At 38.1% G+C, this 118,701-nt stretch overlaps 1 protein-coding gene across 1 annotated transcript; it reads right to left on the bottom strand.

Annotated features, from left to right (window-relative positions):
- Positions 1-3,424: 3,424 nt before the first annotated feature.
- Positions 3,425-114,175, bottom strand: PHIP (PHIP subunit of CUL4-Ring ligase complex; the record flags this gene model as incomplete). Its single annotated transcript, XM_081997840.1, has 40 exons — positions 113,863-114,175; positions 113,666-113,724; positions 113,438-113,467; positions 113,227-113,286; positions 102,803-102,953; positions 102,594-102,692; positions 91,109-91,269; positions 83,857-84,078; positions 83,141-83,241; positions 76,158-76,228; positions 75,224-75,324; positions 75,073-75,113; positions 73,846-73,944; positions 71,688-71,841; positions 70,607-70,741; positions 54,414-54,542; positions 49,074-49,299; positions 45,925-46,062; positions 44,682-44,865; positions 43,866-43,989; positions 33,383-33,523; positions 32,467-32,543; positions 31,481-31,712; positions 28,124-28,243; positions 24,400-24,507; positions 23,878-24,002; positions 23,586-23,668; positions 18,976-19,087; positions 18,711-18,772; positions 17,082-17,237; positions 14,963-15,083; positions 12,844-12,969; positions 10,904-10,976; positions 10,451-10,501; positions 10,008-10,157; positions 9,393-9,545; positions 7,117-7,280; positions 6,362-6,642; positions 5,890-6,051; positions 3,425-4,068 (listed from the first exon to the last, which is right to left on the bottom strand). Exons 1-40 carry the CDS (start codon positions 113,906-113,908, stop codon positions 3,425-3,427), a joined length of 5,472 nt encoding a protein of 1,823 aa, XP_081853966.1. The 5' UTR covers positions 113,909-114,175.
- Positions 114,176-118,701: the final 4,526 nt, after the last annotated feature.

Consider the following 118,701-nt stretch of genomic DNA (forward strand, 5'->3'; position numbering starts at 1 on the left):
AAGGAGCTCTAGTTCAGTATTGACAGTAATGAACACTATAGTGGTCAAATTTAAGTTCAGTTCCCAGAGCACACAGCAACAACAGAAAACAAAATTGCCGAAGAGTTGTTAAGTACGCAGGCACAGATACAATGATTTGTTAAACATTTAGAGCACACTGGTTATCACAGAAACAGAAGTTATTTCCTCACCAGTAGCTAGAGAACACACTGTTATTAAGGTACCACTCAGCAGTAAATACCAACTTGAACATTTCCCAGCATAGAACAGAAATAGCAGAACAGTATCCTCATATCCAGGTCAAATATAAATTAATGAATGAATAAAACTGCGTTAATTGCTGCCAGGTCTGCAAGACTGTTTGTGTGTATGTGACTATGAACCTATGTAATATTTACAATGCATACATGAAACAAGCACATCAGATTTTGATACTCCATTTCCTGAACCAGCTGTTAGGTACTTGAGATGGCATTATAAAACATGCATATAGCTATAGTTCTAAATTATTTCAGAACACTGACCAGTAAGTTTATTGCTCACATTTAAAAACTTTAAGATTTTGTAATCAAAAGCTCTTCTTCTGTCTTGACACAGTATGCCACAACAACCTGAAGTAACACATCTTTCCCCTACCAAAATGCAGTTTGATGGCGACTAAAGTCTCATAAATAAAAGTTTGCAACCTAGTGAACTTAAATTATAAAAATATAACTTTTAAATAAATCTGATACCAATTTCTAATAAATTTTTAGTGTTGCTTCTACATTAAAAAAATTGACCCAAATTATCCACGATTTATTTTAAAAGGAAAAACATTAATGTGTCCAATATGAATTAAAAAATTACTGTCTAAAGTCACTGATATTACTGGGTGGGAAGCAGTACCCATGTTTCTGCAGGTGAGGCCTTCCATTCTGGTAAAATTAAGATGTACAATTTTCTACCTGATGGGAATTATTTCAGTCTCCAAAACTTACGTACAAGGTATTTTTGTTATATAAATATATACATAAACATGCCATATAAAATATTATTACAAATGGAGTAAATACAGAAGTTTAATTTTAGATATAATCTATTTCACATATTACAATGCAGATAACATCAGGAAATTACACATTTTCAAATGATTGCCTTCATCAGTGAGATTTGACAAAATTAACAAGTAGAATCAAGTAGCTTTGAACTGTGAAGCTGTATTGCAACTGTGCGACCATAGCTTGTTAGCCTACCACATGTTTAGTGACTCAATTTTAACTGAATGATAAATATTTGTTAGAAAAAATAAATATACCAACAAATGAAATGCAAGCTAATCCCTGCTCCCCAAATTCATATCCATAACAATTCAAAGAGAATCTGGAAAGTATTTTAGTCATTTTTTGTAGAAAAATGCATAAGGAACTACAACAAACTAGGTATGGTGGATACCAACTTGCTATCCACAATAGCATAATTCTATTCCTCTTGGTGCCAAATACCAATGTTCTTTGTTCAACCATTTAAGCTTTTTTTTGTAAAAGAAAATAGAGAATGAAGAATTAGGCCCCAAATAAGTACACAGAATCTGTGCAAGTTTAAGGTCTTAATTCTGTATGCCCTCCCTTGCAGATATTGCAGATGATGTTTAAAAAAAAAAAAAGTTGCTATAAAGTAAGGGTGTACAGAATTGAGGTTTCATTTCAGGTTTATTTCTTCAACTAAGTTAGGGTCACACACACACACACACACACACAAAAGTCTTTCGCACTACCCAAACTTCCAAAATAATGTATAACCAGAAAATTTTGGTTACATTTTTGTACCATACCAGATCTCAGAAGATATGACTACTTCCGTATTTTTTTTTCCTTTAAGACTGGACAATACTTTTTTAAGTGATAGAAAATGGTATTAACGTTTGTTTGTAAAGGTATAAAATAACTAAATGTACCATAAACAAATAAATAACTGCTTTCCTTTTCCAGAGCAGTACATATAACAATACATTCCCCTAAGTCATATAGTTATCATTTACAATAGACAACTTAATTTTACTAAGGATGCAAGAAATAATAGAATACAAGGCACAATCATTAAATGGAATTTTTCTTTAGGGTGTATATTGACTTATGTCAGCGTGATATACCATAAAAAGTGCAGAAAAACACAATGTGCAATGAGACCACTGTATAAAACATGATTGCATAAAAAGTGATTTGGCCTTTTAACCTTAATAATTGAAAATAACCAATCTTCCCCTTAAAATTAAACTATAAAGTATGACATTTTAAAATTTATTTTCAATTCTAGTGCTATCTAAAAAATCCTGGAAAAAATGTATACCTGGGTAATATTTTATATGTATGTGTTTATGTATATATTAATATATACACATACACTTTTATTTGTAGGTCATTTTAGCCTCTTAATCATGTCTAAAGTTGTAGAAACAACAATCAATCTGGATCAGAAAGTAAACATCATAATTCTATACCTGTCCTGTAGTTTCCTTGAATCCTTTAACCAATTATACATTTTGTCTGAAAGATCTCTGTCAAAGGACCCCACCAGTGCATTATTTTCTACCAAAAGTACCAAAAAGGATACACTTCAGAACAATGTTAACAACTTCCTATTTAAAACAATACACAGCTTGTATCACTGCAAATGGTACGCTGTACTGACACTCAAAAAGAAAAAAAGGCTTTCCACTGCACTGATTCTCAGTCTTTGGCACAATAAACAGAGATTTAGTGATTGATACAAGAATCAAGGTCTGAAAAATTAGACATTAGTCAAACTTTTTCCAATGTGGATATATATATATATATATTTGTGATTACATTTTTGCTATGTTTGGCAGAACTTGGATAAACCAACAGCCTGTGCTAGGCTTCTTTTGCAGTTAACGTTCCATCACAACTGAAATTGAGCATTTTCAGATTAGCAAAGTTTGGTATTTTTGTATTTAATAGAAATGTAAGTGAATTTACTGCCACTTTTTGCCGAAACCTGCCTTCTTAGGCAACTTGACTTTACAATCAAAGTGTACCTTGCTTGGTCAAAAATAGACTTCTGCTTGCAGTTTGTGGCATTAAAAGTTTTATCACCTTTTTTTAATTGTGTAGCGATACTACGCACTACTCCAGCAGAGTAGTTCTCAACTCCGTCAGTCAGAAATTGCTTCAATTATTCTCAACTGTGAATAAAATGACTGTTGAAATGCATAACCTATTTGGAGGGCAATAAATAGCAAAAGTTTAAAATATATATTTCTTTCAAAGAATGTTCTTTCAGTTTATTTTTTTGCTAAATTTTTCTCCCCAAATCAGAACATTTTCTTCTAACCCATAATAGCAGCAGGGAAGCAGAAGTCTGTTCTGCTGTTCCTTAACTGTACCTGCTTCATACCATTCTGAAGTAAAACCCTTGGTAAAAATTACCAACCAATTAAATTAGCTTTTGCTTTTTCAGTCAACTTTCGGACTCTGCCTCTGCTAGATGTTCCAAAAGTTAGGGAGGTGTCTTCAAACAATAGCTGCCTTTGCTCTTCCTCAGAGTCATCTTCATTGTAAAAGGCTGTCCTCCTACCCTGGTTTCTAGTTCTCATGTGAGGTTCAGAATCTTTAAGCTCTTCAGACCCCTCCTCCATAGGCTCGTCTATCTTTTTCCTCCTGCTTCTTGTCTGCATTTTAACATTCGCAGGAACTAAAACGTCCGAGCCTGGCTGATGGGTCTTTATCTTTCTTTTTGGCTTTCTACCCCCACGGCCTTTTTTTTGTAACAAGTCTTCCTTCATATTATTTTCAGAAAGAGAATTGGATGCAGTAGAAGCAGAGGCTTCTTCTGGTATATCCCTTGCGGTCTGGACTGCATTCTGTTCTGCAACCTTTTGCTGCTCAATAATTTGTAGCTTTTTTGGTTTTCTGCCTCTTTTCTTGTGTACCACTTCACAGCTACTGTTATTAGTCTCCACTTTCGGTTTCCGTCCGGGACCTCTTTTAATTGGAGGTTTTGAAGGCTGTCCTCCGTGCCCATTTACCTGAATGCTTCCTGATGCCAAGGCATTATTCTTGCAATCTGCTGTAAAGAAATGAGAGTACTTATAACAGATTTGCATTTACATTTGTCTTCACATTGCTCTACTAAAACTCTACTGAAATATCTGAATGCATTCACAGCAATTGTCAATCTGTCAAAATCTAAGAAACCCAAAGTAGAGCTCGAAGAGCTTCATGCCAGTATGCAACGAGGACTAACTTCTAGTTCGGTTTAGTTCAAGGTAGCTTGAAGGAAAAAAAAAAAAAAAAAAAGAAAAAAAAAGCTCAAGTGTTTTTCTTGGCTGATACACCACCAGTGGAGAAAACCTCCTATTTGGTATCCACAACAGCAAAAAGCTGCTCAAGAAGCGTTGCTGCAAGGATCAGGAACAGATCGCAGCAGGTCATCTCTGGAGAAATGAAAAAGTCTCTTTAAGCCTGAGGTAGCATCCTTTGTAGCCAGTTCCTTAGACCAGGGCTACTTCAACAGTAAGTGAGGAAAAGGTTAGAAATGCAGGAAACTTCTTTTTTTGTTAAAGTATGCAATTTGCACAGATTTCTGCCATTAACAGACACATGGCAGAAGGTATTTGCCTGGAGACTTTTAAGGGCTATGAGTTTTTCCTTAGGTGGGTGGTACCCTACTTCCTCAGTGGGGAATGTCACAAGACCTCCTATGGAGATGTTCTGATACCAGAGCCCTTGCCTAAAACATGACCAGGAACAGACTCATAGCCAGCCAGCATGATAGTGCATCCAGTCCTCTGATGGAACATCCACACACAGCTCCTGCTACGTTCAAATGTGCCCCATCATGCACTAAAAGCACAGGCCTGCACTGTGATACGAGCTGATGTGCAGGAGAGGAAGGATCATGTGAACAGCATTCAGCTATCTCTGACAAGACCACACATCCAGTTGTATAATAGGTGCATATTTAGCCATGCAATGTGGTAACAGCTGAGGCCTTTGTGAGAGTTTTCAAGGAATGGACAAATGATTTAACTTATCAGACCACAAGCTGCTTTTTCAGAAGCATGGAAGAGTAAGAAAGAACAGATGATTCCAGGGAGAGGATGACTACAAGGAGTAACCAGATTCATTAGGTGGGGCCCAGTTTGCAGACTACTATTTGTCCATCTTCAGAGAAAAGATGCTTAGTGGATCTAGATTCTTCATAGCAGCTTCATAACAGTTCAAAGCTCCTTCATAAACAGGAAAGCTTTTACGACTAGGAGATCGCATTTCAATCTCCACAGAAGCTTTGAGTTTTAAGATATCCAGACATTGTAAAACCAAGCAAATTCAGTCAGAAGATTACATGAAACTAGGTCCAATCAATCCATACAAATATACTAAACAGAAGCAGTAAACACTGCATAGTTCTATTTTTCCAGGGCAAAAAAATGAAAGAACACAGGTGCAACTGGGATTCTCTGATCTTTATGCTTGTGGAGCGTGTCATCACCCTCAGTGTTACTGACCCAAATATAACCCACAGAAGTTTTATTAGGTAAAACCCACAGGGTTTAAAGTATGACCTTGCAGAAGTCTCCTTTGGAATCTGCGAACTTGTAACATGACCCCATAACAATTTAAATGGATGTACAGACATATTAATGTATGAAAATTGTCTAGACAACACAGTTATCACACCATGGAAATAGTGCTAAGAGTAGTCAAAGCTATACTAATTTATCAAGAAGGAAACAAACTGTGACTGAGTTGTTCCATTAGACTTCCTCTGTTCTGCTAAATCATAATGCATACTAATTTCCCCACCCCCAAATTATCACAACTAAGGTACAACACTACAGCCACTATCTTAATAACTGGGGTGTAAAGTTCCAAAGAAACTCCATACCTTGTTGATTAACAGTGGAAGATTTTACTTTACGCTTGATTTGCTTCTCTTTCTCGGGATTTTCTCTTGTGGAGTTATTCCTAGTATTATGACTGTAATCAGACTGACTAGGGATTGATACAGTATTCTGGTTCTTGGAATGTTTCGTTAAATTTTCCAGTACTGGAAGGGCAAAAAAAAAAAAAAAAAAAAAAAAAAAAAAAAAAAAAAAGAATATTTAAGTTAAGTAGTTTATACCACATTGAATTTTATCTGTCTAAAAAGAAAGTAATGTTCTACTACAAACAATTTGATTCAGTGATCTAGAAGTGAGAAAGCTTCCTGGATAAAATAACATAGCTTAACTTTCAAAGGCTCAGCAGCTTGAAAACAGAACCAGTCTTAACTGAGACAAATACATTAGATTTCCAAGAAGCAAGCTGTATGTTTAAAAACATTCACAGCTTAAAAGACAACCAAAAAACCAACTTGCCTGACTTTCCTGACCCTGCAGTAGTATTAGGCTTTGTAATTAAAGGCTTTATTGTTAAAGGCTTTGCTCCTGAAGAAGTAGATGGTTGCTCTGTAACAGCCACATCTGTTATCCCCCTATTGCTTCGAGTCCGCACAAGGGAAGCGGTTTCAGCTGCTTTTCCATTCATCTGAGGTGGAGCATGTCTCAGTACTGTTGACCGTGCAGGTGCAGAAGATGATGAGGTGGCAGAAGCTTCTGCCTTCAGCTGAGGTTTTATTAATCTCCTCTTCCTTTCAGGGCTGCAAAAAGAGTAACAATTTGTATCCTCAATGACCTTTTTTTTATTTTGCAGGAATAAATAACATTACATGATAGTGTCCGAGATCATAGGAGTTAAACAACCACCTCTGCATGAAATGTGTTAAAAATATGTCATTTACTGTGGAAATTCATGTAGTTGTGAGCCTCTGAAAAGTGAATCTTCACAATACATGCTATAGTTCTACGACAAAGCATGATGCCATCACTATCCTCACGATGCTGTTTTATTGTATATGTTTAGCAGTTATTTCCATTTTAAGCACTTACACTAGGATAGCTCTAATAAAGTTTAAAACTCTTCCACATCATAGGGACTTGCATGCCAAAGCTATCATTCTGCAATACAGGGAATAGTAAAGCAAGTATTAAGAAAAAAGACACACTAAGTTCTTCTGTTTAGGTATGTCAAAATTGCACAGCGTTTCATGAATACTGTAAAGGAATTAATGTACCTGGATGCAACACTACTGGAAACTGAGCTGCTTCTACTTCTTTTTTTCCTTCGCTTCTTTATTGTATTTCTTTTATGAAAGCGTAGGGCAGATTTATAATCCGATAAAATAGAACTTATGTGTTCTTCAAAGAAAGCAGAAAGGCGCAAACTCATGCTGTAGATCTAAAAAAGAAAAGCCAGTAAACAAACATTATAATTTTCTGAAGCATCATTTTACTTATTTATCATTGCGCAATAGCTAGAAAAGTAAACTGATTAATATGGAGATGTTTTACGAGATTTACAGTCTGTCTCAAGAAATCTACTGTAATCCACATGTAGGTTTGCTTTAACTATTTTCATGGTTTTGAAAAGTGTATTACAGCTGATGATCACCCACAAAAGGAAAAATTAGAAAAGCCACCTTTCCAACTGTCCCTTCCCAACTGCCTGTCCTGAATGCACCCCTTTCTAGCTTCAGCAGAAACCACAGAGAGAGATCCTTAGCAGAATTCTACTGTATCATACCTAGGGTCAAGAAATCTAATTTTCTCCTGTTGCATCCTTATATCCTATATTTGAACATCAGTCTATTCCTCTTATGGATGAATTGATACTACCAGTGCATTGGCTACAACAGGCACAACAAAAGCATTAGAATTATGTAGATGCACATTTTTTTTCTTTTTTTTTTTTTTCCCCCTCTAGCCTTGGTTGATTTACAGGGAGACCCGATCCCACTCAGTTTAGATCACAACTAATTATTTGAGCACAGTTGCTGGAAACAAAAACACTGAAGTGAACTGTCTAGATACTTTATGAGAGGACAGGGCACCTTCTTAGAATATGAAAATCAAGACAATATTCTAACAGTTGCCTACCTAATGACACAACAGACAAACTGAGTGCCAGACTAAACAGTAACTGCCACAGATTCTGAATGCATTACTGGAGAGGGCATCCAAAGAAGGATTTCATGAGGAAGTATGTAAAAAACTATATAAAAATGTATGTTTAATCTGCCGAGAAAAAAAAGCTGACTGGTTTAGGTGTACCCTTCAAGCAAGCATCACTGATGTAAAGTAAGATACTAAAAATACCACTGAATGACAAGTCAGAGTAACAACATCACCATTCAACAACTGTGTTGCATGCACTGAAAGTACACAGGTTCTGGAATATTAGAATTCTTGACATCAGAACCTTCCACTTCTAATTTAGTAGAACTAAATTTAAAAGAGCTACAAGTTTACTACTATACCAGTCCGTTTGAAGAAACATTAAATAATGCGAAAGTGTCAGAAGAATCTGTGAAACCACACTGGAGCTAAGATAATGTCAAGCATTCTCCTCTCTTGGTTTGAGGAGATCAAGAAAGAAAAACCACAAAAGAATCCGGACCTGCCGCAAGCCCTGCCCTTGATGCAACCACAAGACAAGAGACTGAATCTTAAGACAGCCCAAACAGTGAGTGGGGGTGTCTATTACTGACTGAAGAGAGACCAATCGCTGATCAGTCCTTCTTGCTAGACACCTACTAAGGAATTTGTCCCTGCCTTTTAAGATAGGAAAGTCCTGATGATTAACTTGCTATTTACAAGAGCCAAACATAAAAGCTATTAATAATTCTAGCCTACCACTTAAAGCATGTTAGAAGAAGAAAAGCTACACAGAGGCCTTGAAGTGCGTAAATGTACATTTATAACTTACACTGCTAACAGATACTGCACCTACAACTCAGTTATTAACTCTACCACTGGCAGGGCATTTCAGTATCAGCTCAGTAAGAATGGCTTCTGTACACTAATGCTTTATGTAAACAGTTCTGTTTCACAGAAATCTTAAGTGCTTCATTACAATCTCACTGCACACCAATGAACAGCATATATTGTCATTATCCTCCACTCTATACCTGGGTATTTCAGTTTGGGGCTCTTGTCTGCGTTTTGAAAATACAGTTTCTGCCCCAAAGACATCAGTTAAATTCCACTACTGTACCCACAATCATGTTTCTACAGAACTTTCCTTCAATGTGGTTCTCCCTTTAGATCCACTTTCAAATAATTACTTTTGAAACACACTTGCAGAACATCAGAACTTTAGGCATTAAACAGCATATGTTCCTTCCCTTTAAAATACAAAGCTATGCTACCTTCTCAGAAATATTCATGTTTGAAGATCAGAAATAATTAAACTTGTTTTTCAAGTGATCAATTACACTGTCTGTTTTTCTGTCCTGTATTTTTCAGATGGAAGTATTCTTTCAAGCAACAAAAAAAGAAAATAAAGTCTTACCCTTGATCTTTTACTTGGTGTATAGGCCTTGGAATTGCTGAAAATGAGCCTCACATCTTTACATAACTCCATCGGTGATTCATAGTTGCCAGCCTCCAGCGTTTCTCTAACAGTAGCAAAATCCATAGGAGTGTCAATAATATCTCTATAATCCTGTTAAGAAATAGCAAAGCCATGTATTACAATTTTTTTCCGAAGTCTTAACGTATCATTTTCATTAGGACACATTTGATAAACCTGTTTAAACCAAATGTCCTCTTTAAGTAGGTATTGAAGACTACTTAATGTTTTGTTCCTTTCTACTCATACACAATGTAACTCCTCAGACATACTCAACAGGATCGAGAAGTTAACTGATACAACATCTAATTAATTTTGTAAACAGATTTACTGAAATACAGAGCTCAAAATTTTGTGTCCTAATGGTTATATTACTGACACACTGCCATGAAGGTAACTGTGATGTGAAAATGTGACTACAAACTCTGTGTGGCTTAACGGCTAGTCAGCCTAAAACTGAACCTCTGAATGGTCACAGTTGGAAAAAACACCTCAAAACCCACAAACCACCTAACAACTGGATTATAACCATCTCTCCTGTTCTAAAATACTCACTGGATATTCAAGGAGATCCACCGGCTGTCGAAATGGTTCAGAGTCTTCACACTGAAAAATGAGATTCAGCAGCTCCTGGCATTGCTTCTTCCATGACTGAATGTCATACGACTGAGCTCTATTACGTAGCCGCCGCTTTGGCTGATGATCCTGAAATGACAGTATTTTCTGGTATGTATTAAATAAACTGGCTGTTTTTACAAAAATCTAATGGAAAAGGTACCCTGCAGGATATAAATTCTAATTAACGAACTCATAACACACAACAGGACAGAAATGCTTTTACATTGAACAGCTCAGTAGAACAACGTGTCACTAAGTTCCAAACTTTGCAAAACCTGAGATTACACGGTAATAAAAACATTTTTTGTTTTACACTCCTTTGTTTACAAATGCATTTCTAATTATGTATAGCACTATAAATCATGAAGAAAAATATTTACCTTTCTTTTTCTAGTGGAAGTTCCTGGCACATTTGTATCTTTCTCTTCTTCCTTTGAGCAAGATAATGAGTCACATAAAAAGGTTAAAAAAATACAAGCATATATGAGTAGGTGAGCCCTTTTATACTTCACTTATAATTTGAGCCTTTACAGTTCTATCCCTCTTCATCTGGGAAGCATTTCATGTGACCATCAGTTCTGAGAACCTCTCAGAATTCTAAGCACCATCTGAATTCTCCAATAAACCATTAAAGCTCCCTGTACTAGAGGAGAAGAGGAGGCTGGATTTTTACCCAGTTTCCCAACTGACAAGAAGAAACATTTAATTGACGGAAAAGTACACACCACTTCCTTACAGCAACTGAAAACAGTACTTTTGGCTCCAGTAGGACAGAGACAGTGATCCCTTTTCTCCAGTCTATCAATGCCAATGTCCAAGACACAACCACTTACCTCATCAGAGTCAGACAATACTTTCTTCTTCATTGCATTGTATAATGGAATGATGTCATAGCAACTCTGGTCTCTGTGTAAAAAAAAAATATACACTAATATTTATTTTCCATCTTCACCTATGGATCAACTGTATTTTGCCTAGGATAAGGAAAATGTTTATGAAGCCATTCCCAAATAAAACTATCAATAAATTGTTTAGTGCTATATGAATACTGAGAGTATTGCAGTAATAAGAAAAGCTAATCCGCTGAAAAAGCTGTAAAATACTATCTGCACTCTGTATAAGAGACCACTTAAGAGTGTCAATGTTTTAACACTACGAATCATAAGCCTTTACCATGATTTTAATAGCATTAGAAAAATCTATTACTATACCACATAAAGGACTTTGGGGCCCTGTATAAACCTGTATCATTAACTCCGCAAAACAAATACTGATTTTCAATTCTTGCATAACATAGCAAAATCCTACACAAAAGAAAGCCCAAAGGTGTTCTACTATGTAGCAATACAAACCACCAGAAAAAAGCAGTAAACGCTCAGCAACTCTATACTGGAATCGTAATCCATAATACAGGCTATGGTGATTATCACTAGAACAGCTGGGGAAGAAAGGAAGGGGAGGGAAAAAAAAAATCAAGCATGCACCACCCCCCCCCCACCCCCCCCCCCCCGCTTTTCTTCTTTTTAAAAGACTCGGGTAGCTTAGAGACTAAGCCTTAGATTCTCAGAGGCATTTAGATATTTCACACTCATTAGAACCACGTGATTTGCCTTTCATGGTCTAGGCCTTCTACCCTGTATTTAGAACCCTAAAAAAAAGGCTGGGCTTTATATGCATTGCTAGTTCACTTAAATGTGTATATTAACAGACACAAGCTATAGACCATTATTAAATAAGAATATCTATGTGTTGCACTGATTTAGCTAAGCCAATTAAAAACACACACTTTGAAAAACCCTGACCTGCTTAATTAATCAGAAAAAAGCCACGTAGGACAAAGATATTAAAGAACAGAATTAGTAACAGAGACGCCCCTTAGATACGTATCTGTTCCTAAAGGTATATTTAATGAAAAATTCTAACATCTGAAGCAGTTAAGTATTTTTCACTCTCCAGCCAATAACAGAAATCACAGGCACTGAAGACAGCAACAAGATCTATGTATGAAGACAAAGTCCTAGATTTCCAAATACATCATGCAATTCTAATGTTTTTAAGACCACACCAAACAAAAAAGAACACGATTCAATTTAACACTGAGAAATTACATCACTGAAAGTGCTATGATTTTTGTTAGACTAGTGAATTATCTTGCCATTTCTACAAGGTGGGAACAGCAGCATTCACTGTGTGCAAGCAAACCAAGACAGTGGACACACACAGTAAGCTCTTTTACAAACTTCAGGTCTCCAGATGTGTCAACTGACTTGAGAAATCTGCAAGATTTCTCACCAAGTTTTTCTTTAGACAATAATAAAAAGAACTTCTGAAAGACTAGTATTTCTGTCGACTACAAAGCCTCCAATTTTTATTTTGCATATGAAACAGCATTTTCAATCACGTTATAAATTGTAAAAACTTTAAAACTAAATGCCCACCATTGTATTAACATAGGCAATATTCAAACTGGAAATTAGAACTCTTACCTGTAAATGCATCTATCACTCCTTGAAGATATTTAGACCCGTTTTTGTCATTTAGCAGAAAGCCTCTTGAAATAAAATGCCATGCCAATCAATGTATTATAAAACTGCACCTTGTTTTGTAAACTTAGGTACTCTTCGTCAAGACAAGCTTTATTCTTTTCTGCCCCAACAGCAGACAACAGGCATATTCAAGTGGCAGAGCTATCTCACTTTAAAATTCAGATCTAAAAAGGCTTAAATACCTTGGCAAGAGATAGGATTAACAACAGACCTACTAAGCCACTCACTTTATGAAGTGTAGCAGAAGATCTGTGACAAATTTGGCAGATTTGACAATAGGACTTCCAGGTTCATTAAATGTGCGAGTATTATGTTCGATGTACCGGACTTCCCACATTAATGAAGAAAGGCGCCTGTATATGGAATGAGGGAAGAGAGTGGGGAAAAGACAGCAGACTTTATTTCTGGCACGGTCTATGAAACAGGAGAAAAAGCCTTACAACCTTCTTCCAGTGTATTATCCCATTCATCTTTTTTTTTTTTTTTTTTTACATTAAATCAGAAAACACACACTTTGATACGTTGCCCTAAGTGACCAGCAGAAGGGCAGCTTCCTCAGGCTTCCTGCTTTCATCTTACGACCTGCAATGATTTATACAAATGCCTTTAAGAATATACAGCTGATGATCCTTAGGAAAATTCAGCTGTGACACTTGCTTTTATTATTCATTTATAATATACATAACCTACCCTATATCACCTCGTAAAACACAGCTAAGGATTAACGAAATACTAATAAAAAATTACTGAAAGTATACATTTTTTCTGACAGATAGACAACGCTCAGAATTACTCACATAGCTCTGATTTAATGACCTAACTATAGAATAGCCACAAGATTATTGAAAATGATGCACAAAAGCAAAAAGAACTGACAAAAATTAAAATCTAAAAAAAGATGCAGTAAAAAAAGGGAAATACATACTATTTCAGATAAAAACTTTGATAGCATGGCAGTTACAAATATATACATCTCCTATTTTCATACTACCAAAACACGATGAAAAGAAATGCTGCACAAGCGTTTTGTAGAGTGAAGCAGAGGACCACTTAACATGTTTAGTGTAGCATAAGCAATTTAATCATGTTTATGGGTCCAGCATTTAATTCTACACAGTGCCAGCAGTGACTGGCAAAGATTGTATTTTTCTGTTTTGTATTTTTTAAAAACATACAGCATGCTAAGACTCCTGGATCAGGAGAGAGAAAATACGTAAGCCTCACGAAAAGCTACCAAAATCACAAGCAGTTTGAACAGTCCCTCTTGTAGAAGGTAAAGAACAAATTTTCACTGAAGAGCACAAGGCAGTTGTGTATTACCTAACCAGGCCTTGGCAATACTACAAACTACTAAAAACAGATTTACTGAATAAGGTATTCTAATTACCAAAAATAACTGTTTATTCTTTTGACAAGAGAAACAAAATACAGTAAAAAGTCCTTCTCACCTTGGATTTGCAAAGCAGTACATTATAGAAAGCAAAGTTGGATTATCTTAGATCACACAATAAACATGGAACAATAAATGTGCATTATTGCATTATAATATAAAAAACAGTGATATTTTTGAAAATGAAAAAGTTACTTTAATTTAGAATTCAATCTTCAGTTAGTATGCATAAAGTACTACAAATTAACTTTAAAATTTGGCCCAAACCCAAATGCTATCCATGTTTATTCAAAAAAAGTATTAGAGGGACATTGATTTTCAAAACAGAACTATCCCAAGAGCCAAAGGAAACAGAAGTAATTTAAACAAGCATACTCCTACATAGATATTTACTAAAAAAAAAATATAGCAATTGCAAACAGTTCAGGAAAACATGAAAACATTAAAACTTACTTTTGTTGCTGTCCAACAATTTAGAATTTGAAGGCCAACAATTTAAGAAGCTACACAGAAAATAGCTTCTTAAGTGATGCAGTGCAATATTTTATTTATTTATTTTTTTAAAGTACATTAGGACAAAAGCACTTGAAACATTCCTAAGATTTCTCTGATTAAAAAAACAGATTAAAAAAATTATGAAACGGAAACTTAATCTTTTTGACTAAAAGTCATTTTACTGAACTAGTCTCTGGCTCTGCAATTTGCATTTCACATGGAACAATCCATTTGCATAAGGAGGAATCTGAATGCCGTATAATTCTAAAATACATGTTGGAGAAGAGATGTTCAATCCTTTTTAAAGCTTTGTAAAATGGAAATCTAGACCAAGGATAGGAGATGGGAGAAACTGAAAGTGCACACCTGTACCCATCTCCTAGTTGGGTATTACAAGACAAAGAGCTACCAAAAATATGGTTGGCAGCATTTCACAGCAGGAACCAAGACTTGGATCTAACCTGTAAAATCTGCTTTCCAGTCTTTGTTTTATGGTACTGAGGTCTGTGGGATATGCCACAACAGTGCAATACATTGGGTAAGCTTGAAGATCCACAGGTGCCACAAATGCAGAAGCAATATCTAGATAGAATGAACAGGGATTGGGTGTGGGGAGGGGGAAGAACAAAAAAGAAAACAAACCACACACAAAGTTATACCACAAAAGTCCTTTAGCAATTTCAAGATCCAGTCCCCCCCCCAAGATATGCTATTTCTTCATGTTTGAAACACATAGCACTTTCCCCAAAATAACAACTATGCTAGATATTCTGAACAAATTGTGGTATTTTTACACATAAAAATATTTGCTAAGGTGTATGCTGTTAAGCACAATCACTGCAGTGACTACCCGTTCTGTTGTGCATGAAACACCATGCTCCTCAGAGACATGGCAAGTGCACGCAAAATATACCCATTCAAAAAGTAGATTTAAATGTCTGTGTCACACATGTATGAAGACATGCGATTCAGTACTGTTATTTACAACACAAGCTCATTTCATTTGGTTTTATATTGCCATTTCCCCATCTTCAAACAAAACAATCATTAAATTCTTACCATAAAAGTTACAGTACTTTTTCACTCTCATTAAGATATGGGGAAAATCCCGACTCGAAATAAAAACACAATCTCCTGCTCCTACCTAACAGCAAAAAAGCCTTCTAAAACCAATCCACCATAATGCTAGAAGACTGCGGAGTAATTTAAATCTGTGCACCTACACAAACTTCGTTTTTTCCTCCTGTGCTTAGAAGCATCACAAGTGCTTAGACACATCATTTACTAACATTTTACACCTCAAGGGAAAATACAGTAATACAAAAACGTAAAAGCCCTTTAAAGTCTCTCTCTAAAGTCTTTAAAAACAGAAAATATGTTGTTGCTAAACAGACTGCTCTTCTTCTAAAAGCTGTTTATTCTTATGAAGGTTCTAGCAACTGCTACTTTGTACCATTATGCACCACATATGCTATAGTTAAATCCCAAAATAAGCAGTATGCCACACAACATAATGCAAAATGTAAACCTCTTAGACAATACAGTGAAAACAACTAGAATTTAAATTTCCTCACAAGTTTTTTAAATGTAATTCTGTAATTTGGATTAGTACACTGTAAGGATATTTCCTTTCTTTTGGAAGCAAAGGGAAGCTTCTTATGCAGTATGATACCAAAGAAGTAGTAATGCGCAACATTTAGACATCAGAAGTATTTCAAGAGTTAAGAGGGTTTTGGCTTTTTTGAAACATGAGCATCTTACCTTGCCTCAAGCACTTAAAAAATGAGTTACAAAAAAATTACGCGACAACTTATATATTTACTTTTGACCCTTGTTACCAAAAACCTAAGATTGCTGACTTAACAGAGTTCGCTCATCATAAAACATACAAAACTTATGATTCAGCCTGTATTTCACTGATGGATCTCCATCTCAGACACCCATTCTTGACGATGTAAGTGTTGGAGTGATGTGTTAAATGCTTTAACAATTACCTTTTCAGAAGCTGCCTGGAAAAAGTAATTGCTCTACAACCAAATAGTGGCTTTTCATAAGTTAATCAATTTATTTATCCTCAACATTTTGCTTTTTCCTCAACGTTTTGCACAACTAAGGCAATGTGGGCTAGAAAAATGGGCATGAGAAAAGGCTAACACAAGGGAAATCTACACATAGGTATCCATTCTCGAAGTATGTAAGACTTCTTTTTTCCTATCTGCCTGCACTATAGTTAATATTCTGTTCATCATAAAGTTTGCAATTTTAACCCCAACAAGAAATTGATAGCTAAGGTAAAAAAAAAAAAAAAAAGTACTTGTTTTTAGCGTGTAAAACCCAAACCCGTATTACATGTCAAATTATCTACCAAAAAGTGAGTTACCTTTGAAAACAGGAGAAAATTTAGCTGTTGTATGTACTCACTATATGAAAAAAATTAAAAATTTGCAATGAGGAAGCTTTGTTCCAGTTAAGAGGTAAAAAGGTGTATTTTATCACATTCATTTTGGTAATTTCAGAAGTACACAAACATAGCCTGAAAAATGTAACACAGAAACATCTCCCACATTACTCAGGATTTACCTAGAGTCATGAGTTGGTTTATCCCTGCAATAATTCTGTCGCACTCCTCATCTCGGGTCCTGGAACCCCACTCTCCATCCAGAGGTTTGTAGAGCAGCGTTCTACGCTCATCATCTGTTAAAGGAACACTAGTTCCCAGTTCTTCTGGAAATACAGCTAGAATGTAACATGAGAACTAAATAAAACATAAATCTTTGTATCTTGTGTAATACATATACATACAATTAAAAGATATCTAACGTCATTTTACCAACCCAAAACAAATGCACAGTTCTTGATTTGCTCAAAGACATTCTGTATGCATCCAATATCCTTTCCGTATATTGTTGTATGTTAAATTATACCAAACTGCATTGTAAGGATTTAAAAGTCCTCCATGAAAAAAAGATTTTTCCTCTTCTGAATAGCTAATTATAGAATTTATTTTAGAACCAGGTAAGACACTCCTTTATCACAGTTAAAGTTTGTGTTTTGGTTTGGGAGTTGCTTTTTTTAAACCTCAAAATTCTTGGTAATGATTTCTGTAATGAATGGATGATGATTTTCAGATGGAGTTTAAGATAATGACTTTGATGTTGACACTAAAACATTTGGAACTGTAGTGGTTCCACCTTGTCACAGTCTTGTGAGGTCAAATGCTAAAACCAGAGCTCTTGAGGAAGCAAATTAAAAGTGCCACCACCCTAGCATTCTTGAGGGCCTACCCAACTTTGACAATTCATAATGTAACAGCAGATTTTCAGAGTATGGTGCAAAGTGCTCCTCAAAAAAAAAAAAAAGAAATCAAGTTCAGGTTTGTTTATCTGCCTATTTTAATTGCTTTAGTCATCACTCTAACTTCTGTATTTTACTGATGATGAAGAGGTATCCATTAAAAGGAGGATTGAACCAAAATGAAAAGTTGAAATGAACACATTCACAACTGAAAAGAATTAAGAATTATTTAACACATTCACAGCTGAAAAGAATTAAGAATTATTTATGGTTACTCATATGTTACTTTTGAGTGACAGTAGTATCAAATGTTTCCTAGAAAACAGAAGGAAAAATGCTGATTTTTACTTAACTTTCTAACCAGACTTTTATGGAATCTTAATTAAAAAAAAAGCTAAATAAGGAAAGAAGAAATACTACATTCTCAACTGTCTACTCTGCAGCATGTCTATCTGCCACACATGCTGGGCCAGACAGGGAGCAAATCCTATTATCAAACTATGTCACACGCATATGTTGTGTCTTCAATGCACTGAAAGTCTGCAGGCATGCTGGCAGGTCTCAGAGCAGCCAGTCTCCTCAAAGCTGATATAAGGCACAGGTTTATCTTTAAGTCTCCCTAACTGTACAAAAAGTTAACTTTAACTGTACATCATCTGTTAGAAGTTTTTGTAACATTTCTATTTCCCACATACACTTAGTTTGCCTAAGTATGGCTGTATGTTTTTTCACAGTTCATTAATCTGGATTCTCTTTTAGTTTAGTAATTGATTTAAGGATGTTCTTCAAATGCAACTGGTTTGTGGGCCTTCCCCCTACTCCCCAAGAGAAACAGGGTTTAGGTAAAACCATACAACTTCCTTTTTTTTCTTTAAATACACTCTTAAAGAAAATTATATTATTAATGTACCATACCATTACTTGGTATCAGCTCCATGTCCCAAGGGCTCATCTTCTCAGTATCACCATTGTCCCAGCTTAAAAATAACCACATTTAAATTATCTACTAATATTGCTTCAACAATATAGTTATTTAATGTTTGCAACATAATTTATTTCTATACCACAGAGTATTACAATAAACTGGTACAGCGAGATGCATGACTGAAGCAAGTTGCTCAGTCAGTACTTCAAATGAAATAACTAATTAAAATAAAAGATTGAAGATAAATTTGCTAACCAGACATTGTAGCACTGAAATAAGCTATCAGGGTAATCAGGCTGAAGAGGTTCCTGGCTTTCAATTGTTCCAAACCACCAAGCATCATCTATCACTGACCTGAAACGATCACCTAGGAAAGAACACAAAGTTTTTAGGTCCCTTTGGCTTGATCTTGAATACAGAAATCCTCTTAACACTTCTGGCATCAACAGGCAAACAGGAGTCATATTCAGTTTTTCTAAAAAATTTATTAAATTATTTCTGAAGACTGCCTTTAAACCAAAATGAAAGAGAATATGGCACTAAAAAAATTAATGATTTGCAAATCTATCTACATATTCTTTATATATTAATTTATTTCCTAACTTGATATAAAAAGTAAGACATTTCAATGCTGTAAGACTCAAAACTACTTGCATTGAATACTACATGCTATCTTAAAATAACTGAGCACTGTGACACTTTTGTATGGGGAATATTTTACATGCTGTTGAGCTCCTCCTCCTTAGTTTCTGCTTCAGGGTGCTTTTTCAGCTACCCAAATGTAACTCAAAAGTTCATTTCCTTTAATGTGCAGGCAATCCGACTGGTAAGAGAATAAAATTCATTAAAGCTTCTTCAAAAGGTTAGCAAAATAATTTATTATGACTTGAAATGGTTTCACTACTGTAAAGCATTCGCCCAGCTGAGAAAAAAGGTCAAAAGCATTATTAAAAAGAATTACACATGAGAATGTGTATTACACACCATGATAAACTCTAACATTTTCTGTAACACGTGCCACAGAATTTAGAAACAATTTTTAGTGAACTATTCGGTTTGCTCAATACAAGAACAAATTTTAAGTCTGAGATTCCAAGAACTGCACATTTTTGTTTTCACGGGATTTGCATATACACACACTTTCTCAACTGCTGCAATGTTTGCTCTATTTCAGTACATCCACATTTTGCTCAAATGCTTGCTGCAGTTATCTGAATTAACAGGAAGTTATATTCGCAAAAATGTTCTGCTTTCTTTACTGCATTTTTTTTTTAATTTTAATGGATTGCAAGTAATTCTAGGATGATTACAATGCTTCCACTAATAGTTCTAATTGTGATGAATGTAATAGAACCACATATACCAGAAATATCTGAAATGCAAGATCAAAAACGTAAATAAGGGATGATACTTTGTTTTAAAGGAATAAATTATTCTGAAGAGCTCTTAAAGTACAGTCTCCCAATATGGCATTCCCTTGTGATCAGTTTTACAAAGAAATGTGTGTAGGTACAACTGTGAGTGCCTTTATGGAGCTGAACATTAAGCAGATCAAAACCACTTAAAGGAGTGTATACTGGCAGACACTTCCACTTTCTCAAGAGCCGCAGCATTCCTATGGACAGAATGCAAAAGCAGAAAACAACATGATTGAAAAGGCCCGCAGAACAATCTCTTGAATCACTATTTTTCCAATGTCCTCTGTGTTACCTCATCTATGCGGACAGCAGACCAAAAATTCTTATTAGAAGAAGGATTTAGCATAATTTTCCAGAACTGTGTATCACGAGATAACGTTAGCTTGATGAAAATATGACGTGTATGCTTAACTTAAAGTAGCTGCTATGCAAGGAGACAGATATGCACACCCATCTAACAACATGCAGCTAAAAGCTACTGGAATAGCTTTTAGGCCAAGTATTAATCTTGTACTTAAAACTACAGTAAGACAAAGATATGCATAAATAGAATCTGGGTAGGAATGAGAACCTGACACATCAAAGTTTTTAAGTTGCATGAATCTGAAAGGATTCATACATTAATATACATTTAATATTTAAAAATATAAGTATCATAGATAAGCGTATCTTCTTCCTCCAAACAAACAAAACCCAAACAACAAAACCCACCAAAACACCAGGGATTGTTATTGGTTAAATGACCATTGTTTTAATGACTTAAAGCGCAGCCAGAAAATTTAACATCCAGTGACTCTCCAAATAGTAGCTATAAAAATACTGATTTGTAGGCTAAGTGCCAGAAAACATAGCGGACTAAGAAAAGATAGTATCAGTAGTCCTACGCAGACAAACCAGTCACTGCATGACAAGAAACAAGTATCAGTTTTTGAAGAAGAGTTATGGTGAAAGTTCAGAACAGTTGAGCATGTCAAATCAATCTTGGGGATTTCAGATCCACATGGTTAAATACTCAGAACAGTTTCATGTACAGCTCTAAGGCATTTCTCCTTATGCTGGGGGAAAATATGATCTACTTTCAAGGAACATTTTTATATTGTATTCCACACTGCAACAAAACCACACAATTTGTTCCAAGTACATAAGCACACACTAGTACAGTATCCAAAGCGTCCATGTAGAGAGCACGGTAGCACTCTGGAAGACTCCTGGAGGAGCTGTAACAGTTTTAACAGCAGTGTCTTTTCTGTTTCTGCTTCAGCATTTCGTAGAGTCTCAAAGATGGAGACTATTTTACTACTATTTTTGCCACCCAAAAGAGGAACTGAAGTATGAACTCTAACACACACTTGTCAGAGTTACAAGCTGGTATTAGACACTACTGGCCTGAGGCTCACATTATTTACACTGAAGGCTTGACAAACAGTTCTGGCACTTCTCAGTACTTTTTGTGTAACACTGATTCTTTCCACACTGCAAGTTTCTAGAAATACAGTTGCTCATGCAGGAAGGAGATGGTAACTGTCATAGTCTTGAGAGCGGCAAGGGTAACGTTTCAAAGTCCCTCCTCTACTCCCGGATTTCTATCGCAATGGCTGACAGATGACTTCCGGCTAGGCTGTTCACATACAAGGTACAGCAGTCGTTACTCTACTGCTTCTGTCATCTTGTGGGAAAACCTCTATGGAATGGCAGAGGAGGGCAAGACCACAGATCCATAACCACTAGGAAAGAGAAAAGCTAGGTGACATTATTAGTAGATGTCGACCAATCTTGTCTCTTAAGGGATCTTTAAACTGAAATGATCTTTAAAGAAGAAATCAAGGTTTACATTTCCTATTGAATCACAAGCCTAGAGTCTTTACCAAATTCCCTACAGAACTGAAGACTAGCTGTCTTTTCAGACAACATAATGTAAAGTATGAGATGATACGAAACTTACTAATATGGCATCATGTAATTTATACATCTACTGTTAAGGCACACATCCTAAGCAAGGATATCATGATGTACATCAAAGGACAGGAGATCAATTATCTTTCCTGGCAGAAAAGTCAGGTAAGAAAAAACAACAAAAAAAGAGCTTTTAACATCCAGTTGCACCACTTCTTCAGGTTACTTAGCTACAATGAACTTAGGAGAGGACAGCACTTTGAAAACAGCAAATTACTGACTAAAGAAGGCAGCATATTTGGAGAAACATATGTCCTATGTTTCACCATCATGTTCTTGCATTAGAACTCTCCTATATGATGCTCTGCCTGAAGTAGCAAGAAATGCTGCCAAGTCAGCTGTGTACAAGCTAGCCACGCCTCCTGAATGGAAGAACCACAGGAATTGAGTTGGTACAGTTAATCACTGCTACTTTACAAAAAAATGTGTTTAACATTAAGACCCGCTTTAAAAAAAAAAGGCAGGCTACCAGTATTTCACTTTCAGGAGCATATCACTTCACAGAATATACTGAGACACTAGAAAGGACTTAACGGTGCCTAGAATTCAGTAAACATGGTATCATATACAAATTTCTCTCTTAGGGGAACAGAGTTCATCCTGAACTCTGAAGAACCAGTAATACTTGCTTAATCTTTTAAGTTTCAGGGACAATCTAAGGCTGTTCCTATGAATGAGAACATACGTATTTCCTGACCTCCTGAAGAAATCACCACCTTAGAGCATCATTTTGTCATAATGCAGCTTTCTCTCCCTCTTGTTAGATTTCATTGTTGAAAGGTGATCTTTGTTATCATACGGAAAAGGTGACTAGGAAATAGATCTGACTGGAGGATGTGCCTGTCAGACATTCTCCATTATCCAAGACTTTTAAATAACTAAGCATGGGTAAAGTAAAACGAATCAAAAACATCCCCACATCACACAGCAGTGAATTATGTACTGTGAACCTAAACTGTATGGGGCTTAGGACATAATTCAAACAAGTATAAAGAGATGGGAAGGGCACTTTCTTTGTATAATCTAGAGATCATAAATTCTACATGGTAGAGAGTATGTTTCCATATTTCCAGCAGCAATTCCAGAAATGGGGGGGGGGGGGGGGGGGGGGGGGGGGGCCGAATCTAGTAGCAATGCAGCTGTAGGAGGGTCTTCGATCCAAAAAAAGAGTACAGTATGTTATCAGTTATCAATAAACACCGTATTTCTGAACGGTATTCTTAATTCCTGTCTGCAAACACACAACTGAGATTTTCTTTGCACTTTCTTTTAAAAGATCAGCTTCAGTATTTTGTTTGCTTGCTGTAGTTTCAGTCAAGGACAAAGTAGGACCCCACATCCAAATATGGACAGTTTATTCTCAGATTTCAGCACAGTATTAGGACTTTTTTACCATAACCTACTTTTTAGTAAGTTATCATGAAAAATAGGTACACATTTTGAAAAACAAACAAACAAAAAAAGCCACACAAAAAACCTCCCCATGCAACTCACCTATATTCCATCGCCTATGTTTTGCATCATCAAATTGCTGCCTCAAAACTAGGAAATCTATGACATCCGGCATATCATGGTACCTAATTGCCATAGAATACACAACTATTAAGCGATAAAACAGCAAAAGCATAAAGTTAAGCAATTACATGAAAAAAATCCACTTTGAATTCAACACTTCAAAAGCAAAAGCTCAAGTCACAACATTAAAGGTATCTCTTAACTTTATACCCCCCCACCCCCCCACCCCGCAAGAAAGCCCCCTATATGAATATAATATTGCGTTCCTTACTTCATGGTAAATGATCCTCCAGTTAGTTTACCCGTATCAGGGTCAAGAAAAGCTAGTTTAAGACAGCAGAGAGTAGGCAATCCCACTTCATACTTAATCCCAACAATTTTCATCAGTTCTTGCTCCTGGAATAAACAAAATGTTATGTAGCACCACTGCAGTCAAGATGAAAATGGTAACTTTCTGAAACATGAAAATATGGGCATACTGCAAAGACGAGATTTCTGCCAGAACATGTCAAAACCAAGTATCTGAAATTCAGCCTTCCAAAGCAAACTATTATCTCCACAATATAACTTGTATGAAAAGTATTTTGCTATGATGTGTAACCACCTCATCTGCTCAAGCAGATGCAAAAAGTAGTACAGTTTAAGGTCTGATTTCATCTGACTATTTAAGTTAACTGTTCCCCATTATCTTAAAATATTAAAAGCACAACATCATCTGTATCAATCTTTTTTGTTAATTGCCAAACTTCTTTTTATATTAAGGTATCAAACTTAAATAAGAAACAAGTCATACCCGTAATTCCATTTTATGCCATGGTTGTTTCTTGGGATTAATACTATATATTTTGTTCTTCTTAGCCATTACAACATATGCTTCATGACCTTGTCGGAAATAGTAGACCTAAAAGTGAAATGTGACAGTTATCTATAAAAGACTTTGAGGAGTTGAAATGCTAGCACATCACTGCCATACATTGTGTGTACTTTTTATTTTATCAACTTTTTTCTGCTCTGTTTTCCTGCAAAAGTCACAGGTTCTCAAAAAATTAAGTGGTGAACAATTAAAGCAGGTATCATAGAAATATTTACAGAAAAAGTAGGGAAGATTTAGAACACCATTTTCCCTATGAGCAAAATATCCTAAATTACATGTGAGACCAAAATAAACGCAGTAACAAAACCACCTATTTATCATCGCACTACAGAACAATTCAATAACAGGAACATGAATTCCACTAATCCACCTGGTTATTCATCACTGTAGGACAGCCCTAAGATACAATCAAGTATCACTAGATTCACTATCTGGCTAGCCATATCTTTTTTGAACAAAAAATATATTCTAGAAGGAAAATTCAGCTGCTTATTGTTCAGGTAAAATTCTGGTGTTCGCTTCCATGCTACCGAACAAACAGCCTAACAAAGACAGGAACAAACTGAAAGTAGACATTCTTAAAAATGTGTTAAAAATTTTGAAATCCTTCCACTATAGATTTCCACAGTTCAGACATTCAGAGCCTATTAGTTTTACTTTGATTTGGTTGTATATTATACCATGTGAATGAATGTTTTTGTTATAAACCATCACTGTAATGAAGTAGTAAGCTTAAAACCTTAAACATATATTCAAGGAATAGATCTGAAATGTGAAATAGAGGTTCCTCAAACTAATTAGAACAAATATCTGATAAAACAGCTGTATTCCAGGTACAAATGCATTCCAGATAAGAACTCCTCTAAAAGTGCCCCAAGCCATGAACATCCCATGAACATGGGACTTCCATCAAGTAGGATGAACGAACAATAGCTTAAATGTAAAAGTCTAACACAACAAAAAAAAAAGTACAAGTGAAAAGCACTCAGTAAGTTTTAAAATACAGTTATATAAATAAACACACTGTATTTTCTACACACTTTCCGGAACTGTTGTATCATAAACCAGTACAAACAGGAGCCTGTCCAGTTTCTACATTAACAGTTACTGAACTTTCTTCATGTCACATGGCAACCTTTCTTTTTTTTTTGAAACAAAGGACTCTGCATCACAGTTTTTTTAAACTCTTATTTTTCAGAGTATTTGACATGCACAATGTCCTCATAAGGAAAAACTGCACAGTAGTTGCAGATGGCATGAAAGCAGTGAGAATCTCCTATGCACTGTTAGAATCTAACTGGCAGTAAAAGGAACAGAGGCTACTGAGAGGCAGATCTAAAATAATGCCAATTTAATTACACTGTCAAGACTGTGAGAATTGTTTCCCATACCTTCCAGTGAAGCAAAACAAAAAAATCCACTTAGTGGCACAGGCTGCAAAGAATTTCTCCTACACTTACTGTTTCTGCTAAACCTCTGCATAAAGACAACCCACTGTACACAGAAGTGAAACATTTTTATTTTGTAAATGGCTCTAATCATTACATCTTCCATCAGAAGAACAAATTAGAAAGATACGTGTGGAAAAAAGAATTTATGCCTTTTCCCAGGAAATTATATTTTTAATCTTGATAAATTCCTGCTTCCACATGTTTGTTGTAGTACCCAGACAAAACTGTTCTTTATTGTGTTAATGGCAGAATACTCCAACGAATATGCATTGTATTTTGATAATCAGACCAGGAAATTCCAGTCCCATCTCTGGTGTGTTTCCACTGTTTCTCAAGACACATGACAGATCTGTAAATGGTAGTATTCAGAAAGGGAAAAAGGGATGGTACGTGCTATTCTTATGCACTGAGTCTTAACTAAATATAGCACTACTATTTTTTCCTACTTGTTTGTGCAGCTGTAAGAGAATGAATTTGAAGTATCTCTCTTCCCAAATCTTACGAAACACACCAACCATCCACCAAAATGTTCAAAGGCCATACGCGACCTCTTCTCATCGTATTTCTCCAATTAAACTGATCTTTTATTTCTGTGGATCTCAAAAGTAACTTTCTACATGAACAGCTTCTTTTAACAACTTAAATCTGGGGAGGGCAAGTATCAGAGATGGAATTTTAGACAGCAGATTGATTACAAATGTACTCTCCATCGGTGCAACTACTCCTACTTTCTAGGCACAGGACAGGAAATTTCGTGTTCACCAATATAAAACATTTTTCAGCAAAAGAATGCAGCCTACTTAGATATTCCTAGTACACACTGCACAAGTGGTTCAGCAGGTGCCAAACCAAACACACCAGTTCATCTTACTAAACTGATATGATGTTAAAGTCTCCTGGACAATATAGTACAGATAAATCCTTGGCCACTTCACTGTATCCAGATGGTATCAGGCACCAAAAATATTTATTTGGACTTGATCTTTTGAATAGCACAGTCTTCAAAACATGCTTGCTGGAGGGTATAAACACATAAGCATTTTCTCCAGTTGCAACTCTTGACTTAAACTGCTCCTTCCCTCACTCACTAGCAATGCCGATGTACTTTTTGCATAGCTGTGCTGTGAACCACATCAGTGAAATGATCCAGTAAAAACAAAACTGCATGCACATGCAACTTCTCCTAATTCTGTTTCTGAGGTGGTACCTACAAACAGCTCTAGCTCAAGACCAAAATTAATCAACTTTGCCACCACGTCAGTATTTCTCCAACTGCACTCTGAAGGTGTGAACTATACAAGAACTCTGTTAGTACCCCAGAAATGCGCCGCTCCCTGAAAAGCCAACATGCTACACATTACAGCATAAGCCAGCTACTTCCTCTTATTTTAACCTGAGGGGATTTTAGGAAACATGCACAGGCTCTAGTTTTCAAGATAGCCTTCTATTGGATACAACTTATTCATACAGTTCACTGTAAATTCACATGCTATGTATTTTAAAGTAAAAAACAGATGTGTGTCCTTTTGCCACTGCATTTTGAGACACCTGGGCCATGTTTACAAAGTGTTTACAGTCTAGTTCATGTAAAATGCATATATACAAAGCTTCTCTTGTCATCTTCTGTTGTAAGAGACCAGCAGAGTTTTCTGGTATCAGAAACACAAGTGAAAAGGACAGTATCAGAGATTTTCTTCAGAATAAATGAACTTTAAAAAGTAACACCACAGAAAAACCCCACCCTCCCCGCAAAGGTTTAATTCTTGGTTTTTACTTCAAGTCCCAAACTGAAGTTTTCCAAACAACTTAAATTCATATTTCATTTCTTAGCTAATCTTCAGCACACAAGATGCTCTACAACTAAGGACTTGTTTCACTAGATAAAGCATCTCACACAGGTTGTATATATGTGTCATATAACACACTGAACGTAGTACAAGAAGGAATTTACTGCAACAACATGGAATTTAAAAAAGTCAAAGCCAACAGTGTGCAGAGTTATTTTTTAAGTATGGGAAAGACTAAAGGAAGTGAAAGCAAGTTTTAGCCAGATCAAAGAATGTTTTGAAGAAAATCCAAAATACTCTGACAATAAATGGTATTAAGTCTCTGGAAAAAATGCACAGATGAAAATAAAAAGTCCAAAACAAGCTGAAAGAAACAAGAACACAGAGGGGAAAAAATTACAATACCTCATCCCCCATCTGTGGCACAAATGGGCACCGACGAGGAACAGTGTCTGTAATCCATGCTGAAGGCAGCCATTCTTCCAGTGTCAAACCGTTTTCTGTCAGAACTCCTACAGCCAGCCTCTGAAGAAAATGCACACAGAAGATTAATATGAATAAACTAACATCTGGGTAATCCTTGAATTTTGGGAAGTGTTTCATTAAAATCAACTACAATTTCTTTAAGTATACTTAATGTAAAAAGGAAATTATTGCCAGTGTGAAGATAAACATTACTTAACTGCTTACAGTAACACCGAGACCAAAAAACATTAAGATTCTTTAAAAAATGAGTTTTTAGGTTGGGTTTTTTTTTTTTAGTTTGTTTGGTTTGGGGGGGGGGGGGGGGGGGGCGGCTCTTCTAACAAAGACTGAATTTATTAACACTCCAAGTAACTATGTCTCATACCCAAAAAGATAAAACTGAAATATGCCATTCTCCTTAACCAAACTCACAGCTGCCTTGGCCCATAAAACACTACAACTATACAGCTGCCTCCAATTAAGAAACCCCACGAGATGAAAAGGAAGATTAATAAACAGAGGTAAAGCATGTGGAAACGACCTGGATTGGACACATCCATGTTACCTACTTGCGTATTTATACAATGTGCTGCGGAACTGCATTTCTAGATTTTATGTCCACAACATTCATCTCTAAGAAACAAAGCTCACTGCAGTTGCTAGTCCTAAGTGCACACTGCATGTCTATACCTAATAGGCCAGAAAAAGCAGGATTCTGTACAACCACCCAAGCAAAGCTGCTTTGAAATTAACAGCATCTCGTGCACATACAGAAAGCAACCCTGGATGGTTGAACAGAAATCCACTCCGTAGAGCCACTGATCCTGCATCCTCAGGCTGCATGCAGGATACTCCAAGTGTTAACCCCACTGTAACAAATTCAATCGTGGTTTCACCAGGATGGGAACTGCTTTGAGTGTACCACTGGAGCACTGGTGTATACCACAGGAAAAATCATACGCACAGTTAAAAAAAAAAACAAACAAAAAAAATCAAAACAGTACATTACATTAATCACTGACATAGAAGCACCATGTGGATTTTCAGGTTCAAGCAGGTCTGTCTTGTGAAAAACCGATGCACTGCATCAGAGCAAAGTCTTGTCTAGCTCATTGGTAATTATAGGAAAGTAATAAGAAGTAGCCTTTAAACAGGAAATCTTCCCCTGTTGTAACTTCACACATAAATAATCAGTTTAAAATCCTCTGGATGCCAAGCCTGAACTCAGGCCATCACAGTTCATCATCAGGAAGAGACTAGTCCCAGTGAATTTGTCTCATCATTTCTGAAACTCTACTAAATCCCTTAGTAATGAGTTCCACAGCCTGATTACGTGTTCAGGTGGTTTGGGTTTTTTGTTTGCTTTCAGGGGGTAGGGGCTGAATGGGGAAAGGGCTCTTGGAGCTTCCTATCTGTGTCACTGTGTGGTACATCTCACTGTAACAAAGAAAGGAAAGAAATCATTCTGCATTTATTCATTTCTAAACCATTCATAGTTTTATAAAAGCTTTATCATCTCCTCCAGACTCTCTCCCTTCTAAGAGTCAGCCTCTTTGTGTCTACCCCAAAGAAAAAATATTCTGTTCCCTTTGATCTTTCTGGGTGCTCCTTTCTTGCCCTTCTTCACTGCTATATCATTTTTTAGATTGATTTTTGGCAAAGAGGGATTAGAAATGTAAGGACTATTCAGTATCTCAACAGCCTATGCATTAATAGAGAAGAATAACATTCCTCCTCTACTCCTTTCTTAATTCCTAAGTTTCTGTGCCTGGCTACAAAGATGGTCTAAACTTCCTTCCTCAATGGAAAGCCCCAATTTTGATACAGATTCGGGAAAACAGGAAGACCTTTCTGCCAATAAGGACTGTGAGTTCTCTGCCCAGTAAGGAGGTAGAATCTCTACCACAAGAAATTTCAAAGACAAACATCTGTCAGGAATGTCAGGTATAATTAATCCTACCTAGGGGCAGAGGGAAGAGGGATGATTTTCTGATATTCCTTCTAGCCTGATCTTTTCTCGTGATTAAAGATGACCTGGTCTGTTCTTGAAAAACCTGAAGTATCTAAGTCTGATATTTCTGGAATCAAAGACCTCCTGCATCACGGTAACAGGGAACAAAATGGATGCAAGATTCCCAAAGCACTCAATTCAGCTTTAATCTGAGAAGAAATACTAGGCTGTCAAACAGTATTATATTTTATGATAAAAAGCTAAAATAGAGCTTTCAACCACTAAAAAAACCGCTCAAAACCAGTAACTGTTTATTTTCCTGATCTCACACCTTCTTCTGGTTTCAGACTGTGTAAATACCAAGATACTATTAGTATTGACACTACAACCAACAACTGCATATAACAAACAAGTAGCCTAATCAAAGAGTAAAGACTACCACCTAACATCCTGCATGTCTTACCAAAGGTTCACAGTAAAGCTGATACTATGCCAGCCTGCATATTAAAACAGCTGTTTTATCAGTCTACTTTCTAATATGAGGGACAAAATGCTGAAATAATGATCTTAAGGAATGCTAAGGACTCCTAATCTCATAAATAAACAAAATACAGTTATGCTGTTACTTAGATGATACAGTTGGTTTCCTTGGGTATTACAAAAATAGAAGCTATGAGCTTACAAAAGCGATTAGTATCTACCAGATAGATTACTTCTGGTCTCTGTAAAGAAAGAATGAAGAACCCAAGTTTTCTGATCTAACAGTTGACTAAAAACAAAACAAGCCCCCCCAAAAAACATCACACTGAAAATAACAGAAGTCACTGATAATTTCCATATACTGATATAAACTGGAATGACATGGTTGTATCAGAAAGCAAACAAAACAAAAAGACAAAAATAAAACTGTGATCAAGAGAAACTCCCCTTGATGGAAGTATAGTGGCAAGCATAAGGCCAATATACGTTGTGAAATTGATAGCAAAAAATTGACATGATTGTGCAAACCTAAAAGAAGTTGCAATTAAGCAGGAAGACAGTCAGTATAGATGAAAAAAGCCATCAATACTCAATACATCCACATAAGGGAAGTTTCTGGTCTGAGAAAAGATGGTGTTAAAGACATTAAAAATGCTTCTTAAGTGACATGCATCATATTTAGAAAGTGTATCATTACAGTAATCTATCATTTGACTTACAAGAGTCAGTAATTATCATTTATTACTAGTAAAAGTCATGATATGTTTTCAAATTAGACAATATTAAGTTATATACATAACTAATCATTCAGCTAATTCTTTCTAAGACAGGAGTGAGCATCGTGTAATATAAAAAGAACATCTAACCTTTTGTTTTCTCTCTTTGGGTTTCCTCTTCTTTGGTGATGTCGATGGTCCATCTTTCTCTTCAATCCCTTTTTTCCTTTCCTTTTTAATTTGCTTCTTTTGTTTTTCAGGTCCTTCTTCATCCTCTGAACTACTTTCTGCTTTCTTTGTCTTAATTTTAGGAATTTTCTTTGGTGGTTGCAGATTGATTCCTGCATCTGCTGTCCAGTCAGAATAATCACTAGAGTAGTCACTATGTATGATATGCCAAAGAAGAAAAAAAAAAAAAAATTAAAAACCAAAAGTTAAAAAGCAATTCAGAGTGCACTGGATTATAGAATACAACCCAACACAAGAATATAGTTAACATTCTAGATAATCACAATATTTTAATAGTTAAAAACAGTGCCTACAGCCCTATATTCTATCTACAATTTAAATGGTAGTAAACCAAAAGCCTTGAGATAGTTCAGTCTTGTAAGCAGCTTAACTTCTAGCATCACTACAAGTAAATCCACTGTTCACTTGGTCATTTCAAGATGACACATGTTGAAGTCTGGATCTTGTTCTCAGGACTTCTGGTTTTGAATAGCTTTGAACAAAAGTTAAAAAAAAAAAAATCTGCTAAAGAAGAAACGAAGGATGGGTTGAAGCTACTTCAATCTTTGCTCTCTAATTTCAAACCAAGGGTGAGCAGAGGCAGTCACACATCTCAGACTGACAGTCATAGGAAATGGCTACCACATGCCCGAAGCATGTGTGTGCCTGCAAAGAATAACCCTCCTGCAAAACCAATCAGACATTATTCTACTTTTGGCAAACAAGGATGAAACCTTCCCTAAATTTTAGTTATAGAGCTGAAAATGAAATCCTGAAAGTTTTAAGTTCTTTCTCATCTTTTCTTCTAAATGTGCACAAGTTTTAGTTACTACTAATTAACTGTTTACAGAGAAGATTATTTAAAATTTGTCAGGAGGGCTTTCTCTGTAAGGTATACTGTCACTTACCTAGAACTGCCATCACTGTGCCATGCTCTTTCGTCATCTTCTGATGTTCCACCACTGGCAACAACTACTTCTCCTTCCTAGCAAGGTGAGAAGGGTCAGGAAAAAAAGAAAGTGTTTTCTTTAGATCTCCAAAAAGTTATAATAATGACAATATGACTAAGACTCTTCTAGGCTTTATGTGTGCTATAAACTTATAGCATTATAAAAGCTTTGTGTCATTAAAAAGGCACTTTAGTTTGCAGATACTTACTTTACTTTAATGGACTTAATTAAAAGAAGAAAATATCTATGCTTGGAGAGATGCACAGTGTAGAGCAACATTTTTTTTAACATATAGTCAGTGGAGACCCAAGTGCTTCTCCATCTCCCTTTAAAAAGGCTAGCTTGCCTTTTGAAAATTACTTCCAGCTCTTTTTAATGTAGTATTTCTACATTTTTTCAATCAGTATCAAACAAAAACCCCATACAAACTTTATATACTCTTATTACTCATTTCTCCACTGCACCTACAGAAGCACAGAATGGTTGAGGCTGGAAGGGACCTCTGGAGGTCCTATTATCCAATCTCCCTGTTCAAGCAGGGCCACCTACAGCCAGTAACCATACTGATAGGCCATATAGGCCATACTGATTAGGTTCACAAATAAAGGCAAGATTTAACATTGCACACATATACTTTGCAAAATGCCCTTACAAAGGAGCATTTCTCCCTTTTGTCAATTACTTTGTAGTCAAAACTAAATATATACAACAGCATGTGAAAACCTGATTCAACGTCAATTTTTAAAAGAGGTAAAAGAATGCACAATGAAAAACGCAACCTGAGTTTCCATTAGAAACAATGTTTAATTAGTTGAAGTAGGAGCTTAATGAGTAGAAATGAAATACATGATTGCTTCATGAATAAGGATCTTACATCTGAGGAACTGTGTCCATTTTCTAACTCTTCAGCAGGCCTTGCAGTTTCTTCTACTGCATATCTTGTACGGTAGTTGTGCTGATTAGCTTGCTGTTTTCTTGAGTCATTAGTGTCTAGTAAATGATCATGAGAATGGTTCTGTGAAGACACAAAAGTTAAAATTTTTAATTTTTGAGCATACATTTTATTAATACATAGCATTTTCTTTAATAATAGTACTCCAGGAAGCAACTGTTGCAGTAGCAAAAAAATACAAGTTTCAACATCACAAAATTCAAAACAGGCCACAAGTCCAAAACTAAAGAGCTGCTCAAGAAAACACTGCACGTGCACAGTTGAATATGCAAGCACCAAGCAGTTCAGCACATTCTGGAAATAATTAAAAGATATAATAGAAAATTCGGATCTTGACTTATTAAAACTTTTCATTCTCTACAAGGTACACACTGGTTAGGTGTGCTGATAGGCTGCTAAGAGCTTGTAACAGCTCAAAATTACTCTAAAAATCGCCATCAGAGGAAAGAGGACTCCTACAGAGAACACCAGAGTATGTTATTTTGCAACTCAGGAGTCAGATCTATTAGAAGAGATAGTCATACAGTAATACATCCCTTAGCATACAGAGACAATTGTTACCAAGTAAAGGCCTTTAAATGGCAAGATGGTGCATGGAAGAGTTCAAATGAATGAGTCAGTTGGAAAGAATATGAGTTCTTATGAAGCTTAGAAAATGAAATAAGGCTGTAATTAAGAAACACTTCACACTGCTGCATAAGGAGATTTCCTTCCTCCTGTAGAATACACATGATGCAAACACTTGCTCTCAACACAGGTGTGTAATCTTGTACTAGTCCCCAACCCCCAGCAAAAAAATCAAGAGCCATGATCTCATTTCAAGAGTTTTATGCTAATTTTTTTGGTATGCATATTTGAACTTCATCCTAGCTCAGACCCAATGAAATAGTTTCTGGACACATTCCCAGATGCCACAAGAAGAGGTACACTTCCCCAGTACTCTCTTTCTTCCATAAAGATATGTAATATAGTAGGTGCTGATATGGTTGAAAAAAAAAGCCCAGAGATGAAGAAAACAGAGCTGGAGCAAACCACAGAAAGGTACTAATATTATCAGCCTTATAGGGCAGCCTGCTTGTACCTATTCCTCTTGGATTTTCTTCTTTTGTAAAAAAGAGAAAGTCTTTACTGTCATGTATGATGGAAGTTGATTCATGAGGTTAAATTTTCCCAATGAGGAAAAAAACCAAACACTTTTTGGTGAAAACTGTGCTAAAATTTGGCTAAGCAGCAGTAGCTAAGATTTGTTTTTCCTTAGCCACAAACAATTTTCCTTAAAATGCAGAATTCTGGTAGCCAGAGCTTTTCTCCTATCCTCCCTGTTAAAAGACACACACCTTTTTCAGGCGTGACTGCAACAGTTCCGTAGGGTAGGCCAGCACGCCAACCCGTACTATTGTGTTACAGTATTCACCAAAGCACATAGGACCAACATGAAACTGCTCTATGCTCTATCCAGTTAGCACTGTGTTTCTGTTGTTCTGTCCACTGAATTCAGCTGGGGAAGCTACCACTGACAGCACATCTACCGGAGACCTTCTAATGGGATTGCTCAGCAACCAGCATTTTAACATTGCCCAAGACTCTTGAGACCTGGGGCATTCGTTCAAATTCAAACTGGCAGCCCATACCAGATCTTCTCAAGCTGCTCTGACCAGCTCCAGCACAGCTTCAAGGTCACCCTAAGGCTACTGGCTGAGCCCATCACACAGCCTTCTGTTCCTGAGCCTTCTGTCGCTACTTGCTTCTCGTCAAACTCTCAAGATTCATTGCCAAAGCAGAGATCACAAAAGCCAGCATTACAGCAACTTGCTTCTGCTACTGAATTGAGAAGGTTTTTTTATAAAGCCCATCTGGCTCCTAGCATCATGAAACACAGTATCAGGAAGCATGGACAACAGAAATGGAATCACATAAGCCCAATGAAACAAATTAGTCAAGTATCCTTTACAATAATAAGGACATGTTTTGCAGAAGCTACATTACAGCCTGTCTTCTCTCTAGAAACAGAAGACCTAAAAAGTTACATCCCCATTTCCATTCAGAGGTGAGATTTCTCAAATGGTTATTATAAATACAGCTTTTTCCCTACTTATACTAGAACTACGGATCCCCGGAAAACTGAAGTGCTTTGCATTACTTTCTTTGGTTTTGGAAACAGTTCTTCTCTTTTGGCAGTTCAACGCTTGAGGGGAAAAAACCACCCCCAGACTCCCCACCCTCAATCATTCTTTATTGGAACCAAGTAACATAACCGTATAAATATTGGGCCACGGTGACACGAAAGGATAACAAACTGCTTTAGGAAAGATGCGGTGCCAAAACAAGAATGGCCAAAAAACCCAAAAACAAAACCAGAAGTGGTTATCTGTGAATGACAGAATGGCTGAAGTTGGAACGGACTGCTGGATGTCACCTTGTCCAACCCCACTGCTCAAGCAGGGACCAGAAAAGGAACCATAAGGTATATATCTTCTACACCTTGCCAAAAAATGTATTTTAATATCACTCCTATTCAACATAGCTTTGCCAAAATCTGATGAGAAGCTGCAGGTCAGGCAGATCTTTATTTATTTGGGGGAAGGGTGGGGTTGAGTGTGAAGGTTTGACTAAAAAGATGAAGTATTACCAGATTTTTCTGACAAAATGGAATGCATTACCAACATTTTCAACAACAACTGAGGAAACACAGCTGATGGTCTTTTTTTTCCCCCTCCTCTGAACATATATCCTAAAGAAAGAGCTTGAAATTGGACTCTCAACTCTAATGGGAGGCTTCGAAACAAAGCCAAGATAACCTACAATTTGAGGTTCAGTCATCACTTTCTCCCTCTAAACAAACTTTGATGAACAGTCATATATGCTGACAAGTACCTTGTATCATATCCAAGGCTTCCAGTCAGTATCAGAGCACATCTATAGATATATTAGAAGTTACGTTGCTGTCAGAACATTTTTCTGCAAAACACAAATGGTGGTATTTCCTGTATTTGAGAGGGACAGATACAAACATGTCATCTGGACACTGCTGAGGCTCTTTGTAACACCATTTGTGAAAGATACAGTAGAAACTCAGTGGTGTCCTGACAACTTGGACCACTGCATGTTGCTGTCCTTAAGACCCTGACTCCACCAGGAAGCACAGCTGCGCTGCGCTTTCGTAACAGGGCTGGCAGCAATTTCTGAAAGCTTTGGCTGTAGCAATTTCATAGTATTTCTTCACCAGCAGTATCTATTCTTTAGCTGAAAATGGTTCCTCTTTCCTTAAAACAACAGGGATTAGCTTCTATTAGAAAGTTAAGAAGGGGCAGGGCACAAGCATATGTCCAGTATCTGAACCCCAACATTAAACAGATGCTCACGGCCTCTTTAAGACAAAGAATGGAAACTTGAGCTTTTTTGTCTGCATATGCTTTTCACAACATTACATTTGAAATGTTAGGCTGAAAAAAGTCAATTTGCCAAGAAGCCTACGTAATTGTTTTCATTCTTGACTAGGTGTACTATTTAAATTATTCAAAGCAACATTTATCTCTGAACTTAAATTCGTCCGTACTGAATTTCAGTTCTCATTTTTCTGGAAAGGGATACTTTTGCATTACCAAGGTCATTAATATATACCTTTGTCCAAGTTTAACATTCTTCAATGACCACGAGTTCTCCCCAGATAATAAATACAACAAATCCCCCAAGCTGTTAGTGCACAAAGCAGTTTTTATTTCACAGAATGGTTGAGGTTGGAAGGAACCTCTGGGTGTCATCTTGTCCAACCCCACTGCTCAAGCAGGGCCACCTAGAGCCACTTGCCCAGGACCATATCCAACTTCTGATTATCTCCAAGGTTGGAGACTCCACAGCCTCTCTGAGCAGTGCCAGTGCTCAAGTCACCTTCACAGTGAAGTGCTTCCTTACACCCAAGCAAAACGTCCTTTGTTTCTGTGGTTTGTGCCCACTGCCTCTTGTCCTCTCATTTTCTCTTTGACTAAAGAGCATCTTTCCATATTCTCCTCAAGTCTGGATCAGTGCTCGTAATTACTCAGTTTTTTACTCTTACCACATCACATACATGTAAGAAATCAGTGAGAACCGTTCCAAAAGCAGTGGAGATAACAGACACTAAGTGCTAGCCTCTCAGGTTTTAAACTTAAACTCTTAACATCTTGCTGATTTACCTGGAAGTGATGTCTAAACAACATTTAAGCGGAAAAATAACTACTTTTGAGGAACACAGCTGAACTACCTTCAGCAAAACGACGCACACATTTCTCCTCACCAGTTTGTTAGTTTACAATAGTCATTTGCGTCTGTCACCATAAAGGTCTATGCTTACTTTTGTCCATCTATAACAATCTCCAATCTTAATTCTTTGAAATTTCTGCTTACAATTTCCACTTAATAGTAATTAGAAATATTTCCATTTTTGTCTTCATTGATCTTTTCTTTTTTTTTTTTAAACTAGGACACACACCACATCAACCCTCTAGCATACAGAAATTTCACGCTTTTTAATATTTATTAAAATGCTCTGTAATCCCAGCAGTTTAATAAACTAATACTCTAATTACTTGGACTGGGAATATTTATCTAAGCATGTTATTTGTCTTACTTCTCATCTTTGGAATGCTCCTGAAAAAAAGACATAATTCGAAATACAGTTCCACATTGAAAATGAAAAAATTCCAATGCCACAGTTTATCCTCTGTCATTAAGGGGTTTTGTTTGTTACTGGCTTTTTTCAAAAGTGTTTTGTTTAGTAACTATCAGAGAAAACCTTATTCATCACCAATGATTTTGAAAGTCAAACCGAGTTCTTCATTCGACATTCAGATCAGTGATACCAAATACTATTCAAGTCAAAATACCCAAGCTTTTAGGTTCTCTCACAGAACTCCATTAGTCCCTGAAGCAATCACATAAATACTTCTCAGTATGACCTGTGTCAAAGAAATGTGGGTTTTCTAACTTTAAATATCAGAATGCTTAATGTAACTTCCATGGAAGTTGCAGATATTGTTAAAGAACAAAGACTGAGCCATAATTCTGTACTACTTTTAACATACCCCATAATGACCCTGGAATAAAAATTAGTAATAGGACTTTGGAATCTTCTCAAGAAGTAATTACAGCTGCTCTGTGTTCTTCCTTACTGACCTACACTTTAGCTTGTAATCTAAAACACTAACATTTGTTCCTGCCCTCCTTTTCATTTTACTTTTGTATTTTTGACTTCATTCAGTTAGTAGGGAACAGAATAAATTTTATCATTATTGTATGAATGGAACTGATAATTTTCAAAAATTGATATAAAAATTAGTTATTTTCTACTGGTATGAATACAATTTTATTTGAATATGAGGATAAAGTTTTCATACAAGCCCTGTTTACTCTGTTCCCAGACCAGGTGACACTACTGTAGAACAACACATTTCCCAGAATTCTTGACACTGTAATTCTTAGTTCTACAGATTACCAGAAGACAATGTTTTCTCCTGCATTTTGTTTAATGTGTTCCCCATCTCTTCTAGATCATAAATTCTCTCATTAAGCCCTTAAGAATTCACTATGCAACAAAAAAGGACTGTAGTCTCACAATACTACTCTAAGTAGAAGCTATCAGTATCAAAACCTACTGCATGCACTCAAGGAAAAGGAAGCTGTACACAGTGCTTTTGAGTTCTATGTTCAACCTAACAGAGCTTTTATTTAAAGGCACATAGTCAATGTAAAGAAGAGCAACAGAAGAGATGCTATAATTAAGTTACTGATTTTTATTTCAAAAACTGTAAAAATATCACAACACAGTTTCTGGAGTGCAGTCTTGCTTCTCTTCCCAGGTGTTTTTTTGATTTTATTAAGGACACTACAGAAGATTACAATTCCAATTCACCATTCCTACTGTTCAGACACTACTGAGCAAAAGCATTGCTCATGCTAACCATAAGCAACAACAAAAATTGCTAAAATCTGAGCAGTTCATATAATCGGGAGACTCAAGTCACTTGGGATCAAGCATCCTTTCCTTCTTGCAAATTTACTTATTTAAAGCCCATTTGATACCTACTCATTTTCAAATCCCTCTGAGATTTATCTCAAGGGATTTGAATTAATGTACTTAACAACCTGAATCCTGGAAGAGACACATTTAATGAAGAATAAACTATAGAAGTATACGACTTTTTTTGTCCTAAGATGCCATGGAAAAGCACCCTTCTTAAAGTTTACAGGATCTTTTTAAATATTCTGAAAGTGTGACTGAACTCAGCAAGAATTTCTATATGGAAAATTTACTGACATACTCAAGTGCAGAGACCATGACTGTCTGCTTTTTGCTGTATTTCCTTAGGATGAAGGTGGGAAGTGACTAAAGGATTTACCAAGTTCTCTCTCCTTCACATTCTGGGCATCAGAATCCAGATCACAGACCCTCCAAGGACCGAGATAAATGAAGGACACATTCTTCTCTGGGTAAATATATGAAACTGAAGGTTTTCCCAAGCTGGCTTTTGCTCTGAAAGATTTTTAAGGGCATAAATATCCTCAACAAAATTACAGGGCTCAAAAGGATCCAGTGCTACCTTTGAAGTTTGGAGACAAAAAAAATTTCTGTTCTGATTTTTCAGAAACATCCATATGAAGTTTCTTTGTTTCAAAGATGCAATAAGAGCAATTGCTGAAAACAAAATGCTGGACCAACTAGTCTATTTTGTTATTTTTATGTGCTAGCAATATTTTAGGAAAACTGTAACCCAATGAGAAATTTAAGGGTAAGTTGGTAGAAATTTACAGTATCAGGAAGGATCTTTTGACTAGGCCATAGCTGAAGGGAAAAAAAAAAAAGAAAACCTTGAGCAGTGCAATCATTTAATTAATCCAGAAGACAGACTGTAATTCAGCACCAAAACACATCCCCTTCAAGAAAAGAAATAACTTTGTTAAAATCAGAATTTGTGAGGGCCATTTTCTATTATTCCCAAAGAGAAAAAAAGAGAGTTACCAAGATTTCTATGTCCTGGTATTTCATTTATAAGCCCTGCCATGGCCACCTCCAAAACCTAAGTGGCAAAGAGCTTCTTCTCTATATGTACAAATACTGGAGATAAAGTGAACAAATTTTTTTTTTCAGTGTATCTTGGGCAAATACACTTAATGCTGGCAATTGCAGCATTGAAATTAGCAAATGTCAGTAAAATTTCTTAAGATAGTAATGCATACAAATTTAATACAAGAAAGAAACTGAAGAAAAACTTAAGAAATTTAATAAAGAAATTGAAAATTATTAGGGGACTGTTTGGGGTGGGAGAGTGTTCATCTCAATTCTTTTCAAAGTTTTACCTTGGTTAATTATGAAAAAAGAATCAAAACTGAACATTCAAATTTAGTATCAAGTAGAAAATTGGCCATCTCAAATTTACTCTTTCTACTGCATATAGAATGAATTCATCATTATGAAAACCTACAGAAGCACTACTAAGCATCCGAAATTTCCTTATTTTCAGATTGCTTTCAGTCTCGGTCACTTCCTCTCCAAGAAAGTGAATAATAAACAGTACAGGCATTAAGTATGGTAGTCTCATAAAGTTAAGAGCTGCACAGTCTTTTGTATACTTGGTCTTAATATTTCATTTTTTTATTTTTCCACCTTGAACCCCATAAGTAATTTTTACTTTTCAGTGGACAATTTGCATGCATTCTTGAAGGCCTGTATTTTACTAAGCTTTTGATAAGGGTAAAATAGTCTCATTTAGAGTAAGTGTACTACAAAACTCAAAGCATGGGTTCTCCTCTATAGTTGCTTAAAATCTGCTTCCTTTATTAGAATATACAGTTGGTTATTTAGCTAGAAAAGCACAGATAAGCATGTGAGATCATAGAATCATAGAGGTCTTTTCCAATCTAAATTATTCTAAGATGATCAAGTCCAACCGTTAACACTGCCAAGTCCACCACTAAACCAGCACCACATCTACACATCTTTTAAATAACTCCAGGGATGGCGACTCAACCACCTCCCTCACTAGCCTGTTCCAGTGCTTGACAACACCTGCAGTGAAGAAATTTTTCCTAACACCCAATCTAAGCCTCTGCTGGTGCAACTTGAGGTCGTTTCCTCTTGTCCTTCTGCTTGCTACTTGGGAGAAGGACCAACACTCACCTCGCTACAACCTCCTTTTTTCAGGTAGTTGTAGAGAACGATAAGGTCTCCCTTTAGCCTTCTCCAGACTAAACCACCCCAGTTCCCTCAGCCGCTCCTCATAAGAATTCTGCTCTAGACCCTTCATCAGCTTCATTGCCCTTCTTTGGGCACACTCCACCACCTCAATGCTTTTCTTGTAGTCAGGGGCCAAAAACTGAACACTGTATTCAAGGTGCGGCCTCACCAGAGCAGAGTAGAGAGGGATGACCACTTCCCTACTTGTGCTGGCCACACTATTTCTGATATAGACCAGGACGCTGTTGGCTTTCTTGGCCACCTGGGCACACTGCTGGCTCATACTCAGCCAGCTGTCAACCAGCACCCCCAGGTCCTTTTCTGCCAGGCAGCTTTCCAGCCACTCTTCCCCAAGCCTGTAGCATTGCATGGGGTTGTTGTGACCGAAGTGCAGGACCTGGCACTTGGCCTTGCTGAACCTCATACAGTTGGTATCGGCCCATCAATCCAGCATGTCCAGATCCCTCTGCAGAGCCTTCCTGCCCTCAAGCAGGTCAACACTCCCGCACAACTCGGTGTCATCTGCAAACTTACTGAGGATGCACTCCAACCCCTCGTCCAGGCCATTGACAAAGATATTAAACAGACCTGGCCCCAGAACTGAGCCCTGAGGAACACCACTTATGACTGGCCACCACCTGGAATCACCTGGAATTATCTCCCTTCACCACAACTCTTTGGGCCCGGCCATTCAGCCAGTTCTTTACCCAGCGAAGAATATACCATCCAAGCCATGAGTAGCCAGTTTCTCTAGGAGAATGCTGTGGGAAACTGTGTCAAAGGCTTTACTAAAGTCTAGGTAGACAACAGCCACGACCGTTCCCTCGTCCACTAGGCAGGTCACCTTGTCACAAAATGAGATCAGGTTAGTCAAGCAGGACCTGCCATTCATAAACGCATGCTGCCTGGGCCTGATCACCTGTACATGCTGCATGATGGCACTCAGGATGATCTGCTCCATAAGCTTCCCCAGCACCGAGGTCAGACAGGCAGGCCTGTACTTCCCTGGATCCTCCTTCCAGCCCTTCTTGTACATGGGAATCACATTTGCTAACTTCCAGTAAACAGGGACCTCCCCAGTTAGGCAGAACTGCTGATAAATCATGGAAAGTGGCTTGGTGAGCACTTCCACCAGCTCCCTCAGTACCCTTGGATGGATCCCATCTGGCCCCAAAGACTTGTGTGTCTAAGTGATACAGCTGGTTGCTAACCATTTCCCCTTGGATTACGAGCACTTCATTCTGCTCCCTGTACCTGTCTTCCAGGTCAGGGGGCTAGGTATCCAGAGAACAACTGGTCTTACTGTTGAAGACTGAGGCAAAGAAGGCATTAAGTACGACAGCCTTTTCCTCATCTGTTGTCACTCTGTTTCCCCCATATCCAATAAAGGGTGGAGATTTTCCATAGCCCTCCTTTTGTTGCTAATGTATTTAAAGAAACGTTTTTATTGTCTTTTACAGCAGTAGCCAGATTAAGTTCTAGCTGGGCTTTAGCCCTTCTAAGATGCATAGATAAAACTAATGTATAAAAAAACAAGACAGAAAATGACTTTTGTAAATATAGAATATACTTCCCTCACATTTTCTTACCAGCACAAAGGCATAAATTTTTTTTGCAAGTTATATGAAACACGAAGTCAGTTATGACAATTTCATTTTTAACACAACCCATTCCCTTCTATTTCATCTATCCTGGTTTCCTCTTTTCTGAAAAATGCACTTCAGCTCCAGAAAAAAGCATGACTTAGAAATATCCCATACAAAACTGCAATACTATAATTAGGGTACCATGAAAGAAAATACCCAATTCTGTATTTGGAGATGTATTTAAATGTGTTAAAGATAAGAAGTATGATGAGTTTTAATCAAACCTTTCCACAGAACAGTATCTCAAACAGTAGTCAACATTAGCAGGGTGTATTGATTAATAGTGACAGAATCCTTACAGCAAATCATGTCCCTGAGACCAGATTCACAGGGCTTCTCACTTAGGAGGTTCTAAAAGCAATCCCCATTGTTTATTGAGAACATACTGAAACATCAGTAGAGACACGCTTCCCCATTCTGGGGAGGCAAACAAACTCCTGTACGCCTGTTTTTTAAATTTAAAACTGAGAAGAATGTAAATTTATGTGGCCTAACATACTGAGTTAAATTTTATGCTTCTTACTGTGATAAGGTACAAGTGACTATTCACCTTAGAGAAAGCGGGTATTTTGTTTTCTCTTTGAATGTGACTCATTACATGTTTTCTTTTCTCTTCTGATCGATATACCCTTACTTCTTCCTCTCCCTTTGCTGTTCTCCATTCCTCCTGCCTACTGAAAAAAGAAAATTGAGATGTTAACTTTAAAGCAAAATACTACAACTTAGAGGATCTATGCCAAATCAAGGAATAAATGTTGAACATTTATAACATTCTTTGAACAGTACTTCTCTTTACAGTCAGAATGTGGCTTCAAAGTTACCCTGCCTGAACAAAGTAAGATGTCAATCTTATTTCAAACATAAACTGCTCTAGTTTTTTGATTGTGGTTAATAGGGTTTTTTGACTTACTGATATAAGTATTCATCACAAGAGTTAATTACTGAATGAAATAGTTTTCCAGTTAGGAAATCAAAATTCACCTCAGGCACCTAATGCATTAGGTCAGTGTCCCAGCTGTAAAACGCCATGTAACGGCAGGAACAAATGGAGTTAAAACATACTGTTATCTTATGCTACAAGTCAGAAAACATTGAGGCAGCCAGATCCCATTGCATATACAAGTTAAATTACTCTGTCATTTGTTAAATGGTCAATTTTTATTCACAATACTTCTGTAATTCCAAGATTTTTCAAGTGATATGCAAATAACAACTGATTTCAAACTGAACCTGATTTTGTAAGAAATGAGACCACAGAACAGTTAAATACCACACAAATAGTTCTATAACAATGTGAATTCAAAAACTGTTCAATTTAATTAAGTTCACCAAACTAAGATTCACTGCAAACTTGGCCTCTGCTTACCTGGCCACACCAGAAGACAGTTCAGGCACTACAACCCTTCGACTCCAAGCCACAAGGTCCCGCTCAGTGGCTATTTCACTTCTTGGTGCGTTGCTATGCATCTGACGCACACCTTCAATTTGTCCACTACGTCTTAACCCTATATTTGGTGGTGAATGTACTTCCGAGGTAGAACTTACAGATCCTAAAAAGTCAAAAAGTGATAGCTGTACCTGATCTGAAATTCTAAGGGAAGCATTTCAAAAGAAAAACTGAAAGGAAAAAATAATTTCACTTGATTACTTCAAAAGAGATCAAATATTAACTGAATCTAACTATTTCAGCAACTTCTCTAGTCACCACAACACACATACTTAAACAGCTACTGGGCTGCAGTACTCTGTTTCAAAATTCACATTCAAAAGGAGCAGCTGTATCAACAATCTGAAGTGAAGCAAATGTTTCATCGGTTTGCTTTTCTTTAAAAATGCTTTTGAAAACATTTAGTGCACTCTATATGCGTATTATAAAACAGTGAGCTACCTCACTGAATGCAGTGTATTCCTCAAAACAGACTTCTACCTTCAAAAAATTGAAGCCCCAACACTGGAAATTATTAGGAATCCAAGGTGTAAAAATTTACAGACAAGGAACTGAAATGGTCAAATGAAAAGAAGAAAAAAAAAAAAGCCAACAACTGAAAAACCCAAAACCAAAACCAAATAAATAAAAAACACACACACATGCAAGATCTTTCAAACACCTACACTGTAGCAAAATTTCAACTTTTTCCGCATCCTTCCACACACAAGCTATTCTTGCTTACTCAGGTGGATTGCCTACAACGCTTTTTTAAGTGAAGACTACCATGTAATCTAGTGCAAGACACTGAAACATGTACTGAGAAACAAGCAGCTCCTTCCTCTTTTGTCCCCCCATCTCCTTATTTGAGACAATTCAGATTTCAATCAAGTAGATGGCCAATTCCAGATTAAACAGTAAGATAGTTACTTCTAAGGGAACACAGCTGCTGCAAATTCCCTGAGTAAGCAGACAGTAACTTTAACAAAGATAAACCTGTAATGTTAAGAATCCTGAGATTTCGCACAAAGGTAAAAAAGAGATGGGAAAGCTGCATTATTTTCTATGGCTCCATATCTCCTTTCTAGTAGTTCAACAAAATACACAAATCATGCGATTTAAGTTTTCCGACTCTGAGCTGTTTCAACAGAAAAGCCACAACACTCATCCCCAAGTAATCTACCTCTGCTTATCCGGCTGGTACTACTGGTTCCTGCCTCCCCAGAACGTCTCTGGTCCTGCTCTTGCTGAAGTCTTTGAATCATGCTATCCAACGGACTAACTTCCTGATTTGCTTGTTGACTAAGAACTTGATTCAAACCTGTGAAGCAAAAATATACAAGAGAATGACACACAAATGTCGATTTGAAGAATGAAATATTACAAACAGCTCACCTTGGTTTTAGCTTTGAAACTTCTAAGTACAGCGCATAATCAATTGTGTAAGTATGGGCTAATGCATATTTTTGTAACAGCTGTTCTTTAAACAGGGCAACTTTTTTCTTAATATTGTGAGCATTATATTTTCTGGAGCAAGGTCAAGATGATCACATGCTACTCCTAATAAAAGTTTAAATTGGATCAAATGCCAGCAAGTCACAGAAGCTTAATAATAGAACTGTTTGTCAGTTTAGTCAATGTAAACTGTTCAAATGCGTGCTTACCCTGCCCCAAACGCATTATAAAACACTCTCGTAAATGCATTATAAAACGCTTTAGTATAAACTTAAATGAAAGAACTACATCAAGAAGGTCTAACTGAATTAGAAAAGAATTATCTATACGGGAAAACAGCAAGTAGCAACAACGCTTGACTGAGCTCCACATAGGCATAAGGTTAACACAGGTTAAGTAATGCTAATTTTCTTTGGTATGTAGAACAGCCAGGAAACCTCCTTTTGGGTAGGGCTCTTGAATAAAAGACAGGAAATAGTTCTCACAGAAGTGATTACAAAGGTGATAACACTGTTTCTGCGCAGCAAGCAAAAATACAGCATGTAAGCATAAACACCACAAAACCTCTTTTTGTAATCACTATGGACACACAACAAGTAAGAGAGGTATGGAAAAAAGGCAAGGGTTACAGTACTGATTTAAAAAGGAAGTCAGATACCTCCACATGGAATAGTTAAGATGGTGGAGTGAAGTAGTGGGAAGCTCTGGTCAAGACAAGCAGAACTCGCAAAACTTTGTAATGAGGGATGACAATGTTCAAAGAAACAAGCTACGGAAATTATTTTTCCAACACGGTTCCAAAGAGATATCATAGTATAAACTGCACTTTGCAAGATCAAATACAAGGTATTACAGTAATTTTGCTATGAAATGAAGAACTTTGATTATGTGGCTAGAGAGAAGCAGCCATCTCTTAATAGATGATGGTATACAGAAAGAACATAAATATTTGAGATAGTGCTCTCAGAGTTTCAAGGTTTCTGTAGTTGAGGTCAACTCCCTAAAGCAGCAGAAGCTTGAAATCATGGAATGAGCTCTGGTATAACCACAGCTGGATGTTTTCTGACTCATGTAGTGAGACAGTCAGATTTATTTGGTGATGTCATGAGCAAACATACCATCTACTGAAACAATGGGAAATACTACTATTAATCCAAGAATGATCTTAAATAAGGAAACTGCTACCTAAACAAAATTAATGTTTTTATTTATCTAGCTTGTGAGATTTTGCCTTTGAAAGTAATAACAAGTTTTTTAAAAAAATGAAATAATAAAGACATTGGTATATATTTGATATTTTCAAAACATTTGGTTTAAAGGAGCTTCATGTACATGTAAGCAGTAAATGAAGCATGACTAACCTCAATTCCCCCTACTCTTATAAGCCCGTACAGAAAACTTAACAAGAAATAATGTCAGTGCTCTGAGGGAGATCCATCAAATCCCACAATAAAGTTTCAGAAAGAAATAGAGCTTCATTAGTGGAAGGGAACATATAGAATATATGAACACAGCATAGCTCTGCATAAGAGTGTATATATTGTTGCTAAACTGTAAAGAGGTAGAAAAATGTCTTCTGTCTCTCCAAAGATCTCTCTGGCTCTGTCAGCCTGGCTGATGGCTTCCTGCTGTTAAACAAAATGCTATAGACATCATCTTCCTATAGGCATTCATGTGTCATGCAGCCAAACCATTAAATTTAGTATTGTTGGGTCTATGTGCAGAGTCTAACTTGTTTCAAGCTATTATACTGGAGAATTTCAGAATGTCATGGGTCCAAGCTGTAACTGTAACAACAAAGTAAAACTGCATCCTTTCTCAGAAATCAAGTTTTGCTTCAAAGCTACTAGCTAAAAAGTTAGAGATAAAACTTGGCATATATTCACCAGAGAGGATTTTTTTCCTTCTTACAGTTGCTTCTCTGGCAGCATTTCTTCCTGTAATTTTGGAGGATATATGGAAATGCTCCTTAAAAATTATTATTTAAGTATTCAGTGGCTTGTAATCATCAGGTCTACAAATGAGGATAAAGAGAACTCTTGGTAACAACAGTGTCAGTTAACCTTCCTGGAATGTCTGACCCACCACAGGCTTCAGTATGGTGTAAGTCACTATTTACAGGCACAGTCAGTTTTTCTGCATTTTCTAGAATATCCAAATACTTAACAATGCTTACCTTGAAAACATTTAAAGCTACTTTCACCAGTCACTGTTTGCTCATTCATACAAGTATTGAACTAGTGACACGTAACAAGTAGGCATTGTTTTTACATCCTCACCCACATGGACCACATTTAGGCAGTTTCCAACAGCCAGCAACTGGCCCAAAATACGCACATTCCTCCCATGTTGTGTGCATGGAGAATACAACATTTGAGGAACTTCCTAGATTTTGTATCCTCATCAAGTTTGCAGAGTTCTCTCACCAAACCATTAAAGCTTAAGCTGAATGACTGCCTTCATCTATAGAGGAGAATTTTGCATGTTTCAGGTGTCAGAATTCTCATTTTTCTCTTGTAGGTGTTGCCTGTTCCAACTGATCTGTGGAAGATCAGTCTATTTCCTACGTTTCCTGAAGTAGGAAATCTTACCCCAAAGAGATCAACTGAAAGCTCATTCAGCATCGTACACTGTTCAATAACGAAATGAGATCCAAGCCAACTGGCGTTGTAGCATCAACTAGTACTGACTTGATTGATGACAATACTGTAAGTGAAACTGTCACAAGCAATCAGTGCCAATGACATTGCAATTCTTCCACACTACATGAACTACAATGCCCAGAAATGAAGAAAAAAGACAAAGTGAAAGGGAAAGTGTAGAACACCTGAAGGTAACTAGATAGGCTACTGTGTACTGAAGTTAAATTTTCCGTACCTGAAGATGTCACTCCCATCTGAGGAATAAGCTGTTCCTCCCTGCAGTTCTCACGACCAGGAACTAGCCTTTGATACCTTGCAGGATGAGGGTTGCCATCCACATCAACCAAAAAAGGGGGAGGCATAAGGTGTGGAGCCTGCTGGGTCTGTTCATCCAGGACAAAGTTGTTGGCATCACGGATAAGGGGCCGATAATCACTATGAAAGAACATCTGATCTGCTATCTGTAAACAAAGTCATTTTGTAATTTTTTTAAAGAACCTATTAAAAAAAACATACAGAAGATAACTGCCAAAAGTATTTTTAACAGTGTTACTCATGGTCCGTTTTGCAAAAACAGGGTTATAAGATGATCTGTTTATCTTAGTTTAAAGGGGAAAATTTAATGACTTCATCCCCCCCCCTCCGCCCCTGTACTACTTCTCTGTATTATAGTGCAAGGAGAATAAGCCACATGTTTGAGGGTGGGAAGCATTTAAGGAATGGGGCAATATTTAACTACTTGAAGACGTTTGACAGAACACAGCATGGACATATTAAATAGGTTACAAATATTCTTCTATACTCCAAATATATGAATATATATTCTGATAATGAGAACTGTGTCACAGATGTAGAAGCTATGGTGTAAGGAAGAAGAGCAATACGAAAATACTTATCACATCATGTCATTGCCAAATATTGCCAAATATCAGTAGCCAACCATATCTAGCATTATTATAAAAACATATATGTGAAAAAGTTCCAGTAGATAAAATAAAACTGATCTAAAGTTGAATTCTTCAGGTTCCATGTTTTCTTTTCTATTTCAGTCCACCTGCTCATAATTTATTCTAGATGACTTTCCACAGACACTCAAGACTAAGGAATTCTTTTGTCCAAATAGTATGTATAAAAGGCTTTTGCTCCATCCCTCACTGGTATCTCAATATTGTGCAATCAGAAAGGTACTGCACCACAAGGAGAAACGAGAAAGAGAACACAAGACAAGCTGACACATTCCAACACTACCTACTGGCTAGCAAACCCCTTGGCAGCTCAAGTACTCAGTTTAACTCTGAACAAGTAAAAATGAAATCATAAAATCATCATTAACACAAATTAGATTTCCAGTGCAGCACAAAAATGATTAAACAATTGACTCAAGGCATAGAGATCCCCCAAAAATCCCATCTTAGGTGTTCAAGACACCTAAGCACCTATTTGAGCATGGACAGAGAAATGCCTGAGTTGTCACACAATATACTCTGATTTCTGAAAAGCATGCTCGATCATGACTAATCGATAACATAGTTTCCAGTAACACCTTATGTAGAAATCAGTAAGGCAGAGGTTATAGCATCTGCTCAGAGGTCTGGTCTCTCAGTAACAAAGTTCTCCTGTCTTGGATGTGAGAAGACCAGGAAGAAAAAATGATGACAAACATCTGTTAATTACAACATCAGAAAGTGCCTTCATGCATCCACATGAGGTGGATAAAAAAAGTTTTAAAATATTGTACAATCATGGGATCTGGATCTCCCAAAACTTCAGAAAAGTAACAAGAAGAAGATTAGAAAGATGCATGGAAAGATGCATTCGCAAAGATTTACTTCAAGGATTCAAAAGGTTACCCTTGCAAAGCATGTATGGACAAGTTGACATCCCAACTGCAGTAAGAAGTCTTGACTGGCTGAAGTCTTGTTGTCAGATTCTCTGTTAACTTAACAGAGGCTGAATGAGAAAAATACAAGTACTTTCCTGTGTCTGACTGACAGAATCAAGGCCTGCTTAACAACTTCGTTCCTTCAGCTCAAATACATCAGTATGATAAAGATGCAGGTCCTCTCGGAGGACTAGCGATTTTCCCTAGAATCATAATAGTAGAGTACCCAGTACTTTCACCTAGGATAAATTTTCCTATTAAGTACTTCCCACGCTGATAAAGAAGAGATTCCAATGGCATGTCATACAGACTGAGAGTTTCAATGTGCTGTGTTGTCTGCATCCCAGGTTTTGTAAGCAAAGGGAAGATATGAAAATCCTTCCCTTAGATTCAGTGACCTCTACCAGAATAGTCTGGGGTACAAGATCATGAGGGACTTCTTTGCAATTACCTTCCTGCATAATCTGTACTGCAATCAAGTATAGTAGAGAGAGTAAACAACAATTTTTTTACTCTATGAGATAAGAATGGCATTTCATGGAGAACCCAGGCTCAGACCACTCGCAGGTGGAACACTGAAATGTCCCTACTGCGACCCAGTACAACAATCTTATCCTCAGGCTACTCCAAGTCCTGAGAAAAATCAAAATAATTAGACATTTTGGAGAATCTTAAATAGCTATGTTAGTACTTTTAACTGGTTGTCTGCTGAACAATAGGAGCTATTTCTTGATATACTATTGGAGATCAGATTCATGACAAAAAGAAGATACTACACCACCATCAGGACATATGAGTCTTCTCTACGTATGACTTCACAAATGCAGCTCGGGTTTCAGCAGGAAAACTTTCCACAATGTCTGAGCTCTACAAATAGACTCTCCTTCAGTAACTACACTACACATTCAGAACGCTTAGTTTCTCCAAATGGGCACACCTACGCAAATGCAAAGAGATTTTCCCCACTACTGCACCAATCCACCACACAGGAGCCATCAACTTCCAACAAAGAACTGTGGTTTGGGCAGTTTATAGGAACTAATGCCTTAGAAAGCTCAGAGATCTAGTCCAATCTAAGATTTAAAATCAACAGAAAGGTTCCTTATGCTTTACGACAGTTAGGCATTCCTGGCAAGTTTCCACCCAAGCAAGAACTTCTGAAGTGCACATGTGCTACTGACAGTGAGCTCAGCTCATCTCTGATGATCTTCACACACTCAGAAATCTCAGCTGAGATTGGCTCAAGGTTCCTGTAATTGGGTCAAATAACAGAGGAGCCCCAAAAAAGTGGCAAATGTATCCACGCTCCGCCCCCCCAAATTACTCCACAAAAACATGTATCATTAAAAAACAAAACAAAAACAAAACAAAACCCAAAAACCACACACACAAACCACCACCCTATTACCTTCATAGTGGCCAAGATCATGCTGGCCAGGAAAAAAGCCTGGACAGTGGTTCCAGTCAGCTAGGAAACACAAATACTATCTGAATGTAACATGAAAAATATATACGTGTGGAAAACCAAGAGCTTGCTCTCTCAGCAGAGCTAATGCTATTTAACCTAATAACCATTGTCCTGAGCACAACTCACAGATGCAGGAATATGGGACAGGTTACCACATCCCTTTCTTCTGTAAAAATCATTCCCCAAGACGGATGGAAACCACCTTATAGCCAAAACCAGGCAGGTCCTACCAAAGCATATTCTCAGAAGATGTCTGAAAAAAACCAAACTATCTGAGGGTGGGAGGACAGAAAAAGAGAATACCTAATCTCCAGGACATACCTATCTGTAGTTACATTTTTCCATAAAGCAGATCAGACAAAAGTGAAAGAGTAGATGGAACCAGAGAAGAAAGACATCGGAAAGTTCCAAGTTGAGTTTTGTGAGAGTTGAAGACTGAGATTAAAGAGGTAACAAATGCACATTCTAATTGCTCCCTTTTGTTCTATGGTGAAGAATGCCAAGATTACCATTAGCACAGTAACAGCTGGAGAGGATCATTTAAAAATCAGTCAATAAATGAAAATTTTTAAACATAATCTTTTCTCAGAGTCTATAGTGAAAACCCCAAGAGAACAAAGGGTCTGTAGAATTCAAGAAATGAAAAGCAATTGCTTTCATTCTTCAAACAGATTTAATCCCTCACAAGGTAAATTCTCAAATGGCACTGTAAAAAGGCAACTCTTGGTCCATCACAGAAATGACAAAAAGGTTCTTGGTTTCAATTTCATCTCCAACACTTCTGAGTAGCAGCAGACTATACAATTCCAAAATGACTGGAAAGAAAAATAAATGTGGAACAATCCATGGACATGGTGAGAAAAATATTTCTATTACATCAGGCTTTAAAGTTTGGAAGAGTAAGAACTCTTAAAGATAAAGACCTTGAAAATGATCTCATAATCCTGGCTTTCCTTGTTTGTGGTACCTCTGCACTTGTTTGTTTTCTTTGCAATGGAAGGGAAAATGCACAGCTAGTAATAGATGACAGATAGCAAGAGCAGCCAAGTAGTGAGTACTTCAAATTATATTTGAGACAAGGACAAAAAAAACCCCACACCACAAAACAATATGCTTATACTGCTGTAACTAGCATCAAAGTAAGACCTGGAAGTCTAGAGAAAGAAACGCAGTGGCTTACAAGACAAAAAGATTAAAATTCCTTTTGCTCTCCCTCTCTCAGGCCCCTCTGCATCGCCATTTGCCAAAATGCTTTCAAAGCCAGCCTGAGTCCAAAGATCCAAAGCAGGAGGCAAGATCCAGAAGCCAACACTTCACCAACAATCTTCAAATATCAGCTACTGTAATTAAAATCCTGGAGCACTTATGTCTCCCTAAGTCTTAGAAAGAGGGAGGAGAGACACAGCTCACCTCTTCCCTGGGTGGTAAAAGAAGAATTAGGGCCTTGTGCGGACCCCAAACTAGGTAACCTGTAATGGTTCACAGGGCACGTTCATCCTCAAATCAAAAAAAAAAAAGTAACACCACGTATTTTTACAGTCATAAGGATCCATGGCAAGACACCCACACTTAGAATACACAATATAAACTATGACATTGGAATAAAGATGTAATATTTTAATTACACAGTAACAGCTTGCTGCGTAAGCACCTGGGCATCTGTGACAGCAGAACTTCATTAGCAGATGTAAAATTGTATCACTAGAATATATAGTACATTTATTGTAAATAATTGTCTCCCAGGGTATGCAATGTTTAAATACAGACAGCAGAAATTAGTTCTATCTCTCCCCACCGCTCCCCCCCACCCCGATCTTTTTTGGTCTTATTTAAGAACCAGAAAAATAGTTGAAGCAAAATTTTTAACTATTATCAATTCCATGGCAGTTTATTCACATTATCCATGTGGATCCACTAGTGGACACTTGTAACCTCGTCACTTAAGAAAGGAGACTGTGACTGGGTAATTTTTTTAATGTTTCTTTTTTAAATGATTTTCAACTTTCCATGTAAACAGTAACTTAATAGCATGTTTCCATAGTTTAAAAAAAAGACAGTGTAAGAAACCTCCATGTCAACAACAGGAATCTGAAACATCCCGTATTGTGTGTTGTCACACACAAAATTGTGTTAAGACACACCCTCTTGAAAAGAAGCTCTGAAGGGAAGTTTGCACAAATGCATTCAACACAGACAAACATTTTGATTTTCATCTTGCACTGTACCTTGTCATATTTGCTACTGGAACCAAAGCCAAAAATCAGAAGGTGACCGTGAGAATCAGTACATGCAAAATGCTGTCCATCAGGAGAGCACTTGCAGTCAAAAACTGCACCATGTCCTTGTCCTTCAATCTGAAATACATCAACATACAAAATAATTAAGTTACGAGAAATAAATCATTTTCAATTATGATTCACAAAACTGTTGTGCTGATGTTGAAATTTATTATAAAATCTGTAAGACAGTATACTGCTAGATGGAAGTTACTTTAAAACAGTTTACTTTTTAGCTGTTCACTTTTCAGTGAATTTTGTAATAATGCTCATGAAAGATGCCAAATTGATAGTAGTAGAAACTGACAGACTTTATCCACAAAGCAGGCACAGTATAGGAAGTGAAAATAAAAGCTTCCCCTTGAACGACCTGCTAATGAGCCTAACCAAAGAGCTGGGTCCAGTTCAGGGCTTGGTCACTACACCCTTTCAATCCTCTGCCTTTTTTGCTAAGCTAGCCCAGTAGCATTGGCTGCTGTGGTGTTTCAGAACACCTGCCTGCTAGAAAACGCACTGACATACACAACCCACATTACACAACTTAGCAACTGCCTGTTTCTCTAGTTCCTACTCCTAATTTATTGGAGTGGGGGAGGTGTAGTTTCTGTAAAAACTCCACTTTTTAAAGGAGAACTGCAAAGATTTTAAAAAAGGAATTTTTACCTGATACTCATTTTCTGTTTTCCAGTTCCATTAAGCCAGAACAAATGGGTTTTTGTTTTTCCCTGCAACCTGTCAATCAAGCAGAGGTGACCAATCACCACTCTGAATTTTCACGTCTTCAGCACCTCTTCCGAAAGCCCCTTTCTATTCTCCCCAGCAAAGCACTTTTGCATTTTCTTTAGAGAGACACCAAACAAAATTCTTTCCCTAACTGTGGCTGGCCTATAGACTGCCAGAAAAAACAATGGTATTCAGCCTGCAGGCAGTAACACTGTGCCCTTCTGTAGCACCTTCCGGGGGCCACCAGCATTATTTTAAAAAGTTAATGAACTAAAGAACTCTGAGCAGGGGGGATGTTGGGGAAACCTGTGAGGTAGGTACTGCTCTTACTATCTTACAGGCTGAGACAAAGGCAAGAAGTCTAAATCTTTTACCCACGGTCTTCCAGCACATCCACACCCACACCCCTGCGGACCCCGCCATGGGTAGAGGCTGCTAGACCTATTACCAGTGCTTTCGGGTGTTTGACAAAGTTCTGTCTTACTACAGGTACTTTCCATAAAAAGTCAAATGAGCTTCTTGATTAGCAAAAGAGGAAGATAAACCAATGCAAGTTTTATGTTCTATTTTGCCCATTATTCCAGAAGAAATGAATTCTGAATGTTAAGTATCCTATGGAAAGAGATGGCAAATAAAAACCGTGTTTCAAGCAAGTGACACTAACATCACAACATCTAAGAATGCAGAATTAATTTAGGCCAAGCAAGATAAAACCACCAAGGCAAAGTTACAACTTTGTGCTGCTTTTTGTATGTAGGAAGCTCACCGTATTAAAGGGAGACAGTTTGGGGAGGCAGGTGGAAAGGAACTTCAGCCCAAGAATAAGCTTTGCAGATCTATAGTAAAAACCTGGAAAAGGAGTACTTACACAGAGATTTCTGTTCCCTTTCCCTTTATCCAATAAAGGAAACATGAAAGTATCAAGCTTCCTAACATTCAAGTGCTCCAGAAAGAGAATTTCAGGGTTCTCCTAGGGCCTAAGATTTGAAGACTTTTTGCTTTACAAGAAAAACAAGGCGTGTTGTGGGAAGAACTATTTGCTAACCGTGGTGAGGGGAAAAATAAGAAATAGAACGGAAAAAAATTACTGTTAAGATGATGGGTTTTTTTTAATCCTTCCCAGCAAGAAATGGTTTGGATGGAACATTTTCAGGAAACCCCTGGGAATTAGAGTGTTAGTTGGAAGACATTGCCTTCTTATGTAAAACGAAAGAATAGTGATCTACTTATTCAGTGATTAGTACAGTGCAAATAGTTTTACTCTAAATACAGCCAGAATCTGGTTTAAAAAGTGCTTTTGGAAAGGACAGCAGTAAGACCTTTTAGTACAACAATCAAGTCTGATGTACAATTATTTAGGAATAAAGATCCTTAATATTCCAAGAACAAAAATTACTGTTGGGGATAAGCTTCCAAGATATAATTACTATTACAAATTAAAGGGCAAAGCATACCTGTGTGCGCTACCCAGCAGAATTTTTTTAAACAAAAATATTTCAGGATTAATAAATGACACTTTACAATGGAATTTCTTCAATAATAAAGCTAACACAGAGGATTTAGTCATTTGGGACAGAAACTAAATATTAAGTTGCAAAAGGGGAAGCTGTAGTAAATCAGTGAAGCTGTAACTTCAGCAAGCTAGATAAGGGGCTTCAGCAAGAAGGAAGCTGCTTTCCCCACTCATCCCTTTTAAGTCCAAGATGCAAGAACTATATAAAGACCATATGCCAAAGATGACAAACTGTTTATTCTGTTTGGAACCTTTCCCTGCCGAATGAAAGGATATAAATGGTGAAGGGAAGACATCGCCCACGACAACAGAAAAAGCTCTGGTCAATTAAGAGCTGTCCCAACAAAGGTTTGCCAAGAGTGAACACGTTACGATACTGCTGAGAGCAAAGCAAGTAGCAAGGATTCCTCAGCCACAAACAAGGAAGAACTAGTGATGCTATACAATGGGGGCCAAGTTAAGATTACTTTTAGTCTCAACCCCAAGAATTAAGGTATTTGCCTGCATTTTCACTACCAAGGAAACAGATGGACACTGGTACATCATGAAGGGAGGAATGTTGATGAATTAAGAGAATGAAAAAGGGAAGTTATTCTTTTCCTCTCAGTTTTGAAGGACCTTATTGCTCTTCCCCAAACAACGGAGAACAGAGTTGTGAAACTAGTAGTGACATGTCTTAGATCCATAATTTGTTGTACGAAAACAGAGCAGTACCACCTCAGTAATTAGCCTGACCTGTTATCAATAGATAGTACGAAAGACTTAAAAACCCAGTTTTTAAGAAAAGTAAAAGACATGGGAGGAAAAAAAAAGGAAAAAAAGATCATGTAAAACAAAAACTAATCAAGAGTAGAGAGTACTAGGCAAACTTGGCAGGCTTTCTTCAGTAAAATAACTGTTTGGGTTTTTTTAATACCAAGAAAATATAATTAATCCAATCTAGCTATATTTCATAGCCATAATATGGCACTGAAAACTTACTTCAAATGGAACAGGTTAGGAGGAGAAATGCAGAGTAGGTAAACTTGCTAAGGAAAATGTAACAGTTACTGGTTTTGGAAAGACATACAGAGCTAAAGGATGTTATCAGTGAAGTTACCCCAAGCCAGGCCTTTTGTTAGTGACTACAGAAAAAATAAGAGCCCATGGATGAAATGAACATTAGGAAATCATCCACTGGTAACAGATTTGGGACACAGCACAAATTGTATCAACTGAAGCAATTAGCCAATGGGACAAAATGCAATAGGCCATGAACCTAAGATTATTAGAAACACCTTACATACTGACAGAAAAAAAATAACAGAACTCAGTCTACACACAATAATGCTATACATTTCTATCACTCCTTCCAACACAAGTCATCAGCACTGTTTAAAAAGTCAGTGAACTAAGCCTCTATTAGCCTGACGTAGGTAACGTTCTCTCCTGTCTTTCACATTAAGAGACTGACACAATTAGTTGGAAACATAGGGAGAAAGATCACTGTGTACTCATTGCAATGTATCACACAATGCAACAGCAAAAAAAAAACTATAATCCTAAAATATACCCAGAAGTATATCAAAAGAGAAAAAAGCACACATGCTAGATGAGCAGACAACGATAAGACAAACTCTTCCAAAGCAATACACATTAATTTTTGCTTCCCATGTTCAAGGTAAGTAAATTCCAAGTGGAACAGCTACACAGAAATGTTTCCACTCATGATAATGGAAAAACCAAGAGCCCAGCTTCTTCACACGGACACTAAGGAAAGAAGACTGTTTTGTATGGCATATACAAAAAGACCTTTAGCAGGAAGAGAACTACTCTACTGAAATGCTGAGGAACAAATGAAAATTGGTTACAAGCAACATTCAAGTTCGAAAACTCAAATTTAGATTCTAACGATCTGCCAAATGACGGTACACTAGAAGAATTTTCTAAAACCAGCAAAAAAGCAAAGTTCGTAAGTGATGAAACCATACCATAGCTGCTCAAGTCAAATAAGTCTCCAAATATCTTGAAGTTCCTTTGCAGGTTTATGTTCTCCTTTGCTTTAGGGAACAATCTCCAGCTGCAGCGTACTTCCATGGTAAGCCAAAAAAATATCTACAGACTTTCTGTGAATTCAGGAGACACTGCTGCAGATTTGGAGGCGTGGAAAAAGATCTCTTAATTTTTATTCAGCCAGTTAAAAAAAAAAATATTCAAAATCAACAGAGCTTCTACATTGCTTCCAGAAGAGTAACAAAGGATCAAATGGTAGGAAGATGACACGAAGTAATTAAGTGTAAAACTTTTATTAAAAATGTTTCTATCTTCCTACCATCCAAGTCAGTTATCCATTCAGGAAAGTTGTATTTGTCTTGAAAGATAAACATATCAATGAAAAGATCTGACAGATCATCTACCCTATGCATGCCTGAAGTTATATAAAGGCTGTTAAAAAGTATTTTGAGCTTTTTCTTTTTCAGGAAATTTTTCTTAATAAACATCCTGCAAACCCAGTACTGGCTTCTACTTGGACTACTAGAGCATTATACTGGCTTTGCTCTTCAGGATGTGCTCCTATGTACTATTCAAAGGTGGAACACCTGAAAAGTCTCAAGAACATTTCAGTAGGACTACACACTGACTGATTCAAAAATAAAGTACCCATATTCTAAGTTATCCTGTATTTCAGATTACTACAACACCTGACCTAAAAATATAACCCCATATAATCCCAGCAAAACTGGAAATTTCTTCAGGCTCTATGAAGGCCACAACGTAAGAAATAACAGTTTTTAAATCTCTAAATAACACTGGACATTACAATACATTGTCCATATGAGCAAGCAGTATGCTTTTTCCATACATTAGGCCGAAAAAAATCACCTTGTGTGGTAGGAAATCCATGTACAGTGCATTCTGCCAAGCTGTCCTAGATGGAATCTGATCTTCCATGTTATTCTTCTGACAGGGACTCCAATTTTTTGGTATGCCATTTAGGCTAAAACTAATCAAGTAGTTGTCAACAAAGATCTAGGTAGGCCATGCAGGTTTACTGATTAACAAAAAGGAAACAACATTGTAACTGATACAATAATGCTGTTAGGGCTTCAGAGTTTATCAGGTTGCATGGGAAGCCAAAGTAGCATTAGAAAGTAAGGAACTGCATCCCACAGATCAGTGAAAGATCAGACCTCAGAAGATGGGGTTGGAAAAACATTTAAGATACACACACACAAGGAGGCATAGCACAGGAATTTCCTGGAATGAAGTGTCCGCTCAAAATTAAAAATAAAGGACAGAGTCAACAACCAGCCCTCTGAAGGTGCAGGAGCACACAGAAAAATCTGATTGCCATTTAGTAGCCTCTGCTTGATTGACAATTTGCAGGAAGAAAACCTTTTGACCGAAATCAGTTGATGCCGTAACACTGACAGTAAGTTCTAAGCAAAACAAGGATTAAACTGTACTAAAACATTCGAACAGTCATTAATGGGGGATATGCATGTCCAAATCCACAAAAACTAGACATCATCGCCATTATGAAATATATTACTACTATCACCTCCAAGGGGGTTCCAAATTTTTCTCACCCATTTGTATAAAAACATATCATGTGGGAAGAGGGCAGAGAGACTTGGGAGTCAGGGGGGAACAACCAACACATCACTGCATCCAGATGGTCTGATTCTTCAGCTGTAGTGCAGACTCTCCATTAACTTCAATTAAGATGAAAATTACACTCTACAACTTCCATTGCAGAAATCAGGAAAATTCTTATGGGCTGCTTGAACTTGACCCTTTTATAGTCAAGTTTTGCCCACGACAATTTCAGTCATTGCTTATGCTAATAGCTTCAAACACATCTACAATATATCCAACGCTCAAAAAGCTAAGAAAGGGTTTCTATTAAAAAACCTTTGAGAGATACGGGAACTGTAAGAAAGTTGAGGAAAATGTATAAGCTTGAAAAAGGACTGTGCAATGCAACTACCATACATCCTATAAAAGTAATTAAGGACCCACTTGGAAAGAAACTCATGGAACCAGGAATAGTACCAGACAACATTACATTAATTAGACATTCAGCTAGCTACAGACTTGGGGACAAAAAGCTCGGGCATTAGCTTTATCAATCTTGTCCTTACTTCTGAATGTCTATTCAGAAGTAGAATAGACATTCTACTGGATGTGGAAATAGTAGTGGCCGGAACTTTCAACCTTAATACCAACATGTGGGTGGGTTGGTTTTTTTGATATATAAAACATTTATCTGCATTAACAGTTTTACACAGATTAACTAGTATCTGGCTATGAAAAGACATATATTCACCATGTAACTTCACATAGTGAATATAAAGTAAAGGTAGCATGAATGTATTCAACTTGCTTCAAGCTTTCTCACTGGATGCACAATAGTACACATTTTCAATTTCAAAAACAAGCTTCATGTTTTAAATACAACTATTGTTTTGTTATAATATATATCACTGCATTTCCTGATTTTGTGCCAGCATTTCTAAGAAGCTTAACCTGTTTCATTAAGACACCATTTGAAATAGCAGCACTGTAGAGCTATACAACTATCGTCATCACATAATCAGGAGAGGGTCGCCTTACAAGGTAGGTTAGTATATACTTGCTCGTTCTACTACTCCATTTGTTTTCAAAGGCAATCAAATGAAATGAAGGAATTTCAGAGATCACCTTTAAAACAAGCATATCAAATCCATTTTTTGTTTCCTCAGCCCAAGGCTTCCTAAGAAAGAAGCAACCTGAAAAACAAAACTAAGGACCAAAAAGAGTTACTTTTTCCCTTTCTTCTGTTCCCCCCTGCCCCCTGCACAGTTGTAAGAGCTTGAGTTTAAATTTTAAGACTGGACAGGAAATCAAGGGACCTAGAAATAAGTTTGTGAGTATTCACAAACAAGTTCTATTCTTTTGATCATATCAAAGCATTACACACTTCACTGCATAGTAAGTTAGAGCATAGTCTAATGAAAGCTACAACAGCAGAGTAGTAAGTAAATAAGGTTTTAATGAGCAGCCCTGCATCATGACAAGATCCTCCCAACACGCCTTTTCTTCCACCTAACTTTTGTAGTGGTAACTGTTAGAAATACAGTCATGCTGTAATCCCCTAAGTGTGAAAAGCAGATACTGGAGTCTTATCTTCTGTAGTACAGACACAGAGATAAAACTTTTATTCTTCACAACTATTACTTCAGGAATACCCAGACATAACCACTACAGCTTTTCAAAAATGTCTATCAAGCTTTATTTACATGATACCTCACTTCAGGTACCTGACATAGGTGTATAGAGATTAAAAATGAAATTTAAAATTAATTTATAATGCGTTTTACAAGCAATAATATATAGTTCTTTCTCTAAACATGAAATAATGCTGAAAAAGGCAGTATGCATGTTTGCTTGAAACAAAACATAAACAAGCCATGTTATTTTTTACCTTTTCAGCTATTTTCTCTTCAATTTGTAGTAAAAAAAACACATTAAGTTGGTCATGGTAAGCAGCTGGACTTAAGTATTGCAAAGAAATCCTCAACAGCTTTTTTTCAGTACAGTTCTGCATTTCTGTATTTTGGGTAACGAGCACTGTCCCATCAAATCTGAGACTTCATTAAAGAAGCCAACCCAAGCTTCTGGTCAACTTGGTAAGAGTAAGACATTCAATGCTGTGCAAAAGAAGTCACAACCTGAACAATTCTACAGCTAAGAAGTCTGCAGTTTCATTAACGTTTTTACCCTGCTGAAATGCTACAAGCTTTTTTGTGTTTGGTCTTTTTTTTTTTCTCCCCCCAAAGATTATTAACTTCAGCAGTACTTTCCTAGGTCCAACCAGGAATGTAAGCAAAAGATCAGCCTACAGGTTTGTTAGTTTCACTGATAAAGTAGCTTATGCCTGCTTGTACCTTATGTTCAGCAACAGTTTATATTTAAATACTTTGAAAAGTTTTTTCAGTATCAAGAACTTTAGAGCTGCTGTTCCCCATTAATGTACCTGTTAAGGGGAACAATCACATTTACATTTTGATGTGGCAATATAATGCCAAGTCAAAATAACTTTATCTTGCTGAAAGAATCCGTAACTATTTATATAAGGTTCCAGTAAGATGTCCTTTAATCTCTGAACTGCAAGAACGAAAAGTTTTGCCCCCATTTTTCTTTCAGTTGTCACAAATTTTCTTTAAAAGGAAAGAAGAAAAAATGAAATATAACTTTTTTTATATGCAGTTAAATCCAGATTTTATCCTAACATCGCAAGTAATTTGCTTCTGGGCTGAGAATTTTAAATGAAATTGGATGAAACCACATATTACAAAATTGATATTCAAACTGCAATTGCAAAAACTTTAACTTTTTAGAAAACTGACACCTTTCAATTCAGCTGCTTACACTGTACCTGTTTTAATGTATGTTTTTTACCACAAATGGAAGAAACCATGCTCATCACACTAGCCAAATCTTTGAATAAGCTATTTAACATTTTGTGAAATAAACACAGAAGAATTTATGTCCTTCCTTTGTTTAAAAAAAATGTTCATATTTAAGATCTAAGTTTCATCACGTGTTGCTAATGAATAAGCATATTAGAAAGAACACATGCAAGTCATAAGCTTGCTAGTTCTGGGTACAATGCCTACTTACATAGAATGTAAGTAATGTATTTTACATGAAGGAGTGGGACTATTTATCATGAATTTCCAACAGAAATGAAAGCAAACAGCTGGGATTCTGGTACAGAGATCTAGATCAAAATATGACCCAGTTGGAAAAAAAAAAACCAAAAAACCACCATGCTTTTCTTCTAGGATACCTGAAAACCTGTAAGCAGCTTCATCCCAACTCACAGCAACTACAGCTATCAAAGACATTGTTGTCCTCCTAGGTCTCAATGAAAAAGCATGTCCTAGCCCCAGCAGGAGAGTTTTTTAAAAACAGTCAAGAGATGTAACAGCACCCTATATCTTCTCCAACATTAATGCAACAGGCAGGTCAGCCTCCTCCTCAGGCTTTGCAATTTTTAAGGGTTTGGGGTTTTTTTTACAGACGGTTTCCATAAAAGCGGGACAGAGGGCATAAGAGCGACAAACACCAATTCAAGCAGAAACAGTTACACTGCCACAAGAAATCATCCACTACTCTTTAAGTACCAATCTAGTTTCCAGAGCAAGCAACATTTACTCAGTGACACAGAGGAGAACAATGGTGATTCTGGGAGAGATTAAAGCTTTTCTTTCACAAATGTCACAGAGTTAATTGTCACTTCAAAGGAAGCTGGGGGGGGAGGGGAGGGTGAGGGAAACAGGTTCCATGAGGAATTTTTTTTCTTCCCCTTCCTCAAAAAGAATCAGAAGGTTGCTTCAAATCACTTCTTTACAGAGCTGCAGTTGTAATGCGTTTCTGAAATATACTCATGGTATTCTATATGCTCCGATGAAATGTACTTTGGCATTTAGAAAAAGACTCATCAAATTCGCAACAGCTGGAGATATATAGCATGACCTTTAGCTGTCAAAAGGCTAAAGTGGCTTAGCTTTTCAGCAAGTAAGATAAAGTCACAAAGGTAGGAGGATTTTGAAGTGTTTGGATCTGTGAATTTAACACAGGATAGTAAAAACATTCTTTTTGTAGAAGTATTAAAACGCATTCTTCAGAATACAATGAAAGGACTAAGGCCACCTTTGCACTGAGTTCAAAGTGTGTTCCAGAACTATTACCCACCCAGAGCATGTTGCAAAGATCACCGTAATACATGACAGTCCTCAGAAAGACTGTCTTAGCACTAGGGGAACGCAACAAGATTTGGTCCAAATGAACCCTTCACAACCACTGGGAGGAACACATTAAAATTACAAGTAAGCAGAAGTCTGACCTTAACAGGCGTTCAGGCACAGAGGAGGCCCCTGACGCACACAAATCATGTCAGATATAAGAAAACCTACTACCAGCTGCAGCAAAGCCTGATTTCTCAAAGATGCAACTCACAATCACAGAATCACAGAGGTTGGAAAGGACCTTCAAGATCACCAAGTCCAACCATTAATCCAGCGCCACCATGTCCCCTAAACCATGTCCTGAAACACCACATCCACACGTTTTTTCAACGCTTCCAGGGATGGTGACTCCACCACCTCCCTGGGCAGCCTGTGACAATGCTTGACCACCCTCTTGGTACAGAAATTTTTCCTAATATCCAATCTAAACCTCCCCTGGGGCAACTCGAGGCCATTTCCTCTCGTCCTATGACTAGTTACTTGGGAGAAGAGACCAACACCCTCGTCGCCACAACCCCCTTTCAGGTAGTTGTAGAGAGCGATAAGGTCTCCCCTCAGCCTCCTTTTCTCCAGACTGAACAACCCCAGTTCCCTCAGCCGTTCCCCATAAGACTTGTGCTCCAGACCCCTCACCAGCTTCGTTGCCCTTCTCTGGACATGCTCCAGCACCTCAACATCCTTCTTGTAGTGAGGGGCCCAACACTGAACGCAGGATTCAAGGTGCGGCCTCACCAGTGCCGAGTACAGGGGCACGATCACTTCCCTACTCCTGCTGGCCACACTATTTCTGATACAAGCCAGGACGCTGTTGGCTTTCTTGGCCACCTGGGCACACTGCCGGCTCATGTTCAGCTGGCTGTCAACCAGCACCCCCAGGTCCCTTTCTGCCAGGCAGCTCTCCAGCCACTCCTCCCCAAACCTGTAGCATTGCATGGGGTTGTTGCGGCCGAAGTGCAGGACCCCGCACTTGGCCTTATTAAACCTCATACAGCTGACCTCTGCCCATCGATCCAGCCTGTCCAGATCCCTCTGCAGAGCCCTCCTACCCTCCAGCAGATCAACACTCCCACCCAACTTGGAGTCATCTGCAAACTTACTGAGGGAGCACTCAATTCCCTCATCCAGATCATCAAGAAAGATATTGAATAAGACCGGCCCCAGAACTGAGCCCTGGGGAACACCGCTTGTGACAGTCAACCCAGTAAGACAGAAGAGCAACACCTAAGTCATGAAAGATCTTTTGGTTGTTAGTTTTGTTGGGGTTTATTTTGTGGGCTTTTTTAAATCTGTTGACCAGGAGAACCATTTTTTATTTAAAGGCATCAGTATTCCTACTTGGTTCATGTCTACATTACACAAGGGTTTCTTAAATGCGGTAAGGCTAGTCTTTATCAACTAATACACAAGCTTCCTGGTGCAATAATTGCAATGCCTGTTTACAAAATCTGCTGAGTCAGGTATCAGATTCAGACAAAGCAATTACATTCAAAGATACAGTACAAAAATCCAATGTTCTACGGTGACAAAGGTAGTAAAAATGCCTGCTTTCCCTTAGTCTTTCATTCTTGCTTCTATAGTACAGTTTTCATAGTTTCAACAACATACTTTTAAGTAACTGCATTCACCATATGTTTCTGCAACTGTTCATAAAGCTATGTTGTAAATCAGAGACAGAGAGAAAAAGGGAGAGAGAGAGTGCAGAGCTACAGGCTTGTACATATCCTGAAATCTTTTAGGAAACTTTTTACAGTATTCTTCTATATGGTAGCCCACTCACAGGACAAGAACTGTCGTATTTATCACAAGAGAAACTTACACTCTAAGGCTCCAGACAGAACGCCTTTTGCAAGCAGTCTGAATCAGCAGAGCTCAGGCCTGAGAGGTACTGCTTAAAGGATACTACCTAAGTCCAAAAAATAAAAATCAAGGGCGGGACCGTAACACCACAAACCTATTTGGTGTCAGACTCAAGGAACACCAGTACTGAACGTCGAAATTGTAACACCAACAGAAACCCAATCACCAAACCAAACAAAACCCCATGCATCCACCTAATATTACTAGGCACCTCCTTTTTGATCCAGAAGTGTCTTAACTCCCTGCAGTTTTCTTTTCCTCTCATACATTCTCAGAATTGAGAAACTTCTGCTTAAAGCCTACAGGAACTACAAGCATAAGGCTAAGCTGCAGCACATACCATCCAAGCACCAACCCTGGCATTCCTAACAAATGAACAGTGTCAGGTCTATTAAGACCTCAGTGAGAACACCTGAAAGAAAACAGATCCTATGATAACAACTGAGTGGTGTACAGCTTCACTTATGACCTAAAAGAGCATTAATCCTGCAAGTTCAAGAGCTTGCCTGATGCTTGAAGCAAAAGGCCATTTCTACCACTTTCTAATTTACCTAGAACATGATTTCCATACCCAAGAAAACAAGCCTAGTGTAACTGCCTAAACCCACAGGCTTACAGATTCACGTCACTCCACAGCAGCACAACTTCAAGAGAAAGTTGGGAAAAAGTCCTGTCTAGACATTTATAGCTGAGATGCCCTCCTGGGTAAGTGCCAGATGTTGAATTGAACACCTTGCCACTGAGGAGAGAACAGAACCTAGATCTTCCATTTCCCAGCTCAACAGCTTAATATTAGTGAAGGCAATCCCAAAAGACAAGTGCCACCTGCTCCTGTGTCCTCATTTTAGGAGCACAGGGAGGTCCCTCTGTTCTTGGAAAGGTACCTTACCACACAAGGGATCCAGGTGCCTCACTGCAGCTTTGAGCAAGAAACAGCATTTCAAATATATTTCTCTACATTATCATGCAGTGGCTCTCACTAGACAGCCCACTATTCAGTGTTTTTGTTTTTTTTCCCCCTCAATCATCCACTAAGGCATCTAAACCTCATATGCTGCTCAGTAAACTGAGGATTTGGTAGGACACTGCACTGCATTCCACTTTGGTGACGAAGGGTGCTGGTCCCCAGTAACTTAGGTGCCACAACAGTCAAGTCCTTCAGTGAATCTAGGCCCTGGGTAATGAGCCACAATTTAAATATTTACAAGAGTTTATGCTGTCCTTCTCTAGCAAAAACACTACTTTTGTGAAATATTTAAGTTCTGAAACAGTTGGCTACAGCAATCACGTAAGGTTTATTACCCCAGTTTCTTCAGAAGTCTGCTAAATGCTTATTTGTACCCGGGAACTACAGCATGTGAAACTGCGCTAATATTAAAACACCAAAGCTACGACCTCATTGATTCCTTGGGAAAATGAATGACAAAAATACACTGAGAACACATTTTTCATTAGCAGCTGTATTAAGTCAGGACTGGCAGGGATTATTACAGAAGCCACAAAACAAGTACCTGTATTTGCACATGCAATTTAAAACCATTCCAGGACTTATATGCTGCATCTCAAAATTGCCTAAAAAGCTTTAAACCTCTCACGCTTTTAGTATTTCTATGGCAAATTTCACTCTGACATAGTGAATACATTCCTTGATTCTAGCTGACTCAAGTCACTGAATTAAGCCAGTTCTGAATGCCCATGAACTCCGACACAGAGTTATGTGATAATCAGAGAACTAGATCAAATAAAGTGAAGAGAAAACATGGAATATATATATAAAATACATACATACTTACTTGATTCCCCCATTTAAGTTAAATACAAATCAAAAAGTGTATATGGCTACTACGGTGTTGCAATTTCATATTCACTGACTGGATAAAAGCAATTAAGTTTCAAACCAATTGACACCTCTTGCACCCCTTGGATTTTGATTTTTTTTTTTTTTTATGCTGACAATGAAGGAATTGGGGGGGTGGGGGGAACGGATGGGACACAACAGTGAGACAACAGCAGGATGTAAAAATACCTAAGTCTGCTTTAGGGATTTGCCACAGGCTTTAGATGTACCAAGCAATCCATCTAAGATGGGAATACCTGACTGGACTATCATTAAACTAACAGTGATCTAAGACTTTGCCAATTCAACCAACATCCCCAAGGTCTTCAATATTTTTTTAAGGAACTTTTGTTATAACAACATCATCCAGTGATAGTTCTGGTACCACACCGTTTTTGTCGGGCAATGATAGTAAGAGGTTCTTGAATGTTAAAGCAGGTAACACATGTCATTCAACTCTCAGGTTGGGTTCCTCCAAACAGTGTTCCCTGTCTGATCCAAGAGAGCCCAATCTGTAAAAATTTCCCATCCCCTGAATACAAATATTGTTTTTCAGAAGTATGAAATGACATACTGAGCCAGTCAATGAAGGTCACAGCAGTTATCAGAATAATTTAATAGTGGCTAATCTAATGATGTTCCCAGCTGATACGCCAGTTAGGGAACTGGGAGAAGACTGGCACCTCTGTATGTATTCATGCCCTCCATTAGTAAACCAGAACACTTAACACTTGCAGCTCTGCAGAGGTGACTATGCAATCAAGTCTCATGGTCTAGAAGCACCTCCCCGCCAGTCATCTAAGAAAACCTCTATTTCCACCCATGTCTTATGGAGCATCAGACATTGATGACTGGCTGGTGAAATATTCAGAGACTGTGGAGAGATGCCCCTTTTGCATACCTGGCGCATCAGCTTAATTCATTGATTCGGGTCAAACTGATTGCCAGATTTACAACTCCCCTCACCTCACACAGCAGGCAGACCTTCTAACATTCATTTCTAGCATGAAGCACATATTACTAGCTGCTAAGATCTTCTGCTGATAGTCTACACATTTCTTTGACTCCAAAGATCTTAAAATGTATGTGATTTTTACTCTTTTTAGGTGTTTGTGTTGCACTGCACCTTTGAAATAAATATTTCAGTCTTTCAGGGGGTTGCCTAAAGTCACAGGCATCTGTAATTTAGATTCTGATAGCTCTTAAATGGACTCTTCTTATAAAGAGCAGATAGCAGATGAACTCAGCCTCTTCTGACCTTACATTCCATGAAAGCTACCATACCTCCATCATAAGGAGTAGCGGAAAGGCAACCAAACCATGCAATGAGAACATACACCTCAACTGGTAACAGTGAATAGCACTGAGTAACAAAGATCCATACTCATAGCTCTAAGATGGTTGTCTTGGATCCTTCATAAGTTCAATTACAAAAATCAATGCAGAGAGAACAACACTGAACCTAGGCCAGTGCTGAAGGAGTCTACGTCACTCCCTCTCCCATTAAGATTAGCAGAATTTCTTCAGAGACTTTATGAACTGTACTGTACACTGCACACCTCAAAAACCTTTCTTTAGGTTCAGAGTGACCTTCCTGGCTTAACTTGATTTCTAAATGCCCTTTTTTTGTGAGTAGATCTATGGGAGGTTTCTTCTTCAGATGATCTTCTTTATGCTGGTCTCCAAGACTGCCATTCTACTATGGCTGAGGGCTAGATGAACCCCATTTGCCTACTTTCAGCATTCTCAATGATTCTTCATATTCTACAAAGACTTCTGTCATTTTCTTCAGGAGACAAAGTCTGAATCACACAACACATCATTACCTTTTTGAGGAAAAAGGTATGTATAAAGACCCACTTAATATCAAGAAACAGATGGAAATAGCTGTTGCATCCATCTTCCAGAAGAATTAGTTTAGTGGAGAACAGACCAAAATTGAAACCTGCATGTAGAGGAGCTCTACAGAGAAAGGCTGACAGTATTCAGTCCAATGGGCCAAGGCAGCATACAACAACATTGTATGAGATCAGGTGACTCCTGAAGAGCTTTAGCCAGATTAAGAATTAGTAATGCAAAAATAAACCAAGTTCCACCTTGGTTCCCCAGGCAGGAAACAGAGCACTCAAGGAGGGTCTCTGTCACCCTGCCTCTTACGCATGATCTCTGACAATGTAAACTAACACTTCAATTTCATGTGGATGAAGCATATAGAAAGATGACACTATGAAATACAGCCAAAGAAACAACTTTTTACATTTTACAGATTTCATCTTTGCCCCACTAAACTAAGCAGGAATTTCTCTTGACTTCACTGGATGCAGGATCTTGCCCTATACACAAATGCATGCTTCAAGATGGCCTACACAAGAATGTACTAAAGGCAAAAAGTTCAGAAAGGTTGCACTGGCATATCTGCATAAAGCACAATAATTACCATGTTGAAGTAAGACCGGATTTTGACCCCTCTTGCCAAATCCCAAACTATGACATTTCCATCATGTCCAGCAGAAAAGAGAACTCTTGGATCAAATGGATGAGGTTCAAGTACAAACACTTCATCTTCATGCCCCTGAAATTACAGATATAGCAAGATGAATGAGGATTGTCTCAAATACTTACCCAGGAATTCAATATGGTAACACTAGCAACTGCAACATTAATCTATGAAAGCATACAGCAAAGAACAACTACTTGGACCGCACATTTCTTTTTTTCTAACAGTGTATTATACTCTTCTCTTTCCAGTTGCAATTTTATCTTCTTAAGAAGTATGTCAAGTATGTCACCTTCACAAGAAGTATGTCCCAATACTTTTGCCATGATGGATTAGAGTCCACAAAATTCATTATTTTTTTGGTCTTAATGCTCTGCAGATTTACATTTGTTTAAGCAGAGTAGCAGTTAGAAATTTAATTTAGACCCAAAAAGAATCAAGTATGTAACTAAAAGTTAGAGAACAACATCTCTAAAATTAATAATAAATTTTCAAGCTTTGAGTGAAATATTTTGATCTCTACCGAGGCATCTAGTTACCTAGAGTTACCTACTTTCTCAGTTAAAAAAAGTATCAATTTTTTTTTATCAGACAAAAAATATTGTTTGATTTATTCTAGCTAGAAGACTATTTTTTTGTACTCATGGAATGATTAGGTTGCAGAAGTGTCTCTGTTTAAACAGGGAAAATTTATCCATTAATGGTATTACTAAACAATTGTCACATGAAATAAAAGGTAAAAAGAAACAACTGTTTCCTTCTCCCCTTCAAGATAACGCTTTAGGGAAAAGAAAGGCCAAAATTTGTTTCAGACATTTTGAACAGCAGCAGTTATTTGTGACTTTAAAGCTTTTTTTCCTAATAAGCAGCTGACAAACATCTCTATTACACTTTAATTATCTGGAATCATTTGTTAAGGCAGTTTTCAGAGAGAAAAAAAAAAAACGCGTAAGAAAGCATTGTTATGATGTATACATAAATTCTGCATTCAAGATTGATAAATCAAGATGAAACACCTTACCATGAGAATATGAATGAGTTGGCCAGTGAAAGAATTCCAAACTTTCAGAGTCATGTTATTCACTGCAGTTATAACAGAGTTGTCATGGCGGTCCCATGCCACCATGGTCACTTTCAGCTTTGTGATTTTATCTTCGACTCCTTGTAAACTTTGTCTAAAACAAAAGAGAAAAAAGTTTCAAAGCAATCCTAGTTTGCCAAAATATTTTTATGTCCCTAACAAGTGAAAATACTTCCATATTTTGCTTTATTATTAAGAACAAAAGCATTACTTCTTAAAGAAACTGGAGAAATGAAAGATGTTTTCTATTATGTAGCACATAAAACCACAAAAGAATTTTAGATGCTTAAACAATGACTATAGGGTCCTCTAAATATCTTAAAGAATATGTTCATCTGTTTTTCCAGAAAATGCCCTCTGATACATGACCTAACCCAATTAAATTTGTTAGCTACAGTATTTGTTGTGACATTTGAAGAGCAAAAAATCAAAACCTGTCAACCAGTGAACAGTAATTTGTCCTGAAGAATATTTGTAGTAAGTAATTCTAAATATGGAGAGAAGTATTCTGATACCTTTAAATGAGTTAAATTCTCAGGCTATATTTAGTACTATACCACCGCCCTTACATCACTTTACTATCGGTAATAATAGTGCTTTGTTTTTATCCCTATGAAAACCAAACACTAGCTTTCTGTAACATAATCTATCAGATCACTCCAAAACTACATTTTTGTCAATGTGGTTTAGAGATGAATCACCATTGAATTCTCTAGCACATTAATTTCTGGGAAAACATCAAACACAACAATAGCATGTTACCACCAAGCAGGCAAACAAAATATAGACTCTTTCACATAGTAAGCACTACAGTACATTACACAATAGTATATATTGTACAACTCCATAACAGAAAATGTAGTTATAGCCAGATTCCTTTCTAGATTCAATGCAGAACCCAGGAGGCTTTAAGCACTGAATTCACTCTTTCCTTTCAGTGCAGCAATTTCATTTTCTTTGATAAAATTGTGCTTGTGCAGAAAAGATCAAATCTGGAACTGCCCTTATCCCTCTAGTCAAAAGGGCAAAACATAATTCAGTGTAAAGGTGCTTTACTGAAATGAGCAGTTCAGTGTCTCAAAGAAGTTGAGTATTTGTGACCACAGTATTTTTCCCAGGATCAGTTAAAACTAAGGATTTTTACAGGCTGCATTTTCAAGAGACAGTAATTCAGTCTGTTCTCAAAGTGGCAGTGTTTTATACAGTCTTGTCCAGCAGTTTTATAGGCATGCTTTGTTGCCTCTGCTCATAACTGACAAGATACTCTCTGACCTAAACATCTATCTAAATTATAGCTTATTTAGCCTTCTCTTCCATCCCTCTCTTGGGTCTTTTAGACATCTTTCCACATGATTACTCCTGAAACCATTTCCATTTTTTTTTTATTAAATGCCATCCTTCAAATCACTCAGTATGATCAGTAAGGGGAAAAACATTTACCCCTTAAACCCATTATAAATCTTTTTAATGTATGTCAGTTGGAAAACATCTCCTCCACGCCAAAACAGAAAGGTGCAAGCCACAATTCCTGCTAAGTCATTCTCCATCTTCAAGCCTCTTTTGTTGCTTGTTCTAGTGTACAGCAGTTTCCCATACCTATAGAGCCTTCTAAATTCTCAGATGGTTTTAACAAATGAGAACCTGTTACAGAGCAAGTGATTTATTTGCTCTGGCATGTGGTATGAAAGAACCCAAGACTGCTTTTCTGGGCATGCAGACTCCACAATATCTTTAAGTATTACTAAAACGCAAGCAGTCTCAAGAACATATCTGACCTGGTTTTCTTGCTCCAGAAATAAATACCTATGTAAAAAGCCATATAAATTTGACATATAATAGGTTTTGAGTATATTTTATTCTTTTAATCTAATCAAAATATTAGTGGAGCAATTATCAGGACAAGCTAGTTTCCACAGCTGAGTAAGTAGGCAAATATTTGTTTTAATTGGACTTCAAGAGCTAGACAAGCATATCGTGCATTTAAGCAATAATTTAAGAGAGCCTTGCCCCCTCCACCCCACATTTTTTCCTTTCTTTTTAAATAAGTCAGCAAATGATCAGGTGTCTACCTGATAGCAGAACATTTTACACCACTTACCCTGCTGGGCGAGTAGCCATATCTAACAAAATGCTTTTCCATTCCCTTCGCTTAAACTGCCAGATTCGTGCTGTTCCATCACGACTTCCGCTCACAAATCTAACAAAAGGGGGGAAAAAGTTACTCAGAGATCAAAGGCAGATCTGTACAGAAAAGACACTTGAAAACTGAAGTTCCAGAACTGAGAACTCAAAAAAGGAAGCTCTAAGTAATAATACCAGTGTCAAAACACTGCACAACTGGTTGGAGGTGAAAAACACTTCCTGTACGAGTAAAAAAATTGAAGGCCTGCAAAAAGTAGAACTTGCTTCCGTATCCTGAGCCCCTTCCAAACTAATTATACTTTGACCTTTGGTGCACCTTGCTGAGTTATGACACTGCTCTGGCGCAAGGACATCATAATCCAATGAGCATTCTAAGAAACTAACCCTATCACACCAAGTAAAGCTAAGGAAGAAATTTAAGGGGTAAAAATTAGCTAAAGGGCCAGGAGAGCCCTGCAAGCAGAAGTACAGACATGATTCAAAACAAACAAAATCTACCCCAAATAAGCTATCACTGTATGTTGAGTAAGTATTATGATATTTAGCTGAGTAAGTGCTTCCCCTCCTCGCCCTTTTTCCTCCCCCTTTCCAGGGTTCAGGGTTAGAAGGAGGACAAAGAGGTGGGTGGAGCACAATGAAACTTGGTTTACAACTATATGTATCATAATAAAAGTATACATTAGAACATCATGTAAATGAAGTGTCATAAACTTCATAATCAGCTGAACCATTTTCTTTAGCATCCTTCACATACAACATCCAGAACTTAAAATAAAACATTAAAAAAACATTAGGCTAGCTAAACAAGATATTGTTAGATCTGGTTTCATAGTTCTCCTGTATCCAGCAGTCACTTAATTGAAAAAAGGTTTAAATATTTAAATGTATCTAAAAATGCATGTATTTTATATGTGAATATATATACACAGACATTTCTTAAGAAGAAATTTCAAGTATTTTTGGAAAATTCAAAATACTTTAAACATTCATTGCAATGAAAACAACTGTAAAACTGAAGGAGGATTATTAAAACAAAACAGTGAGAATCCAATAGTTATAGAAGATTTAACTGGATTAACCTTAAAACAGAAAGCTTTTTTTTTTTAATAACTACTTCCACAAACTTATATTTACAAATGTCCACAAGGTCAAAAAAATAGCTCTGAACAAACAGCGTGCTTACCTGCTACTACTATTAGAAAACTGAATGCTGTCAACCTTGTCCTATATTGAAAAAAAGGAGTAGAAAAAGAAGAAAATATGAAGTATTATTCCAAATTAATCCAAATTACTCTTTTAATCAAATACGTATGTGATTTTTAAAAAGTATTTACAGTATGAAACTCCAACTCTGATATCTTCTCTGGCTGACCTGATCCAAAGAAATAAACCCTAATGATGTGATCTGTACTCCCAGTGGCCAAAAACATTCCACCTGAGAAAAACAAACAGAGAAGTCTTTAGAAAAGAGGGCAATCTAATATTATTACAGTATTTTCAAATGGCTGTAACATCAAAGACTTAAATTTATTCCGTTAAATTTATAGCTGTAGTTCATTTCAACTATGCCTGTAACTGACCTTTAAGTAAAAACAAGATTTAGAAATTCAGAAGTTTAACTGGAATTGAATTACCTTACATTTGCTCTCAGAGAAATAGGCACCCACATACAGATCTGAAAGATTAGCTAACTACAATAATTTGTATGCAACTAAGCCGTTAGAAGCCTCAATCTTAACAAAAATTGAATGGAACTAGAGCTCCAGTACACTTTCTGAAAATAAGTTTCTGTCACTTTTGTATTTTATCCAATTATTTATGTTGCATTCTTCAATTGCCAACTCTGGAGTCAATGACATACAGACCATGAGAACCTGGTAATCAACATCTTATCCCAATCCTTAAAAATTCAATCTCAGATAAAGCCAACTCACAGAACGACTCTGAGAAAAAGGTATACATTGCGTTTTAAAAGACTTGCAGTCACAAGAGACTTTCTTTCAAATTTTATATTTAAGTGTTTTCAAGAATTTCTGTATCACCAAGAGTTAATGTGTAGATTCTGAATTTCTAATATTTGGGGTTTTTACTCCTCCATGAATCAAGCTACTTTAGTTCAATTCCACCTTATTAACAAGAAATATGCTACAGTAACGTAGCATATATTATTGAAGTAAATGAAGTATTATACTTCATTTTACTCTCCAAATGACTTCTTATATTGATAAGAGAGAGAAAAAGAAAAAAAAAAAAAAAAAGGTCTTTTACCAGCACTAAAAGAAGAACAGATCATTTGGACTCCGGGCCGAGGGCGTTCTGTAAACTTTGTTGGCCTTGGACTACAAATAAAGACACAGTTAAATAATTTCCTAATAAGGCTTCAAAAATAAGTCAGTATCTTAGAAATAAAGCACAGAAGGACAAAATTAAATATGAAGGAACAGATGGCTGCCATCTATAAACAATTTCATGTGACTATGCTTCATGATCTGATCTTTAGGAAACTAAGACATCCAGATGGATTAAGTAATCCACATATCAAGGAGAGCTGTATCACCATTTAAATCCCGCTCCCCTCTCCCCTCTAATATTGCTCAACAAAGCACTCTCCCTTAAGGCACCAGCAAAGCAGAACAGAAGACACTAGAGCCAGCTGCCCGTGATACTTGGTTTTAAACCACTGGGTGTACCGCAACTCTGGTTTTCTCCTGCAGCACACAGCTGCTTTTACAAGAGAGAAACAGAGCTTGGCGCTCTTTATAGAAAAGGATAAAAAAAAATGTTTAAATAAATTCTGAATTTTTCACACTATTGTAATACACCAGTTTCTTCAGAGGACATATATTCTTTGTGGGCTAGTTTAGAATAGTGCCCAAAGAATGACAAGACAATGGCTAGAAGTTTGTAAGGAATTTTACTTTATGGCCTGTGCCTCCTTTTAGGCATTACTAGAATCTGATGTGCAAGCATAACTAAAGTTTTAATGGATTTGGCACCTTAAGAGTGTATAAAAAACAAACAAATCAGATTTGGTTCTTCAATTATTACTTCAATTCTGCTCACGCACTGCAGCAATCTCAGATCAGTAGGTGGTCTTGCACAGTATGCCATCTGCAATCTTCACTCAAAAGAATAAACTTACTAGAGAACAGCAGCATTACACCCACAAGTGTCATCACTAAAGATTTGTCTTAACATAAAAGAACACATATTCATAACTTATCCAAAATTTTCTCTTTTAAAAGCAAAATGGTCCATATAATTCATTTCAGATGAAAGCAGATGCATAAGAGTACCTTTTTCCACTTAACAGGTATTGCTACCTCAAAGAAAGTAGTAAGCATTAAACTTTAGTGGGTGCCTACGCATAAAACAAAGTAATAAACACCAGGAATACCAGTTAAGAAATCTTTCTCCAAATTGTCCATTCAATATAGGCTGTTTCTGTGAGCCTTCCTCTAGGAATTTTAAGGTAACTCCCTGCAGACTCGTGACAAAGAAACTTCACAACAAGGTACACTAAACAAGACCAAGATCCATTCTACAAAACAGCTGAAACCTTTCTTAACTGAGATACTAACATAAAAAGAACTATCAGATGATTCAATATGCAGCTTACATAAGTTGGAGCAAGTGTAAATAGATAAATAGGCTGCTGTTTTCTTCCACTGTGGTTTGTGAACTCTGCCTTTGGAGTTAGGACAGCTGCAAAACAGAGCAAGTATATGCACTTATGTTCTAGTTTGGATAACCAAGTTAAACTGTCCAACTTACATCTCTCTAATGTCTGTTATTTTAGGCATTAGGAGACAAAAGGTTATGGCATTCTTTCACACTAGAGCAGACTGGGGTCTTTGAAAAATGAGCTGGGCATTCTGTAATTTTGTGAAGCAAGGAAAGGGGACAGAAGCATAATTTCTTGCAACATATAGAAACCAAGGTAATGGTTTCACTTTACAAACATTTTCAATCCCATTATTAAGTGGCTGGAGGGCAAAAAATTACTTCACAAACATTTCATAGAGAGGTCCAGAAAAGCTCTAGTAAACCATTTTACTGATGGGAGGAGACCTGTATTAAGTTCAGCACAGATGCAGAAACGAGAGGGGCTGCAGTCAAAAAATAACCTGCAGTCAAAGCAGCAGACAAAGAAGGAATTTGGTCTATGGGCCTTAACTAAGGGACACACTCACTCATATAAATACCTCACAAGTTCATATTCCTCAAAATGTAGCAACAGTGCAGGAATGGTTACCTAATCCAAGCCCTGCATTAACCTCACTCTGGACACGTAGTGGCCCAAGAAAGACTTCTTCCCAGGGAACACGTGTGATACAACCTCTCCAAATTAAGTCTTTGTTCACAAGCTAATAAACAAGGTTCAGCATATCTGAATTCTGAGGTATATGACCAGTCCCTTTAACAATCAAGTGCCTTCTGCTTATGAAGGCAGATGGGAAGTATCACACCACACTGAAGACAATTGAGAAATCAACATCTTGTCCAAAACAGGAACATAAAAATCATCACCATGTGTTTTTCCTAAGTTTTTTTCCTCTTTTAAAAATTACAGGGAAAAAATAGAAAAGAAAGCAAACAGCATAGTAAGCTCCTCTACCCAAACCTGTGAGACAGTTCTGCTGCCTTGTTCATATGGTCTGCCAGTAACAGACTAACACTGGAAACTTGTTATCTAAACAGGTGACAGAAGAATACCAAGAAAACTCAGCATCTTCCTCAGAGAACATACATATGCAAATATTTTGCAGAGCAACTAATTTAACTTCAATGAACTGACCAGTTGTCATAATTCTCCCTTAAACTTGAGGCAGATTACTCCTCAATTTCTGATCACCCAAGGTCATTTTCTGTCTTCTCCCAACTCTTACATTTTCTATCACCATCCAGAATAGTAACAGGAGACTAAGTATAGGGAAAGCCTCGGTTGCCGACATTTTTAACTGTTCTCCCATCTTGTCTGGGCTACATTCCTTGACTTCCTTACCTGCAGCAACCACCAACCTTACCGTTCCTCTATTTGGAAACCAAATTAATCTACCTGGAATGTTACTGCTTTTAGGCATACATGGTAACTGCCTGGTCAGAAATCACTGAAACCAGAGGAGCACACAGCAGGCTCTATAATACTGAAAAACATGCATCCACACTAGTCACAGAAGCACGTGAACAAGGCTGATCACTCTCCTTTGAACATGATAGTTTTGTGGTCAGCCACGCCAATGTCTGTGCTTCATCCTAGGGCACCATATCTACTGTAATGTGTCATTTTGCAGTTTATCAAAACAGAGCTCTGTCACCAAGCATCTCCTGTCTGGGCCATATGTGTGACCTAGATACTGAACATGCCTCAATTAATGAGGTTATAAAAAAAAATGGGAGAGCAACATGGGAAGCCTCTGATTTCAGAGATACTACTAATACTGCATCTGAGCTGCCAGCAAAGCTGAATACAAGGATTTTTGCGATTTAAGAACAAAACAAAATAAGTATTTGCAGAGATAAAAAAAAAACCCCAGAAAACGTAACTGGGATAGGGCACTAGCCACTAGAAGGCTTAAAGAATATCAAAGTCCCTTTTAACAGCAAATACTACAGTTGTCAAGGTAGTGAGTTTCCCAATTTTTCATGATCTGTTGAGATAAACAATTGCTTCATAATATTTTGATCTTATTTTATAAGCAGGGAATAAAGAACAATTTTGAGTTTCCTCATCTCCTGAAGAAGCTTGAAAGGGAAAAGATTCTCTTCAGGGGAAATTCTTCCCAGGAGGGACAAAGTCCAATTTTTAAAGACAGGGAATTAATCCAGTAGACTTAACCATCCAAGCTGAGTTCCACTGAAACCGTTTTCAGCTTAGTTAAGAACAAAACTGATTATTTTTAATTTGAGAGCACACTGAACACAGCAGCATATCCAAACACTGCCTTTCTCATATTTCGTTAAAAAGTTCAGCAAATTATTGCTGGCACTGCCAACCATCTTGAAACTACAACCAACCACATGAGCCCCAGAGCTCATAATCTTAACTCACTGCCAGATGATGCAAATAGCGCCGAGTATAAAAAGCAAGGGGTGAACACATATTTATTTGTTCTTCTTTTTCTTTTTTTTTTTTCTTTTAAGCAGATGAAATTCCAAGACTTCACCACAAGTCCCAATTTAAGGTATTGGACAATTTAATATTACAGTTTCCTCACTGATAGCAATTGTATTCTTGGAGGACAGGCTGCAGTCAAGCTCAGGAGGAACATGAAATCAAGTTTGGACATGTGACAAAACCCTTCACCTGTACTACTCAAATACTTGTGTCTTGCTTGAAAGCTCAAGTGGGCGTGCTACTGGAACAGAGATACAGGGCACCAAGCTCAGAGCCTGAATAATTGTGGTAAGAGGTCTTATTTTCTCTGCCAGCTTTCCTCCTTTTTAGAGAGAGTGAGCAGAAGCAAGCCTGTGTTCTTTACTATAGTGATAGGAAGGACAAACTTCCCATCCCACCAGTTCTTCTCTCTTCCAAATGGCCTAAACATCATGTTTTAAAAAAATAACCTCACAAAAGGCTTTTTGAAAAAAAATTAACATGAATCTTTCTTTCCTTTGATGCTCTCATATTGCTGGCACTTGTTTTCCCCCAGCACATTACTGAATGGATGGGGAGGGAACCTGCCATGTTTCTGCAGTTCTGGAAGCAGATCCAGATCTAGAGGAGTGAAGAAGTGCTCTAGCACCTCATCAAAAACTGGATGACAACACACACCCATTACTGAGACACACTGTCCACACAATGCAGCCTTCTTGAGGAAAATTACAGGACTCTTAAGTTTCCCCATATCATTTATTCTGATTTACTGGAATAAGTATGACAACCATGGTTAGAAAAGTTTACAGTTTAGCACATTAAGTAAAACCTCCTATAACTAACAAATTCCCCTGAACTAGTATACTGTTCAATTCAGGAAGAGCTACATTAAGACTTTTCTGGGTATCCAACTATTTCAATATTGTAAGTGACATATTCCAGTCCCAAAAGACTGATATATTTGTTTCTTATTTAGACTTTACCATATTTTTATATCAAGTTTTAGCTTGGATCAAAAAGCATCAATTACTTTAAATACTTAACAGCTCTACCAAGTTCAAAGAAAGATCTACTTCCAGTATCCTGCCTCCAAAGTAGACAAAACTGGATGTATAAGAGCACAAAAAGCACACAGTGTGCTTTTTACTGTCTTCATATAATGCATAATACCCTGTGGCAAGGCGTTTCATAACTTAACTGCATGTTTTTGCAAGGAACCATCTCCTTCCAATTTGGAATTGGCTACCCTCATGTGATACCCTCTAGTATGATAAGGGCCAACAAGCAATTACTCATTACAAGTACTCAAGACACTCATGACTCTACATGTCTCATCTTCATACATTCATCTTTTTCCAGACTGCAGAAACACAACTTAAAAGGTTCCTCTGTCTTCTCAAACACAGCATATAAAATACTTCCAGAACAGAAGGTAAGGATGGTACAAATTCCAGTCTCAAAATGTACTCTGCACTCTGTCATTAAGCAACATGAATCACCAGCGTGACTTGGGTTACCCGACCACTTCCTTTCTGTGCTGCACAAGACAGATGAACTATCTGTCTTCTCTATGCCGCTGTCTGATCATATCTGCTGCAACGAATTATATATGAAAGTGTTACTCAAAAATCTTTCACTCCTTTAATATTTGCTGAGTGCATCTCACTGAAAATTTTTATTCTACATTTAGATACCACCATGGAAAGGAGTTAGTCAAGAATCCCCTACCATAACTAATGACAGCGTTCTCACTCCCGAAGTTTTACTTTAAGACAAATGGAAGACAAATCCCATCCGACTCCATGATTCATCCAAACATTCACGATTTCTAAACATTCATCTCCCCACTCATATAGTTTAACCCACTTAAGTCTCACAGATCCCTCTATTCTCTAATGACAGAATTTGTTTCAAAATTCAATTCCATAGACTCAAACTTTCTTAAGAAAAGAATAAAAGACAGGAAAAAAGTAGAAGAGAGAGAGAAGTGTGTGGGCTCAAAAAGTTTACAAATCAGGCAGATTAAGATTTCATCTTGTTGACAAGAGCTTAGACTTAAAACACCTTAAGAAAAATAATGTGGTGGCAACTCCTCTTCTTCACACATTAAAAATAAGCATGTAAGCCGTCTCCTCCTCTCCTCAGTAAGAAGGAACGTCTTACTTTGATTACAGCATGCACCAAGCAGCAGAGGATTAACAGCCTGAGAAGCACCTTCATCTACATTATCAAAAAGAGCCAAAAAGCCCAGACAACATCAAAATAGTTAAGGTCCAGACAACTAGAGAAGCACCTAGGCAAACATATCTACAAGCCCTGCATAACTCTGGCACACTGCAAGAAAGAGATTCTAACAGCAATTACCAAAACTAAAATGCAACCTACCTGCCAGGAGAATATGTCCTTAAGAACACATGCCATCCCCAAACCTAAATTACTAACAGTTACTAAAACAACTATTTCCAATTTTAAGCTACAGGTGTTTTGTGATAAAGGAAAAGAAGGAGCAAAATCATTTGAAAGCCATTGAACAATTTTAAAAAGCTATCTCTATTTGAGTGTCCTGACAACATTTTTAATACCTTATACTTTGAAGGCAGAAAATTCAGGCTCAACTTCAGCCACCAATACACAGCTGCCCAAGAATTCTGCCTCCTGCCATGCTATGGTAAAGAGCAACTATGAAAAGGTAATACAATTTAGGAAAGGACAAACATCAAAAATACCCCATCCTAACTTATACTAGGACATTACCATCTCCTAAAAACCCTTGCATCTTCAAGTCTAAATTGCAATCATTTTATCAACATAATTTCCATTTCATTTGGGATTTAGAGACTAGAACACAACCAAAAAGCACCAAATTTGACATCTTATTAGGGAAAAAAAGTTAATAATTTTTTACCAAATTAACAGATAAGCAAAACTGGGTATATGGTTACTTGTTTCACTCCACAAAATGTTGTAATATCAATTTAGTCCTTAAAAGACAAGCAAGAAAGGTATAGCTATATCAGAAATTGATCATACTCAACAATCACACAGTGAACCAGCCAGTGACAAGTTTTATCCTAGTCAATTTTTCTCCAACATTTGTACATCATTCTTAATTACAAAAAAAAAAAAAAAGGCAACAAATAAAATAGCAACTAACTTTATTTTAAGGGTGCCAGCATCCCACAGCCAAAAGCATATTGTTCCATCTGCCCCGGTTGAAGATAAGTACCTCTTTGAGCCACTGCACAGTGGAGAGAACTGGGGGGGGGGGGGGGGGGAAGAAAAAAAGAAAAGGTGTCCTGTTAATCTGTTCCAGATGTGCCAAGTTGTTCCTCAAGTCATTGACTTCTCACCAAATAAATAAACAAATATTAAACCATGCCTAAGGAAAATAAATTGCAATGAACACCAAAATAATACAATGCTGCTCAGAGTCAGTGTCATCCTTCAGAACAACCCTGCTGGGTTACTTGCCAAAGCACTCTGGGTTCTCCCTCCCCACAACCCAAGTTATGCAACAGCATGCAACTCTAGACAGAAACAAACCAAAGCATTCAGCAGTGACTGGCAGTCCTTACTCAATGTACCTACACTCAGAATCACAGCCTGCAAAGGAATGATACTTCAACACAGAACTGCCCACATGTGTTATGCAATTTTTTTGAACAAGGATTGTGCCTGGTATTTTTCAAGGGTCAGGCATTTTGACAATAAACGTGTTATTTCACAACGTGTACCATGCAAATTCCTTCCCACTTCACGGCTTAGTTGCTAGGCATGCATTTTTACTACAGAGAACATTCTCGGGTGGTTCCTTTTTCAGTCAAATGATGCATTTTATTGCTCAGGTGAGTTCACAAAGCAAAAACCTACCTGCAATGATGTAATAGATGCACTGTGGCCCTGCAGAACTGCTAAGGGTGCACAAGTTCGAAGGCACCAAACTCTGATCATTTTATCACAGCTTCCAGCAGCTATCATAGTGTTTTCATAGTTCACTGCCATATCAGATATTTCAGCTGCATGCCCTCTCAGGGTGGCCAACAACCTTCCATCATCTGTTGCCCAGATTTTTACAAGGCAATCATCTGATCCCTAGAAGGAAGGTAGAAAACATTTCAACCATATCATTAGCTGTTTTGATGTTACAGCTAACACAATCAACTGAAAAACAGAACTAGTGGCATACATAGATAAATATTCCCTCCCCATGCTTTTAACAGTTTTCCACACTGCACTCAGAACACAACATAAGATCACACTAATTCTCAACAGTATATACAAAGCATGAGGCATTTATAATACAGATCACAAATCCTGCAGCAAGTTGGATGCATGCTCTTCAAATCACTTTTTCCAAAACTTCAACACAAACTGAAGAAGCTGTTGCAATACATTAAAATTAAAATTTACATTAAAAGTGAAAATGAATTATGAATTGGTACCATGTTTGTCATTTAGCATTATAACCACTTATGTTCCTTACCTTCCTAGTTTGATCTTCATGCCCTACCAGCGTTAGTAGTATACTTACCACAGTAACAGTGAGGTAAAGAGCCTGTATGAACAGCTATTCCATTATTAAGTCAAAGTACTATAAATCTGCTTTGATATTCACATTACCAAACACAGAAATGACCACTCCTCATCAAACTTCAGAGGCTTCATCTACCTATTCATACTTAACTCGCATTTGGCTGGTCTTCCCACAACACTGTAAAAGCTGCTTGCTTGTATGCAACAAATTCACAGCCCTTGCAAAAATTTCAGAACTCAGCCCTTCATTTTTCATTGCATTCCTGCACCTCCCAGAAAGCCTGAATACCTTTGCACCTCACTGAACACAATGATATTTGAACACTGCATGGAGACACCGACAGATTTCCTGTAAACATTTCATTGATTTGCTTAGGTTCAGAAGCAATACAAAGCTGGGTGCTGGGTTTTAGCATCTGGAGCACTCATCTGCTACTGGACACACAGGTGCCGCAGCAAGTTACAGTGGGCACCATTGTTAAAAAATTTCACCTGGGTTTTTCCTCTTTCATAGACTTACAGTGCCTCTGCATGTTTATCTAGTATTTATGCTTTAGAGAAGTCAGAAGGCAGGGCAATACTATTGACTACCTTTTATAAAGAAAGGTATCCAAAGTACAGGGACCAACAGCCAGATTTTTAAGACTGGTAAGCATTAAGTTAACGTAAGCGTCTAATGACCAAAAGTCTCAAAAAAATATTTAGAGGCTACTGATACAATTTCAACACAACAGCTTTTGTAAACAGGACTTGATGATTTTAGAGGTCCTTTCCAACCTTAATAATTCTATGATTCTATTTAGTATACTCTTTAGTCTACATTCACATAACTATAGAAAACCCACACCGCCACGGCTCCATTTAGCTACTGTTCTGGGCAGCCAAATCCCAGGACATCAAGATCCAGCCTGGGACGTTCTCATTGACGTAGCCACCACGTGTGAAGTAGAGCTGTCCTGCCAGAGAGCCAGGCAAACACCCCAAGAAACGCTTTCAGAAGGAACCCAAATATATCCTGCAGTTACTGGAATGCATAAAAGGATCTGGAAAGCTTTTTTTTTGGGGGGGGGGGTAAATAATGACTAGCCTCTTTACATTAAGTTAATCCTGATGAACAATTTATTTACCTTAATTTCCTCAATTTTTCAAATGTTGTTACTATAAAAAAAGATAATTCAGTTCTCTACTTGAAAAGGTAGCTAAATTTTACTCATTACTATAGTTCAGATTCAAAACAAGTATCCGGGAGAAGGAAGGGAACAGCATACCTGCAGTTACCTAACAATTATACGCCCATTCACATCTGTAGCAATACCCTGCAAACCAGGCAACTTCACCAGGCTTACTTTTTGTTTAGTGAACAAGAAGTTGTTTCTGGCTCACAGGCAGTTATCCACAGCAGTTTCTCTCTTCCTGTATTATATGTATCAGTTCAGACAAGACATACAACTCTTAGCACAAGATACAACTATAGCTCCAGTTTTGGAAACAGCAAAAAGAAAGCTGATTGTATTTAGGTACTTTGAGAGCACATTTTTCTACAGATCACAAATACAGGTTGCTGCTCTACAGAAGGTCTTTATCTCCAGCATACGCAAATGGCTACTTTGGAGCATTAGTGACATTTTAACCCAGCAGAATGTTTTGCAGGGGGGACTCCAGACCTGCATAATCAAGAGAATTTAAAACTTTACTGTGTATTTGATTTCTGTGCCTTGGTAGGTAATTTGGATTTACCAGATGCCATGCTTCTACTTTTCCTCAGGTGGGCATGGCTTTAAGGGCATTACTTTTCTTTCTTCCCAAGTCTTCAACTGGTGCACCCATGAATGCAGAGATCTGAGCAAGACAACTTCTCCCATACCTCTGCCCTACTCATTTTTGGCATAAACTTCTGAGCCTCCAATAAAGGCTGTCAAACAAATTTGTGTCACTGCATACTCATTTTAAATAAGTACTTCTATTAAGAGAAGGTCCCTCTTCCCTCAAACAGAAAAGTCTGATTTGAGATTTCAGAGTTCTCTTTGGTCCTCCGAGGACACTGAAGCTGAGCGATCAGCATTACAGAAGGGCTCCACTCTGAACATTTAACCTCAACACTCAACCAAGGACTGCTCCCTTGCGCAGTCTTTGTTAGTTACAGGAGAGAAAAAAGGGGGTGTGTGCGTGTGTGTGTGTAAAACTGATGCTGAGAAGTAATAGCCTCACTGCTTGAGAGAGAGACCTGAAAGCAGAGGAAGGGAATAGGGAACTTCTAAAACACTACAGGGGGTGGAAATCATTTCACAAGCAGCACATGCATGAAAACAGAACCAAGCCATTAATATTAATTATATCATAGTCACTGGTCCCATTTTTCTTGGGGCTGCACAAATTACACATAAAACCAAAAAACCCTCTGTCTACTGAACTATACATAAAACATGCTTCTGCAATTTTCACATTGTACAGATAAATATTATGAATAAGCTACTGACTTTAAAGCCTGCAATCATTTTACTGGACCACAGATTCACAGAATGGTTTGGGTTGCAAGGCACCTTTAAAAGCCATCTAGTTCAGCCCCCCTGCAATGAGCAGGGACACCTTCAACTAGATCAGGTTGCTCAGAGCCCCATCCAACCTGACCTGGGATGTTTCCAGGGATGGGGCATCTACCACCTCTCTGGGCAACCTGTGCCAGTGCCTCACCACCCTCATTGGGAAAATCTTCTTCCTTCTATCTAGTCTAAATCTACTTTCTTTTAGTTTGAAACCCTTACACCCTGTCCTATAGCAACAGGCCCTGCTAAAAAGCCTGTCCCCATCTTTCTTAGAAGCCCCCTTGAAGTACTGGAAGGCTGAAATAAGGTTTCCCCAGAGCCTTCTCCAGGCTGAACAACCCCAACTCTCTCAGCCTGTCCACATGGCGAGGTGTTCCATCCCTCAAAGCATAGGCCATGGGGGGGTAGAAAAAGAAAAAAATTCAACTAGTAAATCAAACCCTGTTTTATGAGACCCCTAAAAATGCTGTTTGAAGAATTTAACTGATGGATAGCAACCTGCACATAGACAACTTAAACACGTAAAATGGTCAGCAAAAAACAGAAAAGCTAGCTCTGGGACCTAATGCCACCCGGAAGGTCCTTAGAGGTCTATCACCAAACCAATGAAAGCAGATCAGCATAAAACCAGCCCACTCCCTACCACCTATAAAATAGCTCTAGAGGTATGTGTTGTACATCTCCACTGCAGAGAAAAATTAAATGACTGTTAGCAAGTCTCAACAAGGAAAAAAAAAAAAGGGAGAAAAAAAGAAGAAAAAAGACCAAGGTAAAATTTAAATTCTGTAGCATCTTGGCAAGATAACAATATTAAAGTTCAAATAAATTCATGAGATCCTATCTGAACTGAATGGGACAATTCACAGCTCCTAAAATACTGCTGCAGTTCTACTAGCAAGGGCATTGGCTTACACCACAGCTCCAGTTTCCAAGGTTATGTCTGCAACTGCTACGAATTATGTGCCTATTAAAAAGCATTTGTCAAAAGTGAATCCTAGAACAAGTTCAACACCAAGAGAGAACTGATGACAGCATTGCCAAGGTATGGAGTAAGATTGGTTCACTTTCCTACCATTACACAGACTTGTGGGCTGAAGTGGAACTGCCAAGAAACGTACAAATTAATCTTGGGTTGGAAATCTTACACAGACTATTACACAATGCTGTTTATTATTCCCTAGAAAGAGTAACCTCAGAGGAGACTAGAAGATAAAGGTGGGGGAAAAGAAGATGGCCATCATTCTCTACAGTCAGAAAGTTAAGTAATGCAGGAACCAGAGAAAACAATGCTTGTTTCTATTACCCTGTGTGGGTTTTGCAAGTCACGCTTTTCAAGAGACTCAGAATACAGTCTCAGAAATAATTAGGTTTTCTTCACTGATGGCTGACAGGTCTTTTAGCTGTGTCTTTGCAAGTAACGATGCCTTAACTGTAGTTAATTAAAAAAAACACAACTAAATTACCACAACAACACAGTTTGTATATTAAGAATATTTTTGCAGATTTGGGAAAAAAGCAGGTAAGAGGTTGATCTTCAGAAATCTTTATGAAATCTGTAAAAGCGTATAAATAGAAACAGTCATTGCATGACCTATTAGCTAGTAGGAAAACTGCATAATGTCCTGTTTTCACTGTCTCTAGGCAAACTAAAAGCATCTTCTTCCTAGCAAAGATAACATACCCCAGAAGAGTACGACTCAAAAAATGTGCTGAAATCACTTTCCTTTTAATTTGAAGGAGAATATAAACAGAACTTGAATTTAGAGGCTTTCAATCCTTCAGAGGTCAGGAGGAAAACTAAACAGTTACGATGCATCTACGATGCATCTTCTAGAACCAATTAAACCTAGAAGAACCTCTTATCTAGCTAATGTCACACTGATTGCTAGAGGTTGTAAAGTAAAAACGTAGAGCAACAAGGATTCCCTACTGATGCATGCAATTTGACATGCTGGCAACAGATGTGTCTGGAATGAAGTTTGGCTTACTTTTATTATAAATTTCTATTTCTACTTACTACATTAGAGACTTTAGAAATTTCAGTGGTCTAGATTGAAAAGAACTGGCACCATTTCATTACACAGGCGCAATTATAACAAGACAGTTCCTGACTGTTTATCTACTGACTACATCATACCAGTTACAGCAACTTGGATTTTACTGGGACCTAGAATACAACCCATTGGTTTCCCATTTGCCAACAACCACTTAAAACATCTACACAAAACCACACTGGATTTATCTGAGAATGCAGAGGTAAGAAGCTCTGTCCTAGGCCCTCCAAAAGGAAAATTCATCAGCCACAATTAATTTCTATGGACACTTTATTAACACTAGACTGGAGTAATCATGATCTAAACTGGAATGTTTTTCAAGCAAGGATACCAGGACACCAGTGTCAGCAAAGGACTGCCAGCAAAGCTCTGGGGTTGCAAAAGCAATATTGCTCCCCCCATTTTATTTCAGGTTCTTCTACTTTTCTTTTGGAAAAAACCTGCTGTTAAGAGTCAAGAGAATTCCCTCTCTTTAATCACTTTTAAATCAGACTGCAAAAAGCAAGGGAATGTGCAACAAAGGAATGATCACTGCAGATGCACCCAAGAAGAAGTTTAGTTTATCCCTGGAAGAGGAAAGATTTTAGGAACACGGGAAAGTTTTAGGAAAAATGAAGAATCAGAAGACTTTAACAAGGAGTTTCATGCAATCCATCTAGGAAGCACAAACAAAAGTTTTTATTTAGAGGTGAACAGGGTGAGAATAGGCAATTTTTATACTCGGTACACATAAAATCTCTAATATGTTCTGCCATGTCACATATAAAATAAATCCACAACAGATCACCCTTTTCCCAATAGGTTAATCACACAAACAACAGAAGAATTTAATACCTATGACCCTTGAGGGACTTAGTTTGCTGATGAAAGCTACGGGGATATGAAAAAAAGTCTTTGCTATGCCTGAAGCAATAAGTGAACAAATAAACAGGTTTGTTCAAAACAGTGAAAGTGTCCCATCCCTGCAACCAAACATCCCTCCACACAACAAAGCAAAATGTATGTGGGCGAAAGGGCAAATTATATTTACAACTGCCTCGGAAGAATTTGAGGAGTTATGTATTGCAGTCCTAAAGTAGAACTGAACTGTACTTCCACCTGCACTGTTTGAGCTATCTGCCATGAGGTTAGAAAGCACATAATGAAGCTTCTGGATCCACAATGGTATCAATTATATCCAGCGTTTGTGGCAAGGTAATAAATGCAGCCACAGTGTCCCAGACTGGAACAAGGTATGTATTTATGAGATTTTTGGCTCCACTAAAACTGACTACTTACCAAGAAATCAAAATTACACTGACACTTATCTGTTTTTATAATTCTTATTCCTTGGGAAACTTGCCATTTCAGTACTGATTTCAGACATCCATCCAATATTTATTTTAACATCATCATCAAAACAGCAAATAGCTAAAAAATATTAAGAACACTGGTACAAAAAGTTCCTGGGATTTCTTAAAGACAGTTCCTCGTGAACCAACGTTTGTTACAACACACCATGTGAATTTCCAGCATTCTAGTTTCCTTCAATATGCTTTACCAAATCTAAGAATTTAATAGTCATGCTTTAAATTTAACAAAAGTTACAGAAAGGGATCAAAATAATTTTAATTTCATATTGATTGTCCTCTCTGACTTCCTAATGGTGGCGGTCCATTCTTTTGCTTATGTTTTTGCTAGAGAAAACAAGTCCAGAGAAAAGAATCTACATAGGATAATTCCTTTCCACTGAAAATAACCCAAGTTTTCTGACTGAACTACACAGATCAGCAACCACCATCACAACTAGCCTTAAAACATGTATGCCAAAACTATTTTAACATGCAAACCAGCATAGTCATTAAGAAGCATATTATGACAGTAACAGTTGCAAAGCATTTATCTGCTCTTGATACACAACATCAGTACATTCAGTTTTTGGAAACAATTAGGTGACATTCTACCTGTATTTAAAAAAAAAAAAATTTACAAAAATAAAGGTGTTGCACTTACAGTAAATATTCGCCTGCCAGTCCGATCGAAAGTTACACAGTATACAGAAGATAAGTGTCCTAAAATTCGTTTGTGCATCTTCATATGTTGATAGACTGCAGTCGGAACAAGGCGTTCAAGTCTGTATTTTCCATTTAGTTTTCTTGAAAACAGGGTATCCACTACCAAATGGAGAAAGAAAGAAGGAAAGAAGAGACAATGTTTATATTGGGTTCATAAAGCCAGGTTCATCCTGGGTTCCAGGACGGAAAGTTTATTTCAACACTGAACCACTTGCCATATGAACAGCTTACTACAGTAATTCTCTCATTTTGCCCTAGTTCAGGAAAAATACATACAAAAGTAGCCTACGATACAGATGTGCAAAAAGGTAACAAACTGCAAGGAAGAGCATAAAGATGCAACACAACTGTCAAAAAGTGCCTAAATGTATGCTGCTCACTTTCTAGGTAGTGTGAGAAATTCAGAAGGACTGAGGCAGCTTCCATGGAGGAGTGAACTATCTCAAATTTCTTCCACATAGCTAGTAACTGAAGATCCGCAAACATTCAAATCTTTTCCAAGGCAATCTGTTTTTTGAGGTCTACACTATCAAGCATTTATCCACCACTTGCAAGATAATAAATTAAAAAAAAAAAACACCATTGCTACCCACTACAGCTAAACAAATGAAAAAACACCACAGAAAAATTTACATATGAATTTCCCAAAACCTTACAGAAAATTCTTATTTTGATTAACAGAACCTTGTTCAAAGAATTGGGGATTTTTTTCAAGTTTAAAAGCTAAAAAGGTCCAGCAGCAGGAATCTACTTTAACAAAATGGAAATCTTCCATCAAGAACTTCATTTAAAAAAAATAAAGCTCAGTGTTATTAATTTTAAACTGCTACTCATGCAATGATAAAGCAACAGAGTATAATGCTTATATGCATGGATACATAGACATTAGTCAAACAGCTCCCCATATCATCATTAGACCCAAGAATGGCAATGGTGATACGTTTTATATTCCACAGGAATTGTGGTAAGGCAGAATTGTGATATTCAGATCTCCAGCTTCTTAATACGCGAGAATTAAAAACATAAATGCCCAACAGCGTCCACAGCACTACACACACATGAAAAACAAGATCTGTCAGTGACAAGAGAGGTAGCTGATACTTTCATTACTACTCTGGTTAGCCATTCTTTATATGTGACCAAGGCTATGTCTGTACTAGTGAACTGAGCTGGACCAGTTCTGCACACTGAATCACATTCACACCCTAGCATCAACTGTGGAACAGCTACAAACCTCTTGCATTGCTTGGTTTTGGCCCAGACCAACTAGACACTGGTTCATGAGGCAGCACAGGTCAAACTACATTAAATATGCAAACTGGATTGTAGCTACTCTATAAGGAGCAAAAGCACTTAGTGGTATGGACAACTGCCAAACCCATTGGCCTCAGGCCATTAAGAACACTTCAGTTCACTGCCTATGTAGCCCAAGGATTCAAGGAAGTTCTCCTAGTTCAAAATGCTTTGTGAAGAAGCAGGATCTTCAGCTGTGGAGTGAAGCATTTTTAGCCAATGCGCCACTACTGCCTTAAGCCTTAACTATATCCTCTTCACCCTCTCCCTACACAAGGAAAAGATGCATTTGCATTTGCTTTATGACAAAGCTTTTCCTTGCCAGCAGTCTACTTTAGAACAGCACAAAACCAAGATTAGTTCAGTCACAAGATAAATCTAGTGTCAGATCATCCTACAGTTTAAAAAAAACACACAAAGAAGAACAAACCAACAAAAACACACATCCCCCCCCAAAAACAAACAAAAAGAACCCAAATAAACACTTACAGAATAAGGAAGGTCTTTGTCACAACAATAAAATGATACTACAAAATAATCTCGACCTACTCAGAAGTTACATTTTGTTTGCCCTTAATGTAAGATGGAGATGGTTGTTGGAAATCAGCTTCTAGCAATACCTTCAAATGAAACCACAGCTCACAAAAAGGGAAGAAAGCCTAACATAGTATAATTTGCAAAGATGTTCTGTCCATAAATTGAAACTGTAAGACAACTTCTTAGGATAAAACAATCAATGACTTTATATAAGCATGTAATTTTTGATATACATCTACGTTTATGATTACCTTTTTAAAGTACTTGAGATAAATTTCAAGGGTTTTCTGGTTGGGTTAGGTTTGATTTTTTTGTTTTGCTTCTGATAATTCTCGCCACTGTGAAGCAGTACCAGGCAACTTGCTACTAGTTCACATACCCCTGGGAAACTCAACAGGTGAAATGCCCCTTGTTCAGTAACAATCAACCTACCAGAGGAAGTAAGAGACAACACTGTGATATTGGAAACAAGAAAACTGGGATCTATCTCACTCTTTGGCATTGATCAAAACTTCAAACATACAAAAATCCCAAAAACTGGTTAAAAATAAAATTAAATGAATTAAAAAGTGATTTAACATGGGGGGGGGGGGGAAGAACAGTATTATGAACTTACATTCTATGGGAAGAAAATTTTTTACCAAGACCATGCAATTGGCAGGGGGAGAATCAATCTCCCACAGGTTTGAACACTGTCCATAAACATATAATTTTAAAAAGACTTCTCAAACTGAGGTTTTTTGTTGTTCTTTTAAACAAAAATCTCAAATCCACCACTGCTCTTCAATATGCCCTTCCATTTAACTACGTTTATATTTATTCTCATTGACTTTGCCAAGTGATTCAGCTTGACTTCTCTAACTGACCTATTCCCACTTTTTATTCCAAACACTGACAATTCCAGCGTGTCACCTGCACACTTCGATAGTACAATAGCATTTCCTTTTTTCCTCTAGTGTACAGGTAAAAATTAAAAATAGCAGTGTCTCAAAAGTAAATTCCTGCAGTCAAACAATAAAATTGATTTTTCTGGTGCAAGCCAAGGTGAGAAAGGCTACCAACTGTTAATAATAATAATGTCTTTGTAATAATTATAGGCCTTTGGTTTTGTAACCATTGTTACCCACATCCAGCATCAACACTTGTCAGGCCTTATGTGGTCTCCAATCTATTTTAGCTTGATTTTAACTGCATCTGGAAAAAAGTGACTTTAGAAACCCTGCGACAGCACATCTAGTATCTCTTTTGTTTTAGCCGTATTAGCAGTTTTCCGTCTTTTCTTAAATTTTGCTTGGCCTCACACAGATGAGTCAGTACGAGCAAAGGTGTTCATCACAGGAAGAGTGACAAGGTATAAGCAGTTAAACAGCTGCAGTGGGAGCCACAAACCACAGATAACAAGGAAGGGAAGAAAGACGAGACTTTATCCTGGGAAGGGTTAGAGAGCACCGCTTGGGCCTAACAGCAAGTCAACCAACATGAAGTAAAAAGGTGTGGAAGGAAGGAAGAAGAAAACAACACAACAGAGATTGCCTGCTCCTTGCTGGAAGGGCACTGCGACGTGGACACTGCAAAGAACGAACGCCCACCCAATGCCTGGCCAACTAAGGAATTTAAGATTAACTTGGTTTTACGTGCCTGTCTACTACTCACACATAAGATCTTGCTTTAAAAGTAAACAAATAAATAAAATTAGCACAACAGAAAAAGCAGATGTTACTAAGTAGTTATTGTACAACACAGGATAACAATCCACCATTTACTTCCAAACAACATTTTGGTTTCAAAATCAGGATTCTTCATATTTAATAATGAAGCTAACTGATGGGTAGAAAGCAATGCCTGAGAAAGCTACGTATTTTGTTGACATTTTTAACATGTAAAAAAACCACTTTGCCACAAACTTTATAATTTATGTTGCTATCAATTGTTTACCAACTGGTTCCAAATAAAAATAATTGGCTTATAGTTTTTAGGTAACTGTGCTCACCTTCACACAAAATGACCAGCCTCAAAGACTGAAATGGCCTGCTATCACAGAACCACAGAATGGCTGAAGTGGGAAGGAACCTCCAGAGATTGCCTAGTCCAACCCCTCTGCTCAAGTAGGGGAAGCAACAGCACGTTGCCCATGGCTGTGTCCAGTCAAGTTTTGAGCACCTCCAAGGATGGAGACTGGGCAACCTGTGCCACAGCTTTGACGATCCCCAAAAGGTGTTTTGTTATGTTTAAATTGAACTTCCACTTTTTCAGTTTGTGTCCATAGCCTCTGTCCTGTCAGGAGGCACCAATGAGAAGAGTCTGGCTCCATCTTCATCACGCTCTCCCATTCAGGTATTCATACCCACTGATAACACCCCCCCCATGCTTTCTCTTCTCAAGGCTAAACAACCCCAGCTCCCTTTGCTTCTTCTTGTACGACTGATTAAGTCATATACCTCAATATGACTCTATTGAGTCCTATACCTCAATCCCTTCATCATCTTCCTGGTCCTTCCCTAGACCAGCTCCAGTCTGTCCACATCTATCTTGTTATGAGGGGCCCAGAGCTGGACTCAGCACTCCAGGTGTGGTCTCATCTGTCTGAGTAGGGGGGAAAGAAAACCCTCGACCTAATGGCATTGCACTGTCTACGGCAGCCCTGGATTGCCACTTGGGTTTTTTTGTGAAAGGGCACATTGTAGACTCAATGTCTGACATGGTCAAAACCAAGACAGCCAGTTCATTTTCTGCAAAGCTGCTTTCCAGCTTGTCAGTCCACTGGTTATTCCTCCCCAGGGGCAGGACTTTTTGCACTTCTCTGGATTCCTGTTGACCCATTTCTCCAGCCTATCAAAGTCCCCTGAATGGCAGCACAGACCATTTGATCCATCAATCACTCCTCCTAGTTTTACATTGTCTGCAACACTTGGTGTTTCATCATCCAAGTTTTTAATGAAGGTGTTGAACAATATTGGCTCTAGTATCAACCCCTGGAGTACACCACTACTGACTGGCCCTCATGCCAGTCACTGGAATTCATTCTGCTGATCACAACCCTTTGAGAGAGCACTCCTCTCCATACCTTAACAGTTTGTCAGTGAGAATGTTACAGAACCCAGTTTAGAAAGACTTGCTGAACTAAGTATAAACAATGTTCTCTACTGTCCCCTCATCCTCCAAGCCACTCATCTCATTTAAAAGGTTATCAGGTAGTCAGGCATGACTTCTCCTTCACAGATCAATGACAACTACTCTCAACCACATCCTCGTCCTTCATATGTCAGCTTCTAGTATTTGCTTCATCACTTGCCCAAGAACCAAAGCGAGGAGGACCCACCTTTAGTTCCACAGAATCTCTTCTTTGCCTACTTCAAGACAGGAATGATATTTGTTCTCTTTCAGTCCTCAGGAAGCTCCCCTGACCACCATGAACATTTCAAAGATAATCAAGAGTGGCCTTGCAATGACATCAGCCAGCACCCTCAGCACCCAGGGGTACATCCTATCAGGGCCCATGGACTTACATATATAGTTTGTTCAAACACTCCCTAACCTGATCCTCCTCCACCAAGGAAAAAAAAAGCCTTCCTTGCTCCAGACCTGCCCCCTGCTCTCCAGGGCATGAAATTTTTGAAGGCTAGTATTACCAGTGGAGACCCAGGCCAAAAGGGCATTGAATACCTCAGGTTTTCCAGGTCTTTTGTCACCAGGTCCCCTGCCCCATTCAGCAGCAGGCCCTACTGTTCCTTCTGCTGCTGCTAGACCTGCGTTCCTTCATGTCCCTCACCAGATTTAATGCCGGAAGAACTTTTGACTTTTGTTACTGCAGAATCACAGAATGGCTGAAGTTGGAAGGGACCTCTGAAAATCATCTAGTCTAATCCTCCTTTGAAAGCAGGATCAAATACAGCGAGTTGCTCAGGACCTTTTACAATAAAAAAAAATAAAATAAAAAAAAAGAGAGAAAATGGGGTGGGGTGAGAAATTTGGGATTCTTTACCCAAAGCCTCTTACCTTAAGCTCTAAACGTAAGAGTTTTAAGTTCCTTGTTTATAAGGGCCACTCCAAACACAAACTGTGAATGCAGAGTTGGGCTCTAAAAACAACTTAGTAAAATGGAACTTCGTTTTTTAAAAATTCACTTCTACTGTTACAATTCATTACTGTCAACAATCTTAATCTGAAAACCACACAAGTCAGAGTCAAGATCATATTATTTGTCTGGTTTCCCCCAGAACAATTTAAAAATCAAACATAAGTATAAAGCTGATGAAGGTAAAGTGGAGTGGGAGTTTGCAGTGGAACTTGCAAAAGAGTATAGATTTTCTCCCATTCAAAAGGCATGCAATAGGCACCAAGAGAATGCCTCCAAAGTTTTAGAACATCTCTAACTCACTCCCTGCCCAAAACAGACTAAGCAGCTCAGAGAAAAGCAGCAATCCGTAAAATGAAGACAAATTTGTAAGTGTGAAAGATATAGCAGTATTAGCTATACTGATTCCCCCACATACCCTTGGCTTTCTTATTTTAGTTTTATCAAAGTGACCTATTCCATCACCTTATTTGCAAGGTCTTATCCTGGACTGTAAAACATGCCTTAAAGATGGGGGATTGTAATCTGCCTTACTCACTAGTCAGTGATAAACACAATTTAATTTTGTACCAAGTATAAATTACATTTTAAAAACACACACACAGAAGTCATTATGGCTAATCTTCCATTTGCTTGCTTTCTGGAGTAGTATTTAACTGTTGAAAGTTCTATTCCAAAGAACAGAATCCACCTTTGTTGCCCTTCCATTTGCACAAATATAGAACCACATTCAGAAGAAACCTGGAAGGACACCTGAAGAATATACTTCACTTACAGCTCTTACCCATATTGAATCAAGTTGCATAACTTGAGAGGCTAGACATACCTCTAATGAATACCCAGGCATTCAGAGGTGTTAAAAGTAGTAAGAGATTGCTAGATTCCTTTCACTCTCAAAGCTACTAAGACTGTATGTATCAAGCACCCAGTTTTGGACTGTCGGAGGTTTCCCCCCCACACACTTCTGTGAAGATGTTGAAGATCAAAAAAGCAGCTTGAATTGACTTCTACCTTCCTACCATTTTTCTATTCAACTTCTGAACTCTATGCAGTACTCCAAGTCTCCTGGCTTACAGAGCCAGTAAAGTGGTTAAGATAGCAATTTGATCAAACTAGAACTTGCCTCTGGGCATTTCATGAAGGTAAAAGTATACTGACTCCTCACTGGAACATTTCTGAAAATATAAACGTTCTATATACATCAAGAATTTTACATGTAATATTAATTTGCTCCATGAAAGTAACTGCCAACCCTTACTAATTCATAGAGGTGGGAGGTGAGATGTTTGAAAAGGCAGAAGGTGAAGAGGAATGAAACCAGCCAGGATAGACCTGGTTTTCCTCACAGAAGCTAGTGTGAGACTGTGTTTTGGATTTGGGATGAGGAACTGTTGATAATGTGCTGATGTTTTGGGTTGTTGCTGAGCCGTCAAGGACAGTCCAGCTTCTTGTGCTGGCCTGCCAGCGAGCAGGCTGGGGGTGCACGGGGAGCTGGGAGGGGACACAGCCGGGACAGCTGACCCAGACTGGCCAAAGAGATATTCCCTACCATACGACGTCATGCCCAGTACATAAACTGGAGTTGGCCGGGGGGCGGAAATCGCTGCTCGGGGACGGGCTGTCGATCACGGGGTGGTGAGCAATTTCTGTATTGGGCCTCACTTGTTCTTGTACATTCCTTTGTTGGTATTATCATTATTGTTCCCTTCTTTCTTTCTGTCCTATTAAACCGTGTTTATCTCAACCCACGAGGTTTTTCCTAATTCTCTCCCCCGTCCCACTGCGGGAGGGGGAGTGAGCGAGCGGCTGCGTGGTGCTTAGTTGCCGGCTGGGGCTAAACCACGACAGCTATACAACCTCAAGCATTTAAAAACTGTTCCCAGACTTCAGCGCAATCCCACTTGTTTCCACTATATATTTATTCAGTTTTTATTTCACTCAAAGTATAAGTACCATAAGACTTCTATAGTACGTTTCTTCTTGCATAACAAGAATCATTCATTTACTTTCGTTTAATTCACTTTAGACTTAAATAACAGTGTAACAAGATGTTACTTTTACACAGGTCCTTTACCACAAGGTAGTATTTTCTTTTAGTTTCTTACTATAATTAAGAGAATAACATAGTACTTTGTGTAACTATTAGGTTAGCTTTTAGGCCTAAAGTATTTATTTGTAAAAACAGACATCTACACCACTTTCAGAACCTCATATTCTCTTTACAGCCAAAAAAGCAGCATCATTTAATAAAGAAACTGTGAGAAAAGTACAAAATGCCTCAGAACTTTTCTTGAGGTAGACTACTCAGCAAGACCATAAAATACTATTTTTGAAAGGCAGGTATATTCACTGGTCAGGAAAAACATTCTTGTGTTGTCTGAGCCAAAACAGCCAGTGTCATGCAGGTGTTCACACCCGAGTGACCAGCTTCTCCAAGAGCTCTCAAAAGCATCCTGTGCTTTTTCAGCAGTTCATGAAAATTACTGAAAAAAAAAAAGTTATTTTTCTGTTTCTGCATCCAAGACGACAGGACCTTTAACAAAACAACTTAGCATATGACATAGCTCTTTTTGTTCTTAATTAAGCACTTCAGCAATTTTTTGAGATGTACTGCAGAAGTGATATCAACCAGACAAAGATTATTCCATATTGAAGTTTTGTTTCTCTTTATTATGTTCTACAGACATTCTGTAGTTTTCTGGAGAAGTATGTGTTTGTACAGATGTATTTTAATTGCATATAAGACCTCTACCTACACGGCAGCTGGCACAACGTCCACAAAAATTCTAAAGAATATCCCATCAGTGTCATAATTTGATTGGTTCATCAGGATAGGAAACAAATTAGTATTTCTGTATGTTCAGTGAAATGTAAATTAAGTTTTCCTGCACAAGATAGAAAGACTTCAGCATCTTTCCTGTTCCTCAACCATTAGTAGGTTCTCCAGCTGAAAAACATAGAGCCTGAAGAATAACAGGTTCCAATTTTATTTTGTGTTGGGCAAATACATAAAATACAGCCTTCCCAGGGGAAAATGGAGAAGGTATTTAAGGAAACAGAACAAAGTTTTCTAGTTCAATTTATAAAAAGCATCATTCCAGTTCATGATTTCACTGAGAGGATCAGACTAGAGTAGGATAAATCAAAAACAAATGCTTTAACACAGAGCTCTGAATCAGATATCCAAAAAATCCAAATACACTTCACAGTTGAGAAGATTCAGTTGCCAGCACTTATTTCAATGTTTGGAAAACGAAATTATTGGTCATGAAGAAAGTGGTATGTTGAAATAAGTGTAATTTTGCAAATATTCAGTGCTGTGCAAAAGGTTCAATAAAAATAACATTTATTTAGAAAGCCTCACTTGTTCTTCCCTAAAAAGAGCCTGAAAGTTATTTTTCTTAACATTTAATTCCGCTACCACAGCAACTCTACAACTTCCTTTGAACTCCAGCTGCTATGGATTTCATGCAACGGTCTTTCTCCTTTCAATAACTATATGCCATTGAGCAGCCTACAGTACAATGCAAACCAGTCCTGTCACTCTGATTTCGCCAACTTGTTTTAAAAATGTATTCCCAAGTAAAGGAAAAGGTAAGGCAACCACTAAAGAAATCTTAGCTATTAGAAAGCTCAGTCCTCCGCTCACCTTGCAGAAATAGCTGCTAATCTAGGCAAGATTTTCCAAGTTTACCATCTTCAAGCCAACACACAGCCACTCAAAAGGGGAATTACTCTACTTGGCAACAAATATTTTCTCGCCCATACCTAGAGCACAACATAGAAACAATTCTCTACATGAATACCAAAATAGTAGCTCTAAACAAAACACATTGAACAAATGCAGGTGCTACATGAGGGTTTAAATGAATCACCTCTGACCAATACACAAACTACCTAAGGAGGGTCTGAAAACTTAGCTTTAAAAACACAGCAAAACCATGTTCTCCTCCTGTATTCCAAGCATCTACAGGAACACCAGGGAAAGCATGCAACTTGCACTTTAAAATGGAAGACCTACTAGGACACCAAACACTGCAGTCTGACCAAGTCAAAATTGGCTGTGTCCAACCTAAGAGCTTCTTAGCTGTAGCATGCTTCTGCTTCAGCTGTTAGGAGAGAACCGTAATTCTCTGGGTAAAGTGTAATGGTATGCATTTTGAGATTTGATTTTGAGTTTCTTCAACATTAGAAATAATACAAATAGCCCAAATTAAGCTCTCCATTTTTTATATATATATATATATGTGTGTGTGTGTATATATATATATATCATGCCCCAGTTCATAGAAAACTTAGAGGCTACCAATAGCCTCCAAAAGGAGTTTCGAGATTGAGAAACTTTAATGGCAAGTTACCTCATTACAAATGCCTCTGTTCTGAAAAGCACCTGGCTATATATTTGTATGTTGTTACTCCTTAGTTCCCCCCAATACATCTTCAGTCTTCTCTCTTTTGCCAAGAGAGAAACCTTAGTCTTTGCAGCAGCTGCACCTGAACAGGAACCAATCAATTGGATATTCTCTTCCCACTCTCATCCAACATTGCACATCTATCTGCAACCACCATTTTGGTATAAAACACTACTGTTTTGATATAATACACGCTGGCAACTCCGTCTTAACTATTCCCCCTTCCCTGGACATCAAGCAGAGAAAGATGAAAAGACACAAATGATTTTGCACATTTTCCTATCCATGACAAAAATAAGGATGCTCCTTAAAGAATCTCCTAAAATACCACACATCTTGATTCTCCTAGCAATTAAAAAACATGTATCTTCTTGTTAAAAGGTTGAAAGCTAACAAATGTATTTTAATAACCATATGAGAGCTTGAAAACAATAACTAGAAAGAAAAAAAGAAAAAGAATACATCTGACCTCCAGCTTCTCAGTTTTTCAATGGTACAGACAGCACATGCATGCTTCATGATATAGCATAGCAAACTTGGGGTAGGTGACCTTTCCAGGTCCCTTCCAACCCAAACTATTTTATGATTCTGTGAAACTGAAGCACAGCTACAAACTTACTAAATGAACCAGAGAACAGAAAGAGTAACTTCTACAAGACACTGAAATCTTTCCAAAGGAAACCATTAAGAGTCCATGTGACTTAGTCTCCCCAACAATGCGTGCAGGCCATGCTGTTCTCGTTTTAAGTTGTTCTATAGTACTAATTATTTATCTACTGACAGCTTTACGGCATCTTTAAGAATAAGAGTTTTATTTGTACATATTCACTGTTGAAATATGTTTTATTCCACTCCATACTTCAAAAAACAAAATTAGCTTCAAAACAGAATTAGTATATGAATTCACAATACACAATTTTCGCCCACATACAAACTTGTAAATACAACAACACAACATCTTAATAAAAATAATAGTAAAGGTAAGGTATATGAAACAAACAAGGACAAATATAAACAGAACTACTACTTAGTTCTCATCATCACAATAATCAATCACCCTGGAAGTCAGGTATTACAATGGCATTGCCAGAATAAAATTGACTTACCTATACTAGGTGGACTGCCATAATTTACAGGGGACTCTGGAGGCCTCCCACAATGCAGTGCAGCAAGAGCAGATCCCTTCCATACAACATGTTTGCAACCTGTTTCAAAAGAATTACAGAAAAAATGCAGGCAAGCATGTTTTCACGCAAAAATGCAGTAAAGGCATGAAATATCAAGAACTCTCAGAATTCTCATAAAATTTTCATACTTTTGTTTGTACGAAGCAAAGACTGTCTGCCAGCTCCTAATAACGTCTGCACTCCAGGGACACTTTGGGGAATTTCTTGCTCTAGAAGTGGTCCAAGTCGATGGCATATTTGAAGCAAGTGATCAGGTGCCAAGTGTCTGTAATATTTCACCTATTATATTAAAGAGCAAACAAAACATGATAAAGAATATAATATTTTTGAAGAATTACTGGTTTATTTTTTTTCCCAGATCATTACACCAATTCGTAAGAAAATTATAGTATATTAAGCATAAAAACAAATAATGACCTTTAAGCACAGTAATTCATTCCAGCTGGTCCTAATTAATTCTTCCATTCAGCACATACCCCTTTGTGCAGAGAACTGTTGGTATTTACCACTTTCTGACTTTAAGGCACAGTTGGACACAGACTAATAAGCTCCTTTATAATCACAGTGAAATATATAAAGTATATATTCAGTATTATAGTTAAATAGTGGTCTGGTCAATTTAAGTTACTGTAGGATAAAGATGAGACAAAGATTGCAAGGACAGCAATATTTACAGAATTCATGGAAGCTTCACATATACTAAATAAATAACATAGCTTTGTAGAAGACAATGCAAAAACATTCTGCCTCAACTCCCCTAAGTTACAAGACCCTGTTGAAGCTCCACAATTGGGTATTCTTCTTCCCACATCTAAAACTTCTAAACAAAAATTTTGGCTTAAGTAATTCAACTGTCAAATTAGTATACGTAGTCTTCTACCAGGCTACAAACATGACTAGTTTTTGTAACTGCTCATAGTTTACAACTGCACAGTGCCAGAACAAGCTCCTACTATCAGCAACAGATCTTCTCACCACTTGATTGTAGCAATGTTGAACCAGTATTAATGACCGCCCAGACAAAACCAGCTCACTCTTTCGAACTACTATAATTCTAGACCAGAAGATCACCTTATGTAACAAGGGAAAAAAAAGCTTCGAAATGTGTATGTGACAGCAGTAAAATCCTATTACCATAAAGCATTCTGTTAAGAAATAGCATTTTTAAAAACGCGTACGCTATTGTCAGCTTAGAGTATAACGAAGAAAAAAATAATAAAACTAAGAGGGATGATAGAAACTCAGTTTTCTTCAGTTCTTGTACAGGATTTGGCGTGTAGTAGTTTTATCCTTCGTACAGCCTGAAATATGTCTTCACAGTTTTACTTTGCAGAAGGAAAAAAAGATAGTAAAAAAAGTACTGCAGTAAAAGCTTGTGATGTTTTGTTATTCCACAACTAGAGAAGGCCGTGACTGACACTTTAGGCAGAATGATGCTACTGTATTACACCCAAGTAACAGGAATATACCCCATTCTTCATCCAGTGCGCTCCTATCTTGCTGACACACTGTAATCGCTTCATCTACTCTAGCAGTTTGTTAATAGAAAGAGTACTGATGTCTGAAACGGCCTTGCTTGCACCAGTTAATTCCCACCACCAACAACACAACCTTCTACGGAAGGAGGAAAAGTTTTCTCTCTTGCTCCTGTCCTGCTTTGACCCTGGCCAGCAGCTCAGCCCCATGCAGCTGCCCATTCACTCCCTGCCGTCCAGTGGGATGGGGGAGAAAATCAGAAGGGTAAAAGAGCGAAAACTCATGGCTTGAGATAAAGACAGTTTAATAGGTAATGCAAAAACTGCAAGGCAAGCAAAGCACAATAAGGAATTCATTCACTGCTTCCTATTGGTGGGCAAATTTTAGCTGTTTCCAGGAAAGTAGGGCTTTCCTTCTTTGAATTACATGACATTTGTAGAAACTGCAAACTGTCTGAATTTGACTGCCTTGAAGTTAAATGACTTACAAAATCCACACCAGCTAATAACAGAAAAAGGTTTTTCTTTAAAACATATTAGAGATTATATCTTTTTATATAAAGTTACAGTTGATTGTACTGTAAATGACTAAATTAATGTTCATTTAAAATCACTAAATTTCATGTGATCAGACAGGCACCCTGTTAGAAGGGTGGCAAAAAATAACCCACTGAATTCAGAACTTGCTATTCTGATTCATTTTTCTTACCAGTAACATGCAAATAAAACTTTCTTTTTCCTACTTAAAGGAGGCATCATAGTCAAATCACATGCGTGAGAGTCCTAAAATATCAGAATAGCCGTAAGTAGTGACAAAGCTCTAAGTACAGTTTCTGCCATCACCAGCCCTGATCCATTTCCTTAGCTTTTGTTCTCCTTCGCTACTGTCAAACTGAGTGCAAAAACTTAACAAATACTGCCCTTTGTATAATTCTATCTGAAACCAGACTTCATGCCTGCAGAATCTGAACTTGTCTCTCAAAGAGGTAATTAATAATTAGTGATTTTTTTGTTTAACCACAAACATTAGACTACATATACAATACAGTTGTCATTTTATCCTGCTCAAGACCCTTCAGTTTTACACATCCTTACAAATGCATAAAATCTAAAGTAAATGAAGCAAATCGGCTTTGACACATTCAAAAACTACAGCTAGCTGGTATTTTGAGTCATACCTCTCATGATCTGTCATAAGCCGTGCGTTCACTTTTTTATTTTAGCAGAAACTAGGTAGGCTCAACTCCTCATGCAGTTTTTGAAGCAAATGTTTTGAAAAGGGTGCTCTGTTTGTATTATTCTTGATCATACTTATTAAATACCTTAATATATACCTTACACCCACACTATAGTCTCTCCTCATTTAAGACCTTCTGCACAACATTTGCCTGAGTAATCACTGTTCACTGCTACGCAGCATTCACAACCAGCTCATTAACAAACCAATTCAACAATAATAAGCGAGCTGTACACTTTAAAAAGTGACACTGGCCATCTAAACACTTGTCAGTTCCAAAAAGTTTATAAAACTACTTCATGGACTATACACTGTCAACATTTAGCTCTCATCTTCCCATATAAGACTAAAGCACACACAAGAAACTTTTAAAAATAAAAAAGTAAGCTTCATTTCACTGTACAATCTGCTAGGGAAAAACCCTCTTATTTGATTATAGGTTTTATTTGGACTTAACTGCTTTCCCTTTTTCTCCCTCTACGAAGAAAGAAATGGTGGAACCTAAATCATTTATTAAAAGCAGGCTATTAAGTAAGTTTTTTCCAGGTGAAGTACTTTCTTCTCCATCAGAATAATATTCTTTTAACAATCTTAAAGGAGTATTTCAGTTGAAAGGGACCTACAATGATCATCATCTAGTTCAACTGCCTGACCAGGTCAGGTCTGACCAAAAGTTAAAGCATATTATGAAGGGCACTGTCCAAATGCCTCTTAAACACTGACAGGCTTGGAGCATCGACCACGTCTCTAGGAAGCCTGGTCCAGTGCCAATTTGTATGTGTGACTATTGGCATTACAGTAGAAGTCACAAATAAAAGTAGGTAACAGAAATTCACCTTAGTCCCAATTCCTCCCTTCTGAAAAAGGAAAAACCAAAAAAAATTCACAGAAAAAAGAACAATCACCTGGTAGCAACAACTCGAGAAAGGACAAGGTAAGGAAGTTTGTTCAATATATTAAATGACAGGGAGTGACCTGAAAGCTGAAATTATTCATACTGTTCTAAGTTGCAGCCTACCAGGAGACAATTCTTACCATCCTGTGTCCTCCCCTTGAAACAAATAACAACAATAAAAAACCTGTCAAAAGTACTTTCAAGTCAAATTTAAGAGACAAAAAAAGAAAAAAAAATTTCTAAAAAAGACACTTTACAAGCTTTGTCAGAAACAGAAAAACTCATGGCAACTCAACAGAATGATGGAAATTTGTCTTGGTATCAGTCTCGGAATCCAACAGGAAAAAATAAAAGCAAAAGGAAAAAAAAAACCCCAGATGTACAAGTATTTAAAAAGCATACAGCTCTAAATTAAAAGTGAAAACTGGACTCCACAAACAGTAATTTTAAAATTTTATGCCAAAACTGTGATGGCAAGCAGCATATAAACAGCACAGATTTTTTCCCTGCCAGTCCCATGTAGCTGAAATTCTAGCTGGTTTCTTTACTCCTATTAGGCTTTCTGCAACACCTAGTTCTCTTTTCTTCCAACAGAAATGCACAGAAGATACACTTTTGTAAGTGTAATAATGAACTCCCGTTTTGTTCAAATAGACTTTTCACACAAGACAAGTTAATAACATTTCTTAAAACATTGCTGTAATAAAAACCAGAAGTCTGTTAGCCAGTACAAAATTTTCAGATCTGAAGCATAAACAGCGTTTTCTAGAAAATAAGAAGCAGCATTACCCTCAACTTCACCCTTTACCTAAAAACCCACAACTTTATTTATTCCAAACAAACAGCATGGGAATACACAAAAGGCAGCTACACAGCTATTTGGACTAACGTTCATACCTTTATTACCTTTGAAATAGACCTAAGTGCTTCTATTTTCATTCTGCATGACTCTGCAGAATAATTCAGCATCAGAATCACAATGAATGCATCGACAGAAGCATGATTTGACCTAGACTCTTTAGTTAAATCTGTAATACATAATGCAGTTATTTGCTGCCAGTGTTTTAGACATCAAGTAAAACACGACCCTATTCTGGATTCTGCTCTAAGCACTATGCATACTGAAACATTCTCCGAAGTACTGTTGTTGGGGTTTTCCCCCCCATGCTAACAGTTAACATGCTTAGCTACAAGTCTGACTGTAAATATCTTTCAGAAAAACATACTTCTACGCAAGGACATTTAACAACAAAATCTAAGTCAGTCAGCTACCTATATTTCAAGATGTGAGAGCTCAATCTTACTAATTCCAGCAGCTATCCCAGCTTTAACTATTCTGCTATGGAACATATTACCCAAAACAACCTCCAAATTGAATTACAGTAATTGTACTGTATCAGACCATCAATCTAACCAAGTACGCTGTACCACCAACCACTGCCTTATCACTTCAAAATTAGGAATTGCAATAAAGTGCAATTACTTTTCTCTGAAGCATTCTCATTCTCTTTTTTTTTTTTTTTCCGGAGGGTGTTGAGGGGTAGGCAACGGACAACAGGGGAGGGAGAATGGGAGAATTAACTATTTTCCCTGAAGCGTGTTTATTTCCCATGTACTTTCTAATTGTGCTTAAACTAAAAATGTATGAATACTTAGCCACCACTTCCTATAGGAATGCCTATTATTTTAATGTAAGATTACTTTTTCTCTAATGAAACAGATCTATATGAAACCAGCCATCCCAAGAACACACTAGTTTTTCAACTAGTTAATGCTTTTAATAGGTGTGGGGCCAGAACAGACAAAAAGCCTTAGTACAAACAGACTGCTGCAAGCTGGCTACTTACCACATGAGAAGCTATGAATTGTAGTAGCATTTTCAGCCTTATGGACTAAGACATTCAACTATATCATTACTACCTATACCTATTTGCCTATCTTAAATTCACTGATAAAGTTTTGTGGTTTTGGAGTGGGGGTGTCTTTTGTTTTAATAAAAGGTACATCTTAGAAACTTGGTATTACTCTTTAGCCCATCTCTCATCAGTGTTTCTTAGTCCCAGTTTGAAAGAACTAGCACAACACAGTTGACTTAGTAACTCCTCTTGACTACGTGTGGAACAAACAAATGTGTGGTACTTCACATAATGAACAAGAGTTCCTCCACATGAAAATATAATAGTTTGAACAGACTCCACCAACACCTAAATACCCAGCTATGGTAATCATCCGTAGAACAGTAATGCTTGTCTTTTAGAACTAAAAGGAAATCATTCAAGTTGATGTATGTCCAACAGAAGCACTGATAGTGAGACCAAAAACACTGCTAAGCATTGAAATCATTTCACAGGTTTTCTTACCTCCAGTGCCAAGTCTTTCAGACCACCTTCCAAAACACTGCACAGACTTTCCCCAGAATACTGTTAGTAACAAAAACTAGATGATGATGCAGTGTTCCGATTCAACGCGTTTTATTTTTGCTTCCTATTTCTTTGACTACCTTTACAGCACAAGATCTCCTGAAGAAACAAACCACTTGGTTACTTATTAAGAAACAGAATTATTAAACAGTAACCACAACACTGCCTGAAAGACTTTACTATGTTGGGTATTATACAAACAATGAAATACAGTGTCAATGTACTTAGTGTCCCAGTCCCACAGACACTCTTTGTAACTTCATGTACCTTTGCATAACCAAAACAACAGTGGGATGGCCTGAAAACAAGAGTTTTGTCATTTTCACTTTAAATCACATTTACTAATTGTGGACAGGGGAAGAGGAAGGCACAAACGTTAGCAAAATAGTAATAAACAGTTCCTGAGAAGGCATACTGCCTACTAAACCCATGGCACCGTCTTCCTACTTGATATCTGAATTCCCTGCCTTCTCCCTCCTCAGCCACCACCACTATGAATAAAATTCTAATTCAACACAGAAAATGACAGTTACGTGAATATTTTACACAACAAAAAGGAAGTTGACACAATGGTTGTAGTCATATGCACTATGATGCTTGTGCCCTAGATGACCTTAAAAAGAGAAAAAAAAAAAAAGCAAACAAACGAAAAACCAACCACCCTCTACAGTAGCTCTACCTTGTTGCGCTGAATCCTAACAGTTGGCTTCATGTAGCTGTAAGTCCATTTTGCTCCCAAAAGGAGCAAGTCCAACACACTCCCCAAGCCCTCCACAAGCACTCCTATCATCTCCCCTCATGATGGTGCTAGGACCCATGTTGCTGAGCACGAAAGGAGAGCTGAACCGCCTGAAAATTCTGATTTTTGTGCCGTTGATTTTTCAGACGGTTCAGCTCCCTTATCCAACTGATGTTTGGATGAGCACTCGTGCCTTTATAGAGGATTGGAGCAGACATGCCTAGCTTTCATACACAGCATACAATTAGCACAGCTACACCCGTAGGGAAAGTACAACATGAAAAATCAATTACCCTGGAGACAAATGATGCACCATGGCTTGTTCACATGTCAAGGCCCTAACAAAGGTGTTTAAAGTCTAACTACACAACACTTAGAAGACATATTTAACCACAACCTATAAACAGTTCACAAGGCTGCCTTGCTCTGCTGAAGTGAGCTGTTAACTCTTAAAACGTCTCAATTTTCTGTCCCTCATCCTAAAAAATCCTCAGGCTTTCAACATAAACCCGAGATATGTTTACTGAAGAGTCTCACCGGCCTTGGTACAGCTAGGTTGAAAGTGGCCTAACAGGGAACTCAGTTCTCAGAAAGTCGTTGGTTATAGCACAAATAGAAATCTTAACACTGACGACATAAAAACGAGATTGGCACACTGAAATAAAAGACCACTCTCAAAGCAAGATTCAGGTGGCTTATACCACAAATGGTGACTGTAGAAAAAATATAATACAGAAATATTTGAATACAAGAGAAATCACTGAAGAATATAAAACACAGTAATGGCATTTCTGAACTCATCTATTTTCCTGCAGCATTACAAGCCTGCACAGCATGGTGTTAGGTTATAAGAAAATGAAACATTTGCTTTCACTGACCAAACAGAAAAATGAAAGCAATTTGCAAGATGAAAATTGCACTGGATTGAACGTTATTTGCACAAATTAGGTTACAGAAACAAAATATTTAAGGCTGTGATTTTCAGTCTAATAACAGAAAGTTAACTCTAATAAGAATTCCCAAATAAACGTTTTCAAAAATGAAGACAAAACCAGCAGTATCATCATGTCTTGAACAGATAACCACTTAAAAAGATGTATAATAAAAGGCATGATATTGCAAATGACAACACAGAAGCCTGGGATTAAATTCCATCCACTGTTACACATAGCCTTTATTCCCTCCTAGAGCAAGACAGACATCTAACACTACATTTACTGTTATTTCTATTTCTGAGCTTTTCTCCCTTCAGCCCCTTCTATGAAGTTTAGTGAAAGCTCAAGGCATTCAAGTCTGAGAAGTGGTACCAACAGGTGACAAAGCGTGCCTTCTTCAGAAAGAAGAGTGAGCATCTTAAAGCTGGATTTTTTTAAATGAAAAAAAATGAAGAAACGGAAGGTTAGCTCATCATCAGCCTCTAACTCAAAAGCTAAAGACTCCTGGGTTTGAGATAAACAAGTTTTTGTTTAAATGAAACAAGACATTGAAAAAAACCACTTTGTCTTCTATGAAATGTGTCACACTGCAAATATACTTCTATGCCAGCTTCACAAGCCTAAAATGTCAAGTAATACAAAGTTCACACACCTTTGACAATTGAAGCAAGAGCAGACAGATGGACAGAAGCATCAAGAACAAAGTAACCAATTTCTTCCCCCCAACACCTAGGTAGGGACAAGGTGGAAAAGGGCATATAAATGTTTATCGGCAAGTCTAAGAAAACTCTGTTAGGGACACAAGACTAGGAAAAGAGAAAGGACCTAGTCGGCATCACATCTCCACATAGATGTATCCAGGATAAAGTCAAAATTTTGAGGAAGTACATCTTATGCCATTACATACCTATTCTGACTAAATTAGCCTTTACCTACATTCCAACAAACAAAAGATGCTTCTTGGAAAGAAGGGTCTGAATTAAGTTATTTCTCATCCAGTCTTCTTACTTCTTAACCTTTAAGATTTCTTTTTCCTCACTTTCTCTTTCCTCACATCCTTTTACATTCTTCTATATGGAAGAACCCCTAATCCATTCTACACCAAGACTACACCTCCAATTCTTTATAAGACAAAAGAGAAAGATTCATGGTAAGTTTTACCAAGCACTTTCTGACCGTTGTCCGAAACGGGCGATATGGCCTTATGGTCTTACAAATAACTAACTTGCACTAGCACAATGTAACATGCAAAAGTATCAGCACTTTGAAATTCCTAGTTTAATTCCTTTATGATCTTTGATTTCAGGAAAATTTAAAAGTATTGGTACATATGAATATGTTTTCAATGAGTTAACTACTATCAATTATTCCACACCACATGCATTAAAATGCCTGGGCTGATCCACCTCTTGCTCCAGAGAAAACCAATGCAGTAAGCAAGCCTGTTTCACCTACAATAAATACCTACGAGACATACCATAACATCTGTAGTATAACTAAAATAATGTATATGCCAATAGCCTTTAACAGACATGTTACAGATGTGAACTGTTCCGTCCCCTTCTGCGTGAGCTGAAAAGTTCTCCACATGTCTAAGCCTCAGAAGTGTTGGGAGTTCAGAACTACTATAAGCAACCAGAAAGCCTGAAGGGAAATCTCACTTTGATGAGCATTACAACAGGGCTTGGTCTTCCGCTGAAATCATATTCAGAAATTCAGAGACTTAAATCATACAACAGTGCACCTGTAATGAACACAATACTAGCAACAAGCTGCTAACAGACGCAATTCAGACATCTTAACTGCTGTTTTCCCAACTACTGTAGTTCACGTGTTAGAAAAAAAAATCCAGGCCCCTCTCTGCTAGCACGAACTACACCACTGCAAGAAATACTTTTTTTCATCACTGTTCTGCACCTAAGATGAAAAGCACACATTGGGAGATTAAATAAGTAAGTAAAAAGGGAATAAATATAAAGTATATTACATATAAACATATATAATTTTTATATAATTATATATAATATACATAGTAAGAAAAAAACCCACAAAAAGCCACGTAAGTCAAATTCGTGATGTGAACGTGGCAAGTCCAGTTATTCCTACACACCAGACATACTTTGCTGTAGACAAAAAACGCAAAGGCATATAACGCACCTTACCAGCATACGCGAGCACACACCGAACCAGGAAGGACACCTCAAACCTCCCCACTCCCCGATGTAGATCCCAACCCAAGTTAACAGAACAGGGAAGGGGAGTGGGGGCGGGAGGAGTACGGAGACACAAAAAAAAAAAAAACAAACTCCTCAGCGCAGCGACCCGGCACCCGTGCTCCCGGTCAAACCTCCCCCGCGGCCGGTCCGGCGGAGGGAGCCTCCGGGGTCCGCGGCGCCGCCGCGGAGCCATTGTGAGCGCGGGCGGCGCGGCGGAGAGCGCCCCCGCCCGCCCGCCCGCCCGCGCTGGCCCCGCCCCGCGCTGCTCCCGCCTGCCCGCACCACGTCCATGACGTAGCTCCGCTTCCAGCCCGGCGAGGCCGGCGCTCTCCCATTAGGGCGCTTGTTGTTATTTACCCCGCGCAGGGGGCACCGCCGGGGCCGCCGCACCCCCCCTCCGGGCCGGGGGAGGAAGAAGGAGGAGGAGGGCAGGGGCCGAGGACGGTTTAAAAAAAAAAAAAATCTCTAAAGGGTTTTTTTTTTAAGTTTGGTGTTTTTTTTTTTTTTTGCGGGAAATTCAATTTTTTTATCGGGCAGCTCAGGGAGAGTGGGGGGGGGGGGGGAAACAACCACAAAAACACAAGACCCAACTTCGCCCGCCGCAGCGCGGTCGCGGCCCTGGCCGCTCCTCTTACCAGGTTCTCGTAGCTCCGGGGATGCTCCTTGCCCGTCCAGTCGGTACGCTTGGGTAGCAGCTAGGGGAGGGAGGAGAGGACGCCCGGTAAGCGGCTCCCCCGCCATCCCCCCGCCCCCGAGGAGCCCCCCAGCAGCGCCGGGATGGGGCGGGGGAGGCGGGAGAGCGAGGGAAGGGGGAGGGAGGCCGCAGGCGGGGCGAGCGCCGCTTACCTCTTTCTCCGCCACTTCTCGGATCAGGACCTGCAGCAACAACAAAAGGGGCGGGGGGGGGGGCGCGATAAGAAAAGGGGGCCGGTTTAAAATAAATAAATAATTAAAATAAAGGAAGAGAAAAAAGGGAGAAAGAGGACAAGGCTGCGAGCGCGCCGCCCGATCCACCGCCCTGCCCGGCCGCCCCCTCCCCGCCAGGCCCGGCGGCGCCATCCATCCTTCCCCTACCTGAGCCGCTTGCTGGCAAGGTCCGTCCTCCAAAAAGCGAGCGATGAGGAAGTAGAGCTCTGAAGGGAGAGGAGAGGCGGTGAGGGCTGGAGCTCGCCCCTTCCCCACCGGCTTTCCTTTCTCTCCCCCCCCCGCCCCCCCCCCCGCCGCTCCCCGCCGCCCCTCTCTAGTTCCCGCTCGGCTCCCCCGGCACTCACCCGCTCGCAGCTCCGCCGTGTGCCTGCTGCCGCCGTCCCCGGACATGGCGAGGCGAAAACCGGGGAGGGGAGGGGGGGAAGGGGGGGGGGGATCGGGCCGCGCTCCCGCGGCAGCGTCGGGGCCCAGCGAAACGCGTCCGCCCGCCCGGTAGCTGTCACTGTTCGTTCACCAGGAAGAGTCTCGGCTCCACCATTCAACCCACGGGCAGGAGGAGGAAACAACAACTCACAGCAACCCGCCGCCAACGCCGCCGCCGCTGCTGCTGCTGCCGCTGCCGCCAGCCAGCGCGAGGGAGCGCGATCCCTCCGCCCGGAGAAAGAGTCCCCTCCTCCTCCGCGCCCCCCTCCTCAGCCCTCCCGGCCCCTCGCGCCGCGCCGCCCCTCCCCCCCCCCCCCGCGCCCCTCAGTCCCCAGCGGCGGAGGGGGCGGCCAGGCGGGGAAGGGGGGAGCCGGATTCCTCTACCCCTTCTCCCGCCCCGCCGCCGCGGCTCCCCCCGCGCCCCGGCGCTGCCCGGCTGAGGGGGAAAAGGGGCGAGGGCGAGCACTACGTGTTTATTAGCGGGCGGGCTCAGGCAGAAGATGTCGGAGCGGCGGCGGCGGGGTGGGCGGGAAGGCGGCGGGCTGGCGGCTGAAAAGCGCTTTCTCTGCGAGGTGCGGGCGGGCGGCCGTAGCGCGGAGGGATACGACGCACGGGGAGGAGGGGCGGCGGCGGAGCAGCGGCTATTCGCGGCGGCGGCGGCTGGAAGTTACCGAGTTTCAGTGTCGCAGAAATGGGAAGCCAGCGAAGCCAAAATGCCCCCGGGGAGCGCGGCCCCGCTGGGGAGGCGGGCTGAGGAAGCCCGGCCCTCCCTGCCGCTCCCCCATCCCCCGTAGCCAGGCCCCTCCCGGGCGCGGGGCTCCGGCGGCCCCGGGCTCCCTCAGAGCCCGTCGGCGGCCTCGGGGCGCCGCGGATTTGGCATCTGCGCGTAAGTGCCGGTGTCACGCGTGGTTGTGTCACCTCCTAGCAGCATTGTGCCCGGGGCCGGGTTCGTGCCGTGGGGCCGGGGGCTGTGGGGAAACCCCACCAAACGCCAGAAACGTGCTTTTCTGCGTTGTTCGGCGGGGCTGCTCGGCTGGGTGCTGCTTGCCGCCGCTGCCACGGGGCGGGGGGGTGAAGGGCTGGCAGGGTACTCAGTTTGGCAACTTTCTTTTAGAAAAAAAACCACTAAAAACCAACCAAAAAACCCATAGAGCTAATAACGATTTTATTCATTGTTCTTGCCACCAACCAAATCAGGCCGGCGGGACCGGGGAATCTTCTGGCTTCTAGGAGCGATAGCAAGAGGAGGAGTGTTGTCAAGGCGAGGACAAGCGAGGGATGGCGGTGCCTGCAACCTATGGCTGAACTGGAGGTAATTCACTAGCGGATCGATAACCTGCCGAAGGTTCCTGAAAGGCTGCAACGTTATACGGAGCCTGATTAGCGATTAAATCATTTTATTTATTTAATGATTGACGAGAGCGAATAAACGTTAGGATTTGTGCGGTAAACTGTTCATTTGCTGCTTACTACAGTCAAAAAAAAGGAAAAGAAAATCAAAAACAAAGCAAACGGCCACTGATAATTACCTTTAAAAAAAAAAATCCGTATCCGATGAGGATGGGGTTTAAAGGAGCATAGTGGTTTGTCGTTATGGTTTGCAGTGCATCTATGCTTTTTCAGGTCGAGCTGGGGCCTTGCAAGAACAAACATGTTTGTGGACAATAAGGATGGCTTTAGCAGGGATCGATGTAAACGGGGGAAGCTGTCATTTTTTAATATTTAATTTGCCCCAATTATTAACTAATGTAACTTGGGAAGCAAAGCCGAAAGTGTGTTTGAAATGATATGGAAACCAGACAAAGAGTATTTTGTGTGTAAAGACCCTGAAGCTCTCAACTACATAACTTTTAACAAAATTCAGTTTAAAACGTATTTCTGTGTAACTGAGGGGAGGCTGAGTTGAGCATTTTTATTCTATGTTTCCAAGGCCCGCGAGCTCGGTGTATGAGCCGACGGCTTGAGCTTTGTGCTTGGCATGGTGAGAAAGCTCGCAGCAGCCACCCTTCTGCTTTATTGCACAAACGTAACCGTGAAAGGTTAGAGAAAGGAGGCTAAAATGTCATATATTTCCATGAAGTCATGTTATCAAAAGCGATAAAAATTAAATTTATATAGCAGATGCCTAGTTGTTCTACATTTTGACATGCAATTACCAAATGTCCTAAAAATCATTAAAATAATAATCTAGCATGTGGTCTGTAATCATTGGGGTAGATGTATTTTGTAGTATAGATTTTTTTTGTTTGTTTAAGAAGTAAAATCGTGCAAACTAGATTTGGTCACTTTATCTGTAGCTACGTTCACTTTATGTATTTAAAAATGTATAAGTGTCTCCCTTCTCCCGGTTTTTATAACGATAACCACTCTGTGTTTCAGTTTTATTTTAAATCCACACTTCAAATAATTGAAATGGCAATGAAATCATATTTACCATCTAATAAAGATTTAAAAAACAAAGTGACTTGGGTCTTTTCTTAACAATGTAAAATATGTACTGTAATAGCTCTCATAGGTGGATCTCACAACAAAGGGCTACATGAATAATGTGATTAACATTTTAATTTCCCTTGATGTTTACATAAAAGAAAGTATACTTACATATGACATCACTAAAACTATAAATCAAGGAATAGAGAAATTTTAACAGTTAAAGAGTCTAAAAGTAGAGGAAGACTGTCCTGAATGTATTGAACTTTCCTGTTCTTTTGGCAACTCATAACTTTTCCTGATGCAGTTTTAAATACAGCCCACAGAATCAAAACGTTCTTGGTGTTTTGACAGTAAAATAAGGATTGTGTCTTTTAATTAATTTTTGTGGAGCACCAAGCAAAATGGAATTGCAGTCCCTGACTTGAGCCTGAGCACTGCAGTACTACAAATAATGTTTAATAAACAGCTTTTACAAACATACATTCCACTTCTTTTTACAGATGAAATCTGATCGGGTTTTTTGTTTATTTGTGGCTGAACATGGAAGTCACACAGGCCACAAGAGAAGATGCAGAATTATTATTGTTTGGTGATGCATGTTAGAATGAGTCTTAAGAATTCCTGCAGCAGTAACAAATAGTCCATTAATTTTTCGGAGATATTTTAAAAGGATTTTTTTTTTCTCCTGTTGCAGTTAAATTGAGGATGTTTTTGTTACACACACAAGTGGAGAAAAATATCCTCATCTCTGAATTTTTACTGTCTTCAGTGTTTTGCTTTCAAATAATTTCTTTTCTTTCATGTGATCTTGCCACATTATCCTTAAGTAAAAATACATCAGTTCTGCTTTGTCAGTGAGAGTTAATGTTTTTTAGGAGATACTTCTACTCTGAAAGGTCTGCATTAAAAAAAAAAGGTAGTAGTAATGAAATTATTTTCCTTTTTCAGCTATAACAATTGTTAGAGTTAAAAAAAATTTCGGATTATTTTAATCTAGTAATTTGATTGTTTTAACATCTGCTAGCTTTACATATTCTTTTTGCAAATGTTGTGTCCTGTTTTATTTTGTGACTTTCAAATGTGAATATTCACACGTTCACTAAAACAATTTTACAAAAAAAGAAAAAATAAAGTTTATTAGATTTTTGCTGTTAAATAAAGCTGATACGTAACACTTAGTTGTATCAGTTACAGACTGATCTCAAGGGTGGTTTGGTTTGGGTTTTTTTTTCCCTGCCTTGGCCTTATTTTTTTTTTCTTCCCCCCCACCCCCAAGTGCTATAAGCACTCTAAGTGTCCAAATACAGGTATGTTAGAATTCTCTTGAATTACTGATTACTTTTGACAGATAAGAATGTAGTTATCTTTGGTTTCTTCTTGATTTTTCTGTATCTTGATAGTTTGGGGGTTTTTTTACCTGATATTTTTTCCTTCATAATTGTTTATGTCAGTTATCAGTATGGTTTAATAGTCTGCAGCCAGAAAGTGCGTTACTTCAAACTTAATGGTGGCAGTTCTTGACGTGAAAAAGGCTTTCTGTTTCTTGTGAAATTTGCTCTTTTCCCTTTCTTTATAGACAAAGGAAAGTATTTAGGGTTTTGTAAATTGTCAAGCTGAACAATGTAGCTAAATATTTGAAGCATGATATTGGCAGGGGGGACATCGGTTGAGAGCAACATAAAGCATCAGCTAAGCTTTCCTCAGATTTGGTTAGTTGTTTTTTTTGGTTGGTGTTTTTTTTGGGGGGGGAGGAGGTTCACCTCAATTGAGAATTATCACCACCAGTTGCTTGCTTTTTTGTGACTGTTGATTCTTACTCTCGAAACCAACCATTAATCTTAGAAAGGCAAGAAGTGAGTGATGGTACTTATGAGGCCAGCAAACTTTTTTTATTATTATCATGTATATTAAATATATGCAGAAAGAGCCAAATGTGCCAAAATACGATAACTATGATGAGTAAATTCCTTCTGCAGTTTTAAAAAATAACCTACAGTTTAACTAAGTAGCTTCACATGAAAATTCTTTTAAAATACTCACTTGTTAATGCTTTGTGCCAAGAATATATTCTTTCTGCACCCTGCATCAGTAATCTACCTGAACTTGCAACTACGGAGCTCCTTACAGAATGCTTAGCTGCTGTGTAGTCTGCCCATATCGGGTATCAAATAGTGAACTGTATGCTTCTATTCTTTCCTTTATTTCCGTTTTCAGTGCACCCATTACCACAGAACATGGATGTCTTCCCACTCCAACCAAGACGCACCATTTCACCTCTCGCTTGCTTCTCCCTGTTGGTGAAAAGTAGCATGGAATTAGGTATCTAT

The sequence above is a fragment of the Phaethon aethereus genome (genome assembly GCF_964289735.1).
Source record: "Phaethon aethereus genome assembly, chromosome: 3".
In the NCBI taxonomy this organism is placed as follows: Eukaryota; Metazoa; Chordata; class Aves; order Phaethontiformes; family Phaethontidae; genus Phaethon; species Phaethon aethereus.